Source organism: Schistocerca nitens, chromosome 4 (assembly GCF_023898315.1).
Source record: "Schistocerca nitens isolate TAMUIC-IGC-003100 chromosome 4, iqSchNite1.1, whole genome shotgun sequence".
In the NCBI taxonomy this organism is placed as follows: Eukaryota; Metazoa; Arthropoda; class Insecta; order Orthoptera; family Acrididae; genus Schistocerca; species Schistocerca nitens.
This window is the reverse complement of record NC_064617.1, coordinates 298,669,244-298,813,422: the sequence shown is the minus strand read 5'-3', so window position 1 is coordinate 298,813,422 and position 144,179 is coordinate 298,669,244. Positions and strand designations below refer to the sequence as shown.

The 144,179-nt window shown below is 41.3% G+C and overlaps 1 protein-coding gene across 1 annotated transcript; it reads right to left on the bottom strand.

Annotated features, from left to right (window-relative positions):
* Nucleotides 1-64,708: 64,708 nt before the first annotated feature.
* On the bottom strand, nt 64,709-133,775 carry LOC126252266 (facilitated trehalose transporter Tret1-like). The gene is made up of 5 exons (XM_049953139.1): nt 133,718-133,775; nt 117,235-117,627; nt 90,041-90,264; nt 74,034-74,246; nt 64,709-65,185 (listed from the first exon to the last, which is right to left on the bottom strand). Exons 1-5 carry the CDS (start codon nt 133,773-133,775, stop codon nt 64,709-64,711), a joined length of 1,365 nt encoding a protein of 454 aa, XP_049809096.1.
* Between the last annotated feature and the right edge of the window lie 10,404 nt (nt 133,776-144,179).

The following is a 144,179-nucleotide window of genomic DNA, read 5'->3' as shown; positions in this document are numbered from 1 at the left end:
TATCTTGTTCATGAGCAATGTCCTTTAAAGATGTGGTGATGAAGTTTTCAAAGGCGACTTTCTGAATGTAAAGAATACTGAAATTTTTCTCGAGGTTGCCTTCTGTGTTACTTTTCTCAAGCCGAGCCGGTGCGCGTGACAGTGCGTCCGCAACAATGTTCTCCTTGCCGGGAATGTAGAGTATTGTGAAGTGGAATTCTTGCAGAAACAATGCCCAACGTTTTAACCTGTCATGATTTGATTTTGAAGACATAAGAAATTGTAATGCACGATGATCACTGTACACTTTTACGTGCTTACCAGAAAGAAAGAAACGGAATTTGTTAAATGCCCAAACGATAGCTAAAGCTTCTAATTCAGATTTTGTTAGCACTCGGCTAGCAAAAGCAATGGTTTTCTGAACAGTAGTGTCATTTTCTGTGGCTTCTTGAAATAAATGGGCACCAAGACCGACTTTAGAAGAATCCGTGCTAAGGCAGAAATCTTGTGACAGATCTGGATGAGCTAGTATTGGCGCATTAAGTAGCGATTCTTTCAAAGAATTGAATTCGTCCCAGTTCCAAATAGTATTTTTTCCAGTGAGAGAACAAAGTTTTGGTGTAACAAGAATTTGCATATTCAGAAAACGACGGTAAAAATTTACGAGACCTAGAAAACTGCGGACTTGTTTTTTTGTGGATGGAACTGGAATGGCTCTGATTGCTTCTAACTTTTCAGGATCCGGCTGAATGCCATCAGAAGAAATAATATGTCCCAAAAACTTCACCTTTGTCCTACCGAATTCAGACTTTTCCAAGTTAACTGTAATTCCAAAATGGTTCAAATGGCTCTGAGCACTATGGGACTTAACATCTATGGTCATCAGTCCCCTAGAACTTAGAACTACTTAAACCTAACTAACCTAAGGACATCACACAACACCCAGTCATCACGAGGCAGAGAAAATCCCTGACCCCGCCGGGAATCGAACCCGGGAACCCGGGCGTGGGAAGCGAGAACGCTACCGCACGACCACGAGCTGCGGACTAACTGTAATTCCAGATTCTGCAAAAATATATAACACGCTGTTGAGGATGCGATAGTGTTGTTCCCATGAGGCTTCTGCTATCAGAATATCGTCCACATATAAGGTGATGTGACGTTTTTAGAACTCAGGTAATATGGAATTTAGCCCGCGAATGAATGCTGCTGAAGAAATGTTCAAACTAAAAGGAAGTTTCCGAAACTGATAACAATCGCCGAAACAAAGGAAAGCTGTGTATTTTCTACATTCTGGATGAAGTTCGATCTGATAAAAGCTGGATCTGAGATCAATAGAAGACAACACTTTTACACCATTAAAATTTTGAAGAAGTTCTTCTAACGTTTGCGGCCTGTCTGTTTCAGGAATGATGATAGTATTGATTTGTCTCGAATCCAAGACAAGCCTGATCGATCCATTTTTCTTCTCAACAACATGTAATGGATTGTTGTATGAGCTTACTGCAGGCTCAATAATGCCCTCGTCAAGCATAGATTGTATTTCTGTTCTAACACGGTCCCTATAATGTGCTCGAATTACGTATGGTCTAACACAAAATTTAGTATGCTCACGAACACGAAATTGGTATTGAAATCCCTTGATTGTTCCTGTTTTGTGAGTAAAAACTGTGGAATGTGCTTGTAAAATCTCAATAAGGTCTTGCCTATCACTGTAATTACAATTCTCAATTGTTTGAATTTTATTCTGAATTAACTCATTAGTATCAAATGCGCCGTCGATATCATCCCTGTCAGTACTTGCAGAGTGATTGTTAGTGTCAAGTTCCGTCGAAAATTCCGGATTGTTGTCTAACAGGAGGTAAAGCCGATTAATTTCTTCGTCATGGTTTGAGAGCCAATCTTCAAATTTCAAAGCTATTGACCTACCTTCTTTCTCTAAACTTTTTTCAGCATCGTGAAAGTTTAAGATTACATTGTATTCATTCAAAAAGTCTACTCCCAATATAATTTCCGTTGACAATAATGGAACAATAAGAAAGTTCATAGAGAAGCTGTGGCTTTGACAAAAGAATTCCAAGTTGGTTTGTTGGCGTACATCTACACTTTTTCCAAAGATTGCACCTTGTAATTTAATCTTACGGGACAATCATCCGATTTATTGCATTTGCTAAAGGCTGTTTCACTAATTACTGAAATGGGACTGCCAGAGTCAAGTACTGCCGTAAATTTTACGTCATTTACTGTAATGTGAATCACAGGATATACAATGTTGTTATGTTTTACGTCGTGCTCCTGGAGTAAGATGTCCCTAATGTCTTCCATTTTTATGTAATTACTAGCTACGGCAGCTGCGTCGTCAGTTTCATAAGTACGTTTTGTGGCTGCCAGCTGTATTAGTGATTGCCTATTGTGTCTTTGTGGCGCGCATCGTTATTGGAATTTGGAGACCTAACTTCTACAAATTCACCTTGTCGAGAGGGCCCTGCTCTGTTTGAATCCCGCCAGTTCTGATGCAATTCAGCTCTGTCGTTACGATCATATCGTCTGTCCTCGTCACGTCGGTAGATTCCACAGTTTCTTTCTTGTCGGTCACGTGGTGGAGAATTTCTCCCTGAATCGTAACTGCACGCTGGACCGTTGCGTCTAAAGTTATTCTGTCTCCCTCGATAATAATTATTTTGGTTCCCAAATTGTCTGTTTCTCTGATTGTCTCTGTGATAGTCACTACCGCGGAGAGGTGATCTTTCCCTGTAATTACTACTACTCTGCCAACGGTTGTCATACGGGTGGTATCTGTTTTGGTCACGATTTTTGTTGTGAGAATAGCCTTGTCGTGTACATTTATTATTTCTTTCGTCGCGGAATTGCGACGGATGTGACCTGTAATTGTTGTGTTCCTGTTTTCGCGTTCCGCGATTGTCAGTGTCAATTTCTAATTCTTGTAAGAGTCCCTGAAAAGCTTCAATGTCGTCTTTGCAACGTCCTGCCAAAATAATATGTCGTAAATGTTCAGGTAATTTGATTAAGCAAATGCGGATGAGTTCTGAGGGGCTGTATGGGTTTGACAGGTACTGATTCTTGTGCAACATGTCTTCAAAATATTTCACAAGACTGGAAAATTCAGATTGTTCGAAATGTTTCATCATTATGATGCTATGTTTTACTCGGTCTTGTGTAGCTTGAGACCAATATGCTGAGAGGAAGGCATGGTAAAATTCTCCTTCACTGTGACAATCGTGAATGACCGATCGCATTCTTGCAGCTGGTTCATTCTCTAAATAGCCACACATAAATTCTAATCTGTGCTCTAATGACCAGTTGGGAGGAAAACAATGAGAAAATTGATGGAGCCACGCTTGTGGATGAATGTCGTTGCCAGAATTCTTAAATGTTTTAAATTTACGTGTAGTAATGGACAGCTTATAGTCAAAATCATCATGTCGGCGAGTCGCATATCGGTCATTGTTACGTCGTTTCGGCGGTTCCATTTCAAAATTCGGTGCACCTTCCCAATTTCTTTCATAATTTCCGAAATGCGCTGTGTTATTATTTTGTGGCTTTTCCGTATTTCTATGTCCCTCTTCCCGTATTGGGGCGCGAGTGTCCTCTGAAATACGTAATTCTTGTATTACCTGTGTCAGCTGATCTTGTACTTCCCGGATTTCTCTTTGGTGTTGCGTATTAATTTGATTCTGATATTGTTTGAATTTCCTAATTTGTTCGCACTCTTCTGTGTCATTAAATGCTACCAGTTTTGTGTCATTCAGATTATCATCTACCTTCGTAGATAAATTATTTAGCTGATCCGAAAGTTCAACTACTTTCTCTGATAATGAACTAATTTCCTCCATGTGTCTTTCTGAATCAATTTCCAGAGTATCTACTGTGTCCTTTAAGTTTTCCTGAGTTTTTGCAAGTTACGTAACCGAATCGGTAGATGCAACTGAGTCAATTTTAGCTTGCAAGGTCTCATGATTTTCATGAACAATAGATTGCAGTTCTTTTATGGCTGCTTCGTGATTCTGTAATGCATTTCCATGCCGCGAAAAAATAAGTTGGAAATGCTCACAAGTTTGTGTTTCTACGTCTTTACAGACTTTTTGACATTTCGCTTCGATTTTATGTAACTCAGTAGTTAAATCTTCACGTGTTTGTTCAAGCGTGGTGTCTAACTTCCGAAGGTTTTGTTCCATTGTGTCTAACTTTTGAAGCTTTTGCTGTATTTGTCTCTGATTTTGTTCCATTGCGTCTAACTTTTGAAGATTTTGTCCCATTTGTTTCTGATTTTGTTCAAGCGTTGTGTCTAACTTTTGTAGCCTTTGTCCCATTTGTTGCACTAACTGTAATAGCAGTGTACTGGTGTCTGAAACATGTTCCTCAGTGCTATTCGGCAGTGCATTTGAGCCGGCAATATTCGCGTTTTGAAAAGCAGAAAATGTGTCTTGATTTATTTGAGAAAACGGTGAGGACGCAAAACCTGAATCTACAGTATTTGCAAGATTGTGTCCTGTCATTTCGGAATCCTGAGGCGAGCTGTTGCCGACCGATCGATCGATAATGCTTCCCTGTTCACTAATTGTTTCACTGCCTACACCATTATTTGCAGCCCGCTCCATTTCCCTATGCACTATTACCAAATTACTACTTTGAACATTAGTTAATCCATTACATGGTGGCGCTAACACACTGCTTTCGTCTTCACTGTCATTTCTCAGTTTACTTTGGAGCCTAGTATTACGTTTTTCACACGCCATTATTGTCACAATATTTCACACGACAACACAGAAAAACACAATTTGAAGAGCAAAAATAAAAGAACACATTAACATAGCACTGAAAATAATATCTAGTTAATTGAAAGTGCAGCTGCGAAATACTTGGTGCAAATCTACATGCATGCCACAACAACAATGAAAGACTGCAACTACAAAGGAGATTCTCTCTACAATTACGCGCTAGCAATAAACAATAGCTACACTAATTACACAAACTACAAGAAAAAAAATCTGAAGATTCCAGTGAGGTATCCTCGGCTAAGGGTCGACATATGAAACATCTCCATAGAACAATTATACATGACTGTCCTTAAACTGACACACAATATTTTTAGCGCAACGCAATCTGACTTTCAATAATCCCTACAAAAGAATGGCCCTGACTAACATTAACCTATACCTTTCACAAATCACTTACCTCACAAAAATCTTCGTTACTCGAACTACTGCAATACAGCGAGCGCCACTACTGCCAGCTAAATAATAGATTCAAACTACGGAAGGCACTAACTACTGATAGGCATAGTTAGCAAATGAAAGATTTTAATAGAGAACAAACAATGTATTTACCTTAATAGTGTTGAAAAGTCATAATATACATAGCAGTTCATGACATCCAGTGTTACAAATTTCAAAACTCCGCCATTTCTCTCCCCACATCCACCACTGCTGGCGGCTCACCTCCAACTGCGCAACGCTACGCGCTGTTAACATCCAGCTGCCCAACACTAAAATGGCAGACAACAATGCAAACTAGCCACAGACTGCCACAGCACAGCCAGTGATTTTCATACAGAGCGCTACGTAACGTTGCCAATAAGAAAACATAAACAGCCTACTTACAATTTGTCATCAATAACATATTCTCCTTTACTTTTTACAAAAGTCTGCCATCGCTGAGGTAACTTTTCGATTCCAAGACTGTAGAAATGAAGTGGTTTTGAGGCGAATAACTCTTCGAGCCATATTAGGAGCGTATATTTTCATTCGGAAAAAAAGTTCCATGAAGGTTGTTCGATAGATAGCGGAGAAGGTGAAAATCTGTGGGCGCAAGATCAGATGAATAAGGTGGGTGCGGAATGATTTTCCATCTCAACTCCAGTAGATTGTTTTTGTTAGTCTAGGAGAATGCGGGCGGCTTTATCACGCAGTAGCGTCACTTTACACAGTCCTGTTCGTTGTTCTTGGATTGCGTCTGCAAAATGTCTCAGTTGTTGTTAACAGATGTCAACAGTGACACTTACACCTCGGGTAAGCAATTAGTAATACGCCACACAGTCGCTTTTCCACAAAATGCATAACACTATTTTTTGTGAATGTGCTCAGATTTTTAGAAGGGGAGCTATTGCTTTGTTTGTGTTCAATCATTGCTTCCTTTTCCGTATGTTAGCATAAAGGCACCATTTCTCGTCACCAGCAAACGACCCATAATAGGACTGGTCGATGTTGTGGTGGTGGTGGTGGTGGTGGTTAGTGTTTAACGTCCCGTCGACAACGAGGTCATTAGAGACGGAACGCAAGCTCGGGTTAGGGAAGGATTGGGAAGGAAATCGGCCGTGCCCTTTTCAAAGGAACCATCCCGGCATTTGCCTGAAACGATTTAGGGAAATCACGGAAAACCTAAATCAGGATGGCCGGAGACGGGATTGAACCGTCGTCCTCCCGAATGCGAGTCCAGTGTGCTAACCATCGATGTTGTTCATGAGCCAATTGATGACGAGCAAGCGGAGATGTACATATGGCCACCCTCTGATTTTGTCTTTGACCATGCGGTACCAATACACTGGAGTTTTGAAACTTTCCCATTGCATGCAAATGTCGCACGATCATGCAATGATCATATTTCATACCATTTGACGCGTCTCGAGTACAGGCTGGAGTGGATCATTACGTATGAACACTTTTAGACGATCCTCTTGAACTTCGAGAGTTACTAATCGCAAAACGGTTATCCTTAAAACGAGAAAACCATTTTCTTGGCGTGCTCTGTACAGTGCCATTATCTCCATGCATGGTGCTAATGTTTCTGGCTGCCTCATTTATTGTCACCCCTCTACTGAACTCAAACAGATGAATATGTCGGAAATGTTCCTACCTCTCCACTTGACACTCCATTTTCTAGCGTCCACAGCTCCACTTACTATCACCAAATGACAAAATGACAAAATCTAAACTCAAATAGCAACAGCGAACTGAAAACAAAATATGATAATCGATAAATAAACACATAAGAAATGGAATACCAAAACGCAAAAGAAAAAAAACTACGAACTTACCCACCAACTTAATAGTAACCTACAACGTGCCACCGTTTGTTGAACAACGGTACGAATTATGTTTTCTGCTACGGGGTGTGTCTGGGCTCAATTAATAGAAACATTCAGTTACATTATTCTCAACAAGTTCGAACAAAAAATTGTAATGAATCTAAACTAATTAGTATGTCAAAATTTAAATTCTGCAATCTCTTCAGTAACCATTAACATTTCCGCTGGTGCCGCTGCAGGTCGACGGGCGTTTTAATGGGTACTAGCAGTTGAGGAAGCCAGCAGGCAGGGACCTACGTCATTTTTCAAATATCGTGCAAAATGTTGAAATCTGGTCCATGGCTGATTTTCACTTTTACAAGTATAGTCTCGACTGCAATACGCTCGTCTTCGAGCATAAGAGTCTCGCCTCCATTCCTGCCGTCATTCCCGGTTCTTCTTCACCTTTCAGACTTGTTGAACCGCAGCGGAAGCACATACATCAACAGTCCCGGGTATCATATGATAGTGCATTATTGCCGTACTGTTTCACTAATCCAGCATGGAGTGATGCACCGTTGTTCCCCTCCATGTGCGGAAAACGCATTACACTACGATACTAAATTGGGATGTACCATTTTGTTTGGGTTCTCTAGCTGAGTGATAGGGTAGTGTGACGCTGGGCTTCCTGACATGTACCTGCAGTGAAACAAATACTCAAATACGTAACTATATTTTTTTCGATGTGATAATTGAAACCTTGTGACTAATCCTCGTATGCAGTCTGCGTGCTGGGATAATTCTGCTACGCTCGATTTAATTATACGCCACCTGGAAAGCATGTACAACACGTTACATAATGCGCATCGTTTTAATTAACGCAAACAGGGAATATCACGTTTGAAATAGTGCAGAGCCATTGCGTAAGACTCAATGCTGCTATACGGATCTGCCTCGTACAGTAACTTTCGCATTACTTTGCAAATGACAACCGGTTATATTTCCAGTAGGTATATACATGACGCATAACGTAATACATACTCTCTATACCTGTCAATTGTTGAACGATAAGCTAATGATAAGTTGTTGAATGAATAAACCAAAATCTGAAACACTAGAGTGGCACCATTACAATACTTACCTACGACATATGTGAGAACATCTACTGACACATGTCTCGCAGAACAAACGTTTAGAGCCTATACCAGGGCCGGCCAGAAATTCTGCACGCGTGCGGTGCTCTTGCACATGTGCAACTTACGGGTCACAGCGTGCACGCCGCAGCCGTCAGCGTTCATGTAGTGCATGTTTCTACGAACAGATGTCGCTCCTCTGTTACAAAAAGTGCGTTATCGACACCTCGTATGTATATCACAACCTGGGCTATAAATGTAAGATCTGTTGCTTCATCGAGCGCAACAGAGAAAGCAACAAAGTACAGGGTGATTCAAAAAGAATACCACAACTTTAAACATGTGTATTTAATGAAAGAAACATAATATAACCTTCTGTTATACATCATTACAAAGAGTATTTAAAAAGTTTTTTTTTCACTCGAAAACAAGTTCAGAGATGTTCAATATGGCCCCCTCCAGACACACGAGCAATATCAACCCGATACTCCAACTCGTTCCACACTCTCTGTAGCATATCAGGCGTAACAGTTTGGATAGTTGCTGTTATTTCTCGTTTCAAATCATCAATGGTGGCTGGGAGAGGTGGCCGAAACACCATATCCTTAACATACCCCCATAAGAAAAAATCGCAGGGGGTAAGATCAGGGCTTCTTGGAGGCCAGTGATGAAGTGCTCTGTCACGGGCTGCCTGGCGGCCAATCCATCGCCTCGGGTAGTTGACGTTCAGGAAGTTACGGACAGATAAGTGCCAATGTGGTGGCGCTCCATCCTGCTGAAATATGAATTGTTGTGCTTCTTGTTCGAGCTGAGGGAACAGCGAATTCTCTAACATCTCCAGATACTGTAGTCCAGTTACAGTAGCACCTTCGAAGAAAAAGGGACCAAAAACTTTATTGGCTGAAATGGCACAGAAAACGTTCACCTTAGGCGAGTCACGTTCATACTGAGTTGTTTCCCGCGGATTCTCAGTGCCCCATATACAGACATTATGACAGTTGACTTTCCCGTTAGTGTGGAAAGTTGCTTCATCACTAAACACAATCTTTGAAACGAAAGATTCATCTGTTTCCATTTGAGCAAGGATAAAATCACAGAAATCGATTCTTTTAATCTTATCAGCTGCAGACAGTGCTTGAACCAATTTCAGACGATAAGGTTTCATAAATAACCTTTTTCGTAGGACTCTCCATACAGTTGACTGTGGAATTTGCAGCTCTCTGCTAGCTCTGCGAGTCGATTTTCCTGGGCTGCGAACAAATGCTTGCTGGATGCGTGCTACATTTTCATCACTCGTTCTCGGCCGTCCAGAACTTTTCCCTTTACACAAACACCCATTCTCTGTAAACTGTTTATACCAACGTTTAATACACCACCTATCAGGAGGTTTAACACCATACTTCGTTCGAATTCACGCTGAACAACTGTCGTCGATTCACTTCTGCCGTACTCAATAACACAAAAAGCTTTCTGTTGAGCGGTCGCCATCTTAGCATCAACTGACGCTGACGCCTAGTCAACAGCGCCTCAAGCGAACAAATGTACAACTAAATGAAACTTTATAGCTCCATTAATTCGCCGACAGATAGTGCTTAGCTCTGCCTTTTGTCGTTGCAGAGTTTTAAATTCCTAAAGTTGTGGCATTCTTTTTGAATCACCCTGTAATTAGCCTTATTTATTAGCTGCCTGTGCAGATCGCCGGCCATAGCACTGATACGTCTGGTCACTGTTTGTTTGGATAGACTGATTTCTTGAAAACTGATAACGTTCGTGGGACACACAAGTTCTGCAGCATCAATAAGACACCCTTTCACAAACTCTCCTTCGGAAAAGGGTTTCCCAGATTGTGCAAGTCTTAATGCGATTTTAAAACTTGCTCGCAGTGAAGATTTTGTGTGGTTGTCATTCTGGAAAATTGAAAACAGTACATTGTACAGCGTACAGTAAAACAGACATAAATGTAACACAAGAAACTAAGAGTTCAAGAAGTATCAGTTACTCTGATGTACAGTAAAATCGAGCTGATGTGTCTCATCTATTTTCTGAAGGACATTTAATTTTGCTTGTTGAGTACACTACACTCGTCTTTGTGATATGTATTGTCTTTCAATTGAAAACTTATGCTGGACGCCTATTATTCGGCGGCACAGCAAACACTGTGAGTTTTCACCAACGGCTACAAAAAAGAATTGCAGTTCCCAGTCATTTTTAAACGACTGAGAACATAGATCTCCCGTCCTTTGCTTTTTCACAGTACTTTCCATTTCTCAGTACTTCTCTGTTAAGCTTACGGTCACCAGGAGTAAACGAAACTGGATATGTTGCGCTCTTGCTTGTACCACAGGGAAATGGAGCCGCCGCCGTTCATTTAGGACACATGTCCAATAACAGATGTCGCTGTCGCACACGTGCGCACATGTGCAGCACTTCCACACGTCTGCACACTGTGCAGCGTTTGGCCGGCTCTGGCCTATACAGAGATCAAATACGTGGGTTGGAATCTTAATAGTGCCAACTATTTATTTACAGCTCGTACAAAATAGATACATGTTTCAAAGTTTTACTGACCTTCAGAGTAGTCACCAGCATTGCGTATAACCCGTTGCCAGCGACGTGAAAGTCGTAGGATACTCTTAGCAGTTCCAGTTGTGTTGACAGTTCGATTGGCGCGGTCTATTGCCCGACGAATTTGTAGCAGTTCTGAAGCGAATGCCGTGAAGTGTTTCTTTCAGTTTAGAAATCGAGTTGAACTCACGAGGGCTTAAGTCAGGGGAGCGCAATAGGTGGTATAGCACTTAGCAGCCCCATCAGTGAAACAAATCAGTAACAGCTTGCACTTGTCGGTGCTTGAGCATTGTCCTGCAAAATGATGGTCAGGTCCTGCAGAAAGTGTCATCACTTCTGTCTCTAAGCTGGTCGTAGGTTGTGATCCAAAAATGAACAGTATAGAGACAGAAGTGATGACACTTTCTGCAGGACCTGACCATCATTTTGCAGCACAATGCTCAAGCACCGACAAGTGCAAGCTGTTACTGATTTATCTGACTGATGCGGCTGCTAAGTGCTGTACCACCTACTGCAATCCCCTCACTTAAGCCCTCGTGAGTTCAACTCGATTTCTAAACTGAAGGAAACTCTTCATGGCATTCGCTTCTGAACTGCTACAAATTCGTCGGGAATAGACCGCGCCGCTCGAACTGTCAACACAACTGGCACAGCAAAGAGTATCCTACGAGTTCCACGGGTTATACACAATGCTGGTGACTACCTTGAAGGTCAGTAAAACTAGTAAACACGTATCTATTTTGTACGAACTGTAAATAAATAGTTGCCACTTGTAAAGTTCCAACTCTCGTATATCGATCCAGTGCAATACGGGTGTTTCCGCAAGAGATACGAGACTTAATGGAAAATTGAGAAGGATACCTGTTTCAACCAGTTGAAAGTTACCAAGCCAGACATGTTGTGGAGTAACTTCCCTATAATACCAAAAACCTATGAATCGTTGTTTGTACGATATAATAAACTGATATATTATTCAATGTAGAGTAGATCTACACTATCATCTCACAAACGTACGTTATGAAGGCTGTGGGACAGGAAACACCGCTTATATACAGTATTTGGCGTGATGTATGCGCTGATTTGGTCAGTCCTGATGTGAAGCTCTGCAAGTCTACAATCCATGATTACAAGCTGAATTTCACAATCGATCAGCCCTAGAAAAATGGTGTTGTGCCCGGATTTTCTTATGTGGATAATTAAAAGGAAACGGTGTGGAAGGTGACAGGTTGCGTTGAGCTAAGCAAGGTAATGCCGTTTACTTTGCACCGCTATCTAAACTGAATCAAATGTGAAAAATTAGGAGTGAGTATGCTGCAGCATTGTAGCAGCTTCAAACCAGAGCTTACAATGTCATTACTGCAGACAATAAGTTACGAATATTTCGAACATGTACTGTACTGTCATGTGTGTTTTTATTTTAATGGTTTTAATATATATCTGCTGGTGTATATATAAAAGCTAACAAACGGATTATTTTCCAGGGTGGGTAAGTTGTCCTATAGATTTTGTTAAAAGAGCACTTAATAGCGTAAACAATGAAGTACAGTGTGTTTCAAAAAGGGTGACATGGTTTCAAAGCTCCATATTTATTGATAAAAACGTACTACAATCGTGGCACGCATTGTGAAATAGTCACAAAAGCCTAAAGTTTTTGCTAGTCTATTAGAAATTCCTGTGTGTCCACCAGCAGCAGAACGAACAACATCTAGGAGACAGCTAAATTCGTCATAAATTTTACACAATGTATCTGCTTTTACAGAAGTTATGGTGGCTGTTATTATGTTCTTCACTTCTAAAGCACAGGATAAAGAAGAGGTAAATACACTTTCCTTTACATAACCCCACTAGAAAAAATCGCATGGGTCATTTCCGGCCACCTTCAAAGCCAATAATGCAGGGCAGCGTCTCGGGGTCCAATGCGCCATATCCAAAAATTGTTCAAATGGCTCTGAGCACTATGGGACTTAATATCTGAGGTCATCAGTCCCCTAGAACGTAGAACTACTTAAACCTAACTAACCTAAGGACATCACACACATCCATGCCCGAGGCAGGATTCGAACCTCCAACTGTAGCAGTCGTCGGTTCCGGACTGAAGCGCCTAGAACCGCTCATCCACAGCGGCCGGCACGCCCTATCCAGCGTTGAGGCAGGGAGTCACTGAGAAACTGACGTACGTTGTTGTGCCAGTGTAGCGGAGCTCCAGCCTGCTGGCCATTCTTGGGCTCCAAGATCCCAGACACGGCACCATGCTTCTTTTTCTTGTCGGGATATATGAAGGAAAGTGTGTTCATGTACCCTTTACCTCCTGACATAGAAGAAGTGAAGAACAGAATAACAGCTGCCATAACTTCTGTAATCCGGATACAATGTTAAAACTTAGTACAAATTTAACTATCGTCTAGATGTTGTTCGTGCTGCTGGTGGTGAAAACATAGAGTATTTGTAATAGAGTATCTATAACCTTAAGATTTTGTCACTATTTTGCAATGTTTCCCATAGTCGTAAAATGTTTGTATCAATAAATAAGGTTATTCTTTTTGAAACACCCTGCATTTCCTCATTTGCCTGTGCACATTGCAGTTCAAATGGTTCAAATGGCTCTGAGCACTATGGGACTTAACTTAAGGGGTCATCAGCCCCCTAGAACTTAGAACTACTTAAACCTAACTAACCTAAGGACTTCACACACACACAACCAACCTAAGGACATCACACACATCCATGCCCGAGGCAAGATTCGAACCTGCGACCATAGCGGTCGAATGATTCCAGACTATAGCGCCTAGAACCGCACGGCCACTCTGGTCGGCGAAAATTAAGAAAAAGAACAGATACTGGTGGCGCACTTGCCTTTCGTCAAGTGCGTCAGCATCCTAGTAGGCAAGGTGCTTCACCGAAGGTGCTTCAAACCAGTTTTCCTGAGTGGCAGGAGACTCTAGAATCTGATAGGTTCCGCGATGGATGCAGTAAAATACCGCATCAGGGGAAGTCTGTGTGACATTGTGAGTGCAGTGTCGACTCCATTGTGGAAGCTGGAAGGCCTGTTAGAACCTGTATAGGGCCTTGTTTGACTGGGGCAGCACAACAGATCGGCACTTGCGGAACACTATCGCGACTATGGACAGCCTGTAAACTTTCTAGCAGCCCGGGACAGCCAAGGATGCGCACAAGCAAAATAAGACATGTAGCTGAAATCCAGGATCAGCCTAACAAGTATGACGGCTCTAGGGTCTCGACGTCCTAGTTGCCGATAGTCTCGGTACGACTGGACGAGTGTGACCACAGGCAGTGCCCCACCGGACACAGCTCCTACTGACTAAACATACAGCACTTCAGTGATGGATTCATTTCGAGGCCCTGACGGAAAAGCCTGCCCACCCTCCCCACGAAATTAAAAATTACTGCCCCCCCCCCTTTCCATCCGGAGAATTCATATCTAATCGTATATAGCATTTGGAGTCATAATAATATATGAATTTAAATTATCGTCTGGGTGGGTGTAATGTAATAACTAATAAGCTTGTATTGCTTTTACAAATTCCAATTGTGCCGCCCGCTGCTGCCTACGAATTTTGGAATCAACAGTGGAGAAGTCGTGATAACTCTGCATATGCTGGTACCACCAAAATATAACGGATAGCAAAAAAAAAAAAAAAAAAAAAAATGGTTCAAATGGCTCTGAGCACTATGGGACTTAACATCTGAGGTCATCAGTCCCCTAGAACTTAGAACTACTTAAATCTAACTAACCTAAGGACATCACACATATCCATGCCCGAGGCAGGATTCGAACCTGCGACCGTAGGAGTCGCGCGGTTCCCGACAAGCGCCTAGAACCTCTTGGCCACCGCGGCCGGCTAACGGATAGCAACTACTTCACACTACGATAATAATAAGCTTCGTGAGCCGTGTGGCTCGATCAGCGATATTCCCGCCGTCGGTATGGGTCATCTTTCCGGCGGTGTACGAAGAGCGCGCGCTGGAGCCAGCTACCGGGCCGATAGGGAGCGAGAGGAAAAGCTGAGGAAGAGGGAGTGATTTTGCTTTGGGACGCCTAGCGGTAACGGCTAGCACGAAAAGAAAGCAGTACCGAGAAAAAAAAAGAAATGATAGGAGAGGTGGAAAAAAATTTAATCCCTGCTCGTCGCCACTTTTTGTATCCCCCCTGGAAGGCGACACGTAGGTTTGCTCCTGTAAATTGAAGGGTAGGCCGAATTTAGGAAGTGAGTAGGAGCAGGAAAAGGTGAAATACTTTGGTACTGCATTTAACTTTACAGAACATTTAATAGAGAAGGCTAATAAATGATATACATAACTTCGCACTGAAGAGCACATAGGTGAGAAGCTGGATAGGCATCAACACTAATAGCCACCAGTTGTTGGACAAACTATTATTAAAGTAAGTGAAGCAACAAAATCTGTAATGGCTAGCCGCCTATGAAGTACAAGCTAAGTTGCTTGGTCGTCGGCTCGTAATCAAGTGGGCTGAATCTGGAGCAGAGCTCGTAGAGCGCACAGCGCCAGCTAGAGGGCGCTGTCGTCAGTGTCGGTGTCGTAGTGCCAAATTAAGAACTTGCACCTACGCCATGGCATTGTAGCTATCGATACGACATCCTACCCCCTGAAACGACGCACTGTCTCTGAGTGTAGCTTCCAACGGCGGGTGGAGGGACCCCGGGGCGGTGCAACTGAGGGGGTGGACAGCGGAACTGCCAGGGTGCTTGTCCACCTGCGACCCCGAATTGCTCGCGAGGGGGTGAGGAAAAAGGACTGTGGAAGAGCTGCCCAGGCCGCGCAGCACCACTGGGTAAGTGCGGATGAGGAGGTGGAGCAACGACCTCCATGGGCGACGGCGGCGGCGGCGGCGGCGGCGGCGGCGTGATGCCAGCCTCAGAGTCCATCGGTTCCGCCACCACGGAGGAACGTGGCGGTGGCGGTGGCCACCGGAGGTGGGGCCGTGGTGCCGGCGAGACGCGTCCGTCCGGTGCAGGTGACTGGACTGGCAGTGGCGGCAGCATCGGCAGGAGCGACCGTGACGGAGGCGCGAGTGGCGGAGTCGCCGTCGGTGGAGTCGTGGGCTGAGGCGGCGGAAGCCCGGAAGCCTCCAATTCTGCCGGAAAACAACCAGCGGCAGAAAACCGCGGACGGAAAAAACGGATCTGGTTTCGGTGTCTCTTGGTAGTGCCGGAGGGACCAGAAATGACAAATAAGGCTCGGCCAAGCTGGCGAAGAATACGGAACTGCTCCCAGCGCTGCTTGCCAGAGAAAACGCGATAGAACACCAAATCATGTGGCGCCAAGTGTAACACCTTCAGCGTCTATCGGTGTTGAAAAAACAAAAATAGCTCCCAAATTAGCTCCCATGTCCTTAAAATATCAATTCACAAAATGACCCTCCCTCCACAAGTAGTAATTACGAAAAATAAATAAAAAACAAATAGAGGGAAATATCTAGTATAGAAAGCTAAAGAAAAGAAAAGGAACATTTAATTTTAGAAACATGGGAAGGGGGAAAAACAGTAGAAAATATTAAAATATTAGTTATTCCAATACGTAAGAAAATCAATATTATAGTCATAGAACGTAGGTCTGGGAGACCGAGGATAGTGTTTATTGAAGTATAAATAGCCATACGTTGTAATTACGATACTCCAGTCTCTAGTCTGTTCTAGTTCGGAAGTTATTTAGGACGTACAGCTTTAGAGAACAATTGGAACTTTATTAAACGGGGATCAAAAATAGATCGTGATGAGATTGTTTTTGAGGGTCGTCAATTCAAGACTAATTTGGACATTTATCAGATTAGATAAACGGGAAGGTGAATAGTAATCTCTTTGGCTTTAATGTCAATTCGTGTGAATATTTAAACGCTTTACTAAATTGAGATTTTTAACCGGTTTTGGTCTTTGGATTGTGATTGTGGGAAACTAACTTCACGTGACTAGTGATCGTAGTTAATGACAGTGCGCGGATATAAAATAGAAATAACTTATTTACCGAAAGTGACAGGATATTATCTAACATCTCTGATGGTAGCGGGAATCCTACTTCGACATCTAATTAAAGAACTTCTTTGAATGTGGTTGTATGAGTGAATTCTTGTCAATAAACTGACGTTGTTAATTTGAAGCATAATACAAGTCTTGAACATTAATTTAACTTAGATTGATAAACGTTAAGGTTACGTGATCTATGCCAAGAACAAACTAGTGATTCGTAATTAAAACAATTGAATGAAAGGTTAAAGTATCGTCGTCTGTAAACATTGGTAGTAAAGCTACTAAAGATTTTTTCTCTCAGAGTTGGGAAGACTATACGTGTAGTAACCCACGTTTAACACTGAATTTTAAAAGTAATCAAACTGATACTTAGCCAGGACAATATTAAATAAAAGTAAAACCCTTCAATGACAGTCAATGTGTAAAAAATAAAATTCACCTCTTAGACGAAAAAGCGAAAACAGAAAAAGGGCTGCTACACAAGCCAGAACGAGGCGAAGCAGCGGGAGCGCGTGGCGGAGGGTGCAAAAGCTGCAGAAGCGACCGATGGGCGCGGCCATGTAGCAATTCCGCTATAGAACAGGTGCTGCGTGGCTGGAGGCGATATGAAGGAAGGAAAGTCCATAGTGCGCGCTCGCGAGAGTACGTGGCACGCAACTTGCTCATCTGCAAATTAAATGTACGCACAAAACGTTTAGCCTCACCGTTCGACTGGGTGTGGAACAGGGCTGAGGTCAGATGGCGAATACTATGAGCAGCACAGAACGCTTAAAATTCTGAGGACACAAATTTGGGGCCATTGTCGGAGACAATAACTTCAGGAAGGCCCTCAATGCAAAAAATAGATGCCAAACCCCGAATAGTACTGGCAGATGTAGTAGAAGACATAGGAACAACAAAAGGGAAGTTCCTGTATGCATCAATAACTATCAACTAGTGGGTTTCCCAGAAAGGACCCGAAAAATCCATATGAACGTGCTACCAAGACGCAGTAGGGGTCGGCCAGGCAAAGAAGCACTGGCGGGAAGCAGATTGATGCTTCGCGCAAGAGCGACAGTTAGCAAGCACATTCTCAACTTCTTTGTCAATGTCGACCCAAGCGCAGTGATGACGCGCTAATTGCTTCATCCGCACTATACCCCAACGACCAGCAGGCAACAATCGGCGGATTTCCGACTGCAACGAACGAGGCACAACCACATGGGAAATGGTTCAAATGGCTCTGAGCACTATGCGACTTAACTCCTGAGGTCATCAGTCGCCTAGGACTTAGAACTAATTAAACCTAACTAAGCTAAGGACATCACACACATCCATGCCCGAGGCAGGATTCGAACCTGCGACCGTAGCGATCGCTCGGCTCCAGACTGTAGCGCCTAGAACCGCACGGCCACTCCGGCCGGCACAAAGCATCAGCATTGCCATACTGGGCCGTAGGCTGAAACAAAATTTCATAATTGTAGTTAGACAAAAATAAAGACTAACGTTGCAACTTTTGTGCTGTACAGACCGGAATTGGCTTTGACGGGTGGAACAACGACGTCAAAGGCTTATGGTCGGTGACCAAATAGAACTTGCGACCGTGCAAAAAATCATGAAACTTTGACACTCCATATACAATAGCTAAAGCTTCTTTCTCGACTTGAGAATAGTTTTGCTGGGCAGACTTGAGCAACTTAGACGCAAAAGCGATCGAGCGATCGACAGAATTAATGCAGCGGGGAGAACCGCTCCGATGCCGTGAGAAGATGCATCGACAGCCAAAACACTGGTTTGGAGGGATCGAAAGGAATCAATCTGCGATCACTCAACAAAGCAGATTTGAGTGTGTGGAAAACAGCGTCACATTTCGAAGATCAAACAGAAGGAACGTTCTTACGCCGAAGGCGATGCAAAGGCCCTGAAATCTTCGCTTCATTTGTTATAACACCTAATTTTGCCCAACACAGACTGAAGTTCCTGGGTGATGGCAAGTCTCTAAACGCACTGAGATGGGACGGCGAGGGGTGGATACCCTGTCCGTTAATCAGGTGCCCTAAATACAGAATCTCAGTTTGAAAAAAAAAAAAAAAATGCACTTGTCTCTGTTACACTTCAGTCCTGCCTGCAAAAGTAAAGTAAATAAGACACGCAAATTCTGCAAATGTTCGTCAGGGGTGCGGCCTGATACAACTATATCGTCGAGATAATTGGAACTACCAGGGACAGTGGCACATAACTGCTGCAAGTAAGACTGACAAATAGCAGGAGCCGAAGCACAACCGAAGGGAAGGCGGCGAAACATGAACAATCTAAGGTGGCTGTGGATCACAAAATAACGCTGCCACTGTTCGTCGAGCTGAATCTGAAAGTATGCGTCCCTCAAGTCAATCGAGGAAAAGAATGTTCTCGCAAATTTATCAAAAATGTCTTCAGGACGCGGTAAGGGAAACGTAGCTACCACTGTCTGAGGATTTACTGTAGACTTAAAATCAGCACAAATACGGAGACGACCGTTTGGTTTCTTCAGACACACTACAGGCGAAGCCCATGGCGAAGCAGAAAGAGTTTCAATGACACCACTGCCTTGCAAATGCGTAAGTTCAGCAGCTACAGCGTCGCGCAGTGTGTGTGGTACCAGGCGTGCGCGTCGGAAAATAGGCATGGCATTGTCTTTAACTACAACATGCGCTGCAAAGTCTGCGGCGCAACTAAGGCCAACAGAAAGGAGTTCAGCAAAATCATCGCACAGTGCGGCAACGCTGTCTGCATGGTCACTAGCGTTGATGCAAAGTACATTGTCCTGAATCACGAGGCCAAAAAGTTCAAAGGAGTCCACGCCAAAAAGTAAGGAGCATCATTAGAGCTGAGCACATGAAAAGACACAGTTTCCGTCTTTGTACTATACGTGGCTGGCAAACTACACAGGCTGAGCACTGAGATTTCCTGTCCAGTAAATGCAGTCAGTGTGGAATGTGAACGACGAAGCGGGGACGAACCAAGCAATACACACATTGATTTGCTCAGTAAAGAAACCGACGCACCAGTGTCCAGCTGCATGCGAACGGAACGTCGACAAATGTTCAAAAGTCACAAAATGTTTCCTCGCATCTCGCTGAATGCGAGAGTAATTGTCTGGCAAAACTTTATTCACACGATGAGCTGTTGAAGCACGTGAAACAGAAGGCTTTCAATAAATGGCATTAACGTCCTTAGGCTGACGTGAACCATGATTACGGCGGTTTCCGTTGCGGTGACGCCCACGTGAGTCACGCGAATGGGAGACAAGTTGTGAATTAGAGTTTCTCTTACTGCACACAGCTTGCACGTGTCCTCTCTTATTACAAAAATAACACTGTGCTTGATGGGATGGGCAACTGTCCTGTGGGTGGGCATGAAGGCAGTTCGGACATGATTTCAGCTACCGGAATGAGATTTTCACTCTGCAGCGGAGTGTGCGCTGATATGAAACTTCCTGGCAGATTAAAACTGTGTGCCGGACCGAGACTCGAACTCGGAACCTTTGCCTTTCGCGGGCAAGTGCTCTACCATCTGAGCTACCCAAGCACGACTCACGCCCCGTCCTCACAGCTTTACTTCTGCCAGTACCTTGTCTCCTACCTTCTAAACTTTACAGAAGCTCTCCTGCGAACCTTGCAGAACTGGCACTCCTGAAAGAAAGGATATTGCGGAGACATGGCTTAACCACAGCCTGGGGGGTGTTTCCAGAATCTGCCAGGAAGTTTCATATCAGCGCACACTCCGCTGCAAAGTAAAAATCTCATTCTGGAAACAACACCCAAGCTGTGGCTAAGCCATGTCTGGGTTCTGTGCGGATGACTGTATTTCTTTGGGCGGCCGTCGCTACTCCTACTGAGTCTGCCCTACAATGTGTTGATTTTAAATGTTTAATACATAATGTTTTAAGTTGTATGTGATGTGATCATTTACATTTACGTGGGCCTGGAGTGCTGAGACATTCCGTTGTAAATCCCTAGTGTCAAGGTTTAACCGCCATTGAAAGCATGGATGGATGGATATGGTGTTATGGGCGCTCAACAGTGTAGTCTTTAGCGCCCGACATTGAAAGCAGTTTTCTGGTCATTGTTAAAGTACCACCTGGTTACTGTATTTATATCACAATACGGTGTGCTTATCTCTGAATTGTAATAACATTACTGTTACCTTTCTGTTTGAACTAATAGCGTGTCTTAGGGAAATGTGTATAATTTTGAAATCAGTAGTTTCCTAAATTCTTACCAGTTATTGAGAGGTCAGTTGTTATTGTGTGTTTAATGGGCTGAGACGGATTCTTTCTATTGATGGTGGCACTAGAATTCCTTCAACGACAGTAGATCGTTATTGTAATTAATTTCATGTATTCATTTTACTGATGTGTTGTAATGAGGTATTGTGTTTCTAGTTATTTAAGGCAGATGTCAGTCTGTTGTAGATACCCACAAGTTCTGGGATTTCCTCTTGCCCATTCATGACCATTGCTGTTCCCATCTGGGGGTCCATGTCGAGCCTGTATTGGAAACAGCTGAACGGGTGGGCGTCTGTTTTCTGAGCGTAGTTGTAGAATGTCGCGAGCTTTCCTGCTCCCATGCAGTTTTGTGTGTTATGCGCTAAATTAATTGAATTATTTTGGTAATAACAATCACTGTCACATTAGTTATAAAATTCAATTCCTTTCAGTAAATGTGGAATAGGCCATAGGTGCCGCATTCTTATGAATGTTTAAAATTGAACTAATTTATTTCCACCTGAATGGTGAGTTTTAAAGACGTGTAGTAGTATTAAACACGTGATGGGTTTATTTGTCAAGTTTTCTTGTTTAAAGTTAACATATAAAATGTTAGGAGCAACTGTCGATGGTGATTGCCTGATGTCTTACTTTGGTCCAGTCCTATCACCCTATAGCCTACTGCGCTGAGTTTGTTGTTACGTAAAAGGTGTAATTACATGTTGTCTCATCACTTCACTTCGATTGTTGTAATAAGTTTTAAATTCTTGTAGGAAACTATTTTAAGCGTTACTCAGTCAACGCAACATGGAAGAGAGATGTGACAATGCAATGTGCCTGCGGTCTTCATCGGTTCATTGTATAGAAAGAGGAGTTAGTGCAGAAACATAATGCTGAAACAAAAAACTTCATTTTCTTTCTTTTCTAATAAAAGATAGCGAATTGCAAAATAAGTGAAAGGGTATTGTGAGTCTATTGAAAGACTTCATAGTGAATGTGATGGTCAAACGCTTACTGGCTGATCAGATACTTTTCCTCAGTTTTCGAAAGAAAAATGTATTTGTGACCTATCCTGAAGTCGTAATCCTAGACAAAGTCATCAACGATAAAGAATGTTACAGTTGCAAAAATAACTTATTTCTATAAAAGAAATCACAACCTGATTTCAGGACCATTGTCCCATCTTCAGGGCTATATAAAATGGGAGTCCATAAGAAATGGATAACTGAGATTAAAATAGGTTAAAATGTTTTAAAATAACGCATCCCTAGTACACAGCAACCTCTTCAATACTAGGCTTGCCAAAAGTTGCTCACAGAGGAGATTGGTCCATCTTCATGGGTATGCCACACAGATGTCCACATGAAAATAAATAGGTGGTCTTTCGAAAACAGTGCTGTGTATACATTATCAGACCTGTTCCAAGCACAACCCAAAGTACTCATAGAAATCATGGGGGTATAAGTGCAGTTGGTAGTACTTTGACCGCATTCAGGATAAGTTTTCTGCCAAATCATTTAAAAAATGACATCGAAGCGATACAAAAATTAGGGGGAGTGTTCATTTCTGTACCTTTCAAGTAGAAGCTAAGTGTAGGCCCTAACTCTCTTCTTTCCTAGCTAGCTCACTTTTTGATACACATCATGAATCAAAAAGTTGCCTACCTTGTAAAAACGTTATCCAGAACCTACACTTACCTTCTGCTAGACTCCAGTTTTAGGTCTAACTCACTTATTTTCATTTAAAAAACCCATTTTATTATAAATTACATAGAAAATTAAGGAAATATGAATATTTTTTTCTTATCACATTCACTTATTATAAAAAAAATTTTTTTTCACAAAAGATTCACATAAGAAAATAAATTTAATATTTTCTGAAAAAAGGAGAACCTAAGATAAAAAATAAAAACCGTTTTTATTTTTTTATATCCTTTGCTTAAAACCTAAAATATCTAACTATTTTACTGGCTCTCTAGTTCAGTGTATATTATTATACGAGGTGAATAACAACTTAAATAAATTCATTCTCAAAAACTCAAAAACAACCCCCACATTGTCCTCGACACAACTTCTGTTTTGCAGACTCTGCTGACCCAATGTACACAGCAATACATGAAAACTTCTTTGGAAGTGTATCTTCTATTTCAACTCCAGCTTCATTATAGTATGGCCATCTAAGAATAGGATCTCCAAAATTTGAACTCCTTGTGAAAATTACAGTTAAATTCCACATAATTTCTTTAGAATCTTTAAAAATTGCATGAGGTAGTCCAAGTGGACAAAGTACCTCGTTTTTTACAACTTATTTCTCCATTATTAAAACTACAACCTTCCATACTTATCAGTGACAAATGAAGTCAAATTCAACATAACCGATGAAGAAATAAAACTATGATCAATTCTAGATGAAATATCACTCCTTTTCTTTATGGTTATAAAAGCGAACAGCTTGTCATATAATTATCAATGTTTTATTATATTTTCCATCATATGTTGGATAATCTGATTCTGATTCATCAGGGTTAGCTGTAACAATTCTAAAGTCCATGTACAATAGGACAGAATTAGGATGAAGCCATCTATCACCAATAATCATATTAATCTCCCTATTGGGTACATTCAAATTATTTTTACTCTTCTCATTCTTAGGGAATGAGTAAAATTGATAACTCTCGATTTTGTTCATGATTTATTAAGAAAACAAAATGTTAAGATGTTTCTGAATGAAGTGTTACACAAGCACCATTAAGGCAATCAAACTATCGTTTTCATCAGTTATAGTTGTTGTAAATTTTAACATGAATTGAACTATATAAAATATAATGTGGTCTATAAATTATTGGTCCACCAAATTCTGCATTTGGTTTAAATGAAGCAATAATATTAGTATCTATATGAAGATTATTAGTTTGTTTAACAAAAATTTGATCAGCTAGATTAAAATTCATATTTATTGGTTCAAATGGAATAATTTTAGGAACATTATTAGCAACTGTCTTTTCATTAGCTACAATAATTTGATATTTTAAATCCTAGCATACTTGCTACGTTATCTTCTCTTACATCAATATACAACTTAAAATCGCTCTCAATAGTAACTCCATTTGAATTTTCATAAGCATTAATGTGAATATTTGCGTTTTTCAAATGAATAAATTTTTCTAAATGTTTAAAACTCTACTGACCACAGGAATTTCTATCATTTCTCCATCGCAATATAGTTCACTAGTTTTGATGTACTATTTTGAGTAAAAAATATTGTATAAAAACCAACTAATGTAGCATTCATATTATATGTTTCTCTTCTTGGTACAGATAATCTCTTTTTCAGAACAGATGATTTATCACTCAACAGAAGTGACCATATTATCTATAAGAATAATTTAAATAAATGACACATTAGGAACCAAAAACAAGAATCCCAGAAAATAAATTAAAAATAAATATGGTGAACTTTCACCAAATACTATTCAGTGTCAATAATTGTTCATAGTGGTTCTGGTGAGACACCAGTAATGATTGATAATTATTTTCTAGGTCCAGGACGACTGAACTGAAATAAAATTAATCATTTGTGTGTGTATTAAAAAGGTTTACATCAACCAAAATACTCAGAATTAATAAACAAATGTTAAAAAATATAATATGAGTTCAACCAAATAATTTCTACTTTTATTGAAAATAATAATGAATTTATTCCATTAGATCAATGTCTAGATAATTCAGTAGTAAGATTTGATGATTTCATTCTTGAAAATCAGGATGTAGATAGAGAATATTTTACTAGTGGTAGACATAAGGGAATTGATTGCTTCTATTTGGCTCGAAAATAGCAAAACTCATTCAAAAATAGCAAAACAATTAGTCATAGATAATCATAATTTTTTAAATGTTTTCAGACAAGGTGACACAAATTTAAACCATGTTTGTCATTAATTTGTTCATGGTGATTTAAAGTTAGATTATTTTAAGAAAATGTGTAGTAAATGTTGGAATGATCAGTTTGAATTTTTTATGGTAGATAAGACTAGATGGATAGTTCAGAAATAAAATAAAACTTTTCTTAACAACACAAGGGTAACGAATCCAGTATCTTCATTCTGTAACAACATAAATGTTAACCATAAATGTTTAACATTTAAGAAATAATTGTTTAATGTTTTTCCTTCTGTAATAAATATTTACAAAATTCAACCTGAAGGTTGTTAAAAAAAGCCAGACAAAAGAGAAGAGTAAAAGAACAATTCAAAGAAAAGCTTAAAAACTAGAAAAACAACCAAGAACAGAATATGAAAAAGCGACCTATTAATGATGCAATTGAACAAGTTAAACAAGGAATCGAAGCTTTAGGTGATAATATTTCGAAAGGTATTGAAGAAACCAGAAAAGTTGAAAAACAGATGGTTCCTTATTGTCAGTTTACAGAACATTTTTGAGATTTAACACCAATTAAACAACTACATGATGGGTCTATACAGTATGTTGGTAAGTATGACTATACATTAAGTGAATCAGAAATACAAGATGTATTGAATAAATATGAAGAATAAAGAAACTAGGGAAAGAAGAGAGAAAAATACTAGGTCCAAAAAGAGATGGAGAGAGATGGGTGCAAAGACCTAGGGAAGAACTGTACCAGAACATGAGAACAATATCCAGGGAAATCAGACTCAAATGGGCAAGATTTGCTGGACATGTAATTAGGATGAGTATGGACAGAATGATGAAGACAGTGTGGGGAAGAGGGAGGACAAGGGGAAAGACAGGAACCAAGTGGGTTGTTGAACTTTGGAAAGACTGATTGAATCTGAGGATCAAGGTTGAAGGAAGGAAAATTGGATGAACAAATATACACTGACCAATATGCATGAGATAAACGACAGAGAAGAGTACAACAAAAGATTAGTGTGTCACCAGTGGAGCTGACAGGAGAAAAGGACACTGAATATCTCAGAAGAAGATCACAAGAGAAAAAGAGAATGAAGAGGTTGTGGAGGAAGAAGAGGAAAATGCAGTCCACAAAGAAGAAGAAGAACAAAGAAAACTTAGAGTGCAGTGACAAAAATTAAAAAAAAGCAGTATTAACAGTATTAACCATTATTCAACATTACTGCATTAAAAACATCTTTTCTTGAAAGATTTAATGGAGCATTAAAAGAAAATTTATTCTTCAAAGAAATCATAAATGGGCTGATTTAGTTAAAAATCTAGTTGAAGAATATAAAAACACAAAACAGTCAACAATAAAAATGAAACCAATGGAAGTTAATGAAAAAAATTACAAATGAACTACTGCTCTATCTAATGATAAGGCAAATTTTTCACACTGAATCTGATACTCATTGTATTCCAATTAAACATGACTCAAGAAATGTAAATATGAAGAAGCAGAAGAACAGTGTTGTCAATATGTATTTCAGAAAACGAAATATCCTGATGTATATAAATTTCAGAAAGTTTTGGGAAAGAGAGGAGGTAAACTGTATGTTAAAAGGTTAGGTTCCGATCATTCACATTGCAGTTGGGCCAATAAAGATAAAAGCGTTTTATAAAAGTTGCCTTATTAAGATTTATTACATCATTAATCAATTGTTCTCGTGTATAGTCATCCATAATATTAACACATTATGTCCCACTATTAATTTTTTTTTAGATTTTGATAAAATATCAGATTCACTACCAATATGGATTAATAATCACATTATGGTAATTTTTTTTAACTTACAATGGTTCTCTTAAATTCATATTTTTTTACGTATATCATACAGTGTGTAGTAAGGGGTAAAATTATTGAGATATGATATATCATACAATATGTAGTAAGGGATAGAATACCTTTCACAATTTTGTCACAAACAATACCAGTATGTTCAATTTTTCGTGATTACCATTCATTACATGAATAAATGAAGAAAAAGTACAATAATACTTTTCAGGTATTTTAATGTTCATTTAATTTATATGTTAAGGTTACATTACTTATTTGTGTATTAAGTACTTGTGGAAAATTCATATAGTAGAATCAACAAAATAACTGTACTGCATTACATGAATAAAGTAAGGCATTGCAATAATAATGGTCTTCTTAGCACCAGTGATACAAAATGAAACTTCGCTTTTGTAGGGAGTCCCACATTGCATTTACACAGTGAAATTTTGTGCATTTATCACACTGTTGACATCTTCTTTGTGTGCCCTGCTCATCAATCATGCATCCAGCATTATCAAATCATATGTCTTCTTGCACCTGTGACAGAAATCTTGACCTCACACCTCTTGTCAGGCAAAGCAAGAATAGAAAGTAATATACAGCTGATAAATTCCAGTAAGCTTACATTGTTACTTATCTTCCATTATAGGATCCCCATATTCACAACAACACCTTTTAGGCAGAACCTGATTATTGCCCAGTACCATTTCTTTGATCTTATTCAAACATGATACAGGCTTTGTAGATTGTCAAAAAGAATTACCCCTCCCATGTTGCGATTATATTTCTGTACAAGGGAAGGCTGTGGTATGGAAGCCTTCTGTCATCATTCTCTATTCCACCTCAAGCATGTATTTTCACCTAATACTCCTTCATGCAGTACATTTGCCCCCAGAGTCACTTGATTATTATTGTTTCACCTTACAAGTGTCACAGAATTCTCTTTATCTCGTAACACATTAGTACCTCGTGGTGCCTTCTTTCTATCTGTCATGGGTGCCGTCTTCAAGCGGTCATTTCTCACGGTTCCTATGCATTTCACTCCATATGAAGTAAGATATTGAAGTTGGGGCACAGAGCTAAAGTAATTATCAATGTACACTGTGCTGTTATGAGGGATGGTGCCCACACAGAGCTTTTCAACTACAGAATGTCCCAGTGGCTTATGGGGAACTCTTTGACTTGCTTCAACATATGGCTGAAATTTGATGACATATCCGTAGCTGAACACCACCATGTGAAACTGTAGCTAATTGGCTTGCCTCTTATAAACTATTTCAGAAAGTGGTGGTCATAATAAGGTGGTGGTGGTGGTTGTTGGGATGTTTAAGGGGGACTAAACAGCGGAGGTCATCAGTCCCCCATCATAATAAGGCTCCAAGGGCTTGTCCCAGATGAAGTTTGATGCTAGAGGCTCTAAGATGTCTTGAAATTATTTATTTGGATGTGAAATTAATGGCCATACATTATAAAATTTATCTTCTTTTTCAATGCTGTCATTATCACTTATAATGAAGAATCTATGACTTTTGTCAAAAGTATTTCTGGAAATAAAATTCGAAAAAAGTGCATTGTTTATATCAGGTCTTGTCTTCCACTACATACCTGTATGCATGTCCCTACAATATCCAGATAACAGCAAAATAGTGACATGTTTGTAGATGTCATCATGACTTGTTTGTACGTTGTGTCTCTTTTGAGCAGCATATTTTTCTATCTCTCTCGTCGGAATCTCGATCAAATCAGCATGAAAAACTTCACGAAAAAGATCTATTGGAGCCAAGTCTGATGTGTGGAGATGTTATATAATATCAGGTATTGGATCATGAGATACCTCAAATTTTGTGAAGAGTCTGGTCTTTCTCCTATCTAGTGTCCTGTTTTCCTCCCTCAGCACTGCAATTGTGATTTGGAACAACATGGATTAACCTCTTAAGTGGATAAAGATGTAACATTTTCTTCAAGGCTGTTAGTATTTACTTACCTTATCTCTGCAGGTTGACCCAGAACCTTCGTCCCTAAACTAGCAAAAGTGGTGGGTCCTTCTTCTGCATCCGTACCTGCATATCTTTATCAATGTCCTCACCAACATAAGGTGGAACAAGTGAAAATTTGGCCTCCTGACATGTATCAAATATGTCAGACAAAGTTTCATCATCTTCTTCTGTGGAGAAAATGATTTTAAGAACCTCTTAAAGTTCCTCTCTTTTTCCAAATTATATCTCAAATAAATTAGACCAGCTGCGAGAAAATGACCCATTACTGCCCACCATATGATATTTCCTATGTAAAGATATAAGCCACTACTGCTAAAAAGCAAATAAAGGATTCTTTTCCAATTTCTACTTATATACTGCATTTAAGTATTCAGATTACTAATCCATTATAATATGAGCGAAATTATCAACCATCACATTGTAATTTTTTTATAACTTACAGCCTGTCCATGAAGAGATGCAGCAGTACCAATAGCACTAGAACAAATGCTATCCATCAGGAAATAAACAGTCCTTATCTTCACTGTTAATGTTAGTTTCAACAATGGACTTCCAAACTAATAATAAATCATAAAAGAAATATTTCAGTTGTCAAAAAGAGCTTCTGATAACAACTATGCCTCATAAGGGCAAGCATATGATAAATCATACTATGGGACATAATGGGTTAAAATAGTTCAGATGACAGGCATTCCTCAAATTTATTTTCATTCTCTGCTATAAGTTTATTGTGTTAACATTATACTCAAGGTTGAACATTTGTTCACAGGGACTATGTCTATCAACAATTCCATGTACCTATCTTTGCAAATTTCTCCTTTGTATTCTTATGACGTAATAATTATATTCACTTTCATCATCACATAATTTTAAAAGAAGAAACATGTCTCAGCTCAATATTGTCCATTGGTGTAACAACATGTGGTTGAATCACTTTAATGATTTCATCTTTGTCATTAAGTTGTTCCTCTTCTTTTCTTCAGAACACACATAGCCATTTCCTTATGAATTTGTAAATATTCAATTTTTTCTTGTAGATATTCAGTTGATTGTAGTTTGTATTGACCAGTTTCTCAAACTGAAGGTAAAACGCCTATAGTTACCCATTTTGTGAATGTTTCAGCAAGGGCATATCTGATATAAATATTAACCTGTAAAAGTGAGATTGATGATAAATATTGATAATTTTTCATTACATCTTATCCACTGTAAATGGCAAAGTTAAAAATATCTTCATATTTTGCTCTATCATCAGCATCGACATGTTTTCTAACTGCGTCATCACTATCTTCATACTGTGATATTTTTGCAACATCTTTTCCTTTTAAAAAATGAATTATTCTCTTCATCAATTATCCAAGTACTTCTTTATTATTATCAACAAACCAATTAAATAGCTTCATTAAAGCATTAGATGTGCCTGGAATTGGCTCCCTTTATTAAAAATTATTATCATTAGCATTTTATTTTTATGTTGCAGCATACAATCCAGATTCATTGTAAAATATAGTGGATTTTTCATGATCCTTTAACTCTTCCAAACTGGACGACCTTATAATCTTTTGCTTCTTCTTTTGTTTTAAAATTTATGAGTATAATCCAGACTCATTGATAAGTGTTGTATGTGGTTGTAGATTTTGAGAGCACCTTAAATCAAGGATCTCTTTAATATGAACATATTTTATTTTCATCATGTATTTCAAGGGGTACTCTTTGATAGCTTCCTTTATTTGTAAATATTTCTTTATCTTCAGATAGTAATTTTTCACTGATATTGAAATTTTATAGCTTCTTCGTCTTTTGATTTTAAAATTAAAGAATATAGACCAGAGTCATTAATAAATATCGTTTTGTGATCAGTTTTATAGAGGTCTCCCACTACGACCTCTTATAAATTTCTTAACTGTAACTTATTATCTTCATCAAATACCCACATTAAATATGTTTTAAAATTTTTTTCATGTAAATTGAGACTATTTTTGATAACGTAAATCAATTTGGAATTGATTAAAATCTTCGATTTGCTAATTGTTTTATTAAGTATGATAGAATATTGCTAGATATTAAAATTAAGGTCAACAAAAATAATTCAATGTCAGACTTATTTGAGAATTTTAAATTTAAAGTTGACTGAATCAGAGGGGTTTAATACATTTCCCATCGCAACCTATGGAATAGATCTCATTTGGGAAAAGAGTCTAAAGGACCTGAGGACTCTGGAAGCAGTTAAATCACACTTCTTGACAGCTGCCCTAGGTGTTTCAAAACGCACAAAGTCGAGGCTAGTATACGAACTCACCAGCGAACCCTTTTTCATAGAGGAAGTGGGTATGAGACTCCTATCCACAGACAATACGAATAAGCTCATACATGAAAGAGAGAAGAAGAAAAGTAAAATTGGCTGGACTTTTATACACCAGAAGCAAATCAAACAGATCCTGGGCCAACACAGATCAAGAACTCTGATACCTGCTGAGCTCAATAGCAGTGCATGGATACTGCTAAAAAATATGCATTAGTAGGAGTTTCCACAACCCCAGCAGTAACTGTTGGCGTGAATTGTGTGACCAAGCTGTGACCTTTATAATGTGATCAGCTATAAGAAACGAGTAAAGTCACTGGTAGAATTCTTTAAATAATAAACAATGTGAACACTCAAATGTGACAAACAGGTATGATATCACAAAGCTATGCTAACTTTTGCATATTTATTCCAACAATAAAAAATAATGTTTTCTTTATTATATGTATTTAACAATCGTTTGAATGTTATATAAAATTTAATTATGAAAACGTAATTAGAAATGTACTTTCATTGAGAAATAACATATAAAATTGAAATTTTAATTTCATTCTGTGATACTGGTTCAATACTATTTTTCTATTGTTTTGTTCCCTTAAAACAAATTCATTCTTTTGTATTACTAACATGATCAATTTCAACTCTGTGGAATAATTGCTTTCTAATTAAACGTAAATTACTTTCAATTCTCCAATCATGTAAAACTTTATTTATTTTCTCTAGTCGATCTTCAATCAAAATATTTTCTTTACATAATTCTATTTTGTTAGGATTAATTGGTTCTATCATATATCTTTCTGTGTTGGTTATGGGGTTAATATAATTAAAAGGCTCATTTATATTTTAATACTTAATTTAAAAATCTCAAGTAACAGTGTGTAATGTAAACAGAAATTTCTTTATTTCTCTTGTTTCTAAATCGCCAAGTAATTTATTAATTACTTTTTCTACTTCATGTACATCAGATTCTTTAGCCTAAAAACATCCACAAAATTTATCTTGTTCATTGTGTGAAGAATTAAAATTAGAGTTTCCAACAGTCAAATTGTCTGTTTTTCCCACTTTATACTTAGTGATTAAAAATAACTCTCTTAATTAGCAATGTAAATTTACCTATTTTCTGTTTCTTGTTTAATCTTATCAATAAAGTATTTCATCATATTCATATTGAATTGTTTAACTTTTTCGTATTTTCTGATTATTCCTTTTCTTCACTTATGACATTTAATTAAAAATTTTTAAGTTCAATTGCAAGTTGTTTACATTCATCTTTTTCAAAAATTGGTGCATATTTTAGATAATTGAACAATATATTTTCTAAAGCAATGTAATAATTTTTAAATTAATTGGAAACTATAGTTCTTAAACAGATTTTTAATTTTTAAAAATATTCGACACTTAATGAAAACCAGGTTTATATATGTAAATTATTTGGTGTTACATTTTTTAATTATTTTGTATATATTTTTATTTTATAGCTACTGAATTTAAAAACTTTATTGTATACTCCTTTTTAAAACTCCTTAAGGAAAGAATAAAATTTGACTTAATTATTGTAATTTTTTTCAGAGACTGCCCTCAAAGGGTCTGAAGTTCCATAATGAATGAAGTTTAAAATATTATTTGTAATTAATACATTTTTCTCTTCAAATAAAGGAATGCAAATATCTATAAAACAATTTAGCTGATAATTCTTTTTCTGAATAAATGCAAATATATTCATCATAGAAGATTGTGAATTACGTGTACTAGCAATAGCTGCCATTTATTAAAAGTAATTTTTATTAGATTTTATTTTATTTTAAATAATACAATCCTGGTTTATTAATAAAATTGGTATCTGAGTGTACATGTAACTGTTGGTTACACCTCAATTCCATATATTTTTTTAGAATTTTCAGTGTTCATATTACTGCCTTGTGAGATATCATAGTTTTCCAAACTAATTAAATATAGATTTATAGTTTGAAAATTTTCAGAAATTTTCCTCTCCACCTCTGATTATGATGTTCTATAAAATTATCAAGAATAAATTTTTAATGTCTGGGATTCATGCAGAAAATTTTAATATTACATTTTATTCATTATATTTCATCATTAAAAGAATGGAATAATTTTTAAAAGGAAAATAACATTTAGGAATCTTTATTTTTTTTACAAATGCAGTAAAGTTATTTCTAATAAATGATGAGTCTAAATAGTCTGAAAGTCAATCAATTAAAAGCTAGATTAAAGTAATTAGGAGTTAGTGGTTCTTCTAAAATGAGAAAACAACAGCTACTTTTTAACAATAATATATACAATGAAATGAATAACAGCAACAGTGAAGTGAAAAATGATACTATAATGAAATTAAAAGCTAAAGTAAAGGAACTAGAACAAATGTTATGGTAAAATGGGAGTGGAGAAACTTAGTGTATTGATTAATAATATTCTTAAACTGTACATTTGAAGGGACTATATAAATTATATTTGACAACAACCGAAACATAAAAATGAACTTGTTATGTATATTAGATACAGTGACACGTATTATTACAGTAGAAACTAAGTAGCACAGTCAGTGTGGTGTAGTGGTTACGATATTAGACTCTTGCATGGAGGGTCATGAGTTCAAAACTCACCTGATCTGTACAATTTTAATTTCTATATTCAGTTTGAGTACATTCTAGAAGTATCCACAAATGTCAAGAATCATTGTACTGGAATGTTCTGTAACTGTATATACACCGTATGTGTTCTGGCCAGAGGCAGTTAGCTCCATGCTCTTGTATGTGCAAGTGCTGAATAAACCTTCATTAAGTGAAGTTACTGTTCGTAATTCATCAAATTACACCTTCTTCTATGTGAAATTGATAGTAATATGTTGTTGTTGTTGTTGTGGTCTTCAGTCCTGAGACTGGTTTGATATGTATCAGGACATTATGCATTTTCTATAGATTTTATGCAATAATATAAAGATAAATTAACTTGGGAAGATACATAGTGGTAGAATGAAATTTGCATGATGATTTTGTTACAGGAATTCAAGATAAAATTAATTGGGATATTTGATCAAGATATAATGTATTAAATGAATATTTTATGAGAGAATTCCAAGACAAATTGAATTGAAATTCAATGTCTTTTCATACTTTAACTAATAAGTTCATATGAGAATTCCAAGGCAAAATAAAATGGGATATGTAGTCAATCAGACAACAGTTATCTGAAGATTTTATACAAGATTTTAAAGATAAAGTAAATTGAAATACAATTGCAAAACACAACTTAACTCAAAATACTATATCTAATATATACAACTTAACTAAAATGGTCATAAAAGAGTTTCAAAACAAACTAGATTGGAATAGTAAATCAAATAAAGAAAATTATCTGAAAAATGTATAAGAGAAATTCAGAATAAAGTAGACATGAGTATTTTTAAAAAAGAAATTTATCTGTAGATTTTAATAGAGAATATCAAGACAATTTAAACAGGGGTGAAATATCAACACAAGAAATAATGTCTGAAAATTTTTTTCGAAAATTTAAAGGTAGAATAAATTGGAATATTACATCATTACTGTCATCAAAAATTATCCAAAAGCTTTATAAGAAAATTCCGAGATAAAGTAAATTGGGTTGTAATCTCTGAAAATTTCATCACAGAATTTCAAGATGAAGTAAACTGTTAGTATATGTCTTAACACTAAATTTTATGTGAAAATTTTATAATAGATTTTCAAGATATTATAAATTGCGATGTTAGTTCAGGTGATCAAAAATTATCCAAATATTTTATAATAGAATTTAAATATAAAGTTAAATGGGGGTATATTTTACAATACCAAAATCTCTCTGAATAATTCTTAGAAAAAATATTGGAACCTTATGAACTACTTGAGCAATCTGAAGATAATGATCATTCTGTATCCTTAAGTAATAAAAACAATCAATTTGTGAAAATAAAATGGTAATCATATTTTTCATAAAGAGTGTATTGACCAATGGTTAAAAGTACAAATTAATTGTCCAATGTGTAGAAAAATTATTAACAAAGGATCTAATAATTTAAACTAACAAAAATATTTTTATATGGAATTTTTAAAAATTACAAATTTATAAGTGAGACTATTTTATTTGAAAGTCCATTGTGCTTGCAATGTATGGTACAAAAATCGATATTACAGTTTCATTTTGAAACAAAGTTCGAATTTTCGTGTACAATCTCAGATCAATAATTATACTTTTATGTTGATGTCCAATGATATTTTGGCGAATAATCTTTCCACCATTATCAGGTGGTTCTGATGGAATGGTCTGTCTGCACTGCACACTGCACAAAGGAGTAGACTGGCATGTGGTGTGAGTGTGATAGAGGGTAAGAGCATGGCTGCTGTTCCCCCTTAATCCTCTTTGGTGATTCGATGACCTCACGTTCAGATGGGCATACTCTCTCTCTTACCTTTTACTTTCCCCTCTTTGTGGAAGCACCTGGAAGGGTCTGTACCCTGTTGGCTTTTGCTCCACATTGTATACTTCTGTGTGTGGTTATCTTTGATAGTTTTGGCTGTCTATGTATTGTGATGGTGTTCAGGTTGTGTCTTGTACTTGCCTGAGGTAGGCGAGACGTTGGGTATTTTTAGGATAAGGATTGGTATTAGGACTCAGAGATTTTGGGATTTTTCTCTTTGACTCTGTATTTGAAGATCGTCATAGGGTGTTTGTGCTTATCACAGGACATCTCATACCGACCTAGGGATGGGATGAAGTTATTTCCACATCTGGCAGAGTGCTCATAGAAAACCCTTGCTGGATTTGGAGGTTTTCTTTGAGGAATGGGATTTCAGCAGTGGCATGCAAGTAGTCTGTTGGAAACCAATGGTGTAGATGCAGAGCCCTCCTGAGGGTGTAGTTCTGCAGCCTATTGAGCTTAACCAGGCACTGCTTCGCCACATACCCCCAGGCAGGACACTCATATTAAGTTATTGGACATGTGACTGTTATTCATACATTCACCCCTGTCGAGCAGGAGAGGGAGCTGGTTGTGTTGAGGATTGGGTATAGAACAGACACTGTGGCACACACCTTATGATGTACATCGTCTATGTGGGGTTCCACGTTAGTCTCGAGTCCAAGGTTATGCCGAGATACTTGGCGGATCTGCGCCAGGGGAAGTTGGTATCCATGTAGATTGTAAGGTACAATATTTTGTGGTTTACTTATTCTAGGATTGAAGACAACTGAAGTTGAAATGACATGTTTAATGTCGCAATATTAGCACAAAAATACAGGTTTTTACAAAGTTTTCAGTGTGACAACAAAAAACAATTGTGAGGATAATGCATTTCGTCAACATCAAACAGTGAAATAATCCTAAACACAACAATATTAAATATTAACTCTCAGAAGGTTAAATTATCCTAAACACAACAATATTAAAGTTTAACTAGAAGTTTCTTTACAAAATTGTTCCTGCACTTACGTTATGATGGTCGGTACTACGAAAATCGTCCGATTCCGGTCCAAAATTCGGTAATAATTTGAGGATGACAATCAAGTATACGGCAGGTAGTTATTTATGTGACAAATTAAGCAAAAGATTACCCAAGGTCGCTGGAGTTTACAGTGGATGCAAGCTTTTGAACCAACAAGTTTATGCCTCTGCACATGGTATTTACCTTAAGCTGTCATGAGCTCTCATCTCTTAGGCCACTCTCTTCCGATGAAATTCCTGTAAAAGTAATTACACCTTTGCTGAATTTTCCAGCAGAAACTTTCCCTATATTTCTGCTTATGCGAGAGAACAGGTAGACTACTCTTCCCTAGTCTTAGAATGTGGCGACATACACACACATGGTTGGAGCAGCATGCATATTATAATGCCCTCTCCATTCTTGCAAGAACAATTAACCAATGGGCTGGTTCGTTTCTCCACAGTTGGAGCTATACAATGCTACAGCTAATTTCTAGCTGGATATCAGCTGCTGTGAACGCAGTGTTCACCCAAATTATTCCTCTGCATCATACAGTCCATTCTGCACTTGATGCCACTTCAGAGAAGAGTCCCCAAAAATTTCCATCTTGTCTTACTCATAGCCGAACTCTCTCCCCACCTGGGTTCTTTCATTCTTCACGTCACGGCTTTTTTCGACCAATAGGAGCGTCCTCTTATTTTGTGGAAACTCTCTAACAATCGCAGGGTCCCCACCATTAAATTGCGTCGAAACTTTGACTCTTTTCTCCTTCCTGGAGCGTTTCAGCCAATCGGACGTTTTGTGCCCGTTCCAGAGCCCTAAATGCATACATTGACTCTCTCACGCGTGTACCACTCACTGGACATATGCTCGAAAATGCGTCACTGGTCTTGTTTCGTATTAATTTGAAATGCCAAAATGCAGTTTTCTAAAAGCTTTCTTTCCTGTCCTCTCTCAGATGGGCCGTTATACTCACTCTCCCCATCTGAATCACATGGTTGGTTGTTGACTCTCTGCCTGGGACACCCCTTTAAGTGGTTTCAGTGGTACCCCCTGTAATGTGGCCTTGCCTCTGTTTGTCTCTCTGAATTCCAAACTAAAACGCATCTCCTTGCTTGTTTCACCTTCCACTCATGCATGCATTATAGGAACGGCTTGTTAATTACTGTCAATTGAAAGTCATCCCTTTTTGCATTATATACTGCTAGAAAAATTTGCTCATTATCACTGAATTAAGTTAGTTGCCATATTCACCTTCCTGTTGCGACGTGTAAAGCTTTCATGTAAGATGCGAATCTGACCTTCATTCATTCTGCCACCTTACATATCCTCCTCCTTCCGTGTTCAGTTTTGTGCTATATCAATCAATGTTTGAGAAATTGATTGAAGTCAATGAAAAATTGGTTCCAGCTGCTGACTATAGCACTTGACATATTTATGAACAACTTCCTATTTTATTATTTTGTATAAGTTAAACAGTGGTTCGATTCACTTTCATTATTTTTCTAGATTACATTTTTCTCGATTTCTTATTTACAGATTAGACTTCTTAAGTGATTTTCTTTTTTCCTTTTAAGCTTTAACATTCTTATTAAATTTTTGCTTTTTATACAATTCTGTTTATCTAACCTAAGGTATTTTGTTTTCAGAATCGTTGTGCACATTTTAAATGTAATTTGAAAATCAAGCAATTTGAATTAATGTATAAAACGGTATCATACCTATACTTCTTCTACATTGAGACTGATCTGTTTCTTGCTTGATTTATGTTAAATGATAATGGATGTGTATTGAAGTTGAGGAGACCTTCACTTCACATTATTTTCCCCTTTTATAATAATTTTTTCCATATCAGTTATAATTTATTCAGTTAAATCACTTACAATAAAGCTTTATGATCTATAACTCAACCATTCCCATGCCTTTACAGGCATAATCCTGTACATGAACAAATTTATATTCAATAATTCAAAAACAGTCTTAATCGCATTTATTATTATTATTATACTGGGACTAAGACTGTTTTTGAATTATTGATTAATCATACGAATCGCTTCTTCTGTCCACAACCATGTTGTCAAAAAATTTATATTCCCCAAAACTCTTAATTCTATGCGTTTTTCAAATTTGACTTTAAAAAACATATTATATTTCTAATCCTACTGATTACTTCACAAAATTTTAAATTGATATCATGGAATAGCTAAACCTCTTCATATTTATCCATCCTATAATTTTAATGAACATATCACACTAGAATCTTAACCCTCCAGAAATGTTAATATTAGGTTTTCTTAACTTAATCATGTAAAGAAATGCAATATAAGAAAATATTAGTGACATGTCTAGATAAAATAAAAAAAAGTCGTTAATAATGATCTATTGCTAAAACCTAAAAATCTTCATATTCAAATATTTTAACCATAGTAAAAAAATTCCCTTTTTTAGTATAGTAGTTTGTCACAGTTTCGCTTCATAGAACTCTTTTCTATTATTTTGTTTTATTATTGCTCGCGTAATAACGCGTATATGAAAAGAGCCATGAAATACCTTTTAGTAATGCTGTGCCATGAATTTCTTTATAATCATTAATTTTCAAAAAAACAGAATATATTGGGTTCTTATTGTTCTGTATCTGGATTTCTATTATAGGAACATTTTTCGTTACTGTAACTCACTGTAAAAGTCAACATATCTTCCCTACTTTATAGTTATTGAAAATGAAAATTACTTTTTTATGAATACTGATGTTACAGTTCACGAAGGTTGTTCACATCAAAATTTTGCAGTGGATTTTTGTTAAGAGTAAAACACCAATAATTACCACGGCTAGCACAAGAACATGAGACTATTGTCAGAGAAAAATACGTTTTTATTATAAGGTTTGCCAGACAAGAACTAAGCACAGCAAAATTCCTATTATGTTACGTAGGTAAATTATCTCTTTTGTACTGTTAGCAATAGATTATCAGCAGCCCGCGTCAACCTGCAAAACACATCATAAAATCTGCTGCTCTGCTATGCAAGTCCAGAAGCTGAAAGAGATGATTTTATTTCACTATCACCTTCCCGCTTCTTTGCCGTATGATAGATTTCTTTTAATGCAGTTTGAATGCGCCGCGGCAGCGGCTCGTTCGTTCGTAGCGCAGCTCTGCACCACGGATAATATTTAAATAACTGAAAATGTCTTAAAAGGATGGGATAATATTCCAAGCAAGCTACTACAAATAATAATGCAAGGTTTCATTAAATAACTCTATTCAAAACATTCAATTATGTTAACTAATACACACCTTTTAAAATGAGTACGTAATGGCGTACATCTATCGACCATGACAAAAGAAGACTACGTTAGGATTTTCTACAACGTCACAGGCTATCTTACTCGCGTAACTCCAAGAAGAAGACAGAAAAATGACTAGGATACTTCACTCCATGTTACTGTAATATTGTAAGTATCAGCAATCCTTCTCACATGTTGTAATACAAGATTTTCCTAATATGTGTTATACTTTATTCTTGACTCATGTATCTTACCTTGAATATAAATTATGATGTACATTGTCCCCAGGCCGTCTTCTGAAGAAGATAGATTTATATCTATTGAAACCTAGGTAAAGATTACTTTATCCTTTGCAACTGGTCGGCTGTTTTTTAATCTTTTGACGTGGAACCGTTGCTGTAGCGCAGCTATGTTTAAAATACTGAAATTCCTGCCTGCCGAGGTATCAAAAGCTGCATCCAGGTATATGGACATCAAATTAAAAATTGTGAAAGCAGGTATGGCTATTGACTTTAATCACCAGTGCCTAGAGAAAGACATTATTCCCGATTATGTGAAAGCGTACGTAAACCTTAAACAGTGTAACAGAGTTCCTTCTATTAAAGAGAAGCTAGTGCATTTAACTATTTCGGAGAGCACAGTAAATTTGTATAAGAAAAAAGATGTTCTTAATAGTGAAGCCTACTGTATACATCTTTCTTTAACTAAAGCCTTTAAAGATCTTTGTAATTTTCAAATTGACCACCTGTGGAATAGTATTAACGAATGGCTCTTTAATCATAAAGAAGTAATCAAAGCTAGACATGAAAAAAAGCTTTTGAAGTTTAGTAATAGGACTACAAGTAAAAATGTTAAGACAGCAGATAATAGTGTCAAGCGCCTATTTTACGATAGAGTACTAAATAAAACCAATATTACTTTTACGCAGGCTGAAAATGACTTGTTGTGCAAAGGCCTTAAATATAACTTGCCTACTAAACTCGATAAATATCCTGCTGTTTGTAATCTCATTGTAGACCTACAAATCGGTTTAGAATCTCTAAAATTAGGGAAAACTGAGCAAGTCAAATGTGCCTATGAATGTAACAACATAATAGAAAAAGAAATTAAATTATCTCCTAATGTGCAATCGGACGAATTTAGTATTGTAAAAAGCATTAATCATAAACTTAGAGAGCACGATGCCTTAGTCACTAAGAGTGATAAAGGAAACACCACCGTCGTGGCGTATAAAAATGAATATATAGAAAAGACTGTAAAGTTTTTTGAGGAAAACGATATCACTGAGGTTACTGTAGATCCTACTGCTGAACTGCAAAATGAAATCCGACGTACTTTAACTAATTCCGTCAGCCTATTCAATAAGTTTCAAAAGAAAGAGCTTATAAACATGAACCCAAAACCACCCGTGCTCAGAAGCCAGTTTAAACTGCATAAACGAAATCACCCTATCCGCCCTATAGTGAATGGTATAGGTAGTCCACATCATACGCTCGCTAGGCGCCTCCATTTTAAAATTAAAGATGCTTTCACATTTGAAAATAACTTTTCCATAAAAAACAGTAAGGAATTAATTAATAACATTCAGTCTATACTTTGTACACCTGACACTAGACTGGTGTCCTTTGACATCGTCAGCCTTTACACAAATATCCTGGTCAATGAAACCATAGACCTTGTAAAAGAGAATTTTCTCGAGCACAAAAAATTAAGTGAAACACAGATTGCAGAACTCATTAATTTGCTTAAGGTCGTTTTAAAATACAATTATTTCACATTTAATGGGAAAATGTATGTACAGCCAGATGGTCTAGCAATGGGTAGCCCACTTGCCGGTATTCTAGCAGAGATTTTCATCAGCGCCCTGGAAACAAAATTCTTCAATTCTAGTTCAGAATTACGCCAAAAAATCCGCTATTATGCACGTTACGTTGATGATATTTTCATTGCTTTTGACGGCACTGATTATGATTTAGAGCTTCTCTTTAACACTTTCAACGGTTTACATGAAAAAATTTCCTTCACTAAAGAACTTCAAAATGATAAACGCGAACTAAATTTTCTAGATTTAACAATTTCTATACAAGATAATACCTTCCATTTCAATATCTTTCGCAAAGAAACATATTCAGATAATATTATTCCTGCTGACTCAACTCATCCAAAAGCTCATAAACTGGCATATTTTCATTCCGCCATTCATCGAATGGTAACCACTCCTTTATCACGAGCGGCCCAAAAAAAGGAATTGAATTTCATCAAAACTATTGCGGTCAATAATGGGTACAACCAGAATATGATCGATTACCTGCTTCATAAGAAAATTTCCCAAAATTGCTCGACTTTGAGAAATAACCTCCCCACAGATACCATAGAAACTAAAAAATTTATTTCCATTCCCTTCTTGGGTAACATATCATATAGGATCAAACGTCTTCTAAATAAAAAATATAACTGTAACGTCTCTTTCTCTACAAACAACAGTTTAAAAAGAAATCTTGTACAGTCAGTAGTGATTGCCAGGGATTGGTTTTCTAATTCAGGTATTTACAAACTAACCTGTAATAACTGCCCCTCATATTACATTGGTCAAACAGGCAGAGCTGTGAAAACACGATATAAAGAGCATCTATTAGGTAAAAAAGGAATAAATTTTCGCAACTCTACCTTTGCTGAACACCTCTTGATAGCCGGCCATACGCCTAAACAGTTAGAAGACACGGTTATCCTACACAGACAAGTCAAAGGACGGAGACTAGATCTGTGGGAAGAGCTATTTATTTTCAAACATCTTGAGCTCAAAGACGGCAATATACTTAATGATCAGCTGAACCTTGCCTGTAGACAATTTTTCGAAGGCTTTAAACCCGTACTGTTTAATATATAACATAAATGCTAGTAACCTCAGTACTCCATTTCCTCAGGAAGCTATAATGCACTTTCTTATCTTTTAGCTCACTGCCTGTTATGTAATATATTTTTCTCACGATGTATGGCTGCCAATATACGGGCCTTCATGTAATAATTTTTTCATTCTAACATATGTATTAACTGGATTATAGCCCAGGTTTCATAATTATAACTAAAGAGCCATTACGATTTTCTAAAATTTGTTACTTATATACATCCTATGTGTTTCACTATTATGGTAATATAACCTTTATATTCTGGCTGTATATGCCACTACATATTACTCATGGCGAAAGCGCCACCTGCCCTGTTTTTGATGAATGTTCTACGTGATTGCTCCTATAACTCCCAGTATGTCACAACGGGAGTGGTAAATGATTTTATTTATTTTTGTAACTCTATCTAAGGATGCATTTAATATTGATACTTCACATGTTACTTCAGTACACCAATCGGCAAATAGTTTGCGACCTGAGCGCCACCTGCCCTGGCCGCAGTGCTACTACGCAGGCCGATTTTACTCAGTCGCCCATGCGCTCTTCAACTACTATGTTCTTAATTTTTATATGTCTGACAAACCCTGTTCTCAGGGTTATGTTTTATTTGGATCAACTGAGTTATGTAAATGTTTGCAAAAATGACTAGGATACTTCACTCCATGTTACTGTAATATTGTAAGTATCAGCAATCCTTCTCACATGTTGTAATACAAGATTTTCCTAATATGTGTTATACTTTATTCTTGACTCATGTATCTTACCTTGAATATAAATTATGATGTTCATTGTCCCCAGGCCGTCTTTTGAAGAAGATAGATTTATATCTATTGAAACCTAGGTAAAGATTACTTTATCCTTTGCAACTGGTCGGCTGTTTTTTAATCTTTTGACGTGGAACCGTTGCTGTAGCGCAGCTATGTTTAAAATACTGAGATAAATTAATGTTCGTTCTGTATTATTTATACTAGTGGTATATTCTTATCTTTGTATGATATTTATCGTCTGTGCGGTTTCAGTACTCGCCGACACAGATATTATCTAAAATAAATAATGAAAAAACAAATACATAATTCCATACAATAACAAAACATAATACAAAATATTTTCTCTTTACTACAAAATATGTCTTTTGCTAAGGGACGTTACAATGCCCCCTGGCAGCAATTGACTAACGTTAAGAATGTTCGGCAATATGCTGCCACTAACGTCCATTTTGTCATTATCTATCACCTTGTTTGGAATATTCACTGTTCACTTCTTTGCTCTTTTAATTATAGTTTTAATTACATTTTTTATAGTTTTTTCACACTTTGCTAGGTGACCATAAACCTAGTCCCAGGGTCATTACAGTTTTCTGGCTCCCCCATTTGGGCTACGTGCGGTCAGAAAACCTGGGAAAACTGCGCCGGAGCCATGATCATATCGCATGGTTTGTCTTAAATCACAGTTTGATTGTTCATCAAAAAAGGTTGGACTTTATCCAATGTTCACAGATAACAAAATGTTAAACCTTTAGTCTCCTTGTTAAAAATGTACCTTCTACACTCTTTCACATTTGTGTTCTGTGTCACAATGAAAGTCAATCATTAAACAGTTTTACAGTAATGTAATGGATTGTCTCTACACTTACTCACGACAAATGTTCTACCATGGTATGGCATTCGTGTCAGTTTGCTTCACTAATATGACGAAAACATATCACATATATCATTGAACAAGTGAATGTTTTGAGTTTATACACAATAAATTAAAGGAAAAAAAATGTTTGTCACGTAATTTCGTGTCCAATAAATCATTTTCATATTAGTACATTAACAACGTAGTTGGTAATGTTCGGTTGAATGTCGACAATGTCGTACGGAGCGGGCGGCGCGAAGCAATTGTTGCGTAGCGTCGTCTGGAACGCGGCGTGCCAACGACCGCTGAGGTCGACGACCTGCTTGCAGTAACAGCGACGGCGTGCTGAGGTGTCGCCCGAGCAGTCGCGAACCGCGCCGAACCATTCACCAATGTCGGCGTGTTGCAGTGGTTTCCCGCGACCGGCTGGCTGGCGGCACGGCACCCGTCTCTGCTTCTCCGCATGGCTCCCCGTCGTATCGCATGAAACAATCCACAACGGTGTACTGTCTTTAAGGATACAAATTATTAGCTGTGGAAGAAAATGCACTTTGGTTAAAAGCGTTTATTGTTCATTACGCCGTCGCTTCGCTGGTATGCACAGGCAGTTTTGGCGTGATAACGGGTTTCATGTGACCATGGTATTTAGGGTTCGTCACACACACATTGTACTACATACTTTCATTTGTTCTCACGGTCGATTCGCTGCCAGAGCGTCTCTCAACACGCGAAAATGTTTCGGTTCACACACACACTAAATGTTTCCGTTGAGCGATGTTTGCTTGTATCGACTCCGAACGGATCACTAACTACCACTTTTTACTCACAGTGTATTGTTCGTTGAGCACTGCACTATGACAGTTAGTCACTCAACACTTAACTTATACCGACGTATATATTGGTGCAGATACAACAGTCATTTTCTGTCCCTACTACACACAATATTCCGTCCTTTCCTAGATTGTTTATGCACACAGTTTATTTTTAATGCATAACAACTGTTCTTAGCATAATCACTCTCATCTACATTGAGTCCATTGTGTTTACCTTGTCATTACACACTTTTAACACTATTACTAGGCATATATGGCTTTTTTTGTAATTATTTAAAGGTGTGTGATTTTTGGCACATAACTTTCCCTTCCTTTTTCGGTGTAGCTTGCCAGGTTATCACCCATCTAGCAAACAGATTTTACCATGTGCATGACAGCTTGACTTGGGCATATTGCTCAATAAATACTTCATTTAGTACTAGTATTATTTTTAACGGTCTGTCCTACAGGACTACAGTGCAGTTTCCCCGTAACTTGATTCGCGTACCGCGTAATTAATATTCAAGAACGTGTACCAAGTACACAGGCTTCAATTGAAGCATTAATACATACAAAGCATAGGTTACACGGAACGGGTTTGTTTTTGATTGAATTCTGCTCCAGTGTCGTTCTCAGATCACTGGCAGTAAACATTACATCACATAATTATTTCGTACTACAAAGTCAATTTTTGGCTAGTAGAGACTCTCTCTCAGGGTTCCTTAATTCTAACACAATTACATCTGTTACATAATTATATGAGATTTCATCATTAATTGTACTTACTTACTACAAAATGATTCAAAAAATTAGTCATTAGTTTATCTACAAAAAGATTATTCATTGCTTGAAGAGCATATAGTATTTTAATGACACTAACTGTCTGTAAACAAAGTCTTCAATTTGCATATTATTGCTCAGTTTACTGATTCTACTTCCTCAGAATTGTAACTATACACAAATTCTTTCTTAAAACTAACATACTTATACTCTAAAACACAATTGAAATCTTCTTACTACTACTATTTACATCAGACATGTCGCTGAATAAATAATTTTTACTATTCCATTCCAACATCTTTCAAATCTCTTTAGCCACTACCTCCCTCCTCGACCAAGGGATGGAGTAAGATGCGCGACAGTATGTTTTGTGGGGCATCAACTCTATGTGATAGTGGTACCCTTTGACTATTCCTTGTCGGTCGGTAAATACCATGTTATATTCTGATAGCAGCTGCGTCAACTGTTGCTTTTGTATATTGCTTAAACTTTCAGATTCCTGTACTTTGGTTTGAAATTCATCAACATTTGGTTCAAAATTTCTATCTTCTATATTCGGATAATAGAGATCCGTCACAGGTGAATAATCATTGAGGTGTAGTACCCAGGGGTTCCTACATTTGATATTAATTCGATTGCAACATGGCACAAGTACCTCCTTCGATTTCATCATAGACAACTCAATCCTCCTACCTTTATTAACTATGCTTAGTTTTCCCGAGGAGAGGTCGATCACTGCGTCCCTCTCACGGAGAGAATCTACTCCCAGAATGCAGGCCACCTTTAACAGTGAGGAACGAGCTCACTATGGCTTCGCCCTCCTTACAAATCTCCACCTGCACCTGGTGCTTAACTAATTGGCTCTGTGCACTTATAGCTTCAGACACCTTGCAATTATTAACCGGGAAAGTCGGTATGCTACGTCCCTTCCCTAGCACTTTAAACAACTCTGTACTCATTACACTCACTGAGGCACCTGTGTCAATGATTATATTCACTGCAACATCATTGATTTTCGCTTCTATTATGGCTTGCACATTTTCGTTGCTATCTTTCTTACATTCATGCGGTTCGGTCAGTAGATCTTTATCTATACTGATACCGTCGTTGTATCGCAGCAGATGTATTCCAGGGATATTATTGTCATTCGTGTTGCTCTCACTCCACCCCTCGGCCAACGATGGAGAGCATATCGAGGCCGATTCTAGTTTGTTGGATGGCTTGCTTGCGAGGTACTTGGACGGCTACTGTCCACGACCTCTACTATGTTTACGCTTTGGTTTGTGGGCCGCCACGACTGCGCAATGGGCGCGTTTTGCAGTGGTGGTCTGTTGTTATCGTACCGGTCATTACCCTGCCGTTCTGGGCTTGGTCGCTGATTCTGATTCCAATTACGATTACTGTCGTTGTAATTGCTATGCCACTGACCTCGCGCATTTTTCCAGCGGTTGGTCCCTGGCAGTCCGGAATCGTACAGGTCGTCAAATCGACGCTTTTTATTATGGGACGGTTCACCATACCCGTTCTGACTTCTACCATTATTACCATTTTGCGAATGCTCTTGCCGCTTGTTACCACCCCCACCATTTCCATGGTTGTGGTTTTGTGCACTATTATTTCTGTCATGTTTACACCCTGATCCATTATTCCGCGAGTGATCACACGCTGCTTTTGCGTCTTCCTGGATTAAGTCTATTGAATCTAGAACAGACAGGAAATGTTCCATGTCGCTTTCTGGTACGTGTATTAATTTCTCTTTGATATGAAGGGGTAAATGTGATTTTAGGAGTCTTATTATGTCTCTTGGTGAGATAGGCTCGTCCCAGTAACGCGTTTTGTTTATGTACTTCTCGAAATACCGTCTCAGATTCCCAAGACGGGGTGAGTACGGTTCGGGATTGTATACTTCTTTTCTTAGCCGCTCTTGTATACAAGGCGACCAGTATTTCGATAAAAACGCCCTCTCGAACTGTTCGTACGTCATGCAGCTGTCTGCTACTTCCGTAGCCCACAACGCTGCATCACCCTGAATGTATGACATTACGTATTGAATCTTCTGTGCTTCGTTCCACACACTAGGCAAGATATTTTAAAAGCTTTTTATGAGTACTACTGGGTGTACTGACTTCCGTTCAGTAGTAAACGTTAGAAACTGCCTATTTTTTATCAAACTTTCTTCAACTAATATTTTTGGACTATACTGGTTTGCTCCTGGGACATAGGCTGTGTGCTCCGAACCGAAGCTACAGCTCTTCGCATTATCGCCTAAAGATTCACCATTGTTGCGTCGCGTATAAGTTTGAGCGTTGCCAAAAACATCGGCTGTTGGCGACATAGTTTCATGTTCAAGATGTTTACTACTTTGTGCTAAACCCTTTTCCAAGTCGGATATCCGTTTGTTAATATTCACTTGCCACTGCGGAATATCCTCACTGAGTATTTGTTTGATGGTTTGTACGTCGTTCTGTACCTGACTATTTACTGCGGTACTGAACGATTCGGGATCTCTATCTGCCATGGCTGCTTGTACCTTAGAATTAATATTTTTGTCGATCTCACTCTCCTTTACTTCTAGCCATGAGTTGAATTCGGTTTCAATTTTAGTCGCTTGTTCGTTCCACTTCTGCTCTACAAGCTGTGTGGAATCTACTTCTAGCTTTTCTAATCGGTTGGCTAAGACACCTATTTCGTCTACCCTGTTAGTGTTTGCTACTTGCAGGTTGTTGACCTGTACAGTCAACTCCTGCACGGCCTTAGGTATCGACTCATAATTTTGTTTCATACAGGCAATCTCTTTTTTCATATTTTCTTACGATTGCACAAGTTGCTGGTCCCGCTCAGCTTGCTGGCGATCTCGCTCAGCTTGCTGGCGATCCCTCTCAGCCTGCTGGGCAAGTAAATTTTCTGTTAACTGGCGATCTCGCTCAGCTTGCTGGGCAAGAAACTTTAACTGGCGATCTCGCTCAGCTTGCTGGCGATCTCGCTCAGCTTGCTGTGCGAGAAAGATCTCAATTTTTTCGTCCTTTTCAGCTTGTTGTTGCGCAAATTTTGCCTGGTAATCCAGCACGCGCTCTAATATCGCCTGAAGTGAATACCCACCAGGCAGATTACCACTCTCTGGTTCCTGCTTTTCTGGGGGTGGTGCAATTTCTTTATCTACCTCTCCTTGAGCACTGGTGGGCTGTGTCATCACTTCCTGTGCCCCTGCCCCCATATTTTCGCGTGGTATATCCTCAAAGAGAGTACTTGTACTGCTTAATGCACTCGTTTCTACATTTCCTGCACTAACTAATGGCTGTTCCTCAGTATCCATATTGCTCGGACGTTGACTACGCAATTTAACCATATTCATAAATTACCTACTCGAACACAAGATCTGACAGTTTTTTCACTTGCACACAAAATATGTTAATTTATCTACAATACACTGCACACTAAAAATTGCTATCTACAATCAACTTTGTCCTGTCATAAACACTAACATCAAACTACACACACCACTAGCGATATGAGATCACTTCACTGGAGTTAAGCTTCTACAAACAGGACTACTACACTGTAGTCTTACCTTTAATTTATCTGATCTCGGGGTTCGGCTGCCCCCAGATTATGTAGTCGTTACAGTTTCTCAGTACTATCAGGATCGTTTCCTCTGACTCGCTTGCAGTAGTGCGTTTTTTCATGAAAAATTTTTGTACATTCATTAATACATGGCATTAATCATGATACACATACATACATTTATCACTAAATACATACATATATATAACAATAGACACTGAAATGAAATACATAAACATTTATTTTCGTGGCCACTGCAAATTCGGGCCCCACGTTGGGCGCCAGTTTCGCTTCGTAGAACTCTTTTCTATTATTTTGTTTTATTATTGCTCGCGTAATAACGCGTATACGAAAAGAGCCGTGAAATACCTTTTAGTAATGCTGTGCCATGAATTTCTTTATAATCATTAATTTTCAAAAAAACAGAATATATTGGGTTCTTATTGTTCTGTATCTGGATTTCTATTATAGGAACATTTTTCGTTACTGTAACTCACTGTAAAAGTCAACATATCTTCCCTACTTTATAGTTATTGAAAATGAAAATTACTTTTTTATGAATACTGATGTTACAGTTCACGAAGATTGTTCACATCAAAATTTTGCAGTGGATTTTTGTTAAGAGTAAAACACCAGTAATTACCACGGCTAGCACAAGAACATGAGACTATTGTCGGAGAAAAATACGTTTTTACTATAAGGTTTGCCAGACAAGAACTAAGCACAACAAAATTCCTATTATGTTACGTAGGTAAATTATCTCTTTTGTACTGTTAGCAATAGATTATCAGCAGCCCGCGTCAACCTGCAAAACACATCATAAAATCTGCTGCTCTGCTCTGTAAGTCCGGAAGCTGAAAGAGATGATTTTATTTCACTATTACCTTCCCGCTTCTTTGCGGTATGATAGATTTCTTTTAATGCAGTTTGAATGCGCCGCGGCAGCGGCTCGTTCGTTCGTAGCGCAGCTCTGCACCACGGATAATATTTAAATAACTGAAAATGTCTTAAAAGGATGGGATAATATTCCAAGCAAGCTACTACAAATAATAATGCAAGGTTTCATTAAATAACTCTATTCAAAACATTCAAATATGTTAACTAATACACACCTTTTAAAATGAGTACGTAATGGCGTACATCTATCGACCATGACAAAAGAAGACTACGTTAGCATTTTCTACAACGTCACAGGCTATCTTACTCGCGTAATTCCAAGAAGAAGACAGATAAATTAATGTTCGTTCTGTATTATTTGTACTAGTGGTATATTCTTATCTTTGTATGATATTTATCGTCTGTGCGGTTTCAGTACTCGCCGACACAGATATTATCTAAAATAAACAATGAAAAAAATACATAATTCCATACAATAACAAAACATAATACACAATATTTTCTCTTTACTACAAAATATGTCTTTTGCTAAGGGACGTTACAACAGACAGTTCTTTCTCCTACATCTTTAACATGGTTTCTTAAAAATTGTCACTTCTTTCCGAGTGTTTCGACGTATCTCCGTCGAACATGGAATGACGGTTGGTCGTGTGCGTCGCCGTGTCTCTGCTGAGCATAGAACGACTGTTGGTATGCGTGACGCCACGTTTCCGTCCAGTATGGAATGACGGTCGGCAGAGAGAAAGGCTGCTGAAGGTCTGAGAGTGTCGTGTGTGCGTGGTTTCCTTTGTTTCATGTTGCATATGCCCATGGTTACGTTGTATTGGGGATCCCTTTTCGGTAGCATAAACTTTTCTTTATCTTTCGTTTAGTCTTTATTCCGGTTCATCGTTGGTCACTTCGTCTCTAGGTTTCCATACGATTTGTTATTTCCCATTTTTCGGTATGACATCTGAAGTTGTTGCAGTTTGCCATAAAGAATAACGGATGTTTATATCGCTAGAACAGTTAAATTGGATTCTCGTTGGTAGTTAAATGCAACAATGGTCTTGTATGGGAAGGGATTTGAAAAGGTTTTTTGATCTCTTCTGGTCCAATTTCTTCCTTCTTCCAAATCTTCTGCGTTGCATCTTCTGTTCTTGGTGCATCTTGCTGTCTTCTCACTTGTATGTTCGCTCTTCTCTGGACTGGGAATTAGGATTGAAGACCTGTTTAACCTCGTTCTCGTTTAATCTATCCTTCAGGCGTCTTCTTTGCAATTGTTGTGTACTTTTCATTGTAATTGGTTGTTCGTCTAGATAAGTTGCACAGGCGTCCATGGTTTTTTTGTTCCGTCCCCTGAGTGTTCAGGGATTGTTTCGCAGTTGTCGAATTTCGTATGGTCTGATAACAGTTTCCGCTATTCTACACATTGAGTTACAGATATGTGTATCTTCTTCTTCCTATTACTCGCCCTAATATGTCCGCCTCCATTCCGGTTCGGTGGACATCCATTATCTATTCGTATGCTGCTTTGAATAGTTGACGATAAAAGTGCCACGTATCGAACACTTCCGCAAAATCATTGTAATAACGCTTGTGTGTGGCTTTCATATGAATAAAGCTCACGTCATGGTACATGTTAATTGTATCCAGGATGCGTTGTAGCTCTCCAAACTTTTCCACAGAGGAGTTAACGTCTATGAACGTTGCTTCCACCAAGGCCTGTTCTTTCGTCATCTCGTAGCTGACGTACCAGGCAGTCTCACACCTAACCACTCTCCTCAGTCTTGTCGTCGATCTAGCCGCAATGATGCCGCACCTTGTCTGCTGAGTTCAATCTAATACAATGTCTCTCTCTTAAATTACGCTAAAACTTTACAAACATTTAACTTTTCATGACTTTACAAAAAGTGTTATTACTCTGTCCGAAACAGTTTTTCTTATCCCTATATAAGTTTTATTTTCATTCTTTCCCCATTGTTTTACCTTAATATAAAGGTCATCGTTTCCTCACCTTCATCACGATGTTTAGTAAGAGTGGAATTCATGGTTATGACGTTAATAAGTTAGTGAGTTTCATATTTTACTTCTTTTTAGTTTTCTAACTACAAATATATTATGTTATTTTGAAAACTTCGCATCTCGACTCCGACTCCAGCGTCCTTTTCTCTGCAATCTCTTCTTTTTGTATTTAGCTGTAACGTAACTTCAAAATACACTTTATCTCTGCTATTGTTCTTTTGCCTTTCAAAAATCTTCTCTATTGATCTACTGCATTGTTTTTAAAGCTTAAAATTTCCTTTTATCAGTTGCACTTATTCCTTTCTCCTTCCTTCTCGATAATAAACTGTTATATCCCTTTCTTCCCTCATCATACTCTTTCTTATTGAAATCTTTTCTGGGTTAGTTTTTCTACCCAGTGATTATCTCCTTCCACGAAATAACATATTTCTTACTTAACTGCATACTTCAATTCTCTCTCCTAATTACTACATACTTACGACTTCTAATATTTATTTCCCTCCTATCTCTCTTTCAACATCAGATTGTGGTACTTTCCACAAATCATATATGCTTCTCATATTCCCCCAAAATATCTCCTCAATTATTTGTTCACCGTCCTTGACGGAACAAATTAAAAGTGCCTATCTCCTTCCCACCTAGTTATCTATTTCCTTCCTACTTCTTCACTTCCATTCATCTACAAAAATCAACTTCCTCCTCCTTCACACTACGACTTTAAGAGAGAATCTACTACTATTTCGTCAAACTATTCACATGCTGATCTCTATTTTCCTCATTACCTTTCACTCCTTCCCAAGAACACATTTCGTCTGTAGAAGATTTGCTTCAGTTCTTATTTTCCTGTCATTTCTTCATCATTCTCCATTTACCAACATTTTATTTATTTAACTGAGATAAGTACAAGTTAAAAGTTTTATCTGTGTGCATTTTCTATCTTTCATATTCTTTGATTTCTTGACATTTAATACAACTAAATTCTTGTGTGGAGTTACTATTTTTTTCTTTTGTTTAACCTTTATAGACTCTTAAATAACTCACATGGCGCAAACCTAATGATTTCCCTGTTTCTGGATTAATCAATTGTATTGCGTTTTCATGGACTACTCTACTTACTTCCATGGGGCGTTTGTATAGAGATAGGAATTAGTTTTCAGTGCTATAACCTTCCTATTGCTTGGTGCTAATTTTACAAAATGTCGACGTTTTATATTAGGTACTGGAGAGACTTCACTTCTAACTTGGGTATTACTATTGGTCTTCGTACCGTTCATGTCGTCAATTCTTTTACCTGGGTTAGATGGCCTCAACTCGACTTCTTCTACCGGTTCATTTCGCGTGTTTTGTTCCGCTGAAGCTTGATTTTCCCAACCTTTCTGCGTTCTGGTCATTCCATTACCACCTGAATAACCTGGATTTTGCTGCTGAAAACCTCTAAACCTTCCGCCTTCTTTCGCACGGCGACTGTATCTCGGATCATAGTTACCACCGTAGTTTCTAGGACCGAATGCACCATTGTAATTCCATGGCCCAACATCACTATAATTGTTATTTACCCTCTGTGCGTTTCCAAAACCATAATTATTATTGTTAGCCCATGGGCGATTACCACTCCTTCCAAAACCATTACCTTTTTCTAGGATATTATTGCCTTTGGAATTATTATTATTAAAACCGGATCGGTTGCTGTTATGCCCCCTATTATTGTTTTCTCTGATTGTACATTGTTCCTTTGCGTCATCTTCACTGAATATGAATTCAAGTTCTCTCAACATTCTTTTAAATTCTTGTATATTATCTCCTGTCCTACCAACCAATGACTGGTGACAACGTAACGCTAACTTCATTGTGCACATCCGTACCAGTTCCCCATCACTGATTGACACTTCCTCGAAAAATCTAAAAGGTTTCTTTTTTCCTGAATTTTCGAACAACTCTTTCTGTAATAACCCATAGTTTATTCTATTTTGTGTTTCTGTGGACCAGTATCGCTCCAAGAATTCGGATTTAAATTGGTCATGCGATTGACAGTTTACAGCTACTCTTTGCATGTATTCTGCTATTGCGCCGTCCATATGCCCACAAATGAAGTCAAGTCTATGGCTAAGTGGCCAATGCTCTGGTAAACCGATCTGAAATTGATTTATAAATGTGCGTGGATGTAAGCCGTTCCCGATTTCATTGTGATGTTTGAATTTTCTGACTGTCAAAAATGATCATTGTCACGACGTTTGTGTTTTCACAACATTACTCGTTCCCTTAGACATGTCATACTCGTTCTACCACATTTGGGTCTAGATATGACGTATTTATGTCCCATCTAGCATCGTATCTACGCAGTGGTGTTCAGTTATATACACCGTACCGTTCCTCGTGTATCGGACTGAAAGATTCGTTTACATTTCCCGTTAATGGTTCAGTATTTTGCCCTTCTATTATATTCATATTGTCTTGGGGTCCATAACCTATTGTACTGCAACTTGGAAATTGCTAAATTGGTACATGTATCGCCGTAACTTGATCTGCTCTCGCGTCACTCGCGTACGTTCAGAGGGTCGGAATGCGTTCGTGTACCATTTCTCGCTCCCTTGTCTGCTGTGACCGCACACCGCCTGCTTCCTATTTGCTTTTGTTTCACTCCGTAATTACGGGCGCAACCTCTTGTGATTATACGATTGTAATTTCATGACGTTTTTGTGTTTCCGCTACTGCTACGGAAGATTGCACACCTGACTTGTTTACTTCTGAATTTCTGTCCACCACTTTGTCGGATGATACCACCGATTTCGTTGCCTCACTATTGCTTTCTGTACGATTCTCAATGCACTGTTTCAATTCTGTACGAAGGTCTTCATACTGTTTCTGATTTTTCGCGACTACTTTTTCAATGCGTGTGTCGAAACTTTTTAAAAGCGGCTCGCGTGGCACGTTTTCTGACATTGAGCTCTTCCACGATTACTTGCGCCTTACTAGACGTCTTACGTGCTAACTTATCCACTCTTTGATTAAAGTTAGACACTGCATCCTGCACCCGGTCAACGTCAGAACGCATCTTTTTCTGGTCAGCCATTAACGATTGTATAGCCTCCCGCGAGTCTCTCGCCTCTCTCCGAATTTCAAGAACTGTTCATTAACTTTCGTTCGTAGTTTTTGCTGATATTCGCGGACTTTTTCGAACCCAGCGTAAGTTTCAAATTGGAGACTACTTAAGGCAGCATTTGTCTGTTTTCAAAATTTCTAACCCTGCATTTGTTTCTGCTTTTAAGTCTGCTAATCCTGCATCTGTTGCTATCTTTAAATTCGTTAACCCTGCATTTGTTTCAAATTTTAAATCTACTGTTTTTGTTTTTAAGTCTGCTAACCCTGCATTTGTCTACTTTACGACCATAGTGAGTTGCTTCAATATTGAAAACTCACTGTCTGACTCTTCGCCATCGTCACCTGTCACCATTTGATGAAAATTTTGCCTTTCGAGTCTTTCGCATGGCGTCTCACCGACTTCCGTGCACAGTGCGGACGCACTTACACACATTCTTTGTGTTGGAAACTGTCCCGTTTGGTTCAAAATTACTATATTGGGTTCAACATACCGAAGTTGCTCGTCCTCTGATTGTATTTCTGACCCACTAGACCCGTCATTTGTTTGCTTTCGTGCATTCTCAGTCTGTGATACCAATCGTGAAGCTGCTACCATTCCCTCTGCACTATCACTACGTTCCGTTTCGTGACTCGCACTCGATGCTTTTTGTTCTAGGTCTATCTTTATCTTGTCAAGATCTTCAGTTTGACCTACCTGCGACACTCTCCGTTCTTCCACCATGTCTGATCATATCGCTAACTTCTTTCTCGAATTGCGCTTATTCACACATCGTTAGCAACACCATTCACTGTTTGTGGATTTTCAAACCCAACCCAACAACGCTGTGAATAACTTCGTGCACGCCAGCAATGTCATGCGCAAGCTACTTCTACACAATGACAAGTGTTCTTCTACTTGCTAATATAACCTTTCTACCCTCTGGATCAGACATTTACTGTATTCTGTCCACTATACATTTACATACATTGGGTAACCTCGTCATAAAGCAACATACATTTTTTTTATTTTTCTTACTAATTTGACTAATTGCCATCCAGGCAGACCAATTGCTATCCTGGCAATGTCGCCATTTGTAAGGTGCAATATTCTGTGGTTTACTTATTCTAGGATTCAAGACACTGTGTAAGTTGAAATGACATGTTTAATGTCGCAAAATTAGCACAAAAATACACGCTTTTGCACACTTTTGAATGTGACAACAAAGATGTAGGTGTAGGTGAAGCGGGGAGGGGGGGGGGATCTGTGTCTCCCAAGCCTCCAGGTGATCAGCATAACCTGTATCTTTTCAGGGTTGATGGTAATGCGCCAGCAACAGGCCCAGGTTTCTGCGTCATCCAAAACCCTTTGTAGCCTACGAAAGACCAGGTCCTTATTCGCATTATGAGTGTAAAAGGCTGTCTTGTCAGTGTGCTGTGTGGTGTGTACCAGGGGGCCTGTGGGGGTGTATGCAGTGTACAGACTGTACAAAACGGGTCCCAGGACCGATACCTGTGGCACCCCAGCACAAATACGCCTTTTGGTGGAGGTGACTGTTTCTACCTTGACAGAGAAAGTTCTGTTCATGAGATAGCTTTGGATTAGCCTGACTATGCCCCTTGGGAACCCCTGTGTGTATAACTTGTATAATAGCCAAATGGTTCAAATGGCTCTAAGCACTATGGGACTTAACATCTGAGGTCATCATTCCCCTAGACTTAGAACTACTTAAACCTAACTAACCTAAGGACATCACACACATCCATGCCCGAGGCAGGATTCGAACCTGCGACCGTAGCGGTCACGCAGGTCCAGACTGAAGCGCCTAGAACCGCTCGGCCACACCGGCCGGCGTATAATAGCCCTTTATGCAATATTGAATCGAAGGCTTTGGCTACATCAAGTAGCACTATCCCACAGTAGCCTCTGCAGTTGAAGCCCCCTGCGGCTGCTTCCACCAGTCTCATGGTTTGTTGTGGAGCTCAATGCTTCTGCCGGAATCCGAGTTGGAAATCAGGCAGAAGTCGCTCGTTGGTGATGTGATCTCGTATGGGTATTAGCAGGAGGAGCTCATAGAACTTGCTGAGAGTTGGCAAGGGGGAATCGGCATGTAGCGCTGCGGGAATAACGGGTTTTTCCCTGGTTTGTGTATCACGACTACTTCCGCGAGCGATATTAGAGGCGACAGTTTCTCGGTATCACTCCCAATCTGTACGTTTGTAAGACGTCTGGTACCGTTGGAGTGCTACCCATTCTCCCACATCGACCTCTGGAATCACTGGGTTGTGGTCGGAGGACATTCTGTTGATTGTCCTTGCGGCCACAAACCCTGTGTTCCTTCTAGTGACGGCTATGTCCAACACGTCGGGCCTACCTCCATATTTTGGAAAATGTGTGGGCTCGACCGGACCCCATGTTTCGAAGTGGTGATCACGCACTAGTAGTTGCAATTTGGCTCCTGCTCTGGAGGTTACTCTAGAGTTACAATCGGGGTGTTTGACACTGAAGTCGCCTCGTATTAGGAGTTTGTCTTCAATTTTCCCTAGAGCAGCTATGTCTCCCTCGTCTATCTCGTTTCGTGGGGGTCGGTAGATTGCAACAACTGTTAGGGGTCCGGTGGCAGTGGTTACTTCCACCACCACTGCTTCAATTTTATTGGTAGCTGGTAAGTATACCTGGTAGCGGGGAATCCCTCTTTTTATGTATATGGCCTCTCTTCCAACTTGGGTTGGCCTGTCTTTATCGTAGCTAATGTATTTGGGAACTGTCGCTTTTTTCCCAGTTTTAGGTGGGTTTCACCCATCATGCATATGTCGATGGAGAACTCCTTCATCTGTTATCTGAACTCGACCTCTTGATTAACAGTGCTGTCTACGTTAAAGATGCACATTGTCAGGCCTTGGATATCTGCTCGCCTATCCATGATGGGGTTTTGAAACTACTGAGGAAGTCGCAGAGGGGAGCGACTGCTGGACTGCCGCCTGAAGGGCAATGAGAATCTGAGTATTCTGCCTCTGGGCCTCTCTGAATTCCATCATCATTTCCATGACAAGGTTCATGGTCTGGACCATAATGCCTAACAACTGATCCGACGGGGTGGACTGAGTGTGGGGTTCCCTAGAACTTCCTCTGTCTTGGTGGACCTGGTCCTTGTTCTGTTTTTCCCAGTGTTGCTCTTGTGTGTGCGTCTGGTGTTTTAGTGACTGGCCTTGTTTCGATTTCTCGACATTTCCGTGGCTTTTTGGTGGAGAAACCACTTCCATGTACGTAGCCCTTGGTGTGTTGGGCCTTGGTTTTCCTCAAGTTTGGTCTATGTGAGTTGTCCTGTTTTGTCTCTGTGTGGTTTGATGGGTTGGTGGTGTCTTGTTTTCGTGTGTGGGGGAGTGGCCTTCGCAGCCTTTACGTTTTGTGTGTCTTTGACGTGGACTTCAGAGCCTTGGTACACTGCTGTGTGGTTCTTCCAACACAGCGCGCACCTTATCTGCGAGTCCATGTGTTTCACTGTACAAGTCCTGGTGTCATGGGGTTTGGCGCATTTTCTGCAGCGCACGGACATTTGGCAGTGGGCGGCTATGTGAAACATTGCACTACCTTGTTCTTGCAGCGGAGCGGCTCCGTGGTGACAGGGACTGCTAGAACAACCTTGATCTCACGCCTGTTCTGGGGTGTGTCTGGCAGAGTGACTTGGAACAATGGCCACTTACTCTCTGCCCCAGTTTTGCTCATCTGCTCAACGGTTCTTACAACAAATCCCTGGGCAGTCACGTAAAGAATACCAATGCCACACGCGCCTAGGCCATCCCAACAAATCAGGACTGGCATAACACTGCTTGGAAACTAGACACAATGAGAAATACGAGAGACCAAGATTCTGGCCCCCACCAGCTTCTACTGCGACAGCATCTTCAAGGAGGCCATTGAAATCCGCACCACGGACAATCTCATAAACCGAGACACAGATTTTCAACTCAGCAAGGCAGCGAAATCATTACTTAGCTCCGTCGAGGAGTCACACCGCAAGCGGGCACAAGATCCTGCCACGACGGCCGCCGGGAACACTCCACGGGATTCTGCATCTTCCACCACCCGGCGCGACGCCGAGGGCGGCGCGGACCTGGGTCGGCTTCCGCAAACGGATTGTCGGGGACCGCAGCAGAAGCGCCGTCGCAGTCGGATCGTCGGCGCAGGGAATCGAAGCCAGACTGACGGACATAAATAACACCGACAGTGAGGATGCTCATCCGAACGCGAGGTCACCGAATCACCCAAGAGGATAAAGGAGGGTGTAACGGAACCTATTAAAGGCTTTACTTTACCGAAGTATACGATACCATCCAAATTCAACCAGTTTAACGAGTATTTATGATTATAGAAAAGTTATTGTGTATGTTAACAACGATTGCATAACATGTCCTCATAAACAGTCAACCTATTATATTATACTGAATAATTGACCCACACAAAAGTTAATACCACTTGATCACTGATACACCAAATGTCATCATGTAAAAACACTAAGTTCATCTTAAATAATTAATATGAAGTACGAATAATAGTGACCAACTTACGTATTTTGAATCTCCTTAAATAAAAATCACCCAGTGAACCCTATTTGTTCACTAGGAGCGTTTTCACTCAGTATTCACGTAAACACTCCTATTTTAGACGAAAACCAAAGTAATTCTTAATAATTCATGTTATTTACTTATTTATGCAAATTAGAGAAATCAATTGACAAACTTCTAAAAAACGGCCTTTTTGTAACAAAGAATTATTCTGTCAAGTCAACAAATCTGTCTGTCATTTTAATAACCTGTTAAATTACGTCACTCAATATAAATTAATAAGTTTTCTGCACAAATTACGATAACAGATGTACATGTGACTTATAAACTGTATCTCTTTTTAGTAGTTCTTTGACAAGATTATAAATACAAGCAGCAAGAAGGGTCGGGAGCGGAGTCTGAACGTCACTTTGGTAAAGTGTGTGTGTGTGTTATTGTTCGAGGTGGATAAACATTGCAAAGAACATGTAAAAGACGTGCTACTTTGTGTTGTGTCATTGTCTTTGGTGGACTGTGGAATTAAGATGGCCACCAGAGCAATAAATATTTGAAGTTTAAATATTTGATGGTTTCGCTCATTATTTATCATCAAAAGCACATCAAAAACACGGGACCTCATCTTTTTACCCTTAGACAACCAGATTTAGAGCCAGCATTAGCATCGAGACACAGCAGCGAACCAGCAAGCAACAGCGATTACAACAATTCATTTTAATGGCGCCAACCTAACATCAGTTGCTAACAAGCTCCGTAAATGGGAGTGAAATAGTGCGATTATAGCAATATCTACGACTAGGCGACCATTATAAGGAACAGCAGCCATGCTGCTTACCCTCCATCATAATCGGACCACTTGCCAGTCCGCTCTTTTGTGCAGTGAGTAGTGCGGACAGACCATTCCATCAAAACCACCTGATGATGGAGGAAAGGTTATTCGCCGAAATATCTTGGGACTTCAACCATTGCATCCGGCTGGACACCCTAGAGCCCTGGAAACATTTCATCTGTCTTGTTGCTCCACTGTCTTTGGCTATGTTTGATCCCTTCTTGTTCCAGCACCATATGTTGTGATGCAAGTTAATGGTGCTGAAGTTCTCTTAATGTCTTACGAAAATATGCAGTTTAAGAGGAACATCACAATGAAATGTCGTCAAAACACTTTCTTCCCTTTTTCCTAAAATAATGTTACATCAGTTCGTTTGTGTTTTGGCTACTTTATGTATGTGTGATTTTAATTTGCGTATTTTGATTATATTTTGGTGTTACTTAGTGGATGATTGAAGGAAATACGGTTTGTAAATGTTTTAGAGAACCTTGGGACCGTGTTTCCGATCGGTAAATATTGCAGCAGTCCCTGTAAGTTCATTTTCGACTAACCCCTAGTAAATATAAATCATAGGCGAATGAAAGGTATTATTAGGCTCCAGAATGGGATTTTCACTCTGCAGCCGAGTGTGCGCTGACATGAAACTTCCTGGAAAATTAAAACTGTGTGCCGGACCAAGACACGAACTCGCGACCTTTGCCTTTCGCGGGCAAGTGCTCTACCGTCTTTTTTTTTTTTTTAGTTTATCTCATTTTTTTGTGTATTGTTAGTTGAATTTGTTTGGGGCTGACGTCCGATGACACCCGTTCAGGTGCTTCATTGATCCGTTCACTCAGTTTTTTCTCAGTTCTGACCGAACACGCTGAGCTACCGTGCCGGCAATCCGTCGGAGCTACCCAAGCACGACTCACGCCCCGTCCTCACTCACTTCTGCCAGTACCTCGTTTCCTATCTTCCAAACTTTACAGAAGCTCTCCTGCGAAGGCAAAGGTCCCGAGTTCGAGTCTCGGTCCGGTAAACAGTTTTAATCTTCCAGTAAGTTTCATTATTAGGCTGTTACTAACATCAATTATATTTCCAAGGGTAAAATATCATGCATTGCCTATGTGCCACCCACCCCCAAAGTGGCACTTGATAAAGTAAAAACATTATTGAAACTTCCTGGCAGATTAAAACTGTGTGCCGGACCAATACTAGAACTCGGGACCTTTGCCTTTCGCGGGCAAGTGCTCTACCAACTGAGCTACCCAAGCACGACTCACGCCCCGTCCTCACAGCTTCACTTCTGCCAGTACCTCGTCTCCTACCTTCCAAACTTAACAGAAGCTCTCCTGCGAAACTTGCAGAACTAGCACTCCTGAAAGAAAGGATATTGCGGAGACATGGCTTAGCCACAGCCTGGGGGATGTTTCCAGAATGAGATTTTCACTCTGCAGCGGAGTGTGCGCTGATATGAAACTTCCTGGCAGATTAAAACTGTGTGCCGGAACGAGCACTTGCCCACGAAAGGCAAAGGTCCCGACTTCGAGTCTCGGTCCGGCACACAGTTTTAATCTGCCAGGAAGTTTCATATCAGCGCACACTCCACTGCAGAGTGAAAATCTCATTCCGGAAACATCACCCAGGCTGTGGCTAAGCCATGTCTCCGCAATATCCTTTCTTTCAGGAGTGCTAGTTCTGCAAGATTCGCAGGAGAGCTTCTGTAAAGTTTGGAAGGTAGGAGACGAGGTACTGACAGAAGTGAAGCTGTGAGGACGAGGCATGAGTCGTGCTTGGGTAGCTCAGTTGGTAGAGCACTTGACCGCGAAAGGCAAAGGTCCCGAGTTCGAGTCTCTGTCCGGCACACAGTTTTAATCTGCCAGGAAGTTTCATATCAGCGCACACTCCGCTGCAGAGTGAAAATATCATTCTGGAAAGACATTATTGGCTGGAATACCTTCATCTGTGTTTTTTGGCAACCTGGTACCAATCATTCTATCCGACGCATTACTGGCGTTGATGAAGATGAGATGAAATAATTAGGGCTGGACAAAGCATTAGTCCCTGAGAGATGATCAACACTGCTAGGAATAGAAACCAGGACCCTGTGATCTGGAGGAGATGTGTACCTTGCTAAGATGATAAATTATTAACAAACTTGTAAAACGATAGGCGATGTCAGTTCGTTCTACGAAACCATCATTAACATAAATTGAGATTGAAATGATGTCCGTTTTTACGTATTTTAGATGTGGAGATATAATTGTAGCACATAATAAACTTCGTCGAACAATTTAGATGTGAAAAATATTTAGGGGAGATAACAATATGACATTTGGCATAAACACTGCATTTTTTGTAACTTAAAAGTTTTTTGCATACGTTTTGGCTTGGAAAGAACATTATGACACCTGACAAGTATCATAGGATAATTTAGGTATGAAAAATAATTAATTTGAGACTCCAGTGTGCCCTAAGACATGTGAGGCACAGAATTCGCACTTTGCAGGTTCACTAATGCTGTTTAATCTTTAAATTCGTGGCATAAACAATGTGTGCCTGCCTCTGTGTGTGTGTGTGTGTGTGTGTGTGTGTGTGTGTGTGTGTGTGTTTCGATCGTTGAGACACATTTGAGTACAACTAATATTTACTGCTGCTCATGGGCTACAATCTGATTTCATTTTAATATTCGTTAAAATACTATGCTGTGAATGGTTGTTTCATTTTAATGTTACACTGATATGGGCTGGAGAGCGAATGGGAGGGAAATGGTGGGAAAGTAAGACTGTGACTGGAATTTGAGGATGTCACTTGTCATGTGATAGGTAGGGGGTAGGAGAGGGGTGGCCACCATCTTGCATCTTTGTGTTTATCATCACCTCCTACAACTTCAGCATCGTGACAGCAGTGGCGATTAACGGTGGAAACATGAACTGTGAAACTCTATAACTACCTTTTCAATATTAAAAACACACCTATTCAATCGGTGAGAGTCATGCAAAACTTTCTTAGAACTATATGGATGACCAAGATTGAGATGAAGTTATCAACTGGCTGACACACAGAATATTAAGGTACGAGATGTCCACAAAATATCGGAAATCTACAGTCTTTCCTGCATGACTCTCATGTAAAAGCTTCACTTTTCTTATAATTTGAGTTATTTTCATAGCCAGTAATCAGCCTTTCACGTCATCTGCAAATATCGATTGTTGGTATGTAACTTATCATCTACGTTGCAGTAAGTGGTCTCTACAGCCAAAATCAGTCATACTCATTTACATTTTCTCACAGCTGCGTCTGAATCCTACTCCACTTCATTAACAGGTGATGTAACCTTCGAAGTCCATATGCTTGCCTTAATTAATAACGTTCATCTGAAAATTCAGTTAAGACTGACATAAAATATTAAACTTACACTCACTGTCATAAAAATCGAAATGTTCTACAGTTACAGAGGAATGAGAGTTGTGGACTACATACACCAATGACATTAGGTATTTATTCTATTTAAAATGTTAAATACAACAGTCATTACAGCATTTCACTGTATGTGAGTGAAGAATCACTGAATCTTCTAACAGCAATATTCCAGTGCTATAAAAACTGTTTAGTCCAGATCTGCAGTAGATGGCAGAAATAAATGAAACCACAGAACGAAAAACAGACAAAACAGTTATATGTATAGGAATTCAGAGAAAAAGTTGTAGTACTCAATTTTAAGAAGCTGTTGTGATTACAATAAAAGAAGCTGTGAGAACAGATGGAGATGAGAAGTTTATATTTGATGACAATTTTCGAAATGAAATTCGGAAGAAATGAAAAGGGAAAAAACCAGAGGTAAGGCAACATAAACTGAGATATGGTAATGGAGGATAGATTGGAATTCTTCTTGTGTTTGATTATTAAGAAGAAGAATGCCACAGGATATCCACAGGAAATGAACTTTATTTGGTGCAACAGCGAACTGACTTTCATATAGTGAAAAGAAAGCAACTAATCTAATCGCCAATAATTTCCTTCGTGATTTCTTCCAGTGTCTTGTTTCTCGTCTCAATAACGCGGAAGAAGATCCAAACGGTGGCGAGGAAGCAGATGCCAGAATACAGCCAGAAAGTGGCGTCAGTCCCAATGGCGCCTACCAAGTTGACAAATGTCTTTGAGACAATGAAGGCGAGTGTCCAGTTGGTGCCACCACAAATGGAGGCGGCGATACCCTTGATCTCTCCTGGGAAGATCTCCCCAATGACGACCCAGGGTAGGGGGCCGGCCCCTAGAGAGAAAAAGAGCAGGTAGAGGCACATGGACAGCAGGGGGAGCCAGCCGATGTTGTGTGCGGTCTCTGGATCGCTGTTCTTGAGGTTGAAGTACACTCCCATTAAGAGGAGGCATATGCCCATGCCAGTCATGGACAGCATCATCCATATTCGCCGGCCTGCACACTCCACCAGCACTGTAGACAAAAAGGTCGCCAGCACCTGCAACGCAATGAGTCATCAGTATTGTCTAACACATGTCTGAATGTGAACACCTAAAGCTACAGCGCAGTGCGTGGGGACGTAAGTTAGTGCAACTAACAGAAGACAGTTTACTGTAACGAAGAAAAAATTGATATATTACAAGTACTAATACTACTGCCATCGTCTTTTAACAGTTTTTACCTCATTTGGAATCCAATTAACAACATCCTGATTTAACTTCCGGTTTCTCTAGTAATTTTTCATTACATCAATGTTCTGTTGTTTTCGAACTTCTGACCAAATGGCTCTGAGCACTTAACTTCTGATGTCATCAGTCCCCTAGAACTTAGAACTACTTAAACCTAACTAACCTAAGGACATCACACACACTCATGCCCGAGACAGGATTCGAACCTGCCACCGTAGCGGACCAGCCGCACAGTCCATGACTGCAGCGCCTTAGACCAAACCTTTTCACTTAAATCACCTAAGTACAGAAGACAGCTCTGCCAATACACTGTCGTTTTATACCTTGTGTACGTGTTACTACCGTCATCTGTATATGATCATATTATTATCCAGTTTAGACTTAGAGAAAGCTTTTGACAATGTTGACTGGAATACTCTCATTCAAATTCTAAAGGTGGCAGGGGTAAAATACAGGGAGCGAAAGGCTATTTACAATTTGTACAGAAACCAGATGACAGTTATAAGAGTCGAGGGACATGAAAGGGAAGCAGTGGTTGGTAAGGGAGTAAGACAGGGTTGTAGCCTCTCCCCGATGTTATTCAATCTGTATATTGAGCAAGCAGTAAAGGAAACAAAAGAAAAATTCGGAGTAGGTATTAAAATCCATGGAGACGAAATAAAAACTTTGAGGTTCGCCGATGACATTGTAATTCTGTCAGAGACAGCAAAGGACTTGGAAGAGCAGTTGAACGGAATGGATAGTGTCTTGAAGGGAGGATATAAGATGAACATCAACAAAAGCAAAACGAGGATAATGGAATGTAGTCGAATTAAGTCGGGTGATGTTGAGGGTAATGGATTAGGAAATGAGACACTTAAAGTAGTAAAGGAGTTTTGCTGTTTGGGGAGCAAAATAACTGATGATGGTCGAAGTAGAGAGGATATAAAATGTAGACTGGCAATGGCAAGGAAAGCGTTTCTGAAGAAGAGAAATTTGTTAACATCGAGTATAGATTTAAGTGTCAGGAAGTCATTTCTGAAAGTATTTGTATGGAGTGTAGCCATGTATGGAAGTGAAACATGGACGGTAAATAGTTTGGACAAGAAGAGAATAGAAGCTTTCGAAATGTGGTGCTACAGAAGAATGCTGAAGATTAGATGGGTAGATCACATAACTAATGAGGAGGTACTGAATAGGATTGGGGAGAAGAGGAGTTTGTGGCACAACTTGACTAGAAGAAGGGATCGGTTGGTAGGACATGTTCTGAGGCATCAAGGGATCACCAATTTAGTATTGGAGGGCAGCGTGGAGGGTAAAAATCGTAGGGGGAGACCAAGAGATGAATACACTAAGCAGATTCAGAAGGATGTAGGTTGCAGTAGGTACTGGGAGATGAAGAAGCTTGCACAGGATAGAGTAGCATGGAGAGCTGCATCAAACCAGTCTCAGGACTGAAGACCACAACAACAACATTATCCAATTACTTTTTTCCCCTCCAGTGTACACTGCTAAACCAATCTCACCGTGAGACTGAGTGCCGCCTTGGTGGTAACGCTGTAAGGAAAGATTATAAGCGGAGCATAAACGAATGATGAACTATTCTAACGACGATGGGGTTCGCAAATATGGAAATCCTCAGACATGAGAGACTTCCACAAAGGGCAGATTTTACGGCCCGCCTCTTCGGAACGAGCACATCGGAGACACCGAAGATAGTCGGCATCTCACGAGCTACTGTCCTCAGCGTCCATGTTGTAGCGTGGTGAAACTAAGAGAAGACAACATGAAGCTTACCACAGAATGTGGTTATCGGACGCCTGCCCGCTCTGTAAATCAGGATGTGCAGCCGTCTATGCCATATTTGACGGCAGAGTACACTGCTGGGCATGCACAAGTACAGGGTGATTATACACTACTGGCCATTAAAATTGCTACACCAGGAAGATGACGTGCTACAGACGCGAAATTTAACCGACAGGAAGAAGATGATGTGATATGCAAATGATTAGCTTTTCAGAGCGTTCACACAAGGTTGGCACCGGTGGCGACACCTACAACCGATTTCTCACACACAAAGACCAGTTGACCGGCGTCGCCTGGTGAAACGTTGTTGTGATGCCTCGTTTAAGGAGGAGGAATACGTATCATCACGTTTCCGACTTTGACAAACGTCGGATTGTAGCCTATCGCGATTGAGGTTTATCGTATCACGACATTGCTGCTCGCGTTGGTCGAGATCCAATGACTGTTAGCAGAATATGTAATCGGTGGGTTCAGGAGGGTAATACGGAACGCCGTGCTGGATCACAACGGCCTCGTATCACTAGCAGTCGAGATGACAGGCATCTTACCCGCATGACTGTAACTGATCGTGCAGCCACGTCTCCATCCCTGAGTCAACAGATGGGGATGTTTGCAAGACGACAACCATCTGCACGAACAGTTCGACGACGTTTGCAGCAGCATGGACTGTCAGCTCGGAGGCCATGGCTGCGGTTACCCTTCACGCTGCAACACAGACAGGAGCGCCTACGATGGTGTACTCAAACGACGAACCTGGGTGCACGATTGGCAAAACGTCATTTTTTCGGATGAATCCAGGTTCTGTTTACAGCATCATGATGGTCGCATCCGTGTTTAGTGACATCGCGGTGAACGCACATTGGAAGCGTATATTCGTCACTGCCATAATGGCGTATCACCCGGCGTGATGGTATGGGTTGCCATTGGTTACACATCTCGGTCACCTCTTGTTCGCACTGACGGCACTTTGAACAGTGGACGTTACATTTCAGATGTGTTACGACCCGTGGCTCTACCCTTCATTCGATCCCTGCGAAACCCTACATTTCAGCAGGATAATGCACGACCGCATGCTACAGGTCCTGTACGGGCCTTTCTGGATACAGAAAATGTTCGACTGCCGCCCTGGCCAGCACATTCGCCTGATCTCTCACCAACTGAAAACGTCTGGTCAATGGTGGCCGAGCAACTGGCTCGTCACAATACGCCAGTCACTACTCTTGATGAACTGTGGTATCGTGTTGAAGCTGCATGGGCAGTTGTACCTGTACACGCCATCCAAGCTCTATTTGACTCAATGCCCAGGCGTATCAAGGCCGTTATTACGGCCAGAGGTGGTGGTTCTGGGTACTGATTTCTCAGGATCTATGCACCCAAAGTGCGTGAAAATGTAATCACATGTCAGCTCTAGTATAATATATGTGTCCAATGAATACCCGTTTATCATCTGCAATTCTTCTTGGTTTAGCAATTTTAATGGCTAGTAGTGTAATTAAAGTTAAACTTTCGAACGTTGTATAAATAACACCACTAGTCAGAATCACTTCAAATTGCAACGGAGTATTATCGGAGAAGGGGGAAAAGGTATGGCAGAAGAAAAAAATAGTGTGAAAATTGATCAAGAAATGGCGCTGTATGTGTCAGAGTACGTAAATGAAAACACTTGCCATGCGCACGACCCATTGAAATTGGTATAAACACGCCGGGTACACGGCTTCACCTTCTTTCGCGCCTGCAACGTTCGCCATGACTGTCTCAATGCATGATCGAGCTCTGCTTGTAAAGTTATATTACAAGAATGATGACTGTGTGCACGTAGCTCTGCAGAAGTTCCGGATGCTGAAGGGTTTGAAGGCGTTGGTCCGATGCCAGCCATGGGTCAGGAGAAAATGACTCGGAAATTCGAAAAGACGGGTTCTTTCGGTGTGCAACCTAGTAGAGGGAGGAAACGAATTGATTCGACGTCAGTGGAAGCAGTGGCCACAGCAATGCACGAGGAGACGAGTGGTGTGCAAACGTGTAATTGACGGAGAATTGCCCGAACGTTGGACAAACTCGTGATCACGGTGGGTAAAATCCTACGAAACATCATTGTGCCCCAGTTGCTTCCTGTTGACCTGCCAGGAAGAGAAATCTTTGCCTTAGAATTTCTTGTTCTCATGGAAGTGGACAATGATTGGCCGTGGAAGATTTTGTGGACAGACGAAGCACACTTCCATCTGGCACGTTATGTCAATACACAGAACTGTCGAATATGGACAACGGAAAATCCAAACGCAAATCAACCAGTACCACTTCATCCTGAAAAGGTCACTGTGTGATGCGGCTTTACGGCATCATTTATCATAGGGCCATATTTTTTCGAAGGGGCAGATGCTGCTGTAGTGTTACTGGTAAGCGCTATGAGTGTCTTTTGCGCAACCACGTCATTTCAGCTCTCCAACAGCGTGGATGTGTGGACGGGATCATTTTTACGCAAGATGGCGCACCTCCGCACATTGCATATGCAGTTAAGCAGCTGCTGAAGCACCATTTCGAAAATGCTAGACTTACCAGCCGCCATTTCCCTACAGCCTTGCCGTCCCGATGACTTGATCTTAATCCGTGTGACTTTTGGCTGTTGGTCTACCTGAAAAATGTTGTGTTCAGTGTTCCGATTGGAAACTTAGCCGCACTGAAGGCACACATTGCGCAACACATAATGAGCGTGACCTCGTAGACAGTTGTGGGACATGCTGTTTCTCGATTTCAACTTGTTGCAGAAAACGGTGGAGTGCATATTGAACATGCCAGTCACACGGAAATTAATAATCCGATTTGATTTTGATTGATGATTTTTATGCGGCCTTTGTCATCAGGACAATTAAAAACCGATGTGATTGATGCTTTTTATGCGGTGTTTGGCCTCGGTACAATTAAAAACCGATTTTTCCCATCCCATGCGATATGACCTTGCCGTGGTGCATGGGCTTACGTAACTAACATATCACACCTGTACTCCCATGCACACTGAGTAGTACAGTTTGTTTAACACCAGACCTACACCTTAGGCATTTTTGTATGATTCATTTGTCATTTGTAGTCGACGAATATTAAATTATGATGCTTTCAGCGCCATCTATTGCTACATTTTGTACCTATTTATTTTTCTTCTGCCATACGTTTTCCCCCTTCTCCGGTTATATTCCTCTGGAATTTGACGTCATTCTGACCAGTGGTATTATTTCTACAGCGTTTTGAAAGTTTAACTTTAATTACAATCACCCTGTATTTCGGGCACAACGTTCAGCACTAATTGTTAAATATTGGGCTCCACAGAAAATGATCCCCACGTGTTAACATCTAACCTCTGACATGCATTTATTAATGTTTTTATTGGTATCCCGTAGCTTTTGGTACGTAATTTCTTGGACAGTTTCGGTGATTAATGTTGCAATAAAGGAAATCTATTTGAACCGCTACGTTTTGCGGACACCCACGTGATACCCAATGCTAGCCGACACCTCGTACGGTACCGCGTCGCACGCTAGATACGGAATATCCGCATGAACCACGCCGCGCATCTTCTGCGCATTTCACCTCCATAACTTCGCTATGCAAGATCAGCCACCGGCTGCTGACCTACCTACAAGCATGCTTATCAACCGCGTCATATTTAAGCCGTCACTATTCTGGCAACAGAGACCGGTTTCATGGTTTGCGCAGCTGGAGAGTCTGTTCATGCTTGCTCACGTAACTGCTGACGACACAAAATACAGCTACGTTGCCGCTCAGCTAAATGAGCTCATGGCTACTGAGGTGCAGGACATTTTAGCATCGCCACCGAGCACCGATCGTTAGATGTCCTTCAAGAATACCTTGATCATCCCCCTGTCGCAGTCTGCGACAAAACGGCTAGAAAAGTTACTACGTACTGGCGAACTAGGCGATCACACTCCTTTGTAGTTACTACGCCTCCTGCGGACTCTAGTGAGCAACACCATCAACGGCGACATATTACAGAATACCTGAAACTTCCTGGCAGATTAAAACTGTGTCCCGGACCGAGACTCGAATTCGGGACCTTTGCCTTTCGCGGGCAAGTGCTCTACCAACTGAGCTACCTAAGCACGACTCACGCCCCGTCCTCACAGCTTCAATTCCGCCAGTACCTCGTCTCCTACCTTCCAAACTTCACATAAACTTGGTAGAGCACTTGTCCACGAAAGGCAAAGGTCCCGAGTACGAGTCTCGGTCCGGCACACAGTTTTAATCTGCCAGGAAGTTTCATATCAGCGCACACTCCGCTGTAGAGTAAAAATTTCACTCTAGATACAGAATATCTAATTTCCGTGCTTTCCATCTGATGTGTAGAAGATACTGAAGGTATGAACTGGTGATCTCGACGCGTTCGCACTGACTGTAGATCGCATTGTGGAAATGTACCCGTCCGTTTGTGTTGCAGCTGTTAGTCCACAGCCTCAAGTAGATAATACTCCAGACGCATTGCGAGCACAGATTGCTGAACTTGTTCCATCAGTCTCTGCCTTGCAGACACAGCGTTCCAGTCACCAGTCACATCACTATCATTCAGTGAGAATACGCAGCCGCTCACTTTCCACTGCGAAAGTCAGTTGGTACCACTCACGAGGCTTCTTGATAAAAACGACGGTTACCACTGCTTCCCTAGCCTGCCGTTCGCCTGACATGTCGCCCATCGAACGTGCCTGGGATACGGTCGGTCGGCAACTTGTTCGTTCAGGTCCTCTTGCAGCCAGCCACATATGACGCTTTGTGGACGCGGCTACAAACAGCTTAGCAGGTTACTCCCCAGCAGAATATTCAGGCGCTCTGATTCCATGCTACGACGTCTAGTGATTCTGATTGCAGCACTTGGTGACATTGCTCCGTACTGAATTTCCAAAGTCAAGGTGCATGTAAAGATCTGTAATGCTAATCATTTGTGTTTGTGTCATGTTCCTAATCGGTAGAATAAGTTTCATTATCACATTCTCGGTCTTGATGTTTCACTTTTTCCAAAATTAGCGTACTTCGAGAAAGACTTCAAGGAAATCGCATTGTCCATTTTACAGCTGATTCGGTTATTTTCTTAAATAAGCTCTTTAGTACATCCAGATATCAGGTTTTAGGAATATAATGACAAACATCATCGTGTTGATCTGTGCGTCATACTGTATGTCCGTGTTTTAAAATGAGAATCAAAATCTGTTTTATTACTGCTTACATTACAATATTCGCTAAAGCCAATATCTGAAGATAGCAAGGATTACCGCACCATCAGTTCAACAGCTTATGTGTCCAAATAGCTGAAAACAGGCTTTAGCTAGGTAAAGGCACCAGAGAGACAGTTCTGACGTTGCGGTTGATATGGAAGCAAGACGGAAGAAAAATCAAGACTCATTCATAGGATTTGTCGACCGGGAAAATGCGTGTGACAGTGTAAAGTGGTGCAAGATGTTCGAAATTGTGATGAAAATAGGGATAAGTTATTGGAAAAGACGAGTAATACGCAATATATACAATGATGAAGAGGCAACAGTAAGACTGGAAAAACAAGAACGAAGTGCGCATAAAAAGTGGTGTAAGACCGAGATCTAGTCTTTCACCCCTACTGCCTACTGTTCAATCTATACACCAAAGAAGCAATGACCGAAATTAAAGAATGGTTCAAGAGAAGTATTAACATTCATGGTGAAAGATTATCAATCATAAGATTCGCTGATGCTATCCTCAGTAAAAGTGAAGAAGAATTACAGGATCTGTTGAATGGAATGATCAGTCTAATGAGTATAGGATATGGACTGAGAATAAATCCAAGAAAGACCAAAGTAATGACAAGTAGCAGAAATGAAAACAGCGAAAAATTACATCAGAATTGGTGATCATGAAGTAGATTAAGTCAAGGAATTCTGCTACATAGGCAGCAAACTAACACATTATGGACGCAGCGGAGATGACATAAAAAGGAGACTAGCCCCAGAAAAAAGGGCATTCCGTACCAGGATAAGCCTACCAGTACCAAACATCGGCTTTGATATAAGGAAGAAAGTTCCAAGACGTTGGGAGCACAGAAACGTACGGTAATGAAGCACGGACTATGTGAAAACCAGAGCAGAAGTGAATCGAAGAATTTGAGATGTGGTGCTACAGAAGAATATTGAAAGTAAGGTGGACTGATAACGGAAGGGATGAGGAGGTTCTGGAGAGAAGCGGCTAGGAACGGAATATCGGCGAATAATTTCCATGGTAATAGAGGGAGCGGCAGAGAGAAAAAAATGGAAATAGTCATTCTTGATGTTTTATTCAGCTACAATAAATCTGAACTTTGTGCTCAATCAGAATAAAAGTGAAGTACGATTGCTCGGACGGCCTGCATGATTTGATGTCGCTAGTTACAAATAATGCTTGTCTCTAAAGCACTGAGTGGTCAGCGCGTCGGTCTGTCACGCCAAGGGGCTGGGTTCGATTCCCGGCTGGGTCGGAGATTTTCTCCGCTCAGGGACTGGATGTTGTTTTGTCCTCATTATCATTTCATCATCATCAGTGGAAGGCAACGGAAAACTACCACTGGAATCACTTCCCTAGACGCTCATGCGGTGGACCTCTCTGACGAGGCTTCCCCCCTGCCGTAAGGTAGAACACAATGTTTTTTTTAAGCATTTGGCAGATTTATCAAATACTAAAAGTGGGCATGAAACAATTTCCTCATCATTTTTCTACACGTCATCATACTCCATCCGATCAGGCCTTGAAAGTCCAACGGTTCCGAACGACCGCCGTTTCATTGCCAGCCCATAGGGGCATGTGGTCATGACATACAAAGTAACAAGACATACGCCTGTGATATTTGTAAGGGATACAGGTTGTGCTTACCTGTACGACGCCGACTATGATGGCACAGTCGCTGGGGTCCATTTTGCTGCCCGCAGATACAAAGATGGACACAGAATAGAAGATAATGATGTTGATACCGGACAGTTGCTGGGAAAACTGTAGTCCCAAGCCGATGCCCAGGCAACGCCCTGCTGCGTGTGAGACGAACATATCCTTCAACTTCCCCTTACGCGCCCTTGCGTGGGCCACTGTCTGCAGGAAACCAAAAAAATGATGATTATTAAGAAACTTATGGATTAAGTTATAGACGTTGTTTCCAATAAATCTCACATTCGTGAACAAAGTTACTATTACTACAAATTTTTAGTTTAATTTCTCATCGGTGTTCTTTTATAAGATGGGAAGTACGAGCCGTGGCTGTGGTCTGGTGGCCAAACCATACCGGTATTCATCATGAGTGATTCAAGAAAACCACGGAAAAGGGTGCTTGTTATAATAATTGATCATCACCATCAATACAAATGCCTACTGCTAAGTGTCATTACCCGCGTAAACGCTTTGAGGTCGTAAACCACTATTCATGACCAAACGTCAGTTTGGTAACAATTTTTTTCTTAAGGTTCTCTCCTGCTTATGATACGGAAGTGCACACGGCTTGTATAAGACAATGAAAACGGTCATTTCTTTAAAAAACTATTTTACGATCGACTGAGGAAATTTTTTATTGCTATCAGAAATGTGATCGCTACACCCAGAGTGACGATGTCGTCATTGGTGCTCTTGGAGGAAAACGGATTACGTACAGACTTGAAATTCGATCTTTTTGACATAATCGTAAGCCAACAAGAACACTGCCTTTAACTTAGATAAGACGCAGTTCACTTTTATCAGGGACGACATCTCTGCAATGAGAGTTGAAGAGTTTTTGACTAACAGAAACCAGTACAACACACGGGGTTGTGAATGTTCCCGAAGGAAGTGCAAGAAGGCTGCTAAGGCTCTCAGTATACATTCGTGATTTATTTGACAGAGTTAGCAATACTCTCAAATGGAAATCTGACGATGCCTTCGACCACGCAAAAGTATCATCGCTGAACGCTCGAAAGGAAGTAAAATTAGAAAAATTAGCCAAATTCGAGCAGAACTCGCGCACTGAGTGTTCCACACAAAATTAATTACGCCTATAGTTCGTCCTGGGAATCGAGAATATAAAGGAGTTTTGCCTGCTATCGATATCAATATTGGCAAGACATTAGTCCCGGGAATTCCAAGACGGCATAAAAATCTCTACAGTAGTCCGTCAGACTAGCTCAGACATAAAAACAGAAGCGAGCACGAGACTTTTGTTTATATATGTACAAAGACAAGGTTTAATAATACATCTTTTATAACTTCTTACAGTTTACATTTGCATCCATTAACGTCCATTTATTACGATTTCGACATATGATGAATGCAATGTATCTTCAAATGGCAAAATGATATTTTTGTGTGATATAATTACAATTTAACAGGGTTCAGATTTTTTATTTTATTTGTGCTGTGAAGCCTTGCTTGTTACCGAATGTCAAGATTCTAGGTCAACGAGAAGTATTGTGTAAGTTTTACTGAGTGAGTTTGCGCGTTTGGAAATATGTAACACGAATGCAGGAATATTTTCATCGAATTGACTTAGTAGCTTATATTTTTAACACCGCCAAGAAGCTTTAGCTTTTTGTAGTACCAAGGGGCCATAGACCTTAGTATGTGACAAAAATTCCAACTTTATACGTCTACCCGTTCTGGAGAAAAAGGGTTTCTAACAGTCGAACAGACAGACATAGATACAGACAGACAAGCAGACAGATGTAAACCAACTTGATCCTGCTAGGGCTCCATTTTTACAGATAGAGGCTCGACCCCTAAAATGTTAATACCGTGGACAAAATTTCCACTTGGTGTCTTTAATGTATGCTGTTATGCTATTAAATATGATTCCCATAAAGGGAAAGTATTTGGCAGCACACGTTTCCAAGATTACAGCTAACCTTCTCGAGCCCATCACATCCTTAATGTAATTATGGTTCAAATGGCTCTAAGCACTATGGGACTTAATATCTGAGGTCATCAGTCCCCTAAACTTGGAACTACTTAAACCAAACTAACCTAAGGTCATCACACACATCCATGCCCGAGGCAGGATTCGAACCTGCGACCGTAGCAGCAGTGCGGTTCCGGACTGAAGCGCCTAGAACCGCTCCTCCACAGCGGACGGCTATGTAATTATGGATAATACTTACAAGTAGTATGAAATGGAACTCTTTCATTAAAGCAATAGAGGCGAGCGAAACGGAAAGCTTAAGTGTTTTGGGTTGGCTCTGGGAAAGTGTAGTGTGGTTGTGAAAGACGCCCAGTACGAAACACTAGTGCGACAATTTCTAGATCACTCCTTCAGTGATTCACGCCCTCAGAAAGTAAGCATCGCAGCAGATTTCGAACGAATTCAGAGAGAAGCTGCTAGGAATATAACAAACCGGCACTGCGGACGCGAAAATATAACGGATATGGCATGACAATTTAAACGGAAATATTTGCGGGAAATGTTTACATTGTTCTTGCAAAATTTGGGGATTAGGTGTTCGAAGAAGACGGATTGGCTGTTCTATTGTTTTCGCCAAATACCTCGCAGAGGGATCAAGAGAGCAATACGAGAAACTATAGGCATATGGACATTGAGTTTGGCCCATGTGAATGGATAAAGACACAGAACTATTATCTTTAATTTGAAGTTCAGTCCACCATGACCAGAACTGTGATTTTTGCGGTATGTACAGAATGCCTACAATAACACTGTCTGAAAAGTAAAAAAAAGAAAAAAATGAAAGGGGAACTAGGACTTGATGTATGGTCGACAACAGGGTACTTATAAAGCTCTTGTTCGACCGATTCTTGAGTATTATTCAGCAACCTGGGATTATTTACCAGGTAGGACTGACAGAAAAAATGAAAGGGAAACTAGGACCGTTCGACACCTGGATACTAATAAAGCTCGTGTTCTACCGATTTTTGGTTATTGTTCATCAATCTGAGATAATTACCAGGTATCACTGACAGAAGAGTCGGAGAAGGTCCAACGAAAAGCGGCGCGATTCGTCACGGGGTCGCAGTCAGGGCGAGAGCGTTACATTCATACAGTGTTTATGGACAGCTGTCCAACGATTGGACAGTGCTAACCATACGCTCGTTCAGCTTAATTACTTACAATTTTAGGACTCATTCGTCAGATACACTCTAAATTTATCCTACCACACAGTCTGTCATCGTAAAAATTGTACTTTGTTATGGTAAGTCCTTGGGTTTTGAATCACTTGAGCATTAAATTTGTGTATTTTTTTTTTCACTTTTTTACTTCTGGCAGCATGTTCGCATATAGTGTCATCTTTACTTAAGTACAGGATATTACTTAGGCACTGCCACTTATAATACAGGGTGTTTCAAAAATGAATGCTTGGGACAACAGTACATTTTCAGGCGGACAAACTTTCGAAATTACAGTAGTTACAATTTTCAACAACAGATGGCGCTGCAAGTGATGTGAAAGATACAGAAGACAACGCAGTCTGTGGGTGCGCCATTCTGTACGTCGTCTTTCTGCTGTAAGCGTGTGCTGTTCACAACGTGCAAGTGTGCTGTAGACAACATGGTTTATTCCTTAGAACAGAGGATTTTTCTGGTGTTGGAATTCCACCGCCTAGAACACAGTGTTGTTGCAACAAGACGAAGTTTTCAACGGAGGTTTAATGTAACCAAAGGACCGAAAAGCGATACAATAAAGGATCTGTTTGAAAAATTTCAACGGACTGGGAACGTGACGGATGAACGTGCTGGAAAGGTAGGGCGACCGCGTACGGCAACCACAGAGGGCAACGCGCAGCTAGTGCAGCAGGTGATCCAACAGCGGCCTCGGGTTTCCGTTCGCCGTGTTGCAGCTGCGGTCCAAATGACGCCAACGTCCACGTATCGTCTCATGCGCCAGAGTTTACACCTCTATCCATACAAAATTCAAACGCGGCAACCCCTCAGCGCCGCTACCATTGCTGCACGAGACATTCGCTAACGATATAGTGCACAGGATTGATGACGGCGATATGCATGTGGGCAGCATTTGGTTTACTGACGAAGCTTATTTTTACCTGGACGGCTTCGTCAATAAACAGAACTGGCGCATATGGGGAACCGAAAAGCCCCATGTTGCAGTCCCATCGTCCCTGCATCCTCAAAAAGTACTGGTCTGGGCCGCCATTTCTTCCAAAGGAATCATTGGCCCATTTTTCAGATCCGAAACGATTACTGCATCGCTGTCTGGACATTCTTCGTGAATTTGTGGCGGTACAAACTGCCTTAGACGACACTGCGAATACCTCGTGGTTTATGCACGATGGTGCCCGGCCACATCGCACGGCCGACGTCTTTAATTTCCTGAATGAATATTTCGATGATCGTGTGATTGCTTTGGGCTATCAGAAACATACAGGAGGCGGCGTGGATTGGCCTCCCTATTCGCCAGACATGAACCCCTGTGACTTCTTTCTGTGGGGACACTTGAAAGACCAGGTGTACCGCCAGAATCCAGAAACAATTGAACAGCTGAAGCAGTACATCTCATCTGCATGTGAAGCCATTCCGCCAGACACGTTGTCAAAGGTTTCGGGTACTTTCATTCAGAGACTACGCCATATTATTGCTACGCATGGTGGATATGTGGAAAATATCGTACTATAGAGTTTCCCAGACCGCAGCGCCATCTGTTGTTGACAATTGTAACTACTGTAATTTCGAAAGTTTGTCTGCCTGAAAATGTACTGTTGTCCCAAGCATATTGCAACAAACGGTGTATTTCTATCGCTGCTCGTTTAGTTTTTATTGCCGTTTCAAATATACCGGTCATTTTTGAAACACCCTGTACAAGAGATATGATGGAATGAAAATAATCAAGAGTGGTCCATATCACACATCGGCTTATGGGTGAGATGGACCAGTCTACTGGGAGAGATGGACTATATAAAAATAGCTAAACATGAAGAAAAAAGTCAGTTAAAATTATATGTTTTTATTTCGAATGTGTTGTGATGAATACGGAATTATATTATTAAATATTTTTGTCTAAAACGATTTTCTCACTTTATTATAAATATTGATTGAACCTCAGATCTCTAATTAGTCGTTGATTTTATTCAAGCATTAGCCTGCTATCCTCTTACCACACCAGCTGCACTTACTTCCAGATTCGAACACCATTCATGTGATTGTCGTCAATAGGAAACGCACTGAATCCTTGTCTTTGTTATTAGTTTCGTGACACTTTCTACACATTTATCTTCATCTCATTCATCAAAGCTACTTTCGTAATCTTCTACAATGTCATCAGTGTTGTTGCTTTCTGCAACTGATTAACAAGTTGAGCTGTTTCGAGTATTTTTCTTTTACAGCTTTTTCGGTCTGTTTTTATTTTCACTGTTGTTCGCTTTCTCTGTTTCCTTTCTTTTTTCATCACTCTTTTTCTTTACAGTTTTACTATTTTTCTGGAATGTTTAGCATTTTGTAATCAATTTTCACTTTCCCCTTAAAATTCGTTGTTTAATTAACAAAACGAACAGGCGATATTTATTCAAACAGTTTTGTCGACTTAGCTCAAGAGTAGAAAGTTTTGAACTGGTAGTCCTGAAAGTCATAGTTTTACTGGGAGTGGAGTCCGAAATTGTATCCCTGAAAGAATCTGAGTTGTGCAGATAACTCTGATTGGGATCACTAGGTCGTTTGAAAATCATTGAAATGATTGGTCTGCCTGTGTGTGAGATTTTGCTTCCCCATTTGTTGGAACAGACGTATGTTCCAACAGATAAGCATAGTCTGGGACTGCGGCCCTATTCAGTGGCCCTATTCGTGTCTTTGGGCCACTCGTACCATTTTCAGCTGTAATTCATTTAGTTCACGCTGAGATGAGCAGTTTTCCAAATTCAGTAGGGCTAACTTTCCTGGCTGGATTATTCGTCATAAAGAGTTTTGGAGGCGCTGTATACATACCTTTTCAATTGTTTGAAAAATGAGTGGACCAGGGGTTGCGACCAGTGGGATGCTTCTCTGCAAACTCTCATGTTTCCAAACGACCTGCGTGAGATGTGTGTATTGTACCAAGTAGTGAAAGTTAAGATGAAACCAATGCCTGACGATTAATCCCAAAAATTCGAAATTGAAATTAACAATCGTGGTACCGTCAAAGCAACAAATCAGAAATATGAAGGCGATTTGTCCAAAGTAAAATCGGAGGTAAAATCAATGTTCCTGAGAAGTTAGAACCAATTTCTGATGATGAGGGAATTGAAGTTGAGCTCAAAAAAAAAAAAAAAAAAGAAAAAGTAGAATTAATAGAGTTATCAAATAATGAAACTGACTTCAATACTTCTGAAATTAGAACAAGTAAGAGAATGCTAGAAACGGCTATAAAACTGGTTGAAATGCCAAGTGGCAAGGTAGACACATCAAACTAGATTCAATTACTGTTTTCAAAACTTGAATAGCATCGTAAAGAACTGACAAATAAGACGGAATCCAGCAGTAAACAGTTAAGTAGTAAGACTAGGTCTAGTAATAAACAACTAAACATTAAGACTGAATCTAGTAGTAAAGAACACTATAGGATGAAATGACCTCAAAAATGAACGACTTAAATTATCATGATCTGAAAACTATCATCATATGCAAGTCAAAGCAGGGCAACAGCTAACTAAACTACATAGTATTTTCAAAACCGAAATTAAAGTAGTTCGCAAAGATTTCAAAGAAGCAGGTGATCTCATGGAGGGAGAGTGTGAGAAAGAATCGACAGTGTATCCAGACTTTGCTCTTATCGATTTGAGGAAATAAGTAATAAAGTAAATGTGTAAGTAGGCTGTTTAGGTTTTTATGTTGGTAACGCCACGTAGCACTCTGTATGAAAATCACTGACTGTGCTGTGTGCAATCTGTGGCTGGCTGGACTCATTGTTGGAATAATCGCTTGCGTAGTGTTGGGCAGTTGGATGCGAACAGCACGTAGCGTTTTACAGTTGGAGGTGAGCCGCCAGCACTGGTGGTTGTGGAGAGAGAGAAGCCAGAGTTTTGAGAGGTTACTATAAGCGGATGATATGGACATGTGTCCGCCAGAAAAAGGAGATTTGTAAAGATGGTTGTCGTGAATTGAGAGATATATATGATGACTTTTGAACATTATTAAGGTAAATACATTGTTTGTTCTTTATCAAAATCTTTCATTTGCCAACTATGCCTATCAGTAGTTAGTGCCTTCGGTAGTTAGAATCTTTTATTTAGCTGGAAATATTGGCGCCCGCTGTATTGCAGTAGTTCGAGTAACGAAGATTTTTGCGAGGTACGTGATTCATAAAGGTATAGGTTATTGTTAGTGAGGGCCATTCTTTTGTAGGGATTATTGAAAGTCAGACTGCGTTGCGCTAAACATATATGTGTCAGTTTAGTGATGATCAGAATAAGTAAAGAGAAAACTATTTGAATACGTTGAGTTTTGCTCAGCTGTTTGAAAAGCAAATAACGTAGAAGTTTACCAGCACAGTCATTCATAATTTTTCAAGAGGATGTTTCAAATGCTTGTCAGAAGGATATTAAGAAAATAAAGTTTGACTGTTTGAAATTATATGAGGATTAAAGTTTTCTGACAGAGTGGATTCAGTAGAACTACAGGTAGAGGAAATACTAACATAGGAAATAGAGCAACGTCTGGTGGCTCTTGAAATACTACTGTACAGCATGCTGTTTCAGTTGACTCCACTTTCCTCAAATGTCGTCAGTTCTTACGTTTGGTCCACACAAACCAATTCACCAATTAGAGTTATTCACCAATTAGAGTTCTGGAATTATTTTGAGAATGTTTAGCCAAAGGCATGGTCAGAAAGAGAGAAAATTTCTTCCATAAGAAGTAATTTGTTAGGAGATGCTTTGCGATGGTCAGCTGACGCAATGATTAGATGCAAAGTTCTTTCTTAATTTTAAAGTGCATTTATTAATGAGTACTGGTCACATATCAAACAAAACGATGTTCTGAGAGAATTTTGGAGTGGTGAAAAGTTTGCTACAGGTCGTGAATCAGTAAAAGAGTTCTCTAGAAAGCGGGCCTCTGACAGAAAAGATGAAGCGGGAAATGATTATCATGGGACCAGTAGGTAAACTGTCTTGCTATTAGCAGAAAAGAATCATTTCCGCTCATAGAGATAATGTGGATAGATTCTTCGAATAACTGAAGTGAGTGCAAAGAGTAGCTGCTGTTGAGGAGCAGATACAGAATAATAATACGTCTTCTAGCAGTCATGTAAACAACCGAAATAATGGCAGTGTAAATGTGGATGTTAGAAGTATAGAGGTTTAGAACACACAATCTGATTATCGTTGTCAAGGCTGTGGTAGAGGAAAATGAGATAGACAGCCACTGTGCCTTCGCAGTAATTATTACGGCGAAAAAGAAATCTAAATAATGTGCCGTTGAGACAAGGCGGAGAGCCGAACGCTACCCTATCTGATTCCGAATCGAATGAACACAATAGGCCGCGCTTGGGAAACTAAGTCCCGTCTATGAGGAAACTGGCGCTCACCAGGTGGAAAGACTTTAATGAGGAACGTGTTCAGTCTACAATAACTCACGCATTATAAAAACTAACATCCTGGGGTAACAGTGCGTTGTGTTCTTGATAGTGGCAGTGAAGCAAATGCTTTGTCCCATGCATTCTTTGATTCTATTTCTCAGAAGAATGAACTAACTGTCGTGAAAGTAAGTGGTTTAAGAATAAAAGTTGCTACTGGAAAAGTTTCTAGACCATTACAGCACGAACCTTTGATGCCGATTGGTATAGGTAACATAATAATCATGCACGGTTTAAGTGTGTAGACGGGCACAGATCTTTCAACGACATAGCAAGGAAAAATTTACTTTGATGAGAGCCACTTAATATTAACTTTACTAGATTCTCGGGTGATTACGGGGACTTTCATTGCAAATTATGTGGGTACTAATAATGAAGCATGGGAACTACCTATTAGAGTAATAAGGAATAAGGGATATTTGCACGAAAATACTAAATTTGTTAATAATGTGCAAGATGCTAATGTGGAAGAGAACTTAATCCTGTAAGAAATAGAGGCTAAAGTACAATCAACAAATCAAATTTCGTTCAAAAGAGCTTTGGACAGAAAAAGAGGGCGTGACTCAAAATCTTCGCCCACTAGTTTTAACATTGGTGAACTAGTGTTAGTCAAAACTAAATAAAAAACTAAGAAAATTTCAGCGAAAACAAATAAATCTATGCGGGATGAATCTTTATTTTTCTTTCAAGTTTTATTCTCTTCTTCTGTCCTCTCTATAGTAAGTAAGGAATGCCGTTAGTTTTAGCATCTTCATAGTAAGTAATAACTTATTTCCATAAATGGCTATACCCTTATGATGAGTTGCAAGAGAGTATGAGAGGTTGTCTGCAGTAGTAAATTCTAAATGTTAAAATGGCAGTAGGTAACTTATGTGCACCAATGATAGAAAAATAATGGCAGAAGTAAATAAATAATAAATGATATCCACAAAAAGGATTAGTAGCAGTAAAATACAGATGAAAATTTCTAGAATCTGAAACAGTAAACTCTGCATAGATTAATAATCTTCAATTGGAAGTAAGATTGTCTATAGATAAGAAAGGGTAATAAAGTGGTGCCACTAGTGGTAAGCCAAAGCGTTTCGATATCAATTAAACGAGATGGGTGGAGGTGGTATGAAGATCGCACCAAAATATATGTAAATAATGAGGTGAGTAGGCTTACGAAGACAACAGGGAGAAAGAAGCGTCAGAATATATGAATAAATCAAAATAGGGAGAAACAGGAGAAGTGAAGTCTGTAGGCTGACTTATATAGTAAAATGGAGGGAAAATTGATGAGGAATTCCCTCACACCTCGTGGAAAGGTTGATAAATGCGTAATTTTGCTTAAGGCAGATGGTCATTTAACAGATACAGATTGACACATACAAACAACAATACAGGTAAGAAAATGTGTTAAGAAATCCTGATTGTAGAGTAATGTTATAATAAAAACAGCCCTTTCATTATGTGTGTCAGAAACCTAAGTAACTGCTGTTAAACAAACGTCTTCTTTAGCATACTAATCCATGCAATAATGAACCATATGAAGATAGAATATACCATGGTTACTCGATTTTCTAAGTAAAGCAACAGCTAATGAAATAAATTGCAGACTATCATAAGTGCGATTATTTAAACACTATGTTGACTTTCAGAATATGATATCTACAATTTACATACAAAAATTGAAAGTTTTGTGATTCAAGCTTAATAATGAAATAAAATGTCACTATTTTGTGAAGTAGCGTATTGCCAATAATCATTCTGAAAAAGTTAATAATAGTTTTCCAACTAACAAATTTTTAATAAAAATTTTAAAAAATTCTTTCTAGTAACTTCTCTATGGTTATTCAATTTATGGAAGGAAAATAGAATATAGAATGAGTTTCGTTCTCCTTTAGATGTAAGCTGAGAACAGAAGCTTAGGCTATGTTACATGTTTCTCACAGACCTGGAGGCATCATGAAAGGCAGCCTACAAGGTGTATTGGAGAAGGAACAGAGGAGGAGAAGGAACAGAGGAGGACACATACAACTGTGACTCCCCCCCCCCCATTCCCTTTCTGAATAGAGTATCGTGAAGAACGCCGTATATAGTGACTGCCCACCCCCTGTCTTCAATGTTTTAGTGAAAGTAGTTTGCATGGACGCACACCACAGTGCCTAAGATTGTGATTAAATAAGTAGTGAAAAGCTGTGAAAGAGTAAAATGTTTTATGTGTTTCTCCTTCAGGTAAAATCTCTAAATCACAAAATTAATTTTGTAGTAATTGAAAATTTTATTTCGTGTTTCTACGTTATTTCATTACATGATTAGCAGAAGTCCATTATGTCATGTTTTTCTGTGTATGCCCTATTTATCGTTAATTTTGTGGATTTAGTATTAAGGAAAATTTATCTAAAGTCAACTTAATTTAAAAGAGGGCAGCTGTAGTAAAATCAGTTGTATATAATATTTAATTTTGTTCAAAAATATTTTTTCACAAAAAATAGGCATGATGTGCGAATCAAGCGCTGTATCATTGTAAGAGATACAGAGGAGAGTGAGTGTGCTGGAACTTACCCCAGTTAACTACTACCAACGCCACATTGTCATTATGTTCCCGTGCATAGACTACAAAGTATTGCGCCATAATCTGAGAGTGAAATTAAAAATTAAAATAACTTTCTCAAACGTTGTTAGTGTATGATGTTAACATTGTGAAGTCTCAGAATGATCTAATCAATATGTTTCGCTAAATGCGTTATTTTAAGAAAAATTAGTGGCGCTTAGTAATGAAGATAGAAGTCTGACAATTTTTTTCAGACTCTGAAAATTTATGTCACAATCAAACGTTGCGAGTTTCAAGATGATCGGTTCAATATTTTGGTCAAAATTGGTGTTTTTACGAAAAATTGAAGACACTAAATATTAGACTCAGAAAGATGAAAATTCATATGTAGTCTCACTTTGATATAAAACCACTAAATATGTAACACCAATAAGCTACCTCTATTAGTTTTCAATTTATTCACTAAAAACTAAATTTGGGTCGAAAACGTCCCTATTCATATTAGTTTAAGTATTATTTGTATTTATTAATAGAAAGTTCTAATTACAGCACTTGATTGCTTTCATTAAATAATGCAGCTGTACCAAGATTCAAGACTGTTCAAAAATGGTTCAAATGGCTCTGAGCACTATGGGACTTAACATCTGAGGTCATCAGTCCCCTAGAACTTAGAACTACTCAAACCTAACTAACCTAAGGACATCATACACATCCATGCCCGAGGTAGGATTCGAACCTTCGACCGTAGCGTTCGCGCGGTTCCAGACTGAAGCGCCTAGGACCGCTCGACCACACGGCCGGCTTTCAAGACTGTATTGTAAATAAAAATCACTACAAGGAATCTTAATGAGGCAGCTCAGAGGTCATGTTCTACTGCCAGTTCCGTTCTAAAAATTCTAGCTAGCAAAATTTAAATGTAGTCGGGCTAAAACTTTTTCAGTAACTAAAACCAGCTTAACTCCATTCACATAAAAATTAAGAAAATTGTGAAGTATTAAATGACAGAGATAGTAATTAATACGTTTCCGAGAAAGGGGCCATTTAGATGTTGTTACCTGTGCCAAGACAGGTTGACAGCAAATGTTACGTCTGATGATCTGCTGTGCCCATATATAAATACGGCCAGAGGGGCAGTAAAAGGAGGCACATCGGACTGAGATATCAATCTGTCCGCGTCAGTTAAATGCTTGCGAGCACTGTGCCTTGGATGATGTCACAGCCGGAGAGCCGCCAAATACGTTCATGGTAAAAGTAGGAAAAGAAACCATGAGGACTGTACACCGTCCTGGATCGCTTAGATTTCACTAAAGTAACTGTTTGTGTGCTGCCCGTAGTGTCGACAAAACCACGTGGTAAGTGTCGAGATTATTTCCCAAATTTAATGCCAGGAAGTAACTTTTGGTGATCAGAAGCCAGACGATAGACCATTTTACTTGTAACTTACGCAGAGGTAGCCCCTGAACCGCTAAGAGTGCTGTTTCCGATAGGACGTTATTATTATTACCAAAAATGTTATAATGTTTGTGTGTGTGAACGTTTACTGAATATATTAATCAGTTACAACTCTAAACTTTTATTTATAGTCATATTCCCTGATCGCACTGAGTAAATAGCAAACAGGAACATTTTCTTTCAGTGAATACAACGAGTAATGCCGACTTGCAGACTGGAAATTATGGTCAGTGTGTTCTCCATCTCTTTCTGGCTGACCGCAAAAATAGTTTTCAAGCTCTTGCAAACGGCGAAGATGAATGGGAATGATGATATGACATGTGAATAGTACAGGAGAAGAACGTGCTTTGTCCACGTTTTTTTCCAAAAATGTGTTATGTATGCTATAAGATGCAGTATTCATTGTTGTTTAACGTTTTTAACCGACCAGTGTGATAATATGAATAGTCCACATTGTGTAACCCATTTTAAGTCAGGCATCCAGTGTAACAGCGCTCTAATATCTTTCACTACAGGGAATAAATTTGCTTTGACCAGTATTGTATATTATGTTTTAGATTCCTTGTGTATTGGTTAACAATGTTAGAATAAGGAATAGAGAATTTTCCATTTATGTGTATTGTTGGTACTAGTGAAATCCGTTGCTTTAGTTTCAGACATTTTGTTTATTAATGCATATGTTGTAAGTGGTTTCACTTTATTCCGAATGACGAGTACTTAATTTTAGCTTGAAAGACAGACCTTCATGTACTAACAGTGTTAGTAAAGGGAAAGTACGAGGGTGAATGTGCACCGCCATAAAGAAATTAAACGTTCATTCGCAAGAATTAGGAGAAAACTACATCTGTAAACCAAAATACTTTGAGGATGTAAGTGATGATGAAATATCAAATTTTATAAGAAAATTTAATGGTTTGGAAGGCTAGAATGGACAATAATTGCGTCTGACAGGCCTCATTACAATACCCGAGGTTCACAGAAGGCGAACAAGGAAGGACAAAGATGAAGCACACCTTCCAGAGTATAATTTGAAGTACAACGCAAGGGCGAAATGTGACGACGTTATACGATAAGTTGTTAAATGCAGGAAAGCGTTCATGGCATAACAACAAACTGATGATTGATGCCAGTTTAGAAATGTATGAAGTTGTGCAAGTTTCCTCGTGATGAAAGGTGTAAATATGGGCGTAGGCCATGGAAAATTAAGGAAGAAGTAGAAAAGGCAGTTTATGATCACACTTATCTACTTAAAGGTAGATCACGGCATTACAGCAATGAAAAGACCAAGAATTTTTACCTTCTAGAGGAACTTTCGGGGAATAAAATGTATGAAATATTCCAGGACAAATATCCGAAACTTGACCTTTCATATGAAACGCTTAGAACAGTACTCAGCACGGAATTTAATATAGCTATTGGTATACAAGGAGTGGTACATACTCATCCTGTGATAAATACACTGCTGAGATGAAATTCTGAATGCAAGATTATCTGAAAATTTGGATTTATGACGCGAAAAAACTTAAGTCTTGGTATAAACTGCTAAGATCACCAGTGACCACATGATACACAAAGTCAAAGATGAAACATTTTATTCCAGAAACAGAAATGCTCGTTTAAGAAGCCGAAATTCTAATGATACCGAGACTAATTGCATGGACTACCCAAAACTTTATGGTTATCAAGTACTACAGTAAGTACTAATGACATCTAGTACAAAAGGCAAATGCCTGTTTACTTTTTCAACATTCATCAGCTTCCAAGTGCAAGTTCAGTGTTCTGTACTTGCACTTAAGATACTGGAAGAAAAGCGCCGAATGAAGTTGTTTCCTTTTTAAATCACCTTGTAACAAAATTATTGAGCAGGGAATTCAAACACTTTTAAGTTTTTTGTGATTCGTGTTCAGGTCAGAATAAGAATAACTGTTCTAAGTTATCTTAATTGCCTAGTGAATGAACTAAATATTTTCCCTCTTGGGGGATCTTTTTATGTAGTACGATAAGCGTATCGGGGTAATTAACATAAAGCAGTAGCAGAAGTTCCAGTGGACTGGGTGCGGATCATTGGTTGAAGCCCTATGTAAACCTAAACCATTTTATGCTGCGCTGGTCAGTCAGGATTTGAAAGAAAACTGCGAATCATTTATAAAGAAAGAATATTTGAAAAAATGCTGGAAAGACCCTTTCAGAGCGGTAGTCAACACAAAAAACACAGCTATGCCTCATTCAGTATCGTGAAAATTTATAATGGAGTTTGGATTTCATAGATGGTGAGGGCTTCACAGTGACTTCAGGAGCAGCAGGCTAGAGAATATGATTACATAACGTGGTAAAATTTGAGGTACAATTTGAAAATATTATAAAATATTATTTAGAATATTTTTATAATAATAGTAATAATCATTTGTCTTTACAAGTCCTCTAACAATATCGAAAGAAAAGTGTCAGGACCTCTAGATTTTGAAGGAATATTAAGGACAAGAGGAAGAGAGTTTTACACAAACCTTTTACACTAGGCTTACAATTACATATTGGGACAAAGTGATATTTTACTTTATTCTCATTACCACTTTATCACATGACGTTAAAACAGCAAAGACAAATTATTTGAAAAGAACTATCTTTATTGTTTCAAACATCGTATTTCATTACAAAATATTCTTACAGCTAATGTTTAAGAAAAAGTACACTTTTACTTGCAATATCTTCTATTCCGCTACATACAAGTAGCACATTCGTCTTTTTTACGCATGACTTTACTTTAAATATTACCACAATAAAACTGCTATTTTAATATTTAAGTTATCAGTTTGTATTAACTTTAATGCATATAACCATCCTTCCAAACAACTTAAGTATTCATTAATTTTATCCATTAGTGCCCTTGAATTTCTCTTTCAACCTTTACTATTTCTGTCTTGAAAAACTTGTTCATGTAGGCAAAGCACAATCTTTTTCTGTGCTCTTGATATGTTACAAAATTAAGGAATACCTTTTATGGTGCTAGAGAGAGCTGCATAAGGTAAAACCTGTAGGGAAGACAGAGACTGGAATATATCAAACTGAGGACTGCAGGTGTTAAATGATACAGGGAGATGAAAAAGTTGGTACAGCAGAGGAAGTCGTAGCATCAGCAGCAAACGATTCACAAGACTGACAACGATAAAACCGTAAGGTACTATCTGCGATGAACATATGCTGTTCATATGGAGACGGAACTTTGGGCTAGCCCGAGAAATTCATTCGAATGCAACACAGTTGACCAGAATATTGTGATAAGGCGATGAAAGCCTACATTTTACTAACGTGAATGGTTAACACGAAACACAATGGGGATGATCCGTTACATAGTACGATGAAAAGTCTGCTTACCTCGGTCATCTCAGCGAGGTCAGCATTGATATCGGCGTTGGCGCCACCACGCAGCCACCGCAGCGCTATCGTCGCGTTCTCCGTCTTGTCCTGGCTCAGCAGAAATATCGGCGACTCCGGCACGAAGAAGAACAGCACGAAGAATAAGATGGGCGGGATGGAGCATAACAGCGACAGCCACATCAGGTTCGACCATTTACCCACCACGTAAACATACAGGATGCCTGCAGGTGGTCCACAACATGTAGCCCTCCACCCATCTTCATCAGAATACCACACTTATCTTATTATGAGCCACTGCTTTAATTTTTCCTACATAATACCACTTTTCCTACGGAGGAACTATTTTACTTTCAAAAATGTCTGTTGGTTTTGTTTACCTTACTGTGAGAGGACTCGTTAAAGAATAGAGAGGACATATACCAGTTATGAAAACGTGGGCCCATGCCTTTTACTGATTTCTGCCTTACTGCTATGGTATTCCTGCAAAAAATGTTTTATCTTCTATACGTGGGTGTTCATCTATAGTACTATGTCGTTTCAAAACATTATTTGACGTAGTTACCAAAAATTTCAAAAAGTTGTTAACCAGTAGGGCCTAAATATAAAACTTTGACAAGATACTCATATATATATATATATATATATATATATATATATATATATATATATATATATATATGGAGTTACAAAAAGGTACCGCCAAACTTTCAGGAAACGTACCTCACACACAAAGAAAGAAAATATGTTATGTGGACATGTGTCCGGAAACGCTTACTTTCCATGTTACAGCTCATTTTATTACTTCTCTTGAAATCACATTAATCATCGAATGGAAACACACAGCAACAGAACGTGCCAGCGTGACTTCAAACACTTTGTTACAGGAAATGTTCAAAATGTCCTCCGTTAGCGAGGATACATGCATCCACCCTCCGTCGCATGGAATCCCTGATGCGCTGATGCAGCCCTGCAGAATGGCGTATTGTATCACAGTCGTCCATAATACGAGCACGTAGAGTCTCTACATTTGGTACCGGGGTTGCGTAGACAAGAGCTTACAAATGCCCTCATTAATAAAAGTCAAGAGGGTTGTGGTCAGGAGAGCGTGGAGGCCATGGAATTGGTCCGCCTCTACCAATCCATCGGTCACCGAATTTGTTGTTGAGAAGCGTACGAACACTTCGACTGAAATGTGCAGGAGCTCCATCGTGCATGAACCACATGTTGTCGTACTTGTAAAGGCACAGGTTCTAGCAGCACAGGTAGAGTATCCCGTGTGAAATCATGATAACGTGCTCCTTTGAGCGTAGGTGGAGGAACATGGGGCCCAATCAAGACATCACGAACAATGCCTCCCCAAACGTTCACAGAAAATCTGTGTTGATGACGTGATGGCACAATTGCGTGCGGATTCTCGTCAGCCCCCACATGCTGATTGTGAAAATTAACATTTTGATCACGTTGGAATGAAGCCTCATCCGTAAAGAGAACATGAGCTCTAACATGGAAATTAAGCGTTTCCGGACACATGTCTACATAACATCTTTTCCTTATTTGTGTGTGAGGAAAGTTTCCTGAAAGTTTTGCCGTACGTTTTTGTAACACCCTGAATATATATACATACATATATATATATATATATATATATATATATATATATATATATATATATATATATATATATGTGGTGGTCCTTTAATCGTGACCGGGCCAAATATCTCACAAAATAAGCGTCAAACGAAAAAGCTAAAAAAAAAAAAAAACTGCAAAGAACGAAACTTGTCCAGCTTGAACGGGGAAAACAGAGGCGCTATGGTTGGCCCACTAGATGACACTGCCATAGGTCAAACGCATATCAACCGCGTTTTTTAAATAGGAACCCCCATTTTTATTACATATTCGTGTAGTACGGAAATAAATATGAATGTTTTAGTTGGACCACTTTTTTCGCTTTGTGATAGATGGTGCCGCAAACATATGGCTTACAATTTTAGAGGGACATCTGGTAACAGGAAGGTTTTTTAAATTAAAATACAGAACGTAGGTACGTTTGAACATTTTATGTCGGTTGTTCCAATGTGATACATGTTACTTTGTGAACTTATCATTTCTGAGGACGCATGCTGTTACAGCGTGATTACCTGTAAATAACACATTAATGCAATAAATGCTCAAAATGATATCCGTCAACCTCAATGCATTTGGCAATACGTGTAACGACTTTCAACAGCGAGTAGTTCGCCTTCCGTAATGTTCGCACATGCATTGACAATGCGCTGACGCATGTTGTCAGGCGTTGTCTGTGGATCACGATAGCAAATATCCTTCAACTTTCCCCACAGTAAGAAATCCGGAGACGTCAGATCCGGTGAACGACTAATCCACCTGTCATGAAATTGCTATTCAATACCGCTTCAACCGCACGCGAACTATGTGCCGAACATCCGTCATGTTGGAAGTACATCGCCATTCTGTTATGCAGTGAAACATCTTGTAGTAACAGTAGTAGAACATTACGTACGAAATCAGCATACATTGCACCATTTAAATTGCCATCGATAAAATGGGGGTCAATTTCATTCCTCCCATAATGCCACACCATATATCAACACGCCAAGTTAGCTGATGTTCCACTTGACGCAGACATCGTGGATTTTCCGTTGCCTAATAGTGCATATTATGCCGGTTTACGTTACCGCTGTTGGTAAATGAAGCTTCGTCGCTAAATAGAACGCGTGCAAAAAATCTGTCATCGTCTCGTAATTTCTCTTGTGCCCAGTGGCAGAACTGTACACGACGTTCAAAGTCGTCGCCATGTAATTCCTGGTGCATAGAAATGTGGTACGGGTGCAATCGATGTTGATATAGCATTCTCAACACCGACGTTTTTGAGATTCCCGATTCTCGCGCAATTTGTCTGCTACTGATGTGCGGATTAGCCGCGACAGCAGTTAAAACACCTACTTGGGCATCATCATTTGTTTCAGTTCGTGGTTGACGTTTCACACGTGGCTGAACACATCCTGTTTCCTTAAATAACGTAACTATCCAGCGAGCGGTACGGACACTTGGATGATGTCGTCCAGGATACCGAGCAGCATAAGCAGCACACATAGCACACATTGATCACAATAGCCATACATCAACACGATATCGACCTTTTCCGCAATTGGTAAACGGTCCATTTTAACACGGGTAATGTATCACAAAGCAAATACCGTCCGCACTGGCGGAATGTTACGTGATACAACATACTTATACGTTTGTGACTATTACAGCGCCATCTATCACAAAACGAAAAAAGAGTGGTCGAACTAAAACATTCATATTTCTTTACGTACTACAGGAATATGTAATAAAAATGGGGGTTCCTATTTTAAAAAACGCAGTTGATATCTGTTTGACCTATGGCAGCGCCATCTAGCCGGCTAACCATAGCGCCATATGGTTTTACCCCTTCAAGCTAGACGAGTTTCGTTCTTTGTAGTTTTTTCGTTTGATGCTTTTTTCGTGAGATATTTGGCCCGGTCACTATCAATGGACCACCCTGTATTATATGTATCAAAAAAAGGTTTGCATCATCCCAGTTCCCAGTACTCCCGAAGATAGACATTGACTGTGGATATTATATCACATACAAAGTCCCTTCGACTGTTCAGAGATGTCACTAAACGACGTAAACAACCATGCATGAGGAGCGCCTATAAGACGGAGGGGGTCCGACAACCGATCATTTCGAATCATTCCACCAGGAAGGAGGTACACGGCTCGTGTTGTCTGCAGTTCAACTATGCCTATCCAGTGAATACCCCGGTTCGATCGCGTCCGCTTTGTTACTTTGTGCCAGTAGGGGCACTCAACAAGGGAAGTGTCCAGTCGTGTCGGAGTGAACCAAAACGATGTTTTTCGGACATGGAGGAGATACAGAGAGACATGCCTCGCTCAGGCCGCCCAATGGCTACTACAGCAGTGGATGACCACTACCTACGGATTATGGCTCGGAGGAACCCTGACGGCAACGCCACCATGTTGAAAACTGCTTTTCATGCAGCCACAGGACGTCGTATTACGACTCAAACTGTGCGCATTAGGTTGCATAATGCGCAACGTCACTCCTGACGTCCATTGAGAGGTTCATCTTTGAAAACCACAACACCAGCGTGGTACACATGGGTCCAGCAACATACCGAATGGACCGCTCAGGATTGCCATCACGTTCTCTTCACCGATGAGTGTCACATACACCTTCAACCAGACAATCGTCGAAGCCGTGTTTGGAGGCAACCCGGTCAGGCTGAACGCTTTAGACTCACTGTCCAGCGAGTGCAGGAGGTGGAGGTTTCCTGATGTCTTCGGGTGGCAATATGTTGGGCCAACGTACACCGCTGGTGGTCATGGAAAACGCCGTAACGGCTGTACGATACGGGAGTGTCATCCTCCGACCGATACTGCAACCATATCGGCAGCATATTGGCGAGGCATTCGTCTTCATGGACGATAATTCGCGCTCCATCGTGCACATCTTGTGAATGACTTCCTTCAGGATAAAGACATCGCTGGGCTAGAGTGGCCAGCATGTTCACCAGACATGAACCCTATCGAACATGCTTGGGAAAGATTGAAAAGGGCTGTTTATGGACGACGTGACACACCAACGACACTGAGGGATCTACGCCGTATCGTCGTTGAGGAGAGGGACAATCTAGACCAACAGTGCCTTGATGAACTTGTGGACGGTATGCCACGACGAATACAGGCATGCATAAATAGGTGTTAGAGGTACCGGTGTGTACAGCAATCTGGACCTGTAGGTCACGCTGTATGGAGGTACAAGATGCAATGTGTGGTTTTCATGAGCAATGAAAAGGGCGGAAATGATGTTTATGTTGATCTCTATTTCAGTTTTCAGTACAAGTTCCGGAACTCTCGGACCCGAGGTGATGCAAAACTTTATGTACACTACTGGCCATTAAAATTGTTCACCACGAAGATGTGCTACAGAAGCGAAATTTAACCGACAGGAAGAAGATGCTGTGATATGCGAATGCTTAGCTTTTCAGAGCATTTACACAAGGTTGGCGCCAGTGGCGACATCTACAACGTGCTGACATGAGGAAAGTTTCCAACCGATTTCTCATTCACAAACAGCAGTTGACCGGCGTTGCCTGGTGAAACGTTGTTGTGATGCCTCGTGTAAGGAGGAGAAATGCGTACCATCACGTTTCCGACTTTGATAAAGGTCGGATTGTAGTCTATCGCGATTGCGGTTTATCGTGTCGCGACATTGTTGCTCGCGTTGGTCGAGATCCAATGACTGTTGGCAGAATATGGAATCGGTGGGTTCAGGAGGGTAATACGGAACGCCGTGCTGGATTCCAACGGCCTCGTAACACTAGCAGTCGAGATGACAGGCATCTTAGCCATATCGTTGTAACGGTTCGTGCACCCACGTCTCGATCCCTGTGTCAACAGATGAGGACGTTTGCAAGACAACAACCATCTGCACGAACAGTTCGACGACGTTTGCAGCAGCATGGACTATCAGCTCGGAGACCACGGCTGCGGTTACCCTTGACGCTGCATCACAGACAGGAGCGCCTGCGATGGTGTACTCAACGACGAACCTGGATGCACAAATGGAAAAACGTCATTTTTTCGGATGAATCCAGGTTCTGTTTACAGCATCATGACGGTCGCATCCGTGTTTGGCGACATCACGGTGAACGCACGTTGGAAGTGTGTATTCGTCATCCCCATATTGGCGTATCACCCGGCGTGATGGTATGGGGTGCCATTGGTTACACGTCTCGGTCACCTCCTGTTCGTATTGACGGCGCTTTGAACAGTGGACGTTACATTTCAGATATGTCACGACCCGTTGGTCTAGCCTTCATTCGGCTCCCCGAAACCCTACATTTCAGCAGGATAATGCACAACGGCATGTTGCAAATCCTGTACGGGCCTTTCTGGATGCAGAAAATGTTCGGCTGATGCCCTGGCCAGCACATTCTCCAGATCTCTCACCAATTGAAAACGTCTGGTCAATGGTGGTCGAGCAACTGGCTCGTCACAATACGCCAGTCACGACTCTAGATGAACTGTGGTATCGTGTTGAAACTGCCTGGACAGCTGTACCTGTACACGCCATCCAAGCTTTGACTTAATGACCAGGCGTATCACGGCCGTTATTACGGCCAGAGGTGGCTGTTCTGAGTACTGATTTCTCAGGATCTGTGCTCCCAAATTGCGTGAAAGTGTAATTATATGTCAATTCTAGTATAATATATTTGTCCAATGAATACCCGTTTATCATCTGCATTTCTTCTTGGTGTAGCAATTTTAATGGCCAGTAGTGTATATATATATATATATATACAGGGTGTTTCAAAAATGACCGGTATATTTGAAACGGCCATAAAAACTAAACGAGCAGCGATAGAAATACACCGTTTGTTGCAGTATGCTTGGGACAACAGTACATTTTCAGGCGGACAAACTTTCGAAATTACAGTAGTTACAATTTTCAACAACAGATGGCGCTGCAAGTGATGTGAAAGATACAGAAGACAACGCAGTCTGTGGGTGCGCCATTCTGTATGTCGTCTTTCTGCTGTAAGCGTGTGCTGTTCACAACGTGCAAGTGTGCTGTAGACAACATGGTTTATTCCTTAGAACAGAGTATTTTTCTGGTGTTGGAATTCCACCGCCTAGAACACAGTGTTGTTGCAACAAGACGAAGTTTTCAATGGAGGTTTAATGTAACCAAAGGACCGAAAAGCGATACAATAAAGGATCTGTTTGAAAAATTTCAACGGACTGGGAACGTGACGGATGAACGTGCTGGATAGGTAGGGCGACCGCGTATGGCAACCACAGAGGGCAACGCGCAGCTAGTGCAGCAGGTGATCCAACAGCGGCCTCGGGTTTCCGTTCGCCGTGTTGCAGCTGCGGTCCAAATGACGCCAACGTCCACGTATCGTCTCATGCGCCAGAGTTTACACCTCTATCCATACAAAATTCAAACGCGGCAAACACTCAGCGCCGCTACCATTGCTGCACGAGAGACATTCGCTAACGATATAGTGCACAGGATTGATGACGGCGATATGCATGTGGGCAGCATTTGGTTTACTGACGAAGCTTATTTTTACCTGGACGGCTTCGTCAATAAACAGACCTGGCGCATATGGGGAACCGAAACGCCCCATGTTGCAGTCCCATCGTCCCTGCATCCTCAAAAAGTACTGGTCTGGGCCGCCATGTCTTCCAAAGGAATCATTGGCCCATTTTTCAGATCCGAAACGATTACTGCATCACGCTATCTGGACATTCTTCGTGAATTTGTGGCGGTACAAACTGCCTTAGACGACACTGCGAACACCTCGTGGTTTATGCAAGATGGGTCCGGCCACATCGCACGGCCGACGTCTTTAATTTCCTGAATGAATATTTCGATGATCGTGTGATTGCTTTTGGCTATCCGAAACATACAGGAGGCGGCGTGGATTGGCCTCCCTATTCGCCAGACATGAACCCCTGTGACTTCTTTCTGTGGGGACACTTGAAAGACCAGGTGTACCGCCAGAATCCAGAAACAATTGAACAGCTGAAGCAGTACATCTCATCTGCATGTGAAGCCATTCCGCCAGACACGTTGTCAAAGGTTTCGGGTAATTTCATTCAGAGACTACGCCATATTATTGCTACGCATGGTGGATATGTGGAAAATATCGTACTATAGAGTTTCCCAGACCGCAGCGCCATCTGTTGTTGAAAATTGTAACTACTGTAATTTCGAAAGTTTGTCTGCCTGAAAATGTACTGTTGTCCCAAGCATATTGCAACAAACGGTGTATTTCTATCGCTGCTCGTTTAGTTTTTATTGCCGTTTCAAATATACCGGTCATTTTTGAAACACCCTGTATACACTGACAGAAAGGACACCAAAAAGTAATTAATGTAGAATAATGAAATTTTGAGAATACATTTAAGTGTGTAACACTGCAAGATCGCCACGCAGACACTCATGCATAATGTTGTACTTTTGTACAGGTTCCGGATATCAGTTTCTGGTATGGAGCTCATTGCATGTTGCATTTCGTCGGTCAGTAGACTAACAGTTAATTCCGTTTGTGGGTGACGCTGAAGTTGTCGTTGGATGATGTCCCATATGTGCTCGATTTGCTGACAGATCTGGTAATGGAGCAAGCCAAGGCAACATGATGACACTCTGTAGAGAATGTTGGGTTACAGAAGGGGTATGTGAGCGAGCGGACTGCTGTTGGAAAATACCCCGCTGATGTCCTGTTCATCAATGGCATCGCAACTAGTCGAATCAGCAGACTGACGTACAAATTTTCAGCCAGAGTGTGTGTGATATCACGAGAGTGCTCCTGCTGTCATACGAAATCGGATCCTAGACCGTAAGTCCAGGTGCAGGTCCAGTGTGCCTAGCACGGAGACAGGTTGGTTGCAGTTCCTCAGCTGGCCTCCTTTTAACCAACACGCGGCCATCACTGGCACCGAGGACAGCTGCTTTCACCAGAAAACACAACAGACCTTGACCCCCTGCCCTCTAGTGAGCTACCGTTTAACACCATTGAAGTCACAAATGAAGGTGGTTTGGGATTAGTGGAACGCACGCTATACAGGGTGTTACAAAAAGATACGGCTAAACTAACAGGAAACATTCCTCACACCCAAAGAAAGAAAATATGTTATGTGGACATGTGTCCGGAAACGCTTACTTTCCATGTTAGAGCTCATTTTATTACTTCTCTTCAAATCACATTAATCATGGAATGGAAACACACAGCAACAGAACGTGCCAGCGTGACTTGAAACACTTTGTTACAGGAAATGTTCAAAATGTCCTCCGTTAGCGAGGATACATGCATCCACCCTCCGTCGCATGGAATCCCTGATGCGCTGATGCAGCCCTGCAGAATGGCGTATTGTATCACAGTCGTCCATAATACGAGCACGTAGAGTCTCTACATTTGGTACCGGGGTTGCGTAGACAAGAGCTTTCAAATGTCCCCATTAATAAAAGTCAAGAGGGTTGAGGGTTGAGGTCAGGAGAGCGTGGAGGCCATGGAATTGGTCCGCCTCTACCAATCCATCGGTCACCGAATCTGTTGTTGAGAAGCGTACGAACACTTCGACTGAAATGTGCAGGAGCTCCATCGTGCATGAACCACATGTTGTGTCGAACTTGTAAAGGCACATGTTCTAGCAGCACAGGTAGAGTATCCCGTATGAAATCGTGATAACGTGCTCCTTTGAGCGTAGGTGGAAGAACATGGGGCCCAATCAAGACATCACGAACAAAGCCTGCCCAAACGTTCACAGAAAATCTGTGTTGATGACGTGATTGCACAATTGCGTGCGGATTCTCGTCAGCCCATACATGCTGATTCTGAAAATTTACAATTTGATCACGTTGGAATGAAGCCTCATCCGTAAAGAGAACATTTGCACTGAAATGAGGATTGACACGTTGTTGGATGAACCATTCATAGAAGTGTACCCGTGGAGGCCAATCAGGTGCAGATAGTGCCTGCACACGCTGTGCATGGTACGGAAACAACTGGTTCTCCCGTAGCACTCTCCATACAGTGACGTGGTCAACGTTACCTTCTACAGCAGCAACTTCTCTGTCGCTGACATTAGGGTTATCGTCAACTGCAGGAAGAACTGCCTCGTTCATTGCAGGTGTCCTCGTCGTTCTAGGTCTTCCCCAGTCGCGAGTCATAGGCTGGAATGTTCCGTGCTCCCTAACTCGCCGATCAATTGCTTCGAACGTCTTCCTGTCGGGACATCTTCGTTCTGGAAATCTGTCTCGATACAAACGTACCGCGCCACGGCTATTGCCCCGTGCTAATCCATACATCAAATGGGCATCTGCCAACTCCGCATTTGTAAACATTGCACTGACTGCAAAACCACGTTCGTGATGAACACTGATCTGTTGATGCTACTTACTGATGTGCTTAATGCTAGTACTGTAGAGCAATGAGTCGCATGTCAACACAAGTACCGAAGTCAACATTACCTTCCTTCAATTGGGCCAACTGGCGGTGAATCGAGGAAGTACAGTACATACTGACGAAACTAAAATGAGCTCTAACATGGAAATTAAGCGTTTCCGGACACATGTCCACATAACATCTTTTCTTTATTTGTGTGTGAGTAATTTTTCCTGAAAGTTTGGCCGAACCTTTTTGTAACACCCTGTAGATCACCTGGCTAGAAGTGATCCTTAAGTAACCGATTTGTAACAATGCATTTTCTCAGTTTGGTGCCAACTACGGCACAAACTGCTGCTACAGATGCATATGATGCGACAAAGCCATATACAGAACATGATGGTCTTTCCTCTCGGTAATACCACGTGGCCGGCCAGAACCTGGCCTTTCTGTGACCGAACATTCTCGTGAACAAAGCTGCCAGCAATCGTGTTTAGTGGCTACATTCCTACCAAGCCTTTCTGCAGTATCGCAGAAGGAACATCCATCTTCTTGTAGCGCTATTACACGACCTCGTTCAAACTCAGTGAAGTGTTGATAATAGCGTCTTTGTCGCCTTAAAGGCGTTCTCGACTAATAGCAGTCCTCCACGTCCAGTCTCAAAGGTAACGAACGCTCATGACCATTACAGTCTGTATCTAAAGCAAACCTGATTTTCACGCTCATTTTGGCGCTACTAGCGCGAAATTTGAATTTCATCTTTAAGATGTAGAAACACTACTGCCAACTGTCCTTTATGTCATACAACTCCTTCTTGGTGTTGTGATTCTTTTTCCCGTTGATGTATAAAGCGCAAGTGTCGTTAACAAAAATGTCGAAAATTTCGGATGGACACAGACTACATTTTTTTAAATATATAGGGTAAATAAGTACATATGCAATACATGAAAAGCAAACGTTGTTAGCAAAAATCTGGAAGTTTACTTGAAACTTTTACATGATACTTTAATAAACATCTGGATGGACATGGGAAATAAATCTTTTAATATATATATATATATATATATATATATATATATATATATATATATATATATATATATATATATATTTGAAAGATTCATTTCCCATGTCCATCCAGATATTTATTAAAGTATCATGTATCATATACAGGGTGTTTCAAAAATGACCGGTATATTTGAAACGGCAATAAAAACTAAACGAGCAGCGATAGAAATACACCGTTTGTTGCAATATGCTTGGGACAACAGTACATTTTCAGGCGGACAAACTTTCGAAATTACAGTAGTTACAATTTTCAACAACAGATGGCGCTGCAAGTGATGTGAAAGATATAGAAGACAACGCAGTCTGTGGGTGCGCCATTCTGTATGTCGTCTTTCTGCTGTAAGCGTGTCCTGTTCACAACGTGCAAGTGTGCTGTAGACAACATGGTTTATTCCTTAGAACAGAGTATTTTTCTGGTGTTGGAATTCCACCGCCTAGAACACAGTGTTGTTGCAACAAGACGAAGTTTTCAATGGAGGTTTAATGTAACCAAAGGACCGAAAAGCGATACAATAAAGGATCTGTTTGAAAAATTTCAACGGACTGGGAACGTGACGGATGAACGTGCTGGAAAGGTAGGGCGACCGCGTATGGCAACCACAGAGGGCAACGCGCAGCTAGTGCAGCAGGTGATCCAACAGCGGCCTCGGGTTTCCGTTCGCCGTGTTGCAGCTGCGGTCCAAATGACGCCAACGTCCACGTATCGTCTCATGCGCCAGAGTTTACACCTCTATCCATACAAAATTCAAACGCGGCAAACACTCAGCGCCGCTACCATTTCTGCACGAGAGACATTCGCTAACGATATAGTGCACAGGATTGATGACGGCGATATGCATGTGGGCAGCATTTGGTTTACTGACGAAGCTTATTTTTACCTGGACGGCTTCGTCAATAAACAGAACTGGCGCATATGGGGAACCGAAACGCCCCATGTTGCAGTCCCATCGTCCCTGCATCCTCAAAAAGTACTGGTCTGGGCCGCCATGTCTTCCAAAGGAATCATTGGCCCATTTTTCAGATCCGAAACGATTACTGCATCACGCTATCTGGACATTCTTCGTGAATTTGTGGCGGTACAAACTGCCTTAGACGACACTGCGAACACCTCGTGGTTTATGTAAGATGGTGCCCGGCCACATCACACGGCCGACGTCTTTAATTTCCTGAATGAATATTTCGATGATCGTGTGATTGCTTTCGGCTATCCGAAACATACAGGAGGCGGCGTGGATTGGCCTCCCTATTCGCCAGACATGAACCCCTGTGACTTCTTTCTGTGGGGGCACTTGAAAGACCAGGTGTACCGCCAGAATCCAGAAACAATTGAACAGCTGAAGCAGTACATCTCATCTGCATGTGAAGCCATTCCGCCATACACGTTGTCAAAGGTTTCGGGTAATTTTATTCAGAGACTACGCCATATTATTGCTACGCATGGTGGATATGTGGAAAATATCGTACTATAGAGTTTCCCAGACCGCAGCGCCATCTGTTGTTGAAAATTGTAACTACTGTAATTTCGAAAGTTTGTCCGCCTGAAAATGCACTGTTGTCCCAAGCATATTGCAACAAACGGTGTATTTCTATCGCTGCTCGTTTAGTTTTTATTGCCGTTTCAAATATACCGGTCATTTTTGAAACACCCTGTATATACCGGGTGATCAAAAAGTCAGTATAAATTTGAAAACTTAATAAACCACAGAATAATGTAGATAGAAAGGTAAAAATTGACACACTTGCTTGGAATGACATGGGGTTTTATTAGAACCAAAAAAACACCCTGTATTGCTAGACACGTGAAAGATCTCTTGCGCGCGTCGTTTGGTGATGATCATGTGCTCAGCCGCCACTTTCGTCATGCTTGGCCTCCCAGGTCCCCAGACCTCAGTCCGTGCGATTATTGGCTTTGGGGTTACCTGAAGTCGCAAGTGTATCATGATCGACCGACATTTCTAGGGATGCTGAAAGACAACATGCGACGCCAATGCCTCACCATTAGCTCCGGACTTGCTTTACAGTGCTGTTCACAACATTATTCCTCGACTACAGTATTGTTGAGGAATGATGGTGGACATATTGAGCATTTCCTGTAAAGAACATCATCTTTGCTTTGTCTTACTTTGTTATGCTAATTATTGCTATTCTGATCAGATGAAGCGCCATCTGTCAGACATTTTTTGAACATTTGTATTTTTTTGGTTCTAATAAAACCCCATGTCATTCCAAGCATGTGTCTCAATTTGTACCTCTCTATCTACATTATTCCGTGATTTATTCAGTTTTCAAATTTATACTGACTTTTTGATCACCCGGTATATATGACATAGAAACAATGTTAACAAGAATCTCAAAAAGTTATTGATCGATTGACACGATATTTCATCAAGAACTCTTAAAGGTTTTATGCTAAAACCGACTGTGAAAAATAATACTGTGCTGCGAAAACGTGTGGTTTAACTTTCATTCTTGAAGTCAATTTTAGCTACGATAGCAGGATATTTTAATCATTTGACGAATTGTTTCTCCCAAATATTCTTTATCCTTATACACGAAAACGTGTGGTTTAACTTTCTTCCTTGAAGTCAATTTCAACTACGATAGCAGGATATTTTAATCATTTGACGAATTGTTTCTCCCAAATATTCTTTATCCTTATACATAATGTGCTGTTTTGTTTTCTTCCTCACAGTCGGTTTTAACAGAAAACAGGAAAGTTATATTTATGGACCGCCAGCTTATGATCAGAATATTACTAAGGAATCAGTATCATCCGAAGCTTAAATCCTACCTGTTCATACATTAAAAAAAGTGTGTGAAATATTGTCGTGAAAGCTTCTCTCCTCGCAGATACTGCAAGTGGGGCGATCTTTCTCATACCAACGGTCCCAACCGATTTAGCCACTTGTTTTTCGAGATTTCAGCCCCCAATCAAAGCTTTGTCTGCAACAACAGAATATAAGGCTCAAGGACAGAGTGAGAGTGGGGGGGAGGGGGGGAGGAAGAGATGGACAGAGGGGGAAAGAGGATACGAGCAGAGAGAGATGGGAGGAGGAGCAGATGGACAGGGAGAGGGGGGGAGAAGAAGATGGAAGTAGAGAAATGGGACAGGAGAAAATTGATAGGGGGAGGGTGAGGAGGGGATGGACAGAGGGAAAGGGGGAGGAACTAGATAGAGAGAGGGGGGGGAGAAGGAGATTGTGATGCATATCCAACTGCAATACATGTTTAGGAATTGCGAAGCACTGCAGGGTTTGCTAGTTCACTATAAATATGATGGCCACGCTGAGCTCTAAGTTATTCATGAACCATCTAACCCCTGAAGTTAAAATGATACACGCCCAGATTAATCCTGGACAAGGTAAGCGCCCTAATTCGGTACGACCTTACGGTGACGACTTGCTTTGTTTTATATTCAGTTCCAAACCCAAAATATCTCAGATACCACATGCTAAAGTACATTAGGAGTGTTAATAAGCTGAATAGGTCTAACAAATTATAAAGATAAAGCGATGCTGACAGTTGATTAACGTAGGATGAACAGAAAATTAAAGAATACCATTTTTTGTTTTTTTAACTATGATGGTCCCGTTCCTATATATTGTGGAAAATGTAGACAGTTCGCGTATGGCTCAGCATTGGGATACCCTGTGCTTTCAGAGATAATCTGCTAACGAATCGGTTCCTAGCCAGTCAGGCGCTAAAACTTCTCCATTAAACAGAGTAAAGAAAGATGGGTTGATTCTGGGTTGCATTTACAGTAGAACGAACCCAGAACCGAACTGGGGTCGAAAGGCTAGAGTTCCATCATATAAGTTGTCTACTACCAAGGACAGGACGGACTGCCGTGAACCAAGATTTTCGACGCAAGTGACACTGGCTCCTTTCGAAGACTGAAGTCATGGCATCAAGTTTGACTCGAAAGTCTAAGCCCTCACACAAAGGTAATTTGAATACCAAACTAGCACTCCCTGTTCCTGAAAGCACTGAAGCCGTCAGCATTTTGCGCGTCATAATATCCCACATGACCCGACTTAGGCTTCATCCGGAGTTCTCTTCACAACCACTCCATCCTATGTCCTCTTCCCAGCAGCCTTCAGCTAATGTCCAGCAGACGCTACGTGCCACGACTGAGTTTATTTATTTATTTAGCTTATGGCTCATAACATCACAGTAAAAATTACAGAAACAACACGATTAAAAAATCACAGATGCATAAACAGAACAATAAATAACAGTTTGTATATAAGGACACAACCAATTGTAAATTTACACTCACAGAAGAGCAATCACAAACAAACGTCCAGCTTAGAAAATATACAGTCGATTGCCTCTTGGGTCGCCATTAGGAAATCCTGTGGGTCACCCTCATATGCCCTTAATGGGCATTCCTGCACGATGAGTTTGACCGTCTGACTCTCATCGCCACAGTCGCAAGCGGCCGAAGGAAGTTTACTCCATCTGTGTAAGGAGTCGGCGCATCTCCCATAGTTGGTTCTGATGCGATTAAGAGTTGACCAAACTTTGCGAGGGCAATCAAATCCTTTTGGTTTACTAATGATGCCTCAGCAATTCCTCTGCGACGTCTAGGTTACCGTCGTCGCTGGCGGCGCAGTGTACTTGTGTATCGGAGCTTAAAAGCTATTGATATTGACTTGTCTGGACAGTTTAATAAACAGCGATTGATTGGTGGACCAAACTTTTTTCGTGGACTGCATCTGAACTTCACCTGTGATGTACAAGCAGTGTTTGGAGGCAGTACATGGCTTACGTTGGCTGTTGTTTGGGGCAATCACGCAGACTATGGTGGCCTTGAACCGTTTCCAGATGCAAATATTACTACTTGGAAGACGTGGAGTATAGCCGAGACTACAGGACTGTTGACTAAACAGCCTTATGGAACTCTTGTTCTTAGTATGCCATTTGTTTTGTCTACCAGCAGAAAGAAGAAGTTGAATGCTGATGAGTACCTGTTTATATGGGCGAAAGTCGGCAATGGCAATTGTAAAATAAAGATCAATGGTGACTGTATGTTGTACTATAGTAAAACTAAGGCCCGTGCGCCCATGTTGGCAAAAGAGCTTAGCGCCACAGATAAAATACTCAAAGTCAGAGACCGAACGAACAATTCCTGCCCCACATCACAGTGAAACAGAACGGCTGAATTTTTTGGTGGGTACTAAGTGGCCAATCCGCGGTCTGGCTCCGAAACAGTGGCGCGCAGGCCAAATCAGGATATGGGAGAAAGGGCGGGAGGATGTCACCGTAGCCTCCCTCCAGAACAGAGAGAAATTGAAAATATCGAAGCTTTTACAATGAATCTAGAGGAGTCAATGTAACGTCTCGCTGTTAAAATAAGTGGAAAACTTCGCTTTTGCCGCTGAAGCTTCATCTCGTGTACGCCGAACTCGCCGTGTAGGCCACCTAGGAATGTGCAGGTATACCGCCTGCACGTTTTTTTGGTAGATCCCTCCGGCTGTTGTGCCGAGAAGGTTAATGGAAACTCTCCGTCGCCTTCCCCAGAAAGGAACAGAAGAAAACAGTTACAGCCCACTGCCAGGCTTACAACATGTGTTTCATGTAGAGTACAGAATATGCACGGACTATTGGCTGTTGATCACATAGAGCGATATTGGGGAAATGAAATAAAATGCGTGCTCCACAGAACACTTGTTCTGCGCACTGTTACGAGCAGTTACCATGTGAATCAGACAGGATAGTCAACATGGTACTGTTACAAGTCAGACATATATCTGTTCATGTAAGATGTATGGCATTAATGAAAGTCTTTCAACTTTATACTCCATCAACAGTCATTCAAAAATACATATACAGAGGGGTCCAAAAAACTGTATCCACTGTTTAAAAGTCCATAACTTGCAAACTAATTGACGGAGTTGTCTCATTTTTGGTGAAAGTGTAGTTTAAAATCCAACTTAAAGATATCACTGTAGGTGTTCGAAATGGTCACCATTAACATCCACACAAACGATGCCGTCGAACTGCAGCACGAACTACTGACAGCAACTTGTTCAGTTGGATATTCGCACATGAATTTACGATAGATTCTCGAAGTTCATCTAATGCGCGTGGCTTTTGCCGATAAACGACGTCCTTTAGTGTTTCCCAGAGGTAAAAGTTCAGAGGAGATAGGTATGGGGAACGTATTGGATACTCCACAGCACCTCTACGGCCTATCCATCTTCCTGGTAGATTTTCGTCCAGATACGCCCTAACACGATTTTGGTAGTGGGCTGGGGCACCATCTTGTTGAAAGTAAATTCTTCCGTCTCCATACAAGTCTCAGATGGCAGGTAAAATGGAAGTCTGAAACTTTTGTAGGTACACCTCACCGGTAACTGTGCCGTCAAAGAAGAATGGCCCAATCAAGCCCCGGTAAGACAATTCACACCACACATTTACTCCTGGCAAATTCACGGCTTTGTCTACATGGACGTTCGTATTTTCGGTGGCCCAGTAGATGCAATTGTGGCGAATTACTGTACCATTGAGTTTGAACTGTGCCTCATCTCTGCAAACTCTTCATCGTTGCGCACCATGTTAGTAAACCACTCGCAGTACTCCATTCTACGATCTGGGTCGTCCTCGTTCATTGCGTGTAGCAATCGTGGGATGTAGCACTTCCACTTTGCTGTCTTCAAAATTCGCCGAACACTTGAGCAACTCACTCCAGTTTCACGGGTACACTGTCTCACAGACTTCTGTGGTGAGCGAGTGAATTGTTGTAAAACACGACGGGAGTTAGCTGGACTTGTTACTGTTACAGATCGTTGTTTGTGTACATCTTTGACACAGCGTTCGGCTTCGAATTTGTCTCGAATGCGACGAATCGTTAAACGTGTCGATGGCTCTGTTTGATACTCATTTCGCCATTGCCGTTGAACCTCATTAATGTTTTCGTACTTAAAATACCACTTCAAAACTGACTTCCTTTCATCGAATGTAAATCTTGTTCCAGCCATGTTTACTCGAGTAACTAGGTGCAACTAAATACAAAACACTGACTGTCTGGCGACTGTCATCTGACAAAACAAAACAACGCAATACAACGCTAATGTGGCGATTGCCGGAACTACAAACTATTACACTACCAAAGATGAAACAACTCCGTCAATTAGTTTGCCAGTTATGGACTTATAAACAGTGGATACATTTTTAGAGCCCTCTGTATAACTCCGGCAGCACCTGGAAGATATTATACTGGAGGTGCCTAAAAATAGGGAAACACCAAAAGCACAATACACTATAGGAATACCGTTAGCGTTTAAAACAGCTTCTAGCCATCTCGGGATGGTGGCCGAGGAAGATGTGACACTTCATCCTCGTGCACACAGTACCAGTTCTGAATGACGCGAGCTGTGAAAACAGGCAGCTGGCGTCTTAGAATACAGTATCACGATTGGAGGACAAACATTGAACCATGGCATCGAACTGATCAGTCAAAATGGTCTCGAAGTCCTTGAATATAATGCGATCTTGCATAGCAGCTGTGGGGCCCATGGAATGCCACGATATGACTGTCCAAACCATCACCGAATTCTCATCAAATTTCACTCTTGGGACATAAACTCGGACAGAAATTGGTGTGTGAAACACGATTCATCCGACAAAATCACTTTTTTCCAGGTTGTATGGCTCCGACACCACGTTTTCCTGGTACAGGCGTTTGCATTACTAAGGAGTGGTTTTGGAATTCCAGCTCATCCTGAAATTCCTTGTTTTTAGAGCTCCTTTTGGGTTGGTTTGGTGCTGTCAGGGCTGCGAGAGCGACAGCCACTTCTGCAATGACTTTTGCAACCATCGGCCTCTTATTTTTCGTGGCAGTCCTCTTCAGTGACCATCCGTCAGTATCACTCAACGCATACTTCCGACCGCGTTGTGACTTAGTGGATGATGTTTTTCTGATTTTCTCTTATACTGGATGGTCGGAAATTCCCGTTACAAACTTCTAGGACATGTAGAGAGTAGTGAGTACATAACATTTTGAATAGGAACCCATGTCCGGAAGCCGGCAGGAGTGGCCGTGCGGTTCTAGGCGCTACAGTCTGGAACCGAGTGACCGCTACGGTCGCAGGTTCGGATCCTGCCTCGGGCATGGATGTGTATGGTGTCCTTAGGTTAGTTAGGTTTAAGTAGTTCTAAGTTCTAGGCGACTGACGACCTCAGAAATTAAGTCGCATAGTGCTCAGAGCCATGTTCGGAAAAGTATCGTTTCCGTTCTATGACAGTTTCAATGCAGATGATTGTCTCATCCACACCCACGTGAGGAATGTACTTAGGCGTGACCCAGTACAATTGTTGTAATCCATTTGAAAAGAATACTGACTCGTTCAGTTATTATTTACGCATTTGTATTACAACTCAAACCTTATGCTTTACATTAGTCGACAACAACAAGAACCCAACATCTACGGCACCAGCCGCAACGTACCGATGCATTACAACAGCGGCTCCATGTGACGACCACCAGCGTTGTTACACACATTGTACCTCCGAAACATGTTCTGGTACACTCTCTCCATCCCACCTGTGCAGTCCATTTAAAGAACAGGGAGGCAAATCTTGAATTAAATGTAATATGGAGAGGTGAACGTCTCGAGCATTGAAAAACGCCCCAATATCTTGGTGTCACGTTGGATCGCACACTGACCTACAAACATCATTGTAATGCCACAAGGGAAAAAATCTCAACTGGAAACAACATCATCAGGAAACTAACCAGCGGATACTCGGGTGCAAACCCAAAAGTCCTGAGAACTTCAGCCCTTACGCTCAGCCGCGGAATACGCCGCTCCAGTATGGTCTGAATTAACACACGCGAGAAAAGTTGATGTCACGGTGAATGAAATGGCACGGATTGTTACCGGATGCCTGAGACCAACCCCAGTGCACAAGATGTACTTAATCATGGGGATCGCACCGCCCAACATACGACGTGACATCGCTGCCGAAGCCGAAAAAACCAAGCAAGAAAAGGACATGCGTCATCCTTTATATGGACACCAGCCTGCTGACCGACGGCTTTGTTCGAGGAAGAGTTTCCTGTCACGTACCCGAGCCCTGGAAGGGTCGGCTGCAGAGAATCGTTTGAAAAGGTGGGAAGTAGACCTGAGAGACCCCCATAAAGATGTAAAAGAAGAACTGGCGCCTGGTGGAGACCTACCATACACAGTCTGGAGAACCCTAAACCGTATAGAAGTGCCAAAGTGCAAGACAAACCTGCAGCAATGGGGTTTCCTAAAAGAGAATGAGAACACACTCTGTCTGTGTGGTTCTGTCCAGGATCATCAACACCTGCTTATCTGTCATATTTAGACCAGCCCTGCACAATGAATGACTTATGGGAGGCAAATGACAAAGCCATATTGGCTGCTGATTTTTGGAAGTCTGAAGTCTAGTTCCGGACACGGAAAGTAAGTAAGTACCTGGTGTCTCATCAAGGTCTTGTGCAGCGCCTAGAACTCGTGCCAGCAGATCTTCCTCTGTCTCTACAGGTGTCTCATAAATTAGGCTCTTCATACGACCCCACAAGAAGTAGTCCACAGGGGCTAAATCCGTCATTTGTGGCGGCCACGCGGTTGGACCACCAAGGCCTATCCATCTTTCACCAAGCCGTCTGTTGAGATGTCCCCGAACAGCCAGTGAAAAGTGAGGTGGTGCTCCATCATGCTGAAACCACATTTCCTGACGGACATTCAATGGCACAGCTTCCAAGAACGGGTCCATTACCGTCACGGCCCCCGGCTGCGATCACAACAGAGGCCAACAGCGCGTGGTTCCAGTCGCCGCGGTACAACCGAACAAAGCCTAGCGGGCTCACGTCTGAGCGTCCACTGGCTACTTTCGTCGCTGCCGAGAAAGTTAAGAGCGGAAGCAAACTGGCCCAGAAGGCCAACAACCAATGTATTACTGTTGATCAAGAAATTTTGTTATTCTGTTATCAAGAGCCATCCGTGGACAAACACCCACCATCCTCTTCCTTAAGCCCAGCAGAGAACCCACCTTTGAATCTGGTGACGGACAATGGAGTCTCATGCCTGTTTACACTGGTATCTGGAAAACTGTTGAATCATCGTGGAGGACGGGCTTTGCGGAATTAAGAGTCAGCAGTGTGGAGCACCTACAGCAGCGGTGTGCCACGCAATTAAGAAGTGCCGATTTCTGTTATTTTCGTTTCGAGCCAGGTGGGTTGTCCCTTTTCCTGTCTTTTGCTGGATCACTTTTGTATTCTTTCGGTTACTTTCCTCTTGATTAAACTGTACTTATGGAGAAGGAACTTTCAGCTGCTAATACTATTGAATAACTTAGGGATCAGATAGAGAAATTACAGATAGAGGTAATCAGCTCAGAGGGGCAGAGAGGGAACAGTCACATCCCAAACCACCCCCCTTTGGATGGTACTGCTGTTTACCTCGTTCTCAGGGAAGTGAAGATGTTTTTACCTTTTTGACAATTTGGCTACAGTCACCAAATTTGGCAGGGGTTTAAGGAGCATTTACTACGCGCTGCTAGACTGAAGTTAACGGGAGATGCTAGAGTACATGTCATGTGTAATGTGAGAATCTGAGGGAGGCTAAAACATTTGACGATTTTTAGGAAGGGTTAATACAGAGATATCGGAAGAAGAACACGGTAAAATATTGTCGAAAACAGCTTACAAGGGTATTTTGTAAGCAGAATTAATGGACTGAAGGTTTCGCAGACCGTATTCGTAAAATCAGTGTAGGTACCTATGAGCTCACGGATGGTGATAGGGCAAACTCGGTAATTTTGCGAGAAGCAGAGCAGAGGGTTCATAACGCATTTTTGAGGGGGCTACAACCGAAAATGTCAAGAAAGATTCATTTGGAATTTCCTAAGTATTTGAGTGAAGTAGTGTATATTGCATTTTCATTAGATGAAGTTGAGTCATTGGCTAAGTCACCGGACATTGTGTAGTATGGACATAATTTGTTTTCGCTGTGGACGAAGGGATTATGTACAAAAAGATTTCAGACATCAACGTTGCAGCCAATGTCCAAAATTTGGTCATTTAGCCCGGCAATGCTGTAACAGAAATCAGCAACAACAGAAATTTCAGTCTCAGGGTAAATCTTACGCGCAGCAGTTAAACGGCGCAAGGAGCGGATTGTCCACTGTGCCACGCTCCCAGTAAGAGTTAGCGCATGTAAGAAAGCAGTGGCAGATTTTATTCTGACCAGCTATGTGGGGGATAAATTATGTAAAATGTTGTTGGATACTGACTCTCAGGAATCGGTTGTAAGTAAGCGAGCATTGGAGAAAATAGGTTAAGTGAACCATGCTAAAGGTTCAGTGGCGTAGGTGGAGGGCGTGTAAATTCACTTGGTGCTGGAGTGCTGAAGTTTTGAGTGGAGGAACTTTATTTCCAAGTGGATGCAGAAGTTCTTCCAATGGTAGGTACGACATTATTCTCGGACTCGATTTACTGGTTGCACGCCACACCATAACTGACTTGGAACGGCATGCGGTAGAAGAACTGGATGGAACTTTGTTTCAACTAGGCTCTGCAACCACAATACTTTCATCATAGCAAGGTCCACTCCACGGCCAGGGGAATACCGGGTCCCTTAAGGTCAATTCGAGTTATTACGATCGAATGAAAAGAGGTTTGTGAATTTGTATGAACTGACGGTTCGAATACCACTGAAAATGATCCTAATTTCTTGGAAAGAGAGATAACGTGTGACGAATCTTGGTTTTTCACTTATGGTCCAGAAACTAAGCGCCAATCCACGCACTGTAAGGCCCAACTTCACCGAGAGCGAAAAAAACTCAAATGAGCAAATGAAGTTTCAAAGCGATGGTGGTTTTTTTCAATATTTATGGAATTGCGTATCTTCGCTGGCTTCCTGAAGGTCAAACTATTAATCAGCATTACTACCTTGAGGTTCTTGCTCAACTTCGTGAGACAGTAGGAAAAAAACGACCGGAACTGTAGAAGAACAAGTCATGGGTTGTGAATCAAGAGTACGTACTCATACCGCATTGTCTGCTAAGAGACTTCTAGCGTTGCCTGACCTAGCAGCACGTGACTTTTATCTATTCCCCAAGGTCAAATCTGCATTAAAAGGTAAAAGATTTCAATCCGTTGAAGCAGTGAAAGGAAAAGTGGCACGCGTCATCAAGGAACTCATAGCACTATTTCCATCAATGAAAAATCCGCATGAAGAGTTGTAAGGACACAGGATGGGAGTATAGTATAGGTGACAATAAATAACTACGTTGTTTTTGTGGTGGTGGACTGGTTTTATGCAGCTCTCCATGCTACTCTATCCTGAACAAACCTCTTCATCTCAGAATAACTACTGCAACCTATATCCTTCTGAATCTGCTTAGTGTATTCATTCCTCGCCCCCCCCCCCCCCCCCCAACCCCAATATTTCCCTCCAGCGGTAAATGCATGATCCCTTGATATCTCAGAATGTATCCCATCAACCGATCCCTCTTCGAAACAAGTCGTGACAGAAATTCCTTGTCTCCCCAGTTCTGTTCAGTACCTTCTCAGTAGTTACGTGGTCCACTCATTTAATCTTCAGCTGTCTTCTTTGGTACGACACTTCAAAAACGTCTATTCTCTTCTTTTCTAAATTGTTTGTCGGTCGTCCGTGCTTAACATCCATATATGGCTACACTGCAGACAAACAGCTTGAGAAAAGACTTCCTCTCACTTAACTCTGTATTAGATATTAACAAATTTCTCTTCTTCTCTTTCTGCCATTGTCAGTCTATATTTTGTGTCCTCGCTCCTTCGGCCTGCATCACTTATTTTACTGCCCAAATAGCAAAACTCATCTACTACTTTCAGTGTCTCGTTTACTAATCCAATTCCCTCGGCATCACCTGACTTAATTCGACTATATTCCATTATCCTTGTTTTGTTTTTGTTGATGTTCATCTTATATCCTTCTTTCAAGGCACTGTCCATTCTGCGCGTCCGAGTTCGTTGCTGTCTTTGACAGAATTACAGTGTCGTCGGCAATCCTTGAAGTTTTTATTTCTTCTCCCTGGACTTTTAATTCCTATTCCAAATTTTTCTTTTGTTTCCTTTACTGCTTGCTCAATATACAGATTGAATAACATGCGGAATAGGCTACAACCTTGTCTCACTCCCTTCTCAACCACTGCTTCCCACTCATGCCCTTCGACTCATATAACTGCCATTTGTTTTCTGTACAAATTGTAAATTGCCTTTTGCTCCCTGTAGTTTATCCCTGCCACCTTTAGAATTTGAAAGAGAGTATTTCAGTCAACATTGTCAAAAGCTTTCTCTAAGTCTACAAATGCCATAAACTTAGGTTTGTCTTTCCTTAACCTATTTGCTATGGATGTCGCAGGGTTAGTATTGCCTCACGTGTTCCTACATTTCTCCGAAATCCGAACCAATTTTCTCCGAGGTCGGCTTCTACCGGTTTTTCTATTCTTTCGTATTGAATTTGTGTTACTATTTTGCAAGCATGACTTATTAAACTGAGAGTTCGGTAATTTCAACACCTGTCAGCAGCTGCTCTCTTTGGATATGTATGTTTCTGAAATAAAATGTTTTACAGTAAATGTCGCATTATCTTAGAGCCACACTTCCTACTTCGAAATTCGATTTCCTCCTTGTCGCTGGTTAAACTGATTGATACAGATTTGGATAGGCACACTAACACGCTGCCAGATGCGTCTCGTCAGACTGGACCCCCTGCCGGCCGAAGTGGCCGTGCGGTTAAAGGCGCTGCAGTCTGGAACCGCGTGACCGCTACGGTCGCAGGTTCGAATCCTGCCTCGGGCATGGATGTTTGTGTTGTCCTTAGGTTAGTTAGGTTTAACTAGTTCTAAGTTCTAGGGGACTAATGACCTCAGCAGTTGAGTCCCATAGTGCTCAGAGCCATTTGAACCATTTTGAACTGGACCCCTGTTTTGGATGTTGCGTATGCGACACGTGTCGGAAGTTCCATGCGGCTTTTCGCGGATGATGCTGTAGTATACAGAGAAGTTGCAGCATTAGAAAATTGTAGCGAAATGCAGGAAGATCTGCAGCGGATAGGCACTTGGTGCAGGGAGTGGCAACTGTCCCTTAACATAGACAAATGTAATGTATTGCGAATACATAGAAAGAAGGATCCTTTATTGTATGATTATATGATAGCGGAACAAACACTGGTAGCAGTTACTTCTGTAAAATATCTGGGAGTATGCGTGCGGAACGATTTGAAGTGGAATGATCATATAAAATTAATTGTTGGTAAGGCGGGTGCCAGGTTGAGATTCATTGGGAGAGTGCTTAGAAAATGTAGTCCATCAACAAAGGAGGTGGCTTACAAAACACTCGTTCGACCTATACTTGAGTATTGCTCATCAGTGTGGGATCCGTACCAGATCGGGTTGACGGAGGAGATAGAGAAGATCCAAAGAAGAGCGGCGCGTTTCGTCACAGGGTTATTTGGTAATCGTGATAGCGTTACGGAGATGTTTAGCAAACTCAAGTGACAGACTCTGGAAGAGAGGCGCTCTGCATCGCGGTGTAGCTTGCTCGCCAGGTTTCGAGAGGGTGCGTTTCTGGATGAGGTATCGAGTATATTGCTTCCCCCTACTTATACCTCCCGAGGAGATCACGAATGTAAAATTAGAGAGATTAGAGCGCGCACGGAGGCTTTCAGACAGTCGTTCTTCCCGCGAACCATACGCGACTGGAACAGGAAAGGGAGGTAATGACAGTGGCACGTAAAGTGCCCTCCGCACACACCGTTGGGTGGCTTGCGGAGTATGAATGTAGATGTAGATGTAGAAGTGACCATGAACTGGAAAGAGACGCCTAGTGTATGTAAGTAGGTTGTTTAGTTTTTTATGTTGGTAACGCCAAGTAGCGCTCTATATGAAAATCAGTGACTGTGCTGTGTGCAGTCTGTGGCTGGTTTTCATTGTTGGAATTTGCTATTGTAGTGTTGGGCAGTTGGCTGTTAACAGCGCGTAGCGTTGCGCAGTTGGAGGTGAGCCGCCAGCAGTAGTGGATGTGGGGAGAGAGATGGCGCAGTTTTGAGAGCAGATGATCTGGACGTGTGTCCATCAGAGACAGTAAATTTGTAAGAGTGGATGTCATGAACTGATATATATATTATGACTTTTGAACACTATTAAGGTAAATAGATTGTTTGTTCTTTATCAAAATCTTTAATTTGCTAACTATGTCTATCAGTAGTTAGTCCCTTCAGTAGACAGAATCATTTATTTGGCTGGCAGTAATGGCATTCGCTGTATTGCAGTAGTTCGAGTAACAAAGATTTTTGTGTGGTAAGTGATTCATGAAAGGTATAGGTTATTGTTAATCAGGGCATTCTTTTGTAGGGATTTTTGAAAGTCAGATTGCGTTGCGCTAAAAAATATTGTGTGTCAGTTTAGTGTTGATCAGAATAAGTAAAGAGCGAAATGTCTGAGTACGTTCAGTTCTGCTCAGCTGTTTGAAAATCAAATATCGTAAAGACACAAGATCAAATCGATCTTCAGGCCTCCAACGAAAATACGTCAATTACTGAGACCAGTTAAAGACGCTGTAGGTCTCAGAACACCTGGACTTTACGAAATACCTTGTGAGTGTGGCCAGAAGTACGTCGGACAAACAGTGCGCACTGTGGAACAACGCATGAAAGAACATGAGAGGTATTATTGCCTACGCTATCCAGAGAAATCTGCGTTAGCTGAGCATGCGTTAGAAAACGGTCACCACGTAAAATTTGACGATACCTCTGTCGTGGCTCGCACTAACGGCTTCTGGGACAGTTTAATACAGGAAGCTATTAAAATAAAAATTACCACAAACACCCAGCTCAGCGCTGCGTGGGATCCAGCGATCGCGCGGTTGAAGAGGGCACATCGAAAGCCGACTCAAAACGTGCCCATATATGGCAATGACACGGGCACCAGTGACGTCACAGCCGGCAGCTAGCGTATATAAGGGAGCACCAACAGCCCACTGGCAGTCATAACACTTGACAATGGCCAAGGAGTCCTTGGCCGAAAGCTCGTGTAGTTTTAACCAATTGACGCGGTTGGAAACGTAAAGGGTAAACTATCAGCACAGTCATTTATAATTTTTCTAAGGGGTCGTTTCAGTGTTACAAAGTTTAGGTTTACCTGAAGTGACCATGAACTGGAAACAGACGCCCAGTGCGCCGCGGATTTCCTTCTCGGAGATCTCTCCAGTGTAGACAGGACAGGCTGTGCAGAAGGCGCCACCACAGAAGCCAGTGATGAAGCGGCCCACAAGCAGAACCCACGCGTCCTTGCAGAAGGAGAGCACCATCCAGCCGAGCACGAAGGGCGGCGCCAGGCAGAGCAGAGGCAGCCTCCTGCCCACCCTGTCCAGCGTGAAGGACCCCATCACCATGGCAGCCAGTGCGCCCAGCGGCATGATCCCGCCAAACCACGAGACGGTCTCTTCTGACAGATCCAGCTCTTTCTTCAGGAGGGGGCCTGCGGGCGACGTCCAGCCCAGCACGGTGCCCAGACAGAAGCCGCCCAGAGTCGCTGCAGCAAACACTCAGTGTTACCTGCAAATCAACTGAACGTCCAGCTGGGTAACAGAGCCAACGAGAACATACACTACTGGCCATTAAAATTGCTACACGACGAAGATGACGTGCTACAGATGCAAAATTTAACCGACAGGAAGAAGATCCTGCGATATGCAAATGATCAGCTTTTCAGAGCATTCACACAAGATTGGTGCCGGTGGCGACACCTACAACGTGCAGACATGAGAAAAGTTTCCAACCGATTTCTCATACACAAACAGCAGTTGACCGGTGTTGCCTGGTGAAACGTTGTTGTGATGCCTCGTGTATGGAGGAGAAATGCGTACCATCACGTTTCCGATTTTGATAAAGGACGGATTGTAGACTATCGCGATTGCGGTTTATCGTATTATGACACTGCTGCTCTCGTTGCTCGAGATCCAGTGAGTGTTAGCAGAATATGGAATCGGTGAGTTCAGGAGGGTAATACGGAACGCCGTGCTGGATCCCAACGGCCTCGTATCACTAGCAGCCGAGGTGACAGGCATCTTATCCTCATGGCTGTAACTGATCGTGCAGCCACGTCTCCATCCCTGAGTAAACAGATGGGGACATTTGCAAGACAACAACCATCCGCACGAAGAGTTCGACGACGTTTGCAGCAGCATGGACTATCAGCTCGGAGACCATGGCTGCGGTTACCCTTGACGCTGCATCACAGACAGGAGCGCCTGCGATGGTGTGCTCAACGACCAACCTGGGTGCACGAATGGCAAAACGTCACTTTTTCGGATGAATCCAGGTTCTGTTTACAGCATCATGATGGACACATCCGTGTTTGGCGACATCGCGGTGAACGCACATTGGAAGCGTGTATTCGTCGTCGCCGTACTGGCGTATCACCCGGCCTGATGGTATGGGGTGCCACTGGTTACACGTCTCGGTCACCTCTTGTTCTCATTGACGGCACTTTGAACAGTGGACGTTAAATTTCAGATGTGTTACGACCCGTGGCTCTATCCTTCATTCGATCCCTGCGAAACCCTACATTTCAGCAGGATAATGCACGACCGCATGTTGCAAGTCCTGTACGGGCCTTTCTGGATACAGAAAATGTTCGACTGCTGCCCTGGCCAGCACATTCTCCAGGTCTTTCACCACTTGGAAACTTCTGGTCAATGGTGGCTGAGCAACCGGCTCGTCACAATACGCCAGTCACTACTCTTCATGAACTGTAGTATCGTGTTGAAGCAGCATGGGCAGTTGTACCTGTACACGCCATCCGAGCTCTGTTTGACTCAATGCCCAGGCGTATCAAGGCCGTTGTTACGGCCAGCGGTGGTTCTGGGTACTGATTTCTCAGGATCTATGCACCCAAATTGCGTCAAAATGTAACCACATGTCAGTTCTAGTATAATATATTTGTCCAATGAATACCCGTTTATCATCTGCATTTCTTCTTGGTGTAGCAATTTCAATCGCCAGTAGTGTACATTTTGTGTCATCTATGGGACAGCAGAAAGTCTATTATCCGATCACACACCTCAGTGTTTCACCCTGGCAAGAGACTAAGTGCTCTTGTTAGATGGCTGGGCATCAAGTGATGGCCAACCAAACGTGGTGCTTAGCGAGAAACTGCCTAAAGTACCGGCAGAAAATACAATGTTCCGTCTACAGGCCGTTGTAATGTACACTCATGTTAAGAAAGAACAGAACACCTGGAACAGCTGAAATAGGACGTTCATATTCACACGACATATACTGCAGAAATGATTAGCATTTCAGTGACCTCGCTTCAGCATGTATTCTGTTGCCTTGTAAGCACATTGTGCGCCACGGGCCCTGATACGTGATGACATCCGCGCATATAACGAGCGCATGGCATGCTGTGGTATAGCCATCCATGCAACGTTCACCTGGTTCCAAAATTCATCTGTGGTGGTTGGCATTGGGTCACAGTGCTGTACCTGTCGTTTCACTGTATCCCATTTATTTTCGACATTTTTGGACAAGACTGGTGATCTGGCGGGCCACGGCAAAAAGCTGACATTCCATGACACGAAGAAGGCAAGCGTTCATGCAGCAGCATGTGGTCGTGCATGGTGTTGCTGAAAAATGGCACCTGGTGTGTTGCGCAGAAAGGGTATTGCCACAGCTTGCGAAATGTCGTTCACATAGGTCACACTGGTCACAGTGCCTTGGACACGCACCAACTGTGATTTGTGGTTGCACCCAACAGCACCCCACACCGTTAGGCTTTGAGTTGGCGCTGTTTGTCTTGTGCGAATGCAGTCACTATGATGCCATTCTCTCTGTCTGTGCCAAACCAGAATGTGTCCATCATTTTCAAACAAACATAACCTGGAATAACCCGAAGACACTATCTGATGCCATTCGTGTTCTCCGTGAGGTCACCGAGCGAGATGGCATAGTGATTAGCACACTGGAGATTAGATCAGATTAGGTTAGTTTTTCGTTCCATAGATCCGTGCTGAGGAGATCCTCGTGGATGTAGAGAATGTCAAATGTTTTTAAGCTGAAATAACTATACTAACAGTATGAGTATATACAATACATTATTTTTTTAAGCTGAAATAACTATACTACTAGTATGAGTACATACAATAAATCATTTGTTTCTTTTAAAAAAATTCATCAATGGAGTAGAAAGAGTTGGCCACTAGTGAGTCTTTCAGCTCCTTTTAAACTGATCTTTATTTGTAACTAAATTTTTTTATGTTTGCTGGCAAATTATTGAAGATGAGTGTTCCTGAGTAGTGGACCACTTTTTGAACTAAAGTAAGTGCTTTTAAGTCCTTGTGCAGATCATTTTTGTTCCTGGTATTGTATGTATGAACTGAGCTGTTTGTTGGAAAAAGAGATATATTATTTAGGACAAATTTCATTAAGGAGTAAATATACTGAGAGGCATTAGTTAGTATACTCAGTTCTTTGAAGAGGTTTCTACAGGACGTCCGTGAATGTAGTCCACAAATAATACGTATTACACGCTTTTGGACTCTGAAAACTTTTGTTTGGCTTGAAGAGTTACCCCAAAATATTATACCATATGACATTATGGAATGAAAGTAGGCAAAGTATGCAAGCTTTTTCATGTTTATGTCGCCTATGTCTGCTAACACTCGGATTGCAACACTCTAATTCGGAAGGATGACAGTTCAATCCCGCATCCGGCCATCCTGATTGAGGATTTCCGTGATTTCCCTAAATCGCTTAGGGAAAATACAGGGATGGTTCCTTTGAAAGGGCGCGGCCGACTTTCTTCCCCATCCTTCCCTAATCCGACGAGACCGATGACGTCGCTGTTTGGTCTCCATCCCCCAAATCAACCCAACCCAGCGACGTTCCATATGTTGGGTCTAAGCCCCTCATCTCGTATAGGATACCTAAAGGATGCTCCATCCTCGGAATGCTATACAACAATTCAAGCATATTAAATTAGTAGCTTTATTTGTATAAATCAGATAGACAATACTTAACTTTAATGCACAAAGGTGTCGCAAGCGATGGGCGACATGCAACGTAAATCCCAGTTCTTGCTATACACAATGTTCAAACAAGGAAGACTGTCACACGGTTTGTTTATCACTGCTAACTGTTCTTGTAGCACTCTCTGCTAGTCCGTGCTGTGCTCTGCGAATACGTTCCACTAATGTCCGCTACTGAGCACTAATGTCCGCTAATGTCCGCTCGAGGCTGGCATGGGCGGCAACTTTTATTCGCTTCTTGCAGGTGTCGCTCCTGTCGTGGCGCGGTCCTGATCAGCGCACCATTGGGCGACGTCGTTTCACCTCCGTCTCTGATCTTGCGTTCTTCGTCTTCGTTCCGGCGCCAGAACATTCCTCCCCCTAAAGCGACGGACCGTCGTCTTTTAGGGAATGCGACCACGGCGGGGGGATGCAGGATGGAGACTCACAACGTGACACCTTTCAAACTCGGCAGGTGCTGATAACTCCATCTCACACGTGTGTGGGCGCAACGTCGGGCCGGAAGCTGTGGTTACAGGGGACGTCAAGCTTCTGGCGGTACCCCGCCATCCGGCCTGCGCTCTGGAGGAATCGTCCCCCAGAAAACGACCAGAGGGGTACGTTTCCACCTCCTGTTTCCATGAACCAGATGAAGAAGGTGGCGACTGCTGCATTGTGGGCGAGTCCAGCTTCATCGGTAGAACGAGAGGAGGCGAAGGCTCCGTCTCCATGGGATCGTCCCGCGGTGTAGTAGTGAATCCCTCTATCGGCTGCTGTGGCCGCGTTGCCCTCTGAACCCGTGAAACTGGGGGAAGAGAAACTGAAATATCATCGTGGACACGACAGAGGCGAAGCTGATTTTTATGGCAGCGCTGTAAGCCACCGAGATCTGAAATAAGGAACATGCAAGCGCCAAGTACACGGACGATCTTGCTTCGCACCCACCGTCTGCTGTCGCTGAAAACACTCTAAAAGACAATATCATGAGACACGAAGCGATACTTGCGGCCTTCCTTCGGCGCCGGATGCTAAGGAGGGTGGAGCAGGTCTTCAGTGTCCGATGGCGGCGGCCGTGAAGCAATTCCGCCATTCATGGTCCATCTCGTGGGTGCGAGCGATATGAGGCCAGAAACAGTGTTTGATCCCTGGTGTGTGCGGACCAAAGCTTGGCCATCTGCTGCTTGAATGTCCTGACAAAAGTTCCGCTTCGCCGTTTGACTGTGGATGGAATAGTGCACTAGTTAGATGCCGTAAGCCATTGCGTTCACAGAAGGTTTCAAATTCATTTGAGGTGAACTGTGGTCCGTTGTCTGACACTATTACTTCAGGTAAACCTTCTAGACAAAAGATCGATGACACCTGAATTGTGCTACGTGACGTTGTCGAGTTCACTGGCACAGCAAAAGGGAAGTTGCTATACGAGTCAACCACAATCAACCAGCGGGTGTTCCAAATTGGTCCCACAAAGTCTATGTAAACATATTGCCATGGTGATTGCGACTTAGGCCAGGCAGAGAGTTTCTATGGCGGAGCGGACTGATTTTCCGCACATGCGTGACACTGTGACGTCATTGTTCTATTTGACGTCCATACCCTACCAAGTACAATGTCGACGCGCTACCTGTTACGTACTAACAACCTCCCCTCCCCCCCCCCCCCCCCGTGTCCATGGTGAAGTAACTGTATCACTTCTCTTGCAAAGCGCCGGCCGGTGTGGCCGAGCGGTTCTAGGCGCTAAAGTCTGGAACCGCGAGACCGCTACGGTCGCAGGTTCGAATCCTGCCTCGGGCATGGACGTATATGATGTCCTTAGGTAAGTTAGGTTTAAGTAGTTCTAAGTTCTAGGGGACTGATGACCTTAGATGTTAAGTCCCATAGTGCTCAGAGCCATTTGAACCATTTGCCAAAAGGGTATTCATTGGGCAAATATATTGTACTAGAACGGACATGTGATTACATTTGCACGCAATTTGGGCCCATAGATCCTGAGACATCAGTACCCAGAGTAACCACCTCTGGCAGTAATAACGGCCTTGATACGTCTGGGCATTGAGTCAAACAGAGCTTGGATGGCGTGTACAGGTACAGCTGCCCATGCAGCTTCAACACGGTACAACAGTTCATCAAGAGTAGTGACTGGCGTATTGTGACGAGCCAGTTGCTCGGCCAACATTGACCAGACGTTTTCAATTGGTGAGGGATCTGGAGAATGTGCTGGCCAGGGTAGTAGTCGAACATTTTCTGTATCCAGAAAGGCCCGTACAGGACCTGCAACATGCGGTCGTGCATTATCCTGCTGAAATATAGGGTTTTGCGGGGATCGAATGAAGGGTAGAGCCACGGGTCGTAACACATCTGAAATGTAACGTCCACTGTTCAAAGTGCCGTCAGTGCGAATAAGAGGTGACCGAGACGTGTAACCATTGGCATCCCATGCCATCACGCCGGGTGATACGGCAGTATGGCGATGACGAATACACGCTTCCAATGTTCGTTCACCGCGATGTCGCCAAACACAGATGCGACTATCATGATGCTGTAAACAGAACCTGGATTCATCCGAAAAAATGACGTTTTCCCATTCGTGCACCCAGGTTCGTCGTTGAGTACACCATCGCAGGCGCTCCTGCCTGTGATGCAGCGTCAAGGTTAACAGCAGCCATGGTCTCCGAGCTTAGTCCATGCTGCTACAAACGTCGTCGAACTGTTCGTGCAGATGGTTGTTGTCTTGCAAACGTCCCCATCCGTTGACTCATGGATCGAGACGTGGCTGCACGATCCGTTACAGCCAGGCGGATAAGATGCCTGTTATCTCGACTGCTAGTGATACGAGGACGTTGGGATCCAGCACGGCGTTCCGTATTACCCTCCTGAAACTTTTTTTTTTCTTTCTAAGCTTTAGGGATCAACAAACGTGACTGGACACTGTCACTCTGAACAAGAATCACACCTGTCTATACAGCGAGGCTATGCCGACGTGCAAAGTATCGGCGTACTACGGACTTCTCTATGTAATGCAAGGAACGAGGCCAAGATGTGCGAATGTAGTTGAGCAAAATGTTCAAATCTGGATCAGCTGTGCAATTTTCTTATAGTTCAGCGGAAAAGATTTAAGCAATTCAGAATCCTGAGCATTGATGTGACAGCAAAATGCAGCAGAAGCGTCTAAGTCTGTATCAGAACCAATCGAAAGACGTGAAAGCTCGTCCGCATTACCATGTTGAGCCGCCGGACGATACACAATCTCGTACTGGTATTGAAACAACAACGAAGCCCATCTTTGCAATTTTTGGGCAGTTCGTACAGGAACCTGTTTCGTCGAATGAAACAAGGGCTGCAAAGGCTTGTGAACCGTTACTATGTAGAATTTTCCGCCATATGCGTACTGGTGAAATTTGGTGACACCGTACACAATAGCCAAGCCTCTTCTTCAATTTGTGAATAGTTACACTGAGCTTTGGACAACACTTTTGATGCGAATCCGATAGGTCTGTCTTTATCATCAATTCTGTGCGAAAACAATGCACCACATCCGTAAGAGGAAGCGTCAACTTGCAATACAACTGGTTTGTCAGCATCAAAGTAAACTAAGCAGCGATCACTGAGAAATGCATCTCTAAGTTTTTGTGAAGCTACCTGACACTCATCTGTCCAGACAAAGGCGACATTCTTGAGACGCAAGCGATACAATGGAGCTGCGATTTGTGCAGCATTCGGTATTAATATAATAGTACATTTTTCCTAAAACGTACTGCAATTCTGTGATATTGGGAGGAACTGGAAAATCTCATATGGCTGACATATGCGACTGAAGAGGATGTACACCTTGACTGTTTATGACATAACCAAGAGACTGCAACTCAGGTTTAATAGATCACACTTGTCCAGTCTACACTTTAGTCCTGCATCAGATAATCAACGAAAAATTTTAAATATGTTCTTCAGGGGTATGACGTACTCCTACAATATCGTCCAAATAGTTTGAACAGTTTGGCACTTGTGCAGTCAGCTGTTCCAAATACCGTTGGAAAATGGCGGGTGCGGAAGCACTGTCAAAAGACAAAAGCAAATATTTTTAACAAGCCCTAACGAGTATTTACTACGCACACTTTTTGAGAGTCTTCATAGAGCGGTATTTGAAAATATGCGTCAAACAAATCAATTTTTGAGAAGTAGCGTCCAGCGCCTAATTTGTCCATGAGATCATCTGGGCGTGGCAATTGATAAGTATTAATCACAGTTTGTGGGTTGACTGTAGACTTAAATACACTATATGATCAAAAGTATCCTGACACACCCAAAAGCATATGTTTTTCATATTAGGTGCATTGAGCTGCCACCTACTGCCAGAGTCCATATCAGCGACCTCAATAGTCATTAGACTCGTGAGAGCAGAATGGGGCGCTCCGCAGAACTCACGGACTTCGAACGTGATCGGGTGATCGTGTGTCACTTGTGTCATACGCCCGTGCGTGAGATTTCCACACTCCTAAACATCCCTAAGTCCACTGTTTCCGATGTAAGAGTCAAGTGGAAACGTGAAGGGACACGTACAAATGGTTCAAATGGCCCTGAGCACTATGGGACTTAACATCTGTCCCCTAGAACTTAGAACTACTTAAACCTAACTAACCTAAGGACATCACACACATTCATGCCCGAGGCAGGATTCGAACCTGCGACCGTAGCGATTGCACGGTTCCAGACAGAAGCGCCTAGACCGCGGACACGTACAGCACAAAAGCGTACAGGCCGACCTCATCTGTTGACTGACAAAGACAGCCGACAGTTGAAGAGGGTCGTAATGTGTAATAGGCAGACATCTATCTAGACCGTCACACAGGAATTCCAAACTGCATGACGATCCACTGCAAGCACTACGACAGTTAAAAAGTTGGATTTCATGGTCGAGCGGCTGTTCATAAGCCACACATCACGTCGGTAAATGTCAAACGACGCCTCGCTTGGTGTAAGGAGCTTAAACATTGGACGATTGAACAGTGGAAAAACGTTGTGTGGATGGACGAATCACGGTATGGCGATCCGATGGCAGGGTGCGGGTATGGAGAATTCCCGGTGAACGTCATCTGTCAGCGTGTGTAGTGCCAACAGCAAAATTCGGAGGCGGTAGTGTTATGGTGTGGTCGTGTTTTTCATGGGGGGCCCTTGCACCCCTGGTTGATTTGCGTGGCACTATCACAGAACAGGCCTACATTGATGTTTTAAGCACCTTCTTGCTTCTCACTGTTGAAGAACAATTCGGGGATGGCGACTGCATCTTTCAACATGATCGACCACCTGCTCATAATGCACGGCCTGTGGCCGAGTGGTTTCACGCAATAACATCCCTGTAATGGAGCGACCTGCACAGAGTCCTGACCTGATTCTTACATAACACCGTTGGGATATTTTGGAACGCCGAATTCGTGCCAGGCCTCACCGACCGACATCGACACCTCTCCTCAGTGCAGTACTCCGTGAAGAACGGGCTGCCATATCCCAAGAAACTTTTCAGCACCTGGTTGAACGTATGCCTGCGAGAGTGGAAGCTGTCATCAAGGCTAACAGTTGGCCAACACAATACTGAATTCCAGCATTACCGTTGGAGGGCTCCACGAACTTGTAAGTCATTTTCAGCCAGGTGTTCGGATACTTTTGATCACATAGTGAAGTTATTTTTGTGTGCGTCTGGACTGTGGGACACTTGATGTGAATGTGGAAAGGTGACATTCCGGACGCAAATGTGTGAGTATGGGTTCCGTGCGGCGTTACAGCTAGCTGCGCGGGTCTTCAAAATGGTTTAAATGGCTCTGAGCACTATGCGTCTTAACTTCTGAGGTCATCAGTCGCCTAGAACTTAGAACTAGTTAAACTTAACTAACCTAAGGACATCACACACATCCATGCCCGAGGCAGGATTCGAACCTGCGACCGTAGCGGTCGCTCGGTTCCAGAATGTAGCGCCTAGAACCGCACAGTGATAATATGAAACGAGATGCATTTCTCTGAACCTTTTCGATGTTCTCCGTCAATGCCATTTAGTAAGGTTCTCATACCACACAACACTACTCGAGCAGAGGGCGGACAAGCGTCGTGTAGTTAGTGTCTTTAGTGTGTTTGTTGCAGCCTCTAAGTGTTCTGGCAATAAATGCAGTCTTTGGGGTTCGCATTCCCCACAACATTATCTGTATGGTCGTTCCATTTTAAGTTATTCGTAATTCTCATCGCCAGATATTCGTGTTACTTATAACGTAAGTGGATTCTTATCAGCTCTCATATGCATAACCTCAACGCTTTAGTGTCACCTGCACTTTAACAACATCTAGATATCTTATATAAATCATTGATCTTATGATGATTTTACTAGACGGTAAGTGACTGAATCACCTGCAAACGATCTAAGATCTTCTCCCAAATAATTTATTCAGATTACGAACAGCAGCGAGCCTGTAATATTTCCCTGACGAACGCCAAATATCACTCCTCCTTTTCTCGATTACTCTCTGTCAGTTACTACTAACTGTGACCTTTGTGACAGGAAATCACGAATCCAGTCGCCCAATTGAGACGATACTCCATAGGAACGCAATTTGATTAGAAGTCGCTTATGAGGAACCGTATCAAAAGCCTCCTGGAAATCTAGAAATACGGAGTACGCGAAGGAACTTGCCCCCCTTCTTCCAGCGGTGTACCGTAGGTCTCTAGAAGAGCGCAGCATTCCAAAAGATTGGAAAAGGGCATAGGTCACCCACGTTTTCAAGAAGGGACGTCGAACAGATGTGCAGAACCATAGACCTATATCCTAACGTAGATCACTTGTAGAATTTTGGAACATGTATTATGTTCGAGTACAACGACTTTTCTCTCGTGCGGTAGCGTTCTCGCTTCCCAGGCCCGGGTTCCCGGGTTCGATTCCCGGCGGGGTCAGGGATTTTCTCTGCCTCGTGATGACTGGGTGTTGTGTGATGCCCTTAGGTTAGTTAGGTTTAAGTAGTTCTAAGTTCTAGGGGACTGATGACCATAGATGTTAAGTCCCATAGTGCTCAGAGCCATTTGAACCATTTTGAACGACTTTTCTGGAGGCTAGAAATCTACTCTGTAGGAATCAGCATGGGTTTCGAAAAAGACGATCGTGTGAAACCCACCTCGCGCTATTCGTCCACGAGACTCAGAGGGCCATAGACACGGGTTCCCAGGTAAATGCACTGTTTCTTGACTTCCGCAAGGCGTTTGATACAGTTCCCCACAGACGTTTAATGAACAAAGTAAGAGCATATGGACTATCAAACTAATTGTGTGATTGGATTGAAGAGTTCCTAGATAACAGAACGCAGCATGTCATTCTCAATGGAGAGAAGTCTTCCGAAGTAAGAGTGATTTCAGGTGTGCCGCAGGGGAGTGTCGTAGGACCGTTGCTATTCACAATATATATATAAATGATCTTGTGGATAACATCGAAAGTTCACTGAGGCTTTTTGAGGATGATGCTGCAGTACAGTATATCGAGAGGTTGTAACAATGGAAAATTGTACTGAAATGCAGGAGGATCTGCAACGAATTGACGCATGGTGCAGGGAATGGCAATTGAATCTCAATGTAGACAAGTGTAATGTGCTGCGAATACATAGAAAGAAAGATCCTTTATCATTAAGCTACAATATAGCAGGTCAGCAACTGGAATCAGTTAATTCCATAAATTTTCTGGGAGTAGGCATTAGGCGTGATTTAAAAAGGAATGACCATATAAAATTAATCGTCGGTAAAGCAGATGCCAGACTGAGATTCACTGGAAGAATCCTAAGGAAATGCAGTCTGAAAACAAAGGAAGTAGGTTACAGTACACTTGTTCGCCCACTGCTTGAATACTGCTCACCGGTGTGGTATCCATACCAGATACGGGGAGAGCAGCGCGCTTCGTTACAGAATCATTTAGTAATCTCGAAAGCGATACGGAGATGATAGATAAACTCCAGTGGCAGACTCTGCAAGAGAGACGCTCAGTAGCTCGGTACGGGCTTTTGTTGAAGTTTCGAGAACACGCCTTCACCGAGGAGTCAAGCAGTATATTGCTCCCTCCTACGTATGTCTCGCGAAGAGACCATGAGGATAAAATCAGAGAGGTTAGAGCCCACACAGAGGCATACCGACAATCTTTCTTTCCACGAACAATACGAGACTGGAATAGAAGGGAGAACCGATAGAGGTACTCAAGGTACCCTCCGCCACACACCGTCAGGTGGCTCGCGGAGTACGGATGTAGATGTAGATGTTGATTCTCTGTTGATAGAACTCATTACTTCACCAGTGTAAAGAGACAGCTGTATTTCACAAGAACGGTGTTTTCTCAATGTGGCTTGCGGAGTGTGGATGTATATGTAGATGTTGATTGTCTGTTGATAGAACTCATTACTTCACCAGTGTAAAGAGACAGTTGTATTTCACAAGAACGGTGTTTTCTCAATCCATGCTGTGAGTCAATAAGTCATTTTCTTCGAGGTACTGCTTGCAGTAGCCCGACAATTTGAACTGGCGGAGAGCACACAGGCACTGTTCTAAATACACAGCCCGCGGAGTGATATCAGCTTCATTCTTGGACAGCATGTGATTCGCAAAGCTAAAGTAGTGCTTCCGATTCTGGCATTGCTGTCGCACGTTTTTGTTATGCTGTCTGGGGTACCATTTCAAAAGAGGCCACCTATGTTCGAAGTCAACCTGCAATAACCACTAACAGATGGCAGAAGGCAGCAGTAGCAGTGAAGGGTATACAAAGGATGTCGGGAAACTGTGGGGGCTAGGCAGGAAACAGTACGACCTTGTCATAATGAGAAAACAGAACGATTTTCTAACGTCCAAAAGAGCATGATTACTGGCTTTCAGACAGAGAGTGAAAGCATTTCCCAAACGGCTGAGTCTGTAAGCTTTTGATGTGCCACTGTGGTAAAAATATACCGAGCTAGACAACAGTGGTGCACCACAGGGCACAGATAACGGGAGTGAACGGAATGTAGCGGCACCATCGCTTAGGATAAGGAAAGTTAGTTTTGTGCAGTATTCTGAGCACAAGTTACAGCCAGGTGCAGGCTGAATCGCAGTGAGTTATGCATACCAACAGTAGAATAGAGGCCACAGAGCCGTCAAATTGCTGAAAGCGTATACATAGCAATTTTGCATGTCGCAAATCACAGGCAGAAGGGACCCACTGGCCAACCTAGCGTGTTATGAGTATGTGATGCGAAGTGACGCATATGGCAAAACAGAGGTGCACAGCCACATATAAATGGGTGTGGGTTTCTAACGAGATTCATTCAAGTGTGGCAGCTCTGCTGGACAGTGGGGCGTGTCACACCACCAGCTACACGCAGAAACAGATGGGACGCAAGTGTCCAAGTCCACGGTGGGTCGTTGGTTCGACCCTCTGAGGACGACGTGGGGTCCCCGGGCAGCCAGCCTGCAGCAGGACACTCTTTGGCTCACTACCAAGGGCAGTTTTCCGGGCTCCAACATGCACTGGTGACATCCGGGACGAGGGTCGCAGATTCAGCTACGGATCACAGTTGCTTGTTGTTGCCGCATCCTAAGCCACGCTGGCGAGCGAACGTGGTGCTGACCATCTTGCAGTTGTCAGTGGGCTGCTCGGCGGCTCCTCGGAGTGACACGGAGGCAACAAGGATGCGGACAGTTGAGTCAGCAGCCAGCGCATCCTGACGCCAGCGGAACTCCGTGGCTGGCCAAGGCTGGCTTGACACAGCATTGCATTGCACGGGCCACTGGGGCGCTTCCTCAGCATTGTGGGGCCCAGTGACACAGACTGAGAGGAAGAGGGACACTGTAGCTGGAAACAATAAATCACGTAGAAGGCTCAAACGAATCTTAATACGGTGCCCTCTACCTCTTCCCGCCGCATTTGGTCATCCTGATACATTCGGTGGCAGAAGTTGCCACTACAGACGGGTGCGGAGACCTGTACGGGCGAATAGACGTGCAACTGTTGCGCAACCCACCACCCAGATGAACCTAGGGGCTACCCACAGTGTCACCTCAATGACCGCTATGCAAACGTTGCTGTGCATGGACCTCCATAGCAGGCACGTGGTTCATGCACCCAAGCTGACTGCTGTTCTTTGCGACGGAACTTACGCCAATATCGCAAATGGACATCCACTGAGTGGCGAATGGTAGCCTTTCTGTTCGCAGCATTCTCTGGGTGATGTAGTTCTGGAAGGCACAATGGATCAACACAAGTATGCACCTGTCCTTGGGGACCACGTCCAACGCTACATGCAATTTGTTTTTCTTCAGCGAGATAGCATCTACAAGTAGAACACTGCAAAGTGTCATACAGCTCGCAATGCACGTGCGTGATTCGAAGAACAGCATAATGAGTTTACAGTACTCTCTTGCCGATCAGACTCTCCGGACACTTACCCAGTCGAGAACCTGTGGACAACTTCGATCAGGCTGTTCGTGCCATGGATCCTCAACCGCGAAACCTTTTGCAGCTGGCAAAAACACTGGCGTCGGCATGGCCCCACATCCCTGTCGGTAACTTTTAGAACCTCACTGACTCTCTTTCTGCACTCCTCGTAGCGATCGGCACTGTAAAAGGTGGTTATTCGGACTTTTGACAGGTGGTCACATTGATGTGACTGCTCAGTGTATACCAGTCATACCATCCCTCTGTGACGACTTTGAATTAATTATTTTATACACTATGTGATCAAAAGTATCCAGGCATCTGGCTGGAAATGACTTACAAGTTCTTGGCGCTGTCCATCAGTAAAGCCGAAATTCAATATTGTGTTGACCCACCCTTAGCCTTGATGACAGCACCCACTCTCGCAGGTATACGTTCAATCATGTGCTGGAAGGTTTGTTGGGGAATGGTTCAAATGGCTCTGAGTACTATGGGACTTAACTTCTGAGGTCATCAGTCCCCTAGAGCTTAGAACTACTTAAACCTAACTAACCTAAGGACATCACAAACATACATGGCCGAGGCAGGATTCGAACCTGCTACCGTAGCGGTCCCGCGGTTCCAGACTGAAGCGCCTTTAACCGCACGGCCACACCGTCCGGCAGACTGTAGCGCCTAGAACCGCTCGGCCACCCTGGCCGGCTGTTGGGGAATGACAGCCCATTCTTCACAGAGTACTGCACTGAGGGGAGGTATAGATGTTGGTCGCTGAGGCCTGGCACGAAGTCGGCGTTCCAAAACATCCCAAAGGTGTTCAGTAGGATTCAGGTCAGGACTATGTGCAGGTGAGTCTATTACAGGGGTGCTATTGTCGTGTAACGACTCCGCCACAGGCCGTGCATTATGAACAGGTCGATCGTGTTGAAAGATACAGTCGCCATCACCGAACTGTTCTTCAACAGTGGGAAGGAAGAAGGTGCTTAAAACATCAATGTAGGCCTGTGTTATGATAGTCCCAAACAAAACAACAAGGGGTGCAAGCCCCCTCCATGAAAAATAGGACCACATCACAACATCACCGCCTCCGAATTTTGCTGTTGACACTACACACGCCGGCACATGACGTCCATCGGACATTCGCCATACCCACACCCTGCCATCGGATCGCGACATTGTGTACCATGATTCGTCACTCCACACAACGTTTTTCCACTCTTCAGTCGTCCAATGTTTACGCTCCTTACACCAAGCGAGGCGTGTTTGGCATTTACCGGCGTGATGTTTGGCTAATTCACAGCCGCTCGACCATGAAATCCAAGTTTTATCACCTCCCGCGTAACTGTCATAGTACTTGCTGTGGATCCTGATGCAGTTTGGAATTCTTATGTGATGGTCTAGATAGATGTCTGCCTATTACACATTACGACCCTATTCAACTACTGGCGGTCTCTGTCAGTCAACAGACGAGGTCGGCCTGTACGCTTTTATGCTGTACGCGTCCCTTCACCTATCCCCTTGACTGTCACATCGGGAACAGTGGACCTAGGGATATTCACGAATGTGGAAATCTCGCGTACAGACATATGACACAAGTGACACCCAATCACCTGACCACGTTCGAAGGCCGTGAGTTCCGCAGAGCACCCCATTCTGCTCTTACGACGTCTAATGACTATTGAGGTCGCTGATATGGAGTACCTGGCAGTAGGTGGCAGCACAATGCACCTAATATGAAACACGTATGTTTTTGGGTGTTTCCGGATACTTTTGATCACATAGTGTGTTACTTAAGACCATTTCTTTTCTTTTATAACTGGCCTAACAGAAAAATCTGATTGAAAACGGTCTGCTGCAGTCGCTTGGTATCGTTCCAGATACTAGAATGTCAAGATGCATAGAAAATATGTCCAGTAATCAGAACAATAAACATGGGATTCCGTTGCGAATGGACTAGCCACATGACTGCCTTACGTAGAGGGACGTTTGATTACCTCATACAGAAATGATTATGCGATTAGGCTGACCACATGATTACTTTATCCGACCTTTGTTGTCATCGCTTGTGATGCCTTACGTGAAATAAATATACTTATAGTTCCGCAGTGTATCTGAAAATTATAACACAGTACTTTGGCGTATCCGCTTCACAACCAAATTATAGTGTTAACCTGAAAAAGTGGCAACACAACGTACGTACATACCCGATAGAGCGGCGAACAGCTGAGGCAGCCTCCTCCTAATCAAAGAAGGTTTGTCCATGACTGCGACAGTGATTAACTCCTTTTTTCACTGTCTGAAACAGATATTACACACTCCTTAAAAATCAAATCTGATGGTACAAAGAAGAAACTTACACTTAACAAATAACAGGCCATAAGATGCTATGATGACTTCTTAACAAATGGACTATGTAATAGTTGTTCTTCAATGAACTGAGAGCAGAAAGTCTGAGTCAGTTTTCTTTTCTTTTCAATTACAGTGTTTTCTCAGGTTTTCCGTTCTTAAAGTACTTGTGTTACGGCCGTATAACTGTAACGTATCGATATACGTCGAGAATAAGAAAAAAATAATAAAAAATTAAGATCTCGCAGGGTTTTACATTTTCATTGAAATATTGACAACGTATGTGTGAAAACGCTACACAATGCACCAAAATCTCTCGTTTGCAACAATTTTTTTTTTACTCTTAACCTTTCCCTTCCTGCAGGACTCGGAACATTGTGGCCCATGGAAAGCATCGACGAGTATTTGATCTCAAAAATAATTTTGTGCTATCGCTATAAGACTGGTCAAAACAGTTGCCATTTTTTCTCTTTTTGGAATGTGTTCTTTAATCTCATTGACAACTATATATTGACATTAACCAGTAAAAACATTTACACCACAATGTGTGTGAAACTTTTATGGTTACCTTATGTTTAATAATTTATGATGAACTCTAAGCAAGTAGTTAACTTGCAGATATTCAGAAGTTTGTGAAACTGTAATGTGAATGGCATATTGTTTATACAGATTGACAAAAAATGTTTCAAATGGCTCTAAGCACTATGGGACTTAACATCAGAGGTCATCAGTCCCCTGCACTTAGAACTACTTAAACCTAACTAACCTAAGAACATCACACACATCCATGCCCGAGGCAGGATTCGAACCTGCGACCGTAGCCCTGATGTCAAAAACAGTTCAAAAAACTTCCGTTATTCATTGCTTACCTATTGCGCTATCATCTATAGGGTCCTATATCTGATGTCTGGTAAATATACACACCGAGGTGACAAAAGTTATGTTCAAAAAATGTTCGAATGTGTGTGAAATCTTATGGGACTTAACTGCTAAGGTCATCAGTCCCTAAGCTTACACACTACATGACCTAAATTATCCTAAGGACAAACACACACACCCATGCCCGAGGGAGGACTCGAACTTCTGCCGGGACCAGCCGCACAACCCATGACTGCAGCCCCTAGACCGCTCGGCTAATCCCGCGTGGCGACAAAAGTTATGAGATAGCGTTATAAAAGAGCCGGGAATTGTCGGAGCTGTCATTTCTACTCATGTGATTAATGTGAAAACGTTTCCGACGCGGTTATGGCCTCACGATGGAAATTAACTGACTTTGAACGCCGAATAATGGTTGGAGCTAATGACATGGAACATTCCATTTCAGAAATCGACACGGATTTCGATATTCAAAGATCAACGGTGGCAAGAGGAATACAAGGACAGTTATCCAAGAGACGTTAACAGGTACTATCTCGAAATTCAAATTAACGAGAGAAACTTCAGAAGCGTTTCAAATCCATATGGGTGTTCGCCAAGAAAATGGAGTCCCCCCCTCGTATTTAACAAAATTCCGCAAAAAATTAAGAACATTTCAGAAACATCATAAAAAACATACACCTAAACAAAACGCCACGGAAAAGATTACAGAAAAATAAAAGATCTTGAGAACGCAAGAGTGAACACGGCTAGCATATGAACAGAATTGGAGACTCAAGGCGAGCTACGAGAGGAAATCGGCAGTCTCTGTTTCAAAGGAACCATCCCAGTATTCATCCTTATCGATTTAGAGAAACCACTAAAACACAAATATTGATAGTGGGGAACAGATTTGAACCCTGCTCCTCCGAAATATTTTTAGATGTAGTTTTTTTATCTTAGGTAGGAGAATATGTTCATAAGGTTCTCGTTTTTCTTGCACGTTGCTCAAGAGAGCTTCGAGATTTATATGTCAAGCAATAAGTAATCATGGTTCGCAGTTGATGTTGGCAATTCTTTTGAGGATCGATAGGACAATTGTATATTTACAATCGTCTATGAATGTTTTAATCGGCATTTAAATTGTTATGATAATCACTGACGAAGTGTTTCGTATTACGCTGGTGGCATCATACAGTCGTTTCTATTCATGCACGAAACTTGCAACGTGGTTTATGGGGACGGTTACTTGTTTAAAAACCGTGTTGACTGTTTCTTTCGCTTATCAAAATATCCCATTATTATTTCTGGAGACCATTGGTTCCATTTTCCTGCAAGCCATCATCAAGCTCTTCCACGCAAGTTTCACCACGAGCTATTTCACGTCGAATGGCAACTTCTACGAACAGCTGGAAGGCGTCGCCATGGGTAATCCTCTTAGTCCAGTGGAGACCAACTTCATCATGGAACATTTCGAAGTACAGGCACTGGAGTTGGTACCTTTTAGCCGGCCGCGGTGGTCTCGCGGTTCTAGGCGCGCAGTCCGGAACCGTGCGATTGCTACGGTCGCAGGTTCGAATCCTGCCTCGGGCATGGATGTGTGTGATGTCCTTAGGTTGGTTAGGTTTAAGTAGTTCTAATTTCTAGGGGACTTATGACCACAGCAGTTGAGTCCCATAGTGCTCAGAGCCATTTGAACCATTTGGTACCTTTTAAACCTAAGGTGCGGTACAGATAAGTCGATAACACCTTCGTTGCGTAGAGCCATGGTGAGTAGCAGCTCACAGACACTTGAACAGCCTTCATGCCAACATAAAATTTACCATGGAAGTAGAAAAGGACAAACAGCTACCCTTTTTAGATGTGCTGGTCGCAAGGGTTAGTGAAAACCTGGGACACAGCTTGTACCGCAACCAGACACACACGGACCGATACCTGTTCATACTGAGAAATCAACACATGAGCCAGTAATCAGTATGATTAATACGCTCATAACGCGAGGAAGACGAATATGTGAGCCGCAGCGCGTCAGACGGGAGATGCAACACCTGGAAAGCGTTATGAGGTGCAATGGGCACTCCCCCAGTCATATAAGACGTGTAACAGAGTCAAACAACCGGCGAAGCGACACATTGGAAAAGAAATGTCGGGCACGGCCTTACCGCCATACTTCCCAGCGTTACGGACAGAATCGGCCGTATATTGCTCAAACACGGCGTAAAGACTATTTATAAATCGACAAAAAAAAATCAAAGGGTGTCTCAGATCAGCAAAGGAAGAAAGGGACCCACTTGCAATGTCGGGAATATAACGCATACCATGCACAAGAGGAAAAGCTTATGTTGGAATGACTGGACGAGTCCGCAGCTCGTGGTCGTGCGGTAGCGTTCTCGCTTCCCGCGCCCGGGTTCCCGGGTTCGATTCCCGGCGGGGTCAGGGATTTTCTCTGCCCCGTGATGACTGGGTGTTGTGTGAAGTCCTTAGGTTAGTTAGGTTTAAGTAGTTCTAAGTTCTAGGGGACTGATGACCATAGATGTTAAGTCCCATAGTGCGCAGAGCCATTTGAACCATTTTTTTGACTGGACGATCTATCAACACCAGGATCACTGAAAATAGGCGGCATTGCGGGTTGGGGCAGGTAGAGAAATAGGGCGTGGCAGAGCACGCGCTGTGTGATGCCGACCACACTGTAAAATTCGCCGACACGGAAGTTCTGACTGTAGATGGTTCAAATGGCTCTGAGCACTATGGGACTTAACTTCTGAGGTCATCAGTCCCGTAGAACTTAGAACTACTAAAACCTAACTAACCTAAGGACATCACACACATCCACGCCCGAGGCAGGATTCGAACCTGCGACCGCAGCGGTCGCGCGGCTCTAGACTGTAGCGCCTAGAACCGCTCGGCCACTGCGGCCGGCCCTGACTGTAGAGCTGTATGAGCTATTACACCCGCTTGTTCAGAGAAACTATAGAAATACACAAACATGACAACAGCTTCAAGAAGAAAGCCTCAAGGTGAACGAATCCTGGACCCGTTGCAAGTAGCAAGAGGAAACCTCAACGGAATTTATCACAGAAAAGACCTTGGACATTGGCGCACTGGGTACATACAGTTTACGACCGAGAGCTCGACTCCAGTCTACCACCAGCAATGGAGGGTGAAGCTTTGACAATGCCAGCCACTCCTGCTAGCAAATCGTCAGGAATATCATCAGACAAACTTTAGCCAAAGAACCCGAGAAAGAAGCCATCGGGTAGTTTGTCATTTACAACTTTGTCCAGTTTTAGTAGTTTTGTTTCACCGATATAGAGAAAAATATGTGTTACAACGTTCGACAGTTTGGTGAGATTTATTTTTCAGGCCTTCCTAAAATCCAAAAAATTATTGCAACAAAATAAGAACTAAGAAAACAACTGGCTTGAATTAAGGAAGGTAATTAAATAAACCTGTCACACTTATTAACGTATCTGTTCAGTGGAAGCGTATGAGAAAGTAAACCAGATCACAACAAGTACATTTAACACAATGATCTCTAAGATAGGTAAGTACATCAAACTGATGCACAATTACTTGCAATTTGAGTAGTATGCGAGGAAACAAAATAATAACACATTTAATACAATATTCCTAGAAAATGTATGCTATATTTAGAAATAATAATAATGGAAACCAAACAACGTCTCTTTTTTAATAAATCGCCCACGAATGTTCCTGTTTTAATTAAAGAGAGTTGTTTCCTACCTCTTTAATCCATCGAAATAACTGTTTTCCTATTTCCAATGGCTGATGAAAATGATAGTAAAATTTAACTCTTTCACTGAATAGTCGGTATATATAACTTCTTTATATCGACATGCATTGTCAGTCAGGTATTCAGAGTTCTAGGAAGTGGAATAACGTTTCCAACAAAACCACAAACACGTTTATCCCTCTACAAACAAAATAGCTCTGTGATCGTCTTAGATGTAATACACACGCTTGTAACTTCCATCATTAATGATATCACTATGCAAGAACACGTTACCGCAGAGCTATCTGTTGAATTGTAAACCGGGTTGCAGAATTTAACAATAAAATGCTCAAGTGCGCTTTGTCATAAAGTAATGCCTTAGTCGGAAAACAGGCCACTTTTAAGCTACTATGTTCCATTTATTTACGGTAAACAGCATTTTAATTCGTACTGTCTGTCCTTTACAATTGTTGAACTTGTTTTTAGGATACATGATTCGTTTTCTTTCCGAGAAATGTGTTCTTAAAACATGTCTTTGACCATAACAGCTGTAATACGGATTATTTTTTCCCATAGCAGTAAATTCTCGTAATAGAAGCAGTGTATCGCCGATGCTACTATGTCAGAGTCGTCCTGTTGTTTACGTCATTTGTCGTATCTTCTCTGCTTCATTGGTGAAACACAATGGCTAATAATGCATTTTTATCTTTACCCCGCATGAAGTGAATTCACTGCAACATTCGCAAGTAATATAAATTATGCAGGATATGGGTACATCTAAAACAAGTTACTATCACGTGAACCTATTGTGCTTCGTCAGGTTTATGACATGATCTCGTCTTCATCCAACCTGAAAAAGTACTTATGAGAATGTTACCGATGCTGGGAAACCCACATTTTAACGTAAGGTCTCGATTTGAACTCGCTCCTTCTCATATGCACAAATTGCTGGAATATAGGTTTAGGAGTTAGTTACAAACTTTGAAGTAATACAATCGCTGTCTCAAGGAGCGTAATACTGATCCTTGTCTAGTTTCCAGCTACCGGGAACTGTTTGTTACCTAAAGAGTCGGATATGAATTAGTTCAGGGGCAACTTCGTTTGTATATCTCAGACTACTGGTTATTACAAATGCCGTGAAGGAGAGATACATTTCTTATAGCACAGCTGCATGCTAGCATTGTAGCTGTACTTCGTCACAATGGAGCAGACTATACAATAAGATGTACATATCGAATGACTGTGGAAGTTGTTATTTATTCTTAACGCCGAAAACAGTGCGCTAAAAGATTCTTTCTAAACTGCAGGCTATTGCTGCGTCGTGTACTACTGCACACAGTAATTGTATTAGGCCCAACGTAGGACAATACATTCGTCAACAAAGACAAATAAACTGCATGAAAGACCAGCTTGTTAAAAGTTATCTCATACTTACGTTATGTTCTGCTGGTGTGGAACTGGTATCCCAGCAAGTCACCAAGGTACGATTATAGCTCTTTTTTAATCTTCAGTTTTCAATTAATCGTTAGTCATTTTGCAGTCTAAAATGTCGATAATTTTTTTACTCTCCCCACTTTCACCAAGGTATTCGTTGTTAAAGATAAAAGAAACGAGAGGCATGAGATACAGGGCGCTTTAAAACAGATTATTCTGTAGTATTAGTGAAGCTTCGTCGATGGCATCATCACTTTGGCCAAACACTGTTTTAAAACTTCCTCCTCAAGTGCACTGGTGCAAATGATTTAAAAACTTTTCCTCTTGCACAATTCTGGGCAGTTCTTGAAAAATTACGAACATTTGCTGACTCCCTTCATTTGTCACGGAACTACGAATCGAAATGTCAAAGATATACACAATGCTACGATGCGTTCGTTGATAGTCGCCTGTTCTACCGCGAGCTAATGTCCTGACTTATTCAAGATCGGCGTTTAAATCAAACGCTACCTTCCACACTGTATCTAAGATATGATAGCTGCAAAATCGCTAGTTCGTATAGTAATTCCATTAATTCAGAGAAACCAAGATGGCGTTAGTTACAATATTCTTGTGCGTTGTATTGCGCGATAAATGAAATTGTAAAATATTCCTATGTTTAGTACTAAATCACGTATGCCTCAAAGTGTTGTATGGAAATTTGCACAAAGAGTTATACTCTCTAAAACTCTCATATAATACGCTTCTCATGCAATGCATCGGAAATTACTACTGATAATTACACTCATGAGGCTGATTTAGTCACTATGAAATAACTTACAGACATTCGTTGTTGTAATCAGTTAACTAATAGGAATGTAAGACCTATTAGGATAAAAAACCGCCGGCCGAGTTGTTCTAGGCGCTACAGTCTGGAACCGCGCGACCGCTACGGTCGCAGGTTCGAATCCTGTCTCGGGCATGGGTGCGTGCGATGTCCTTAGGTTAGTTAGGCTTAAGTAGTTCTAAGTTCTAGGGGACTGATTACCTCAGAAGTTAAGTCCCATAGTGCTCAGAGCCATTTTAACCATTTATTTGATAAAAAAACCCTATGAAATGAATTGAATTATGTGACTAATGTAGGACAATGTACAGTGCAAGAAGATCCTACTGCGTGTGTGGAGAGGGTGTTTGGAATAAGGTCGTGAGAACGTGAGATTTTTCTTTGTGTTCTCTTTTTCAGTACTTCTATTTTAACATGTCAGGCAGAATTTATCAATCTTTGATCTCTTTTTAAATTTGAAATATTTACTTAAGACGCAAGAGTTATTCGGAATTTATTAAAATATTCAGACAACATGTTAATAAAATTAGTGACTGTCTAGATAATCGACAAAAGAAGGCTATCTGCCCACTGTGATTATTCTCGCCGGATGGAGTGGCAGGGAAAAATTATTGCTATTGCAATAACATAATATTCAGTTAAAAGTATTATACCTATTTTCGAGCAATCTGAAGATAATTTGCAAACACCCGTCTCCTTAAATAAACTGATTTGTTACTTGGAGTGGAAGAACAAACGCCTTACTGCAGCTGTAGATTGCTCTTGTAAATAAGCTGTGCAGTATTCGCTCGAGGTCTCAACTGCCAACGTTTCCCGTGAAAATTAATAGTGATTATAAACTCTTTAAAAAATTAGTACAATAGAGACAGATGGTATTTTCAAGACGAAAAAACAGTAAAAAGTCTAAATTGAAGCTCATTGTGATCAGCAGACTAATAAAAATACGTGTGTGTGAATATACTTTCTGATATGCTTATCTGAACACGAACGTCAAACGATCTGTAAGTGTATTTTAACCAATCACCGACGGTAAATTCTAGTAGTTTTCTAAGTATTTTTAAGATCGTCAACAGCTTCCACCGAATTTCTTAGAAATCTTATTTGTAGTCTCTTTTTAGAGAATTCATTGTGGCAATCATCGTACACGCTGAATTTACTTAGGTATTTACTAGCTGAGTAACCAGCGTTGCCCGAGTATATCTCTATTCCAATTCTGTTAGTTCATTTCCTCCTTCGCCTACCTTTATCCACTTCCTCCGCTCTCATTTATGTCCATCTCCTACTCCTCTCTCACAGTCCATTCCTCGACTCCCACACTCTACTCATCTCCTTCTTCCCCTGTTACATCCGTCTCTCTCTCTGTCCATCTGCTTCTCCCCATTCTCTCTATCCCACTTCTCCTCCCCTCTCTGTCCATGTGTTCCTATCCCTCTGCCCATCTCCTCCTCCTCCCTCTGAGTCCATCCCTCCTGCCCTTTTATCTCTCCCCCATTCCTCTTCTTCCCTCTTCTCCCTCTCTCCGTCCATCTCCTCCTCTTCCTCTCTTTGTCCGTCTACTCCTCTCTCTCTCTCTCTCTCTCTCTCTCTCTCTCTCTCTCCACCTTCTCTTCCCTTTCTCTGTTTATTTCCTCCTCCTACTCTCTCTGTCCATCTTGTCCTCCACCCTCTCCCATCTCTCAGACTGTCTCCTCTTCCCCTCTCTCTCTGCCATCTCCTTCGCTTCTCTTGCTCTGTCCATTTCCCTCTCCCCATCAGTATGTCCACCTCCTCCTCCCCTATCTGTGTCCATGTCTTTCTTTACCCTTTCTGCGTGACAATCTCTTCCTTTCCTTCCTCTCTCCATGTCATCACCCCCACACCAACGAGAGTCTACTGCTTCTTACCGCCACTGCACTTTTCTCCAGATAGTGAGTAACATTTTCACCAAGTTTAGGAGAAATCGATCCAGGGACTCAGGAGGAGATTTTTATCTGCCGCTTTGCAGAGTATACACACGTCACATATATATTTGTGAACGTATTTCACCTGTATCTGTAGCTAACTTGACTCGTGTATCTTGAATTATGGTATCCATAACGATACAATTTCGCAAAAGCTTCCAGTGTTGTATGTGAATACTATTTACGAAATGCTTTGCAGAGCGTACACACGTCACATATATATCTGTACACATATTTCACCTGCATCTGTAGCTAATTTGGCTCTGCAGTTTTATTTTTAGTAGATCAGTCTCTATGAATTCGTGTATCCTGAATTATGTGTTCTGCAACGATGTAATTTCGCAGAAACATCGAGTGGTGTACGTGGATACTGTCTACGAGATGCTTAGCGAATAGAATTGGTAGTGAAGAAATAATAAATTAAAACTTCATGCGTAATGGAGTGTGTATGACGTCATATCTGCTGAACTATGTGTCGCACAACGATACATTTTTGCAGGTACGTTTAGTGATGTAGGGGAATACTGTCCGCAAAATGTGAGTGAATAAAGTTATTAGTAAAGAAGCAATAAATTAGAGAATCGTGCAGGATGTGGCATTTTTTCACAAATCTCAGTGTTTATGATGTTACCTATTCTGAATTCTGTGTCGTCCAGTGACGTACTTTTGTAGGCACATTCAGCAACACATGCGAACACCGTCTATGAAATTTGTTAGGTATAGAAATAGTAGCAGAGAAATAATAAATTTAAACGTCAAGCACGAGGCCCCAGTTTTTCACACAGTTCACTGTTTATGAAGTCATATCTCCTGAATGATGAATCGTATAATGATATAATTTTCTAGGTACATGTAGGAATATAAATGAGTACTATCCGCAAAATGCATGGTGAATACTGTCGCTACTAAAGCGGTAATAAATTAAAACGTCATGCATGATGCGATAGCTTTTCTCGCATTTCAGTGCTTGCGACGTCATATCTCCCGAACTGTGTGTTTTAGAGTAATATAATTTTATAAGTACATTCAGTGGCATATGTGGATACTGTTTGCGAAATTTGTTGCCAATGCACTGACGAGCCAAAGCATTAAGACAACCTGCTTCATAACTTCTTGGTCTATCGATGGAGCGCAATACGTCACTGATTCTGGGTATCATGGATTCGACAATTTGTTGGTAGGTTTGTCGAGGTATGCCGCACCATATGTTCACGCACAAGTCATGTAACTTCCCTAAACAGAGGGCGGGAATTCGTGTACCCGGTGATGGCGCTTGATAGTTACCCGAACGGGTTCCTTTGGATTCACATCAAGCGAATTTCGTGGCGAAAACGTCAACGTGAGTACACTGTCTTACTCAGGGTGTATACACGGACAAGGAAAAAAATTCCCGGATTTTTCCGGGATTTCCGGTTAAAAATACACTTTCTCCCAGATGAAAACACTTTTTCCGTGTTATTAAGTGACTGTATATTTGCCCTCGGAACTGTAAAACTTATCAATCCTTTGAATGGTTATGTTTTTATACATGGGCA

What these genes read in the sequence shown, in the direction of transcription:
- LOC126252266 (XM_049953139.1), bottom strand. Translation starts at nt 133,775, where the DNA reads ATGGACAAACCTTCTTTGATTAGGAGGAGGCTGCCTCAGCTGTTCGCC. An exon ending in ACCTCGCTGAGATGACCGAG is followed by an intron (nt 74,247 to 90,040) that starts GTAAGCAGACTT and finishes GGTTTCCTGCAG; the next exon opens with ACAGTGGCCCACGCAAGGGC. An exon ending in TCATAGTCGGCGTCGTACAG is followed by an intron (nt 65,186 to 74,033) that starts GTAAGCACAACC and finishes ATTGCGTTGCAG; the next exon opens with GTGCTGGCGACCTTTTTGTC.